Source organism: Varroa destructor, unplaced genomic scaffold, assembly GCF_002443255.2.
Source record: "Varroa destructor unplaced genomic scaffold, Vdes_3.0 BEIS01000006.1, whole genome shotgun sequence".
Classification (NCBI taxonomy): domain Eukaryota; kingdom Metazoa; phylum Arthropoda; class Arachnida; order Mesostigmata; family Varroidae; genus Varroa; species Varroa destructor.
In genome coordinates, this window is record NW_019211459.1 from 27929832 (window position 1) to 28049926 (window position 120095).

At 40.0% G+C, this 120095-nt stretch overlaps 4 protein-coding genes and 5 long non-coding RNA genes across 43 annotated transcripts in view; 5 read left to right on the forward strand and 4 right to left on the reverse strand.

The window, feature by feature from the left end:
* RnrL (Ribonucleoside diphosphate reductase large subunit) overlaps positions 1-3721 on the reverse strand; it is a 5690-nt gene extending 1969 nt beyond the window's left edge. The window contains exons 1-4 of the mRNA XM_022811305.2: positions 3587-3721; positions 1194-1282; positions 279-858; positions 1-50 (exon numbers count right to left, since the gene is read on the reverse strand). The exon at positions 1-50 is cut by the window's left edge and continues 1969 nt beyond it. Of these exons, the coding sequence (XP_022667040.1) occupies positions 1-50; positions 279-858; positions 1194-1282; positions 3587-3605 (738 nt within the window). The 5' untranslated portion in view covers positions 3606-3721. The remainder of the gene's footprint in view (positions 51-278; positions 859-1193; positions 1283-3586) is intronic.
* A 168-nt stretch (positions 3722-3889) lies between these two features.
* On the forward strand, positions 3890-17127 carry LOC147755064 (uncharacterized). Of its 5 annotated transcripts, XR_015330564.1 has the most exons (5): positions 13982-14269; positions 14455-14683; positions 15108-15245; positions 16006-16060; positions 16955-17127. It is a non-coding gene; the product is annotated as an uncharacterized LOC147755064 (long non-coding RNA). The 5 variants fall into 5 exon arrangements; XR_015330562.1 differs by lacking the exons at positions 13982-14269; positions 14455-14683; positions 15108-15245 and adding exons at positions 3890-4231; positions 10779-10908; XR_015330563.1 differs by lacking the exons at positions 13982-14269; positions 14455-14683; positions 15108-15245 and adding exons at positions 3890-4045; positions 10779-10908.
* On the reverse strand, positions 13849-24153 carry LOC147755065 (uncharacterized). The gene is made up of 3 exons (XR_015330572.1): positions 23914-24153; positions 15096-18881; positions 13849-13988 (listed from the first exon to the last, which is right to left on the reverse strand). It is a non-coding gene; the product is annotated as an uncharacterized LOC147755065 (long non-coding RNA).
* On the forward strand, positions 20779-34859 carry LOC147755066 (uncharacterized). Of its 2 annotated transcripts, none has more exons than XR_015330560.1 (4): positions 20779-21216; positions 25353-25655; positions 26499-26629; positions 34195-34859. It is a non-coding gene; the product is annotated as an uncharacterized LOC147755066 (long non-coding RNA). The 2 variants fall into 2 exon arrangements; XR_015330561.1 differs by lacking the exon at positions 34195-34859 and adding an exon at positions 28322-34187.
* Positions 34860-43269: 8410 nt separating this feature from the next.
* Positions 43270-99832, forward strand: LOC111252806 (uncharacterized). Of its 14 annotated transcripts, none has more exons than XM_086993496.1 (12): positions 43703-43826; positions 46164-46218; positions 48961-49092; positions 70206-70738; positions 81765-82880; positions 83097-83415; positions 93252-93647; positions 94472-94690; positions 95257-95679; positions 96131-96277; positions 96679-96939; positions 97399-99832. In XM_086993496.1, exons 3-11 carry the CDS (start codon positions 49036-49038, stop codon positions 96898-96900), a joined length of 3432 nt encoding a protein of 1143 aa, XP_086849622.1. In that variant the 5' UTR covers positions 43703-43826; positions 46164-46218; positions 48961-49035; the 3' UTR covers positions 96901-96939; positions 97399-99832. The 14 variants fall into 14 exon arrangements, with proteins under 14 accessions (XP_022667017.1, XP_086849617.1, XP_086849623.1 ...); XM_086993492.1 differs by lacking the exon at positions 43703-43826 and adding an exon at positions 43844-44883; XM_086993494.1 differs by lacking the exon at positions 43703-43826 and adding an exon at positions 43844-44661.
* LOC147755067 (uncharacterized) lies at positions 60573-76605 on the reverse strand. Its single transcript, XR_015330576.1, has 3 exons — positions 76500-76605; positions 76234-76325; positions 60573-62336 (listed from the first exon to the last, which is right to left on the reverse strand). It is a non-coding gene; the product is annotated as an uncharacterized LOC147755067 (long non-coding RNA).
* Positions 96423-111696, reverse strand: LOC111252831 (E3 ubiquitin-protein ligase PHF7-like). 15 transcript variants are annotated; one of them, XR_015330558.1, is made up of 8 exons: positions 111556-111696; positions 105077-105186; positions 103842-104488; positions 103481-103638; positions 103068-103349; positions 98373-99098; positions 97616-97690; positions 96423-96945 (listed from the first exon to the last, which is right to left on the reverse strand). XR_015330558.1 is itself a non-coding variant. In XM_086993510.1 (7 exons), the coding sequence occupies exons 1-7, from the start codon at positions 111638-111640 to the stop codon at positions 96933-96935; spliced, it is 1404 nt and encodes a 467-aa protein (XP_086849636.1). In that variant the 5' UTR covers positions 111641-111696; the 3' UTR covers positions 96423-96932. The 15 variants fall into 15 exon arrangements, 4 of the variants coding, with proteins under 4 accessions (XP_086849636.1, XP_022667084.2, XP_086849637.1 ...); XR_015330556.1 differs by having other exon boundaries at positions 98279-99098; XR_015330554.1 differs by having other exon boundaries at positions 98188-99098.
* On the forward strand, positions 111121-112662 carry LOC147755068 (uncharacterized). Its single transcript, XR_015330569.1, has 3 exons — positions 111121-111272; positions 111487-111937; positions 112088-112662. It is a non-coding gene; the product is annotated as an uncharacterized LOC147755068 (long non-coding RNA).
* A 1623-nt stretch (positions 112663-114285) lies between these two features.
* On the forward strand, positions 114286-119491 carry LOC111252846 (transmembrane emp24 domain-containing protein 1-like). Of its 3 annotated transcripts, none has more exons than XM_022811379.2 (3): positions 114286-114969; positions 116048-116314; positions 117253-119491. In XM_022811379.2, the coding sequence occupies exons 1-3, from the start codon at positions 114772-114774 to the stop codon at positions 117487-117489; spliced, it is 702 nt and encodes a 233-aa protein (XP_022667114.1). In that variant the 5' UTR covers positions 114286-114771; the 3' UTR covers positions 117490-119491. The 3 variants fall into 3 exon arrangements, with proteins under 3 accessions (XP_022667114.1, XP_022667115.1, XP_086849649.1); XM_022811380.2 differs by lacking the exon at positions 114286-114969 and adding an exon at positions 114996-115190; XM_086993523.1 differs by lacking the exon at positions 114286-114969 and adding an exon at positions 115451-115608.
* Positions 119492-120095: the final 604 nt, after the last annotated feature.

A 120095-nucleotide genomic window follows, 5' to 3' on the forward strand; every position in this document is an offset into this window, starting at 1 on the left:
GCCAGCAGACTTCGAAATAAGAGCACATTGACGAAGTGTGTCGTAGATTCCTGCGAAAGCCAACACACAAACATCGAGCAGTTAGGTCTAGCTTCCACGATTTTATACGCAAGCAGTGATCTTTTATATGATCGAATACGCGAATGTAGGTGGATTTGCGTGTCGGGAGGCGTCATAATATTTAAGTACTTTACTCTTTCCAAATGCTGACTAGAAGCGTTTGCTACTTATTAAAATACAGTTAATGTTGTTGTGTTTCACAGAAAGTGCGGTTTCACCTTCGATAGAATCATCTTTCATGGTAAGCAAAAAGCAGGAACTCAGCTGCGGCCTACAGGTGCCGGCATTGAACAACGTCGGGCTGGCGTGCGTGAACCACTTTTCACTCATCAGATTATATGTTTCTATGGCAGCGTCGATGTCAGTGCCGTGAATACCAACAGCTACACGCATGAGCATGTGTTGTGGTCGCTCAACCACTTTTCCATCAATTTTAAGCAGATATGAGCGCTCCAATGTACGAAAGCCGAAATAATTGTAGTTGAAATCACGATTGTAGACGATAGCAGCATCGAGTTCATCTTTATTTGCTATGACGATATCGTAGACTTCTTTTGAGATCATGGGCATTGGCTTGCCAGTTTTGCTCTGTGTCACAAAGCGCAGCATGCTTATAATCTCTGAAAACTGCTTCTTAGTCTCTTTATGAAGATTCGAAATTGCAATACGGGCCGCTAAAACCGCATAGTCCGGATGCTGGGTCGTCATTGTGGCTGCCGTTTCTGCTGCAAGATCGTCGAGCTCTTTGGTTGTAACCCCAGCATAAAGGCCTTGAATCACTTTTTGTGTGATTTGAGTCTGGAAAAGATTTAATAATAACAATAGATTACATTTGCTTGAGGGTTTTTTAATTTCTGCGTTTACCTTTCGTCCTTGGTCAACTCTCGGCTTTACATCCTTCCTGTCTGTTTAATGCTTCTATAAGATCCTACTTTAAATCGACATCTTTTACAAAGCTCACGCTATTATTTCATACATTATCTTTATAGCACGATACAAAAAAACTACTTTATTTTCAGTCAAGCAAGCCACTCGGCCTTCCAGGAAACACAGTAAAACCCAAGACTAGTGCATAAATATACGTATTATATCAAAGTAGCTTTGAATGCACATAGGTAGTCACATAAACTTACCGGATCAATAAAATCCATGTTTAATCCATAACACAATTTAGAGATCCTAGAAGTAATCTTGTCGAAGTGCACGGGCTCCTTGCGCCCACCTGAAAATAAAGTAGAGTTAATTAAATGAGAAGCCGGTCACTTTTCAATTACAAAATGACGCTTAAAAAACGTCGAAAACAAAATAAAGGTGCTTTTCTAGTTAGATACTATTTTTATCTACGTTTATGTGACAGACGTGAGCATAAATATATTGTACCATCGTAACTGTTATGCTTATTTGGCTATGTGTCCTTGTCATTGCTTACACTTAGTACACAAAAGTAATAATTGCATGTAGATTTCTATAAGGAGCATGTGTAACGCTATTTTTGTTTCATATGGCGAAGCTGGTCCGTCTTGAAATTGAGATTGGTGCATTAAGTAACACGTGATTGAGCAGTTGATTGAGTATTTATTGGACAAATTGCTAACTAAGCATGATTATACTTCACGATGATTACACTTTACCTGAGTATATTGTATTCTAGGGAATAGCGAACTAAGCTTCGCCTTTACTTGACATAAAATGATTAAGTTACCAATAAATAAGGAACTCGTATTTCTCTTTATAACGTGCAGGGCGTTCATTGTTGTTGACGTGTATCAGATGGGCACGGAGTACTAGAACGGGATGCATTGATCAAAGTGCAAACTGCTGGCTTTAACGCAAAAAAAACACCCTCAGAACTTATTTCCACTAGATACGAATTTGAAAGCAATCTAACAAAGATATAAATAGATGTAGCCTGTAACACAGGGTTGACCGTCCTCTTAAAGACAAAGCTGAACAGTGCGTGAGCTCTGTTGCTCGACGTGACCCCTTTAATCGCTTTCCTAACCTCGTACCCGCAGAAAATCCGCATCGAAAGGACAGCGATCATAAGAGGTTGGCGGCGATAGGTTCACCCTTCCGCAGTCAGAAGAGATGATAACCATCATCCCACAAGTCGGGCGGAGTATCACAACATCTGGCATTTAATGTTCTTTCTCAGTGCACCTTATCAAAACTTGCGGTTCTAAATTTCGGAATTCAAGGGCTGCTTGGAGAAGACGACCTGTCGAGCCTTCGCAAACATGTAGTTTCGTACAGCCAACATATCGAGGCGAGCAGTACTATTCCATTCATTCATGGCAGCATAACAGTCCTCGTACAAACCAGTTGCTTGTTCCCTAGGCTTAACCCGAATCCGTGCCAGATGCATAATATAGTGACGTTAAGTCCATACAGATTGTACGGTTATTCTAAATCACTTGCATTATTTTTAGAATAATTTGTAGAGCACAACTTTCTAGCTAAAACTTCATCAGTTTTTTCAGCCTTACTATTCATATCTAATAACGCATACAATTTTGCGCTAATATCTTTGTTTGTAGGCCCTAACAGTACCTTCTGTGCACTGAGAAGCTTATAGCAATAATAACTGATAATAATGATCAGTTTCCTTAATGAATCAATCCCAGGGTCGCTTTCTATGTGAAACGATGCTTCTACCCTGAAATTGGAGAGAAGTGAAAGTGTGCTCGCTGCCTTTGATTTGACCTTACAACTGACTGGTTAATTACTCTGTCAGAATTACAACTTAATGAGGTGGCTATTTTTTTCAATACTATTCCATATATTAGGTTACTGTCTTAACAAGTGTAATGTCGCTCTTCTTTGCTCCTATGGGTTCTGATTTGTTGTCTCTTTCGATATTTGCCCACGGACCTTTGCACCCTTTACGATATCCACATTGCACTTGTCGCCAAATAGGCTTGTACCAATTATATATTGGTAAATGTATTCGTTGGGTATACCTATTTATAATCAGATCAGAAAGCATACGAAAATGATTAAATATTGATTAGGTGATTAAAAAGTTGTTGAGACATGACTATTTTGTATGTACTCTCTGACTACTACAGTTGTCTTTACACTGAACTTTCTTGTAAGTATTAATACACACACTGATGTATATATATATATATATGAATTATTTTTTTTTGCGCATATTTTGGTATTAAATTACATTATTAAAAAAATTTATATTTTTCTCATCCTGTACAAAGTACCAAATGCATAAAAGCGTTTTCAAAAATATGATAATTTAGTAAAGTAAACGATGTCAGGCTGTCTGAATTTACAAATTCTGTAAAAAGGTCTGGCGGTGAACAAACGATATGGAGCCATAAACACGTCATAAATAATAGTAAATTACCACATAAAAAAAATAAGACTAGTTACAATTAGTTAAAGTTTAAAGACTTCTGTCTATTTACACGCCAAAAATCAATACTTTTAGTTGTTATGACAGCTTGTCATAATGGTCAGTAACACTAAATATGATTTATAAATCTGTAGACAAAGTCCTAGACATACTTACCACGCTTAAAGACGTACATTGCGGTGTCGGTCCCGCGAATCAAAAGCTCTATTGATGCGCGTGGACGGTTCTGACTTCTTTTGAAAGCAGTGCGATGATTATCAGGTATCTTAATAATAATACTCGTTTCCACGATATTTGGGCACAGATTGAAAAAATAAACTGCTTAGGATACACCCGATTAGGATTTGTGTCATGTATGCGCAGGATTGTCGACCGCCTCAACTGCCGCGCTGCTAACTTGTTTGAGCGTGGGTCGTCACAGAAAGGCCAGTGGTCTCTTTGGCGCCATCTCTCGCAGCCCGCCAACTAAAATGACAAAATCACGCATGCGCAACCACGATCATGAGAAAACCGAAGGGGAAAGCCCTCGCAGACGATAGATAGATGTCTGGTAGAGAGAGTCAGTATGAGAGGCACAAAAAGATGGGCTACCTCAAGAAGTGCTACAAGTAATACGTATGTACGCCAGCATTTATATGTATGCTCTGTATTGAAATCAGACTAGGCTGTTATTTCTAGCGAATCTACTCTTTTTTCTGCCTCTTTCCTCATCAAGCGGCCGCGTCATAAAAAAAGGTTCAATTTGACACTGCGTATACGCATGCTAAAATGCAGACGTAATGTATCTAGAAAACTTCAAAGGTACGTAATAGCATTAAAGAAGTTTAACATAGAAAATGAAGAAGCAAATTTTCTATCACAGTAAAATGTAAAAGGCAGTACATCTGAAGTAGTATATAACTCGGCAAATACCAGTAATAATTGCATTCGCAGCTATGCCCTGTTATCCCGATAATTCGGCTAATCTGTTGTCAACATGGGGACAATTAGTTCTATGTATTGTTGCACGGGAATATGTCGGTTGCGGTGGTTTGACTTTTGAACTTATTTGCAAAATGGTCATATGCACAGATATTTTTTAAAATCTGAAAAGGATTTCGGCTCATGTATGCCGCGAACATGTGTTCTATGAGCATAACTCACTGCCAGCTGAAGGAGCTCGAACATTCTTCTTATGTAATACCACCAATCTCAAGCGACAAATCATGTGATGCCTAAGAAGCGATTTTCTATTCTTTTTTCCTATTACTAATTTTATTGTTCAAAAACTTAGTTATTATGGAAATTTCAAAGCTATTAAAGACAGGAATATATCGCGCATACTGTCATATTTTTAGGAGCATTGAAGTTGATCCAATGAGGATTCATTGGAATTCTAGCATTTACCTAACTAGAATCTAGACAACAGCATCAATTTTAACCCATATATGTTATATATATATATATATATATATATATATATATATATATATATATATAGAGAGAGAGAGAGAGAGAGAGAGCTTCAATAAATGAGAAATGTAAGCTAAACAGTAAGCCACTGTTTTATATTATACCATACTTAAGAACTTAGATGTCATTAATAAAAGTCAGAGTTATGTTTTTTAGAACATCTATTGTTTACTTAGTTGCTTGCTTTATTACATTGAAAATTATAAATCCATGTTCTTGTTTATAATATTTATTAATGAAATCAAAACGATCATCTGGTTTCGGTAACGTTCTAGACGCTACTTTCTAATCGTATCACAAATCAAGCACATTTAACAGAACATACTTAACATAGGTTCTTGTTATCAACCCAATTAGCTTATCAACACAATTAGTCAACTCAAATTTAAAAGAAAACGCTCCTTATTGAGTTATTATCAGGTTATTGCATACATTTGTAACCCTGTAAACCGTTGCTAGCCGAACTTGGCCGAACAGATTCATGCGGCTTCTGTGCCGAAAGCGGGCGTAATCCGTGAATGATGATAACGTTTGATCCTTACAGCTGTCAACGCTAGTCACCAGGTAACCACAACAGATTCGGCTATTCACTTATTATTGCTGTGACGGTTATAGTTGATACAATAAATGTTACAAAACAATTGCACATCAGCGCAAGAAAACTGTTTTCTTTAGCATTACGCCCCTTGTCTTAATAAATCCAATTAACAGAGACGAAAGGCTCTATGCTTGCTTTATTCGAATTAACGTTCATTTTTAGTATTCTGCTCTAGAACCGTTTCTACGCTTTTAACGAATCAATTTTCTGTGATTTTGTTTTATATACGGTCATTTCGTTCTAATTGCAAAAATAATCTTAGCGTCCTCGTATTAAGTAATAACCGAGTATTTCAGCTTAGTGTAACATTCTACGCGAGATTTGCTATACGAATGTAAAACGAACCGTAAAAAAGTAAATGGTTGTTGGCATTCCCATTTATCAAGACGGATGCGTGACTAGTTAGGGCTATGGGAATGTGATACCCGCACATGATACCACAGAAGCGTTTCGATCGATTCATATAAGCACTGTTACCTTGGCGGCCACCGAGAACTTTTGTTAGTTTTTTATGTTATGTAAGCTGTCTCACGAAACAAGGTTAATAAACATTTTTGCGCTATATATATATATATATATTGCGACGCGTACCATTAATATATTAAGTCATAGGTATCTGTGTCGGTGTGGTGCAACTGGTTAAGTACAATTAGTAACAGCGAGGAGAAGGAATCAAATTGAACATAGAAAATGTGATCAACCAAGCCGCAGAAACACGATTTGTGGTAGAACACGTTCGACAGAGAATGTGGACGGTATTACGTTGATACCGAAGCTACCAATTCGCGAGTCCTGGGCGATGAGGACCTTGGAGATAGCAGGTGTCTACAGCTGGTCACATAAGCGTCTGTTGGGAACTGCTTCTGGGACTTTCAGCTCAGGTTCAAGGTCAGTCCTGGTTCGAATCCAATGACGAATGCAAGTCATCCTGGAATGAGTAAGACTCGTCTATTCGATTCGGGTTCCACGGAGAATACTACCTCGGAATAATATTGTGCACGTGCTTAAGGAGTTGATAAAAACCGGTACGCGTTCTCCCAAGAAAGGCGGTTTCCATTGAAGCGTGTCGAGTTGCCTTTTGAGTTCGAAGGCTCATAAGACATCGAAGAATCGCTTTTGTGATGACTTTGTGAACTACCTGCTTGTAACGTCGCCGCTTAAATTTATAGTCTTTGCGATCTAGCACGCGACTACCAAATGGACTGAGATACAGCTGAAGCCCAAACGTTGCCAGCGGCAGGCAGCATGCGCAAAAGGTGAAGCTTTTTCTGCAAAAATGTACGAAGCTGTTTCTGAGTTACAGATTCCAACGTTAACAGCAGCTAGCTTCGGTGCATTCGCATGAGCCTGGGTTGGATGCAAACCTTCTAATGATCCCCACCATGAAGTTGAATGATCTTGAGGTGGTCGATGTTAAGGGAATGCGCAGGCTCTCGTCACATCATCGTGAACCTTGACGTAGGGGAAGATGCTCCTGGGTGCCCAGTTGTCAACGCACTCGTGTACCGAGTCAAAGGGAACACCGCACTACTGCAGGCTGCGCGAGTTCAGCTTGAAGCAGCAACCATGTCTAGTTACTAAGAAGCCTGGTGGACATGCAAGCATTTAGAAAAACATGTAGCGGCTAGTAAAGCCGTTCCACAGGGGCCCTCGTATATATGCTCAGATCAAGAAAATGGTGTATCAGTGTAAAGGTTGCCGAAGTTCATAGTCTAGGGGCCTAAACGTGCGTACTCAAACGTCTGCTTCCATCCAAAAGAATCTACAGTTAGAAAAGCGATTGGTTGCAAAAGATGCGTAGGTGCAAGACCTAAATGGGGTAGTCCCAACAGGGAAAAAAGATTCGGTTTAAACCAAGAGAACGGATGCCGTAGTGTTCCAGGTAGAATACAATTTTATAAGTTCTTGCCAGTTCTCAAGCGGGTGTCATCGTAGGCCTGGAGGTTTGGCAGTTGAAAGAAAAACTCGCGCAGAGCACGGACTGTTCTAGACCGTATGTTGAGACACACGCGTGGGTAACTCAGCCACATTTTAGGCGCGTACCAATAATATATTTTATTAAAATTGATACAAGAGATAGATTTGCATATTTGATTATTTTCAATAAAGACAGTTTATTTAGGCAAATATATTGTTAACTTATATTTCCAGATAACATGAATCGACGTAATGAAACCGGCTAGTTCCAAAAAAATATCAAAACTAGAGTGACTTAGACTAGTGTCATCCTAATCCAACAAAATTAAAGTAGCTGTCCGAGTTTCACCATTTACTACAAACGACCATAATTACTGTTCAGTTTCCGGGTAAAGTTTGATAACCTATATTTGACAATTGCCTAAAGAAATCTACACCTACTCATGGAAAATGGCTTACTTTGTTTAGAGCGTAGTGTTGCTATGATTTGTTAAGTCTTTTGCTTTTATATTTGATGAAACGTAATACATTATTGTAGCAAGTAAAGGCAATGGACTTATTTTCATCCTTGGGAGAGGCGCGCAACATCTGTTTGAAACGAGGGGCAAGTGAACGCATTTCATTGACGAGATCGATTTCTCGAGCTGCTGCATCTGTCGCATCGTCAGCAAAGGCATCGATCAGCGCGTCAAGAGCCTCCGAGCATACACGAAGCTCTGCATCCTGACTGGCAACCTTAATCAGGAACCGTCCTACCCCATTAATAAGGAAAGGCTGTAGACGCGATAGCGTACCAACGATCCGTGTTATGTTAACACGTCCTGCCGCTGATGCGTCATTAGTTAATACAATCCTACATAACACCGTTAATTCTTCTTCTGTAAGCGCTGGAGCTAAGTTGTGGTTACCTGTACGGACTAATGCTTCAAATATTGCTCGGCATGCTGAACTTGCTGCTTCCAGAAGCTCTACGTCCTTGATCTGGTTTTTTGAATGATTTGAGAAGGCAATTGCTAGTATTTTTTTGCTTATCTCTTGAATATTTTCAATATCCCTGATTTGTGACATGTCGAAAGATTGTGCCAGGTTATCAATACAGAGCAAGGCTCGACAACGCACAGCGTGAACGTCTCTTTCGATCTGTCGCGCAGGCTTATATTCCCTAAACACGACGAGGATAGCTGTGTCAAGTGGGCCTATGTGGTTAAAGACAGCTGATAAGAGTTGGGTCGAGCTTATGGCCGTCTGTATTTCGGGGGATATCGACTCTCTGAACCCAGTTGTGCTAGAAGAATGTATACTCATTGCATCTTCATCATCTTCATCAATGTTATCCCACTTGTCTTCTTCATCATTCGTACAGCACAAATTTACTAGTAGTTCAAGTGCCGTCTTCTTGGCTTGCAGAGTTTCACAAACCTCAATCAGACTCGAATCGACTTCCTGTTCCATGTCTTGAATATTTTCGATATCTAGATCACGACCTTTCCTCACCTCTAGTAATCGGCTAACTGATAACATGACTGACGAAATCTGAGTTGCAATTTCATGCTCAAGAGCTGCCTTAGCAGAATCCACTAACAAAGGAAGGAAGGCTGTTGGAGCAGCGAGGTTATGCATAATTCCAGCAACTGTAGCTTTAAGTAATAAGTACGCTGGAGTTCTCGAAGGATTACGCAGTATGGATTCAAGGGTGCCCATTTCTGAAGCTGCCATTGACTCGAGCGCAGGATTGTCCTCAGTAACCGTTAGCAGGCACTGACCAGCTGCGACCGAAACCCTATCAACTCCCCCTCTTAGGAGCAAAAATAGGGCGCTAATAAATCTATCACAAGTAACAATTTCTACTGCCTGCTCACAGTTTTCACATAAGTTGGTTAATACATTCAAAAGATCTAACAAAATAGCGCTCTGGCGAGGTTCAAGACTACAAAATGACCCACTTCTTGTTAACTCCTGCAATACCAACGCTAGATGATCCAGCACGCTTGCTTGGACTAAGGCTCCACACACGTCAGGACCGGCCTGGCTCACCTCTCTGAGCCAACTGGCAATGCAGCAGCGAACCTGAACCGCATCATCAAGAAGGAGTGGCGCAGCTGCGCGTATCACTTCTGGACGAAGTGTTTCATGACGAGAAGTCATGTCATCAGCTAATCCCACTAGGACAGCTGCTGCTGACGCTCGTTTAACCACGACTGTTGATTTCAAACCTGACACGAGATTTTCAATTGAGTCACAGCTCGGTGCCGTCGTACGGCTTATAATTACACTACCAAGGACCGAAGTGCTCCCTTCATTCGACGTTTTATTGCCTACCGCCATCGGGTTGAAGCGATGTCGCCGCCTAACACGTTCTTTCCCCATCTGCAGGCAAACAGATCCACAGTCATGATTATCGTTTTTGTTTTTCAGAAATGTGCGGGCGGCTACCGTCCACATTACCCTGACACGAATGATAAGAATTGCAGGAAAGTGAAAGACGACCGTAGAACTAAGCTTAGGTCGGGTTGAACAGAACACAGCGAGGTTATATCGAATATAAACTATCTGGAAGATGATTTATGGTAAAGTCGCAGAGACATTAATTCTATTATGACCAAACAACTAGAAGATTCTTAATCTTCCGGTCTTCTAGTTATCACCTATTCATAAATTGGAATGAGGTTGATTGTTATCTTAACATTTCAGTCAATTGATTTTTCAGATTAAGTTTTAGTCAGACAGCTAGAGCCTGCACGAGTTCGTCTAAAATAATAAGAATTAATTTCGCTGCTTAATTTTGAATAAGGTACTTCATTTAACCTCTATCCGTAAACAAGAATTAGACTGACAGTAAAGGCACATAAATAATGACATTAGGATAAACTCTCTTTATTGAAAGACATCTACACCTTTTTTATCTCAAAAGGATAAAGACACATTTTACCACCAGATCGTTAAACGTTGAGATGATATTTCAATACAAGTGATCTACTTAGGTAGCTTTATTTAACTAAAAAGTTTCCGCAATATAGTAAAATTTATAATAATAAATAAGCTCCTTTAAGTAGATACTTCGGTTGCAAAATTACGGATAAAGCATCCAGGCATTATTCTTTATAAATCATTGATAAGCATTCAACAAAACAAAGTCTAGTATTTCAACACATACTTTCTTTCGTGACCCATGTTGTGAGTGCTTAGCCACACAACTTCAAAATATTGCTTTTAAACTTACTTTAATTGTTAGCACTTCTTTCAGGTTCCTCTTCGAGCCAGAAATTAAGTCAACCGGCGGTGCCGGATGCTGCCCCACAGCATAGAATACAACTTTGTTTACAACGGTACCAAACGTTGGGAATACGACCACGTGTTCTATTTGATTTCTAATGTTTTTAGAGGGAGCCACTGTTGAGTATCTCCTAACGCCATCTGGGCGACACAATGAGAAACACGAAGGTCGCTCCGAGGCGGGAACACGGCTGCTACTGTAGCAATGGTGGTGGCGGCTCTGTTGGATTCAACCAACGTATGTCGTGCCTTTCAAATAATGCAGGCTGAGTTAGAATATTCGATTTTTTTAAGACCTTTCCTTGGTCTTATATATCAGCTTTATCTGATAGATAAGCATGTTAATTATTGCAAAAAAACATTTTGTAGCGCATGTATATATCTGAATTCAAAGAATGGCTATGTACTTAGGTGCACTGTTCGAGGATCACTGTCAGGAACTTTTCCATCTTGCTGCAGGCTATGGGCAAAACAAAGCCCAAAGCCGATTCTGGAGACAGCATGTGCACTTGTGTGCATTTACAAATATTCATATAGTTAAATTTTCAATGGGAAAAACGTATAAAGCATGTTATATTGCATTTTATTCTCGGAACAACGTTTTTCACAGTTAACCGTCTCTAAGACATACGATAGTCATATTATAATTTTATATCAAGGTTATATTCCATTTTTAGATGCAATCTGATCCTTTCGTTCTAAGAAACTTCAATGAAAACTCCGAATATCTGCTAAAAAAAGCGTACAAATTTGTCTATTATATGTGATAAACAAAGCACATAATTGTATCATCCACAATTGTATCAAAGCATTGCCTACAAGAAGAGTGATCAGTGTGATTACTAAGTAAAACTGTGGCGAAATCGTCGGTCACTAATTCATATCGGACCAAATTTGTTATAATTGCTTGCAAAAAGTTCGCTTACGAGAACATTCCTAAGCCATTTTCCGTTTTGCTTTCTCCCGCGCTCACTGGCTGCCGGCCAGCATCAGACAGGCACTTAAGCAAGGGACGAAGGCTGCCCACAAAATTATGTTTTTTTACCATATGCCAGTGTAGAGCCGACCCTCTTTCTCTCGCTACATTTCTCCCCCTGAGGGCAAAAAAATAGCCGCAAAACGGCTCGGCTGACCAAAATACAGAGAATTTGCTAGTGGCAACGGTTTGTATTGGTTTCCTTTATTCAGAGGCTGGTTGGCAGTTCAAATGGTTTTCACGGCAAACCTCAAATTTTGTAATACTGTAGACAGACAAAAACGGAAAACAAGGAGAAATTACGGAACATCGCATATTCTTGTTATCTGAAAAGAGGAAATGGAAACTTGACTGGTTTTATTTTTAAACATGTATATGTTTCCCGTCATCAAATATATTAGTATGAGTTACGACGTTTATTGATTACGGTCCCAATATTTCGGTCATATGACGCCATTCGAATTCAATGAATGCCCGTACCGCGTTGCCGCAAGTTAAATTGCTCATATAGTAGCCATCAATGGAAAGGCAGCATTTGAATGTTCGCGCAGAGGGCATAGGATATAGCTACGAAGAACAAGCGATGTAAGATAAGTGACAACGCGGTTAGGAACTGATAGATCTAACAAAGGTCCCTTGCTCGCACGAGCTGGTGTTAACGAATAAATAAGTGATCATATCAGCTTTCGATGAGACGGTTTCTAATAAATAACAAATGTGAATTTCGTTTGTATGTTTTTTTTTTCTAGTTAGAGAGATGTAAAGCGCCTGCCTAGACCGGCACCGTGCGTGGGCTCGACGCTTCATAAATTCGTCAAGTTACCCTCGACATGACGAATTGCTGCCTTTGTCACAGATAGCTTTAAACATATAAATATATTACCAAATAAGTTATGACAAAAAAGGTATTGTTATGTGAGGGTGCTTTGATAATAAATAGTAAAAAGCAACGTTATCGATTGCCACAAGACAGCAGTTGTTCGAGGTAGACACAGTCGTAAAGTTGAACAGCCGAGAGCAATAGAAAAATGGGATTATACTTCGTAGAAGATTTTTTTAAAATTAACCGATAGTAGTCCAAACCAAACTGTGCCCTATGAGGCCAACAAAAATTAATTGGAAGGCATCAAGATTCTGATATGTTCCATCTAAGAGAACCCAGCCGGTAATTCATCTTCAGACAGTCACAGTCGATTCTCATCTTAAAATGTTAACATTGTTAGATATAACATTCGGCTGCACGCAAAAGAGTTTGCTTCTTCGTGTTCTTTGCCAAAGAACCTCAAACGGCCTCTCCACATATCGACCAATCCAATGGGATTTATGTACTAACTTCCCTCGCCCTCATCACACTCTTTTTTTCGAGGTTCTCCCTCTCCCGCTTGGAAGCCAATGGGGTGGCCGCGCAGACTCCATGAGTCATTAAAAGCCTATAGCTGAGACATGGGTATTTGGAAAAAGGGTATAAAGAACGACTTCAGCCTTAACCCTAGAATAAGAAAGAGAGAACACTCAAAAGGAGAATACCAGTCCTCATGCCGGAATGTTCCATCGCCAAGAACAACTTAGCTTGAGGGATGAACTTGAAAATTTGAGGGGTACTAAGCAGAAGGATAACCTTTTAAGCAATTTCTTGATTAACTAACGCCTCATCCGAATCAATCGACCTCTGCTGCTAAGTAAAGGTTACCTAGATATAGTAGGACTTAAGCACAAGAGTCTGACAGAGCGAACGACCTAAGGTCATAGTTGTTTATATTTTTGGGTGTATAGTAAATACCTGTTTTTCGAAGTGTTTTATTATAGCTATTGAACGTAAATAGCTACGCATTTATTAGCAAATTTTATTAGCGTAAAATTAGAGTAAGCCGCATCTATACGGCTTATTCTAATCCTGCTCACCGTAGCAGCGAGAGAAACACCTGGAAGGGGTCATGAAGACCCTAAACTCCAATCTGAGTCTCCATCTTAGGCCACTTGAGGTTTGTTACAACGCGGGATCACTTTTTAAAAGTCATGCCTTCTAATATAGCTTTTTTTTCTTTTTTTCGTTCTTTCTTTTTATAAAGATGCTCATAGACGAAACAGCTAAAGATATTCAAAAGTAGGACACGGTTCTGAGATATCCCTATGTTCTTAGAGATGTGTTTGCACGCAGTAGACTTAGGTGCGTCATCTAAGCAGTCTTGGCATCACGGTAATCGCAGCCTTATCAGAGTCTTTTTTAAGGTGGTCTAATATTGTCAGCATTTTTATATTTTGCTGTTGCAGTGCGTATGAAAGACAACATGTGGGCCTCTTGTCCTATTTTGGGCACGCTCTCAACGGCTACTGTAAAACACCTGTTAAATAATAGTTGACATTAGTTTCCTCCTTAGAGAAGCAAATCCGAATATATAAAAGCTCTAAAGGTAATTTTAGTTAGCCGTATTGGAACAACTGATCAGCTCTTTCAAAATGTCGCTTAGGCTGCCATAGATAAATATTCCATTACTGACACTAGGCGTTGCATCACAGTATTGGCGGCCCCTTCCAGCATGAAATCAACTGGGTTTACGCCCGAATCCCTGAGTTTAGTAAGCAAGCACTTTACTAATACACGCTGATGGGAACAGCTCAAATGGTAAAAGCACTACAACCAATTATCAGCTTTCTTTTTTCCTATTACACCTACGCGTACCTGAAATTATTATCTAAGCATCTATTTTATGCTTAGGGATGAATTCGTTTTACTACTCGCTTAAATTACATTAACGGAAATCCATAGTTATTCTTGTTTATAGCTGCGTAATTGATTGTTGGTTTCAGTCGTCATACGAAGCAAGCAGAGGAAATGGATAGATTTTATTCATTTATGAATCAAATTCCCTTAAATACAGTTTGTAACTGTATTCTGTGTCGACCATTGTAATAAATCGTGAGCAATTTGTAGAAGCAGCATTGAATCGACTAATCGTGATCTCATCTATAAGTGAGGCAGCCAGGAAGTGCGTCTCTTAAAGCAAAAATTCTGATGCCCGAGCGAACAGCCGCATTCGTGAGTTAAAAGCTAGCTTTCGTTTCCCCCGGCTATTTTTCATAAGTCTGAGCGAGAAATATGACCGACCCCTTGTCTCGATCTAACTGCCTGTTCCCATCTCCGGTGCGACCACATAGCAGCTACTTTAAGAGAACCAGATAATAGTACTAATAATAATAATAATAATAATAATAGAAGAAGCGCTAGACCTATCTTCGAGGTAACACGCGCGTACACCTAGAAGTCAACGCCAATTTCGTTTCTTCGCATCATATATCATAGTTCAAATTTACTTTACATTAATACCTGTTGCTACTATTAGTAGTCGTGATAACAAACGATAGACGATATGCAAACATTAAGTGAATTATTCTAAGAATAAGTGCTTCTCCTAACCTGACTAGATTAACGATCAAACCAGATATGTTACCATTATTAACAGGACTTGGAGGTATATGTCAACCATACATCGCAGTCAATCTGAATTATTTCGAAAATAAACATCTGCGGTTTGTAGTTGAAGCTCAATACCGAAACAGCGACTCGGCCCTACAGTATATAGCAAGCACACAGCAAATAGGTAAAAAACATTCGTTTTCGTATATAGGATGAGGACAAATATTAATCTTTGGCGTAAGCTATATATATATATCATTGATAAAATTTGCAAGATTAACATTATCTGGATAATGCAGAATATTACTTTTCAATATATAGAACATTTCGTTCATTGTTTGTTGCGATCTGATATTGTAATGAATTAGCTTTACGTTGCTTTTTGGGTTCTTACATTATCACTTGGCGTATTTGATTAGTTAGCTAACAAAGTTCGCAGCATTTTCAGCAGCACGCTTCTAGAAAGCTCATACTTTAAATAAATGTCTTTTATTCTGCACAAAAATGTGGACCAATGTATATTGACTTCCGAAAAAACACTGACCGGGTTCGAGACAAGTATTTTTTATATTTAAACATAATATCACTGAACAAAATATGGATAATTTTCATCGATAACCACTTGCTATTTTTTCTGATAACACCATAACCCCATTATAGTAGATCTTCTGCAATTTCTCAGCAAAAGATTAGGTCAAGTGATTTTTGTACCCCTTTATTCATACTTAACTAGAAACGCTAAGGTGACTCTGCAGAGATCGAAACGGATCATAATTCGATGATGTAAGATCCGGGCCATATGGTCGACGCATGAACATTTTACGTTCAAGTTCGCTCGGCTTTTACTGGGTATATCGTCTAACATTGTCATGGTGGAACATGATACCTTTTCTGTTCACATGTTCCGGCCGAGTCTTTTCAACGGACTGCTTTTACCTTGGCAGGTGATGACAGCAGAGGACGGTCCGAATCAATCGTTTTGCCTGGCATCAGCAATGGGTAATATGCGATTCGTTTCCTTATTTTTCAATCCCATCTAACGCGTTTCGTGAATTTTCTTAGCGTCGGATTAGGAGCACATATCTTTTTATATTTTTTGTCTGTTTGTTGTATAATCATATTTTTCTGCACATTATTCTTGTATGTAATCCACTTGTCATCACTCGTAATCGTTCGCTTTAGAAATGGCTCGATACAATCGCGTTTCTGTAGAGTTTTGTAGATGGAAATATAACCGAGTGTATTTTTTTTTGTGTCAATTCATGTGGCATCCAAACATCAAGCTTTTTTTTTGATAGCCCCCTTTCTCAACTGGCTTCGAACTCTTCAGCAGTATATGCTTAGTTCTTCGGCGATATGATGGTTACTTAGGCGATGCCCATTCTCAGTAATTTAACTAACTTTTTTTTTGCTGCTGGTCAACCACTACAAGCAGTACTTTTCACATGTAGATTTTCATGTAGAACGAAAGCGACAAATCATCTCCGGATTGTTTCTTCCGATAACGTGTGTCGACTATAAACAGCACAATATTTTTATGGCTTCCAAAAGCATTTGTGTCTTTTTTGTCAGGTGGCTTTATCCTAGGTCTTCGTAGCGACATTTTAACAATTTCAGTACATCTATTATTGCCAATACTCACCTTTCGCATTACAACGATGCGATTTATATTAGTTGAGACGTTTATGTTAGTAAAGCCATCTAGCTGAAAAACAGTCAATATTTTTATGGCGCCCACATAACGAAGAGACTACACCTGAAAACTGCAAAAATATCCGACGACAGCTGTTTTCGTAGGTAGATGCATTGTGGTGTTGATAGATGCTACGCTTCCTTTCGCGTCGTCCATTTTTAGGTGGTTAAATAGTTTGATCGAACTTTATTGGTTTCCAGATTTGCTCGTCACGGCAGCACCCTGGTTTCGCCAAACTTGTGTCAGCGTTGTACAATAATCTAACTACAGCATGTCTGCTTTATGAATCTTTGGCTGTGAGATAATGCGGATATTTGGTGCTTACAATTTGCTTTACAAATAAAAACGTTTTTAATTTCATAATGCATTTTCATGTTTTCAAAACTTGTCTTGTTTCTCATTCTATCTAGGTAAATATTACCGCGTGTTTTCAAGAACCAGCCTACATGAAAGGAATCACAGTATTATACGCAAAAGATAGTACCCTGCCAGCTTGGATTCATTTAACTTTGTTAATTAATTATATTCAACTTATTACTTCATTTGTGGAGAAAGTTTGTACCGTTTATTATTTGCCTTTCTCTGAATATATGTTTACTTTGATTAATCACTTTTTACCCTTACGAGCATATGGGCTTTTGGTTGATTTGCGCATTCCAGTGGGCTCTTGTATCATGATAGTATTATCCCAGATTATTGCCAATTGCCAATAGCTGAACAGGTTAAAAAGAAAGCGTCAGGGACAGCCAAGGCTTCCAATGCATGATATCAGAATATAAAGGATACGTAGAGGAAGGATGGTGCTCTAAAATGTACTATAGATTATGTGTTCCGACGAAATCAATCTATAACAACGTTTACGAGCGAATACAGATGTCTGTAAACTGTTGCTAAATGATATAATTTTCCTCCAAAATTTAGGCTGGAAGGAAACCTCCTGCCTTTTTTTCAACTGAATAGAAGAAGACGATGCGTTATTTACTGTTGTAGCAGTGAATCATGTATCCTCTGTTACTGTCCACGTCTTTCTTCCACCTCTCCGCTTGACTGATGTATGCCATTTACCCAGAAAATAGCGGGTTTCGCCTCGAAGAAGTTATACAGCCATGTTTTGAGTGTTCGATCCGTGTCAAAGATAAGACCACCGAAATGATGGCCCAGTAAATAGAAAAAGGAAAGCTTGTTAGCACAAGGTCCGGCTAATATGGAGGCTACAACGAGACTTTCTGTTCGAATTGCAGGCAGCCTGCTTTGTCAATATTTGCCGTGTCTGGTCTTGCGTTACCATAGAGCAGGACGATTTGACCTAATTTTTAGGCTTTTTTGTTCATGAATGGCTTAGTTAACTTGGTGCAAGTGGGCCAAGTGAATGCACCAATGAATTGTGATGAACATTCCGACTTTTGACTCGTGTGTACGTACAAATGCCATTTATCATCAAATGCCGAAATTGGTCGTTATTTCTGCGTGACACTCGATACCGGGCAAGATGTTGAGATGCAGTGGTAAGTCGTAATTTTTATTGGATTCATAGAGTTCACGAGGTACCTCTAAGTTCCTATGTAAACTCAAGAGACTTGAGGTGGTTAACGACGGTCGTCTGGCTGTAGTTTAGCTTTTCGATCCAATTCTCGAGTTGCCGGTCGACTGTCTTACTTCATATGTCGCCTTGGATAGTCGTCATCAAACTCAAACTATCGGTCAGAGCGGAGAGCATCCTCTAAGATTTGGATACCGTTTTAAGCTTGGCAAATCTTTTTTAAGCAGTCCTTTTAGCAGTAACGCCATTGCCTCACACAAGACATATGTCCCAGGCTGCTCCATCAGTGTTTTGGCATTGACGAAATGCATAGTATTAGATATCGAAGATATACCTTTTTAGCTGGAGCATCCATCTTTGAAGAGCTCCTTCGTGTTGAAATTACACTCAGAGTACAATAGCATTAAAATACACAATAAAGCAGGAGCAATGCTTTTCACTGGTAAACAGCAAGTGAAGAATTTTCCTTAAGCGCGAGAATTTTCCTTGCGATCTAATACAATGCTGCATCGATTTGCGCGCGTATTGGTGGCTTGACACCGGAGAGGTTAGAATTTTGAATTTATGACGTTGCTCCTAGGATGTCCCTGTGAAAAAATCATTTTAAAGATAGATTTTAAAGATGAATCTGGCAGTTCAAAGAAAAATGGTCCCTTTTGATAGTTAAAAAAACATGTGGTTACTCTTGAAATAGGCAACATTTCTGAGTTCTACAATGACAACCTTAGGGTTTGTTCTTCTTAATGAAAGTTAAAACCACGATAACACGTTATAAATCATTCTAAGAATATTCATGGTGCAGACAAGTGATATACAAGAAGTACATAGTTGAATATGGCACGTCTTTTCTGTAATTATATATTCTACAATCGTATTTAATCACAAAGATAAATCTATTTAAATAGGTAGAATATAAATAGCGAAAACAAAAAAATATTTCTGCACAAAAGCAAGTTTGCGTTCCAGAGGGTTCATTACAGTTGGAATCAAAATAACGACATTGAAATAACACGGTAACAAGATTGAGTTAACGATTGATATCTACAATTATTATTATTATTGCTCTTATAATAAGTAAATAAGTAATAAAATGAAAAAAAAGTAATAAAAACAGAAGCTAAATATGACAGGCAAAGGTTGCGTGTAGTTGCTTTTTAGGGAAAACTCAGTATTTGTTATGACGAGTGTTAATCAAATGCCTACTTCAGTCTTGAGCAGTTGATCGGCAAACGATTAAGGATATTCTGCTTGGAGAGACAGACGACTGTTAACGATTAGTGCTTTATCTGCGTAAAGTAATACTACAAAGGATGTATAGTGAAAGGGTTATGATGATGTATATTACAATGGCAAGCAAAAACAGTAATAAATAAAAAAGTAATGACAATATTTTGTCATTACGGCAATTTGTAGCGTAATTTGGCAGTGCGTTACGTTAAATACAGATATAACAGCTATTTCAGGTGTAATAGTTGAATCTAGACCCAGATCTGCCTGAGACAACTAAGTTTTCAATTCGATAAATCAAATAACGTGACGAACAAACCATCTGATGGCATACGCATGTAAGACCGAGTGCAAATCATGAAGAATGCTGAACACTTTGTGAAATGATAATTAAATAATGCAATATGTAATGTATAGTGTAGTGGACGATACGTGTTGATTACTACCTGTTTACATACATAATGGCTAGTGATCATAAGATTGATAGTTCCATTGCACAAAAATGTCACTATAAAGCTAATACTCAGCGACATTTGCTACTGCTTCAATACACTTCTATAGGTATTGCTAAAGCTCAGTTTTGAATTTAATTAAATAAATAAATAAAAATAAGACAAGTTTGGACTGCATTCCGTTTTTTAACCGCCATTCAGATATATTCTCTAAACGGGAATATTTTCTATTCTCATGTTTATATTCTTTCTCATTCTTCTTCTCATTTTCATGTTAATATTCTTACATTTTCCATATCAGGTGCTCGTATTATACCTACTGCGATCGCCAATCTTTTCTACTAAGATATTCTACCGTCCGTGCATTGATGCCTCATTACGAACGCGCTTAATCTATGCATAAGACTGAGTGGCTTCTACTATAGTTATGTATATCGTGTACATATACGATAAAAGGCGATGTACTTGCGAGGGTCTGTTTGCTTACGACAGCACCGCCACCTAAGGAGGTATCTCTGCTCGTTCTCTTGCCTATCATCTCAATCGATTCTTATGATGGATGGCTTTTGACAGGCTCGTCTGTCTGTTCATCAACGCTCAATTGATGTCTTCACTTTTCATAAATACATTGCTCCTTCCTCTCCTTTTTTGCTTAAGTTCGAGAGAAAACGCCGCTTAAGATGTACAACGGTCTCAGCCAGCCCAATGGCGCTTCAGTCGACGCTCTTGCAGGCCGCGGGCAACAGTCGTTTGTCCGTACTACTGCTGCTATTACAACTACAACTAAATAGAAGGGCTGCAGGATCTTTCCGCCAATCTGGCGGGCGTACGAGGAGAATGCCGGCCCAGTCGCATCCCTGTACCACCTTTGTGCTGGTGGTGCTAGCTGCGATTGCTTGCGAGTGTACCACGCCTCTCCTTCCTCGTATGGCTCCGCCCCGTGCAACTCAGCTTTACTACGGGATATGTCCACTCAATATCAAGCAATAGATCTCCACCGGGTGGCGTTCGGAGAAACGCGAGTGACTTTCGGCAGTATCTAGTGGCTCCATCTTGTGACCGCTATATCGGCTATGCAGTTGTGTTTACCCTTAGCTAAAAAGGGGGTGAAAGAAGTGAAGGTTGATTTCTACCCGTTGCCATCTCATGGAGAAAGAAGTCTACTTAGACGTACAACGATCCATTGATCCGAGGTGCAAGCGCGGCGTGGCCCACGAAAGCTATAGGAAATCCATTGTTTAAGGTGACAAAATATATTTAATGTTTTGTTTCGCTGAAAATAAGCCTGAGAAAAAAATAAAGTCTGATAATAAGTCTGAAAAAATTTCACATGAAAAGCATTTATTAGTCAAATGCAAGCTTTTTCTGATGATGAGTCGACATAAAGAACCAATCGTAGACGTGTTTATCAGCCTATCATTATTAAAGGAAGTGTATACGACGCTCGGATGAATACAGCCGCAATCCATGAACGATCTTCACTTGTAAAATGCGCAATTAATTATTCTTAATCCATTATACGGCTTCTTATCCTAAGTAGATGACGGACTTTGAACAAGAAATCTCTGGCTGGCTCAGCTGAATCTATAGCCGTCAAAGGTATAATAATAATAATAATAATACTGAGTATGTAATAAGATAACAATAAAAAACAACGTATTTACTCGAAAAACTGTATAGCATTTTTGTGCCTTTAGCAACACTGGAAGCTGCGACTGCTGGTCTTTTTGACCCTGAGGCTTGGCCGTTCAAACTGCTGGGTTGACTAATATACAATGCGTTTCGGATTAAAAAAACAGTAAATTAGGCCCTAAATCAAACAAGAATTACTCCACCTCGTCGTACAAGCATTTTTTACACAATTTCAAGATGAATTACCCTAAATAAATGGGGTCAATAAAATAGTTAAGCTGACCGTTTAAAAAAGTTATCATAATTTTGTTCGTCGTACTAGAGTATTAATCCGTATTTACAACAAGTCAGCGGATTTACATGTTTTGATTGCCGTACAAGGTTGACGTGGTAGACCCGCTTATGGACGCCGTGCCCTATTTCTTAACACTAGACAGAGTTTTCTATATACAGTATCCAGTAAACGCATACCTTCTTTTGTCCATGGCCCTGCGTCGATAATTGTCTTAAAATGACTGCAAATTGAATTTGTATATATAGGCAGTACAAAAGAGCCTGTCTTTCTTAAGCATCATTGCCAGCTATAAATATATATCTACACTGAGCCGATAATATTTCTTTACTCTTTTTACTTATTTAATTTTATTACACATAATATATTGTAAATATTGATACGGACCAGCGACGCCTGGCTTTTTACTGGACGATTTATTCGTTAGGCCGTTAGAAATTGAATCAGCTCTTTCAGGTCAACTCGAAGAAAACAATCGAGATTTATCAAGTTGATGTTGTCTTCAGAGAAATGCGGGATTTCCTAAAATAGTTGTGAAGCTCAGGAAAGTTCTGGACCTACATTTGTCTGTTACTCGAACACTGTAGGACACATTCGGAAACGATGTCCAGCAACATGTGGGGCCATTTGAAAAGTAGCTTCTATGAGACGTATGTCATTTAATAGAGAAAACTGTTACAGATGGCTGTCTTTCGTAATTGACGTAAGTAGGTAGGGCTGTAGAGCTCTAACAGTCATCAAAAGTTTGAAGTGGGCTAATTAATCATAGCGGAGATGTATGGCACAGGGTAACAAGTTTGTGATGAATGACATGACATAACACCATGGTATTGGCACTTACGATAACTAAGAACGTTTAAATAAATGTATCAGCTATCTGTCTTATTTCGCTTATCTAGTTTTTCACGTCTGGATAATAGCAGAAATAACAAGGGTACTGTTGCAATTCAACACGTTTCCAGGCATTGTTTTTAAAAACTGTACGAGAAGCCGAAAGCTTTATACCTTTTGATTATTCCAGCTTGTTTGATTTTTATCTACATCAGTATTCAAAGAAGCATATACTTTGTCAAAGAATGGATACAATAAATATCATACTCGTAACCGATTCAGGCATTATGGTAATAATAAAACATAGTTAAAATATAGGCTCATAAAGTATACGTTTTCCGCACACAAACAGTTGACTGTGCCTTTTTGGGCGTCTATTGGGGTCTATGTATGAGCCTAACAAAATGAGTGAGGCCACGGAACCGCGACCCATTCCACGGTCGGACCGCCACCGTTGTTGTCTATCGACAACCAAATGGAATTGCTTTAACGATGGGGCCAATAAAAAGCAACTTTTTGGTGAACTTTTTCATAGACTACGCCATACCAACTTACTACAACGTAAAGTCAAGGTAAAGACCCTTTCCGGCGATTCGACTTGATTAGCGGCTATTTCTGAAACACGTGGTCATTTGAACTCCAGCTATTGATCACAACGGTGGTTTAGCTATTGCCTTTTATATGGGCCAGCTTGTTTGTATCTTGATGTGCATTGCTCGTAGCAACATTAATTGTTCCTTATATTCGCTTTTTAGTAGAAAAATATCTTTCCGCCATAGTTCTCTCTTTGATTGACTGAAGCCTTTTCGGAAATAAATTATACATTTCTTCACATCGGAGTTATCCAAAAAGATTCATTGAGACATATTTTTTTCTTATTCATATTTGAGAATGGTAATGGAGAAACCCGCCTGTGACTAACGAATGCCACGGGCTAGCCAAGTTATTAGACGCAAAATCGTTGCACTTACTACTAATTCATACGATATGTATATATGCACCGTGAAGATCAATCCCTAAATAACATGATGTTGTTGTATTAATAGAAACAGGCTAATCTTATGATTTTATTTCACATAATAAAGCATTTACTACACATATGTAGTACAATTGTTGTCCTTTTTAGCTAGGACGTATGGAATGCAGTCCGTGGCAAGAAAATTTTTCAAAAAAAAAGTCCCTTACCTTCCGTGATAGTTTCCTTCCACTGTTAGACTCGCAGTTTGTTCTAGTTGAAACATAATATCATGAAACAATAACAGTTCACACAAAGCCCAGTGCTTCCCTGAACGGCCTGAATGGAGAAAGCAACTTTTTTAGTAACTTGTCCGGTAAAATGATGTTAGTTACAGAGTCACGAAGTAGGCATCGATGTGTTTTGTGTGTTTTTTTAGCTTCGATGTGCTGTGCTGTTCGTCAGACACTGTTCTGAATGCAAGTTTTCTGTGCCAGTACCCTAACCTTTTTAACGCTTCTTCTTAGTTAGTCCTTCTTTGTGGCGTCTCCTCCCTCTGCGGTTGGTTCTCCAAGCATCTTCCTGCGGTAGCCTTCGAGTGTAGATCTCGCCCACCGACTCACGAAATCTTGAGTTTTTTTTTTTTGTTATGTTTCAGTGAAGATGGCGCGGTTATGCGTTCGTTCTCAGTGGGTGTTTATGGTTATATTTTTTCTGTCAAGGTTTGCAGTGACTGTATACCAGAATATTTTTTTGAGTGCAAACCAGCAAACACGCCAGTGGCTACGCCATGATGAAGCGCACAGTAAGAAATAGTCTTCAAACCACTGCCTTACACAGGTAACGCTGACTTAGGTTACTAAAAAGGATTTCTTGAAAAACTTTCGGAATAATCGGAATTATGGACGTTCACTCTATTTCATAGTAGGCAATTTGAAGAACGAGGTAACTATCATTATCGAGAGTTCAGATTAACTAGCCTTCTTTCATTTTAATGATTTGACATAGATTGATATGAATATATGATTCGCATGATTTAAATATAACTGTAAACTACACGATTGCTTTTAAATATGAAAGGAAAAAATCAAACGAGCTAGAGCACTTTACTTGATTACATGATCTACGATAGGGTAAAAGTTAGCATTTAGATCAGGTCCATGTACTCACTGAATTTTCATCTATTAATAAGCTGACAAAAATCTCATATATTTGTTTTGATTGTCAAATATATATATAAGAAATAGCGGTGCCAAGGCCGGCTACAAAGCAAACACTCTGACAAATCTGAATACATGTACAAAATCTGAATATATGTTGAATTTGTACAAGAAAATATGTTGTAAGCATATTTATCGAATTGTGCGGTAAAAAAATTATCTTTTATCTTTAGGGCTTCTTGTTTTCAGATATAATGTTTATCGTTCTTGCTTAATCAATGATAAAAGTTGGAAGCAAAGCTTTACGACTTCCGAGCTGATTTGCCTAATTTATCTCTTCTGGATATTATTTAAGCGGTTGAAGAGGAAGAACATAGACGTTGGTACTAGGTCATCATTACAGTCATCCTACACATCGCAGCTTATTTTACATTTCGCTAACTTATAAGGTAATATTGGGCTGTTTACGATAAAATAAGGTTTTATTTCGGGTCCGTCTCTAATTGTAGACTAATACACATCTGAGTCGTAGCAGAAGGACAGCACATATAGCACCAAGCAATGTTACCAATATTTATGTAATTCATACACGATGAGAGCTCTAAGAAGCCGGCGAAGACCGTTTGCTACTGAGTCGCCGGGCGCCCCGAAAGGTAGCCTCGTTCTGGGTGCTCGATGGGGTGTGGCCTGCATTGGGTCGCACAGCCATGTTGACTACTACCACGCCACCACCAATACTGATGGATTATCGAGCGACGAAGCGCCTGGAGTGCAGCGAAATACAAATCGAAGGGGCTGCGTGAGATACCCAGGTTAGTAGGCAGTGATAGGCAGTGACCGTGGCAGTGTCATCAGTTATTTCCGAGAAGCCCTAGATGATCCGCGCCAAACGATAGAGCAGCAACAGTACGTATAAGATATTAACACGAATAACACGCCATGTGCCAAACCGGTGCCAAGAACTGAGCTCCACAAAGTTTCTGGCGACTGAATCCGACAGGGTCTAATTATTATGGAAAAAAATCGCTTGCAAACTCCTTATTTCGAATAGAAAATACATATTAGAAGAAAAATAATTACACGGTCATAATAATAGAAAGATTTCCAGTTGAAACATTTTCATGAATACAAAAAAAAATTACAAGTCGGCACTTAAATGATTCCTTTCTCTAAATTCATAATATTTTTACTAGATTATACAAGAGATTATACAAGAATTAACATAATTTTAGCCAATTTAACACTTGTTACTGATAATTTGCCTGAATAAAACAGATGATGCGTTTTATACACCTTATATTAAATATATACAAATAAATTCTATTGGCTGGGTGCAAGCATTGGGAAGCGTTTTTGTAAACGTTCAATAAGGACAATGAGACAAATAGACAAACACAAATAAGCTGCTGCTGACGTCAAGGCCTCGTCATTTCTCGTATTCTTGTATTCGTGTATTCTGGATCAGCCGATGTTGCATAGATAGGTCAGTCCACCAGTAAGATATGACTGTGCAAAATTCTTGCTTATAAAAATGATGATAATAATAATAATAGGTCAATTTTGTTTTCTCTCGATAAACCGATATGGCTTCTGACGATGCCTACAGTAATACGTATAAAAGCAGCATTGACTTTTCCGTTTCTCCTTTGAAGCAGATCTGGCCAGAGACGAGTTAATCAATGCGGTTGACGGGTCAATTTGGAAGCAGAGGTAGTGGCGACAATACCTGATACATGATGGATTGCGGGATATTTCGATAATCACATTTAGGCTACGCCACATAATAGTAAGAGATCGTTAGCTTCGCTAACTGTGTCTACTCTTTGTGTATAAAAAACGATGTCTATTCTAATAGCGAGTGCAGCACTTAGGTTGTAAGGTTTACTGCAAGTGGCTTCAATGGACAGGTGCTTCGTCGTTCGACTTCCAGTCAGGCATTGGCGTTCTTCAACTGCCCAACCACCTTCATGCAGTGATAGGCAGACACGCAGCTATTCAGCCATCGCTCATGTCTCTTTTGACCGCTTAGGCTCTTTTCCCCTGCTGAGTTACGTTCCCTTCCGTGTAACATTGTGTCCTGCATTGCTGCCGATGCTGTCCTGCTTGATTCTGTTGTCTTCTTTTCTTTTTTCTCTCCTTCCTTCCTTCCTTATTGTCATCCATTCAGCTCCTTCGTTCAGTCCGTCGCTTCTTCCATCAATCATGCTAATGGATGCATCCGACCTGGAAGCTGCAAACGGCTTTGCCAGCCCATTTATTCGAGGCCTCTGCTTTCGGCATTGCCGCTTCTATATGGATATAGTTCACCCCCCTTTTCTTTTCTATGCACTTCTGCTTCGTTTTACCATAGGCATCATTGGCGCCTGCGCTGTACCATACATATATGCACGAAAGATCTAACAGTGGCAGTGGGTGTGCTAGGTGGGTATGCGCTTGTGGGGTTATGTAATTGTATGTGTGCTTCGACTGTGTCACGTGCTTTCGTATGGTCGTTGCCCTATCTGAGCTGTTCCTTTGACATGAGCAAAAATAAGAACGTCAGCGAGCGGGTTTATGATTTAAGTAAAGCTTAAGCGCTAGTAAGAATCGATAACGCATCTAATCGATCCTTCGTTTCTTTCTTTCTTTTCTGTTAAATATAAGTGTTCGATGATAGCTGAAAAGTCCGCAAGCGGATGTAGACTGCTGGCAAAAGAAAATGAGTACATATATGTATTGGCGAGTGAGATTTATTTGATATAACCGATAATGTAGACTTTTAGAATATGGACTTCTGTTTTCTTGTTCTAGTTTTCAATGCAGTGTCATGCTGACTGTCTATGTCCTTGAGGTATAAAAGAGTTCCTGCTTATGCATTTTTTGCCAAAATTAAATTTTATTTTTCGGCGATGGACTCTACCAAAAAAGGGGAAAAGTTTATGCTTCTAAACACAATAGAAATACTATTTTTCTGTCAATAGGCGTGTTTATTACAAGATATTGATTTCTTATTAATTAGATATGCTCGGATACTTTAATCACAGTTGCACAGTATGAGTCTACTGAAAATATCAATAATTAACGGTTTATCCGATAGAATATTGTATCGATGTATAGCGAGGTTACTACATTTACAGGCACTAAATGTTAAGGTCACATAGAGCACGTGTTGGGAAGCCTCGTTGAATAACAATAAATAGCTTCAGTGCTAAATAGCGACAACAACGCGCTCACGAACAAAGGCATAGAAGTTGGATTGATCGTAATAAGTTATCCCGTTTTAATCGCAAAGTTAGCTTCGTTGATATCTATTACCAAACCGTTGACTTCGTAAAAGTCGGCGATAGTTAAACCACCGTTATTAACATCTCTATTGTTTGTGTGCCCCAGCCTTCCGTAGAATTAGCCGTTAGCTAGTTGTATCTTTGGTTAACTTCCACATTTGGCTTTTTACTGAAACCTCAAATCAACTTCATATCTGTTTTGTATTATTTTGTAGGTGAACCACGCCCTTTCAAAATGTCATGCTCTTCCAAAACGAATAAACAAGTTTCTTTTTGAGTAAAAAAAGATATATTGATTTTTCTCTCTGTCTATGTCAATCGGCTATACAGAATAAGTTATGCCACTTGCTAGTTAATAAACTATCCAGAAATCTGTCAACGCTTATTCTCAGTCAACGCTAAGGACTCACATGGTTGAGACTATTACTGTTTATCAGTATCTCCGTAGCAACGACTATTTGGGTTGTTTTTGAGGTGGCTTGACTTGGTCGGGGGCTAAACGAGTACACCGCATGAAGTTATTGCGCGCTCGTTTCGAGCGAGAAGGTTAGGTCCTGGGCCGCTCTATACAGCGTTTTCAACTGTGCATTGCTTTTGGGAAACCTTTTCGCAATGGAAGGTCTGAATATTTGAGGGCTAAGAAGAAGCAAACAGACGGATGTGTTCTACTCAAGAACGAGCACCGTTAAACGCACGGGCAGGTATAGAAGAAGCGCCCATCCTGATGAGTGCTGACGCTCTCGAAGCTCTTGCTGGCGTTGTAGTGTTATGACGGGCCATAAATTTCGGATGCGTTTTGATCTATGGCCAGAACAAACTGCTGAGAAAAAAAAATGAGAAAGCGGAGTGTTGTACGAAAAACACCGATGTTATGTATGGGCGGAAAAATGGGTCAAAGTGATAGGTAGTAGTCAGGCGCCGAGTCGTTGGGTGCTAAATCAGGTGTCGATGTTTTAGGTGGTTACTCGGCCGATGACTTTTTATCAGAAATACAAACCTCAGTGGCCAACGATCTCTATGGGTGGGCCAATTCGATACAGATTTCTTTTTGCAACTGACTATCGATCTTAACATGTATCTAAACGAGATTACTCTATGCGTGTATCTTTTTCGCGTCTTTAAACGAGCAAGCTCGGAAGCTGTGTCATATCAGCAATATTTTTTAAACGTCGCCGCCAACGAAATCTGTTTGGCGAGAACACCCATGTCTATGACGAATATTGCAGTTCCAAACAAACACCTTCATCTGTTCGTATATGTACACAGATTTATTTTCATTGTACTATGTGCATTTTATGGTATGTGGCTATGATACTGGGTTTTGAGGTACCGAAGTCATATAAGATTGGACTTAATTACTGCACATGTTTGCCTCCAATGACGACTGATAAATTATATTGTATCTGAAACGATCTAATGCATCGTACCCAATAATCTTAGCCTTTACAATATACCTAGCAATACTGTCACCGGCGACGAGCGGTGAGACAACGATCAGTCCAGCAAGATAACGACTGTTCACTTCATACGGAAATTTCAGACCAATTCTGCCTGATTGCGTTTTTTTTTTTTTGCCACGTATTGTAAGTGGTGGACTGTGCCCTGTGTAGTAATTAATTTATGCTGACAATTTAAAAAGAGCCACAAAGACGCCTAACTTTCAATCAAGATGGCCAGTACATGATAACTGTGATACGGAATATATAGATTTAACCCCCTCGGATGCTCAGCTGTCTCTTGCATGCTGTTGGATTGTTAAGAGCATTTTCCGATGATTTATGTTGCACTAATTGCATATGCCCTATTACTCTTACCTCGTTCAAAATCTGTTCGAAGTAATTCCTAGTGCGTCGTTAGCACTTAAGAATGATGCTCTAATTTTTACCTTCTCTCCCATTTATGGAGAGTGATCCTTTCATCGGAAGCTAAGCTTGCTAGAATTTATTTGTGCATGCTTGTTTAGCTTAAATGGGTGTTATCTATGTAAGCGCTTGTCAGAGCGCACAAGCATATTGCATACGATATTGCGGTTGCTACGCCTGCGTGCTGAATTAAGTACCGCCTTTGATGGAGTAGTGATGATTTTAGTGACAGTTCCTTGTCAGCCGTTGATTGATCACCACCAAACCAGTCTTCACTATAGCATTCGGCAGCCGGTCCAAGGGCCAGCTTCCTATTGGATGATCACGGCGAGGCGCTACTTCAAGTCGGCCAAGGTATAAGCAATTGAACCGTTGATAACAATCAGTATGAACCTCCTAATCGCTGACAACCTGTTAGAAGGTTAATATGTGTCTGGTGTCTGGGACACTGGGTAAAGGAAAACAATCATAAAGGCTATAGATCCGAACAAGAGGCACAGGTACCTTGAAAGCTTACTATCGCTAACTAGCATATGAGTGTGAGACTTCACAAAATCTAGCATCTAATGTTGATCGTCAATAGAGTATCAGAAAAAAATCGTAATTGCGCCTTTGTTCCCTTGTGAACAAAAAAAAAATCCTAAGCAAAAGCAAACATTCGATTCTTGATAATGAATATTTTTAAAAAATGCACAAATATGCAGATATCCAGCTCACTTCATGGTTAAAGCTGGCAGGTAACCAAGTTTACTCTTGTCGATTGGTCTTTGTCGATCCTCAATGCTCCAGATAACGATCCTATATTCTGGTTAGACTGGGCTGGTTGTCGAAGATCGATATCGCCGGACTAATCTTATACGGTAAACGTTACCGACACAAAAGTTAACATAAGTAGGGTTATGAGAAGCTTGGTTAGAATAACATTCATATACGGAAGTTGTTTTAAAGTAGAAAACTTGATATGCATTACTCGTTTTGCTTTTATGTGCTAAATTAAACAAACTTTTTTTTTTTTTCTGTATAATTAATTGGGATTGTCGAACGAAAAGTGTTTTCGCAGGTAAATTATTTCGAATGCGTTCGAAATTAGGTCAACATTAGTTTCGAAACGGACATACGAGTAAGGCTCTATATAATAATAGGTACCATAATAAGTGGATTTTTATACTTTTATATGGACACTTTTATACTTCCGCTTCTGGTGAATTGAGCTCATTGTGACGATTTTCAGCGAACGATGCCAGGTGACTATTGCAAACTAGAATTACGTGTTTGGAATAAAGTGCGCAGACGTGCAGTGTTATCAGCTCTTCCCTTTCAACTCGATATTTGCTAGTGTGGATTTTCCATGTTCTCACTGAGGAGTATCAGTTTAGTATTTCGTGTTATAACTGCAACAGTCACATTAGTCTTGCTTAGATGTTAGGTTTCTTATGAAGGTATAGTATATATTCATATAGGCCTGCTAAACGCAAAATAGGTCTCCAACGTTAAGACCAACATTTGCAATGTTAGGTTTGAGCATTAGATTTGATTTCTGTTTATCCTTATTAACCGTCATCAAAAGCGATGATTTACGAACGTCTGTCAAACAATGTTGCCTGTATGTTTGATAACTTAATTATCCTTATATTGTATCAAGAAAAAAACTTTATAAACATAATATGGACTACCGTGGTCTGTATGAGCGTTCAATATTGATTTTCAAGATTGATATATCAGACTAAAGTTGTAGGGCCACATACTACTTCTAAACTTCAAGGCACCAGGTCACTTAGGTTTAAAGCCGCTCATAGACATGTAGTTCGTTTTGCGTTGGAACTACCAGACGTAAGGGAACTCGAAACACCTTGAGTTGGAAAAGATCTGATGATTACGCACTTTTAAATTAACGAAGGTGATAAGACGCTCGCGCTTACAGATGATTAGCAATGCAGCTTATCCAGAGTTTCCGCAAGAGATGGAATCTGGCGTCTCTAAGAGGACACACCTAAAGAATATAACCAAATATGACCTTCGCCGTCTTTTTGGCGAAGCGGTGGTACGAAACGTTGGCTAATTTCTCTCAACTCCAAAGTTTGTCTCCAGAAGCTTAACTGTAGCTGGATGGGAGAGGATATCAATCAATTATCTTTAATGAAACTGGGGACTCTGTATTGCGTCAGCGGCAGTAGTAGCCTCTGTTATCGGGAGGCCGTGAACAAGTACGTAGACATAGATTTAATTAAACACAGCTACCCCACTGGCATCGGAACAGCAGCGCTATCTGCCGTCGGCCAAAGCCGATGTTAAGTTCTTATCTATTTTATCGGTCTAACATACGCAATTGAGCCTTATAGTCGGCCATCTTAGTTGGTCGAACAGGCTGTCACCGAAGCCACCACTGCGCGATGCAATGGCGTCCATCTCGTTTTTTCTTTTTCTATTTGGTCTTACTGAGCTGGTTTGTATTGGACTAGAGGCTATTGCCGATGGCACGGCGGTCGATGATTCCGTTGCCTGGCCGCGCTGCCTTGTGCCTTGTTGGGCCTGTTACTGTTACTACGATACAGCCAGCTGAGAGGACCGTCGCTCCTCGTAGCAAATCCTCGTAATGCGCGAGGCCAGTCGTCCCCCGCCTTGAGGAAGATTAATGAGGTTTCTTCTCCGTTGTTTCGTTCTCTTCAACATCCAAGTCTCTAGTCGACCTCGTAGTAGCCAGCCAGAGTACAGCAACTATATGACTGACAATCGCTTCGGCCAAGAACACCGGTGAATGAGGTCTTCAAATGGGTCGGACTGCAGTGAACAACAGTTTTCCGCTACGATATTCGTGCGAGCATTTCGATCAACCACCGACTATGTTAAACTTCTGCTGCTTACAACGAGTGCAATCATTTTCTAAACAGCAGCACTATCAAGCGGTTTCAGTCAGTGCCAAAAATAAAGGGATAATCTTGAAGAGAGAAACATCGCCTTATATATTATAATACTTACCAAGATACTTCATTCATTGCGTTGAAACAGGTGAAATAATTTATCATATTTTTGTATGGGCTTATATTCTTCGATGCCGATTTGAATTGGTCATTAGGAATAGCCGTACGATACAACCGAAATTATATTGACTGCTCGCTTCCAATTTTCGCCAGAGATTCAAACGAGCGAATTTAAGGGAAACAGTAACCCTTCGGTTGGTTTCTATTCGTGGGCAGTTTTGATGTTCGCATGCAAGTCCGTGGAAAGAATTCAGCTTTGCCTGTGGATGATCCGGTAGGCGGTCTTTTGGGTGGCCGGCGCTGGGCGGGTGGTACGAATATGTGCCAGCTGCGGCTGACAGCCAGCCAGGTTGTGGGGGCCAAGATGCTGTATAGAAGAGGTCTAAGGGACTGGGGACCTGGGTGCAGCCCTCCTTGCTGTATCTGGGCTTCCGCTTCTGCAACTCCTACTGACTTCTCTATACGTTCCTACGTTACACTGTGCTGCTGCTGCTGCTGCTCCTTAAACAGGACAGTTCTCGCTCGTAAATTTGCATCTGACAGCAGCTACTATCTGGCGACTAGCTAGGGAAGTGCTTTTCCTCTGCCAAGCTCTTGCTTCCATCTGCATTTCACCTCTGCGTCGGTGGCCCTCTGCAATAACCATCAACCATCAGGCGACGCTCCCGCATCGTCCACTGCAGTGTCCGAGTGTTCCTAAAAGCGAAAGGGAATTATTGTTGTCGTCAGTGGCAGATTAGGGCGCCCGATGGCGCACACTGTGCATGAAGCAGACTTCGAGCACTTATCTAAGGTTCTATTTGAGCGGCACACTTGTTTATTCATCCGGCCCATGTCTTAGCTTTGCGTCTTATTTAACTCTTATTGAATAGCGAAAAACGTCATGTTGGCTCGTAACCAATTTGGGTTGCCTGAAAAATTGTCGTGTTTTCCCTGCAGTTCCTATAAGAAAGGCATTAGACCTAGTTTATTACTTAAGGCATTGACCAGAAACATGTGTATTTGTCACTCAGAGGAATTCATTGATGCAGGTGCGATCACCAGTTAAAACTGAATGATTACATTATGAATTGCTGAAACTGTTCACAACGGTTCACTGCGAAGCTACGTCTTACTGGAGCAAATCTCTCATCACACAGCGGATTATTATAGATATATTAAGGTTTAGTTATCGCTACTCGCGGGAAATGGGGCTTTTGAGTGAGAGTGGTAAAATGATGTCCACATTTTTATCTTATACCGTTACAGCTTACTGCTCTCCGGGGTGCCGAAGCATCAGATACGTATTCTTCTGGACCCTTCATCCTTCGATACCAGATCTATAGCTACTCTAGCTAAAAAAGAGAAGTCGATGATGAACGCCAGTTATGGCTGATAAGGCATCGTACATGCAGGTAACCTCTCAAAGAGCATTAAGTGCCATAGCGAGTACGATAAAGATAGCTGGATCCAACATGATGATGAATAGCACCTGGGACGACGCTCTGAGCCTGTGGTGACAGGCGGTGTGTATCAGGCTCTAATAGGCTCCACTGGATGGCTTGGTGGTCCATCCGTGTCGAACTGATGTTCAAGTCACAGTAAATCATCTTGTTCTCTTCTCACTCACCGCCTCTCGCGTTTCAAGAGGGACTCTCGTCCTTAACAGGAGTAGCGCAAGCTTGTTACCACTCGCCAACGACATGGGATACGCGGTACGCTTCATCAGCTGATTCCATCGTTTTATTTCAGTAACTTTTATAAGCACTTAATAGATCTGACAGCAATTGCAGGGGAAAACAATCTTGCCGGAACATTAAAGAACAAAAAGCCTGATGATTCAATTTACAATTCGTTGTAACAAACGTTTAGGAAACAGCGGATGGAAAAATCAAATAAATTGATCAAATTTGCTATTGTATTCCTTGAATTAAGACCTGAAATCTTAATTTCATCTGTGTTCTCATAATGAAGTATATATATTGGAATAAAGTGCAGATTCAACAATTCAGCTCTAGCACAGTGCATTTTGGCTGAAGAAAGTCTCTATTGCGTCAGCTAAGGAGGTTAGACTGAAGGCGCCCCCCACGTGGCAAGTAAACGCTGTGATCTATTCGGTCTGGACCCCTTGGTGATAAGGAATAGACGTGTTCGCAGCAAACAGGAATAACTTTGCCACTTCGGGCGGCCACTGCTCTTTGTTTGATTGTAATGTCCCTCATCATTCATGCATCCGCATCCTTTGAAGCGGAAAGCTAACAGACGGACCAGGCGGACTTCGAATTTCTTATGTTGTTCCCCCTGCGACTCTCCTTTTTTCAAGCCCTCTCATTCCCCCCGCCCCTACTATTGTTTTCATCACAGTTCGTCATCACAGTTGTTGATGGAAGGAACGGTCAATCAATTCGCTTTGCCCCCTGCTACCTCGCTTTCCCTGCGCTCTTGCCCTGTCGTTCTACCTGCGGCCATTTTTGTGTCTCTACTTCTCGTCCTGGCGTCTAGCTGAAGCTCAGCCAGTCACTGTGTGGGGATCATAGTGGTAGCGGTAAGTAGCGGCAGCATCGGCTGCAGAAGGCGGGACCAAGACCCCTAAGATCCCTTCCCGTCGTCCCTCCACCACCATCCTAACCAGCACCGTGGTCGCCATGGCCGCCACCACTTTTAGTGCTGCTGCTGCCACTGCTGTCCTCCTCGTCAGTTGAGTCAAGGGGCCAGTACCACCGGGAACGAGAGGAGGGCAACAGAACAGCAGAAATGCTGCGGTGCGTTCTCCCGTACTACCTCCAGCCCCTTGCCCAAATGATCCCCGAAACCTCCGTCTCGCCTTTCCTTTTTTCTTCGTTCTCGGAGGCTTAGGTGTCTTTTTTGCCGTCTTTCCCGCCAACTGGTCGCTCTGATCTACGACGCTCCTCTAGGAAAACGTAGAGCATCTTCCGAATGCGCTTCATATATCCATGCACTAGTCCTCCCCATTGCCCAGCCATTCCCCATACCAATGTACCGGTTAGTTGTGGCAGACGACTCCAAGCGATATCTATTCGCCGATGACCAGGGAGAGACAGGTCTGGATTTAGAGTTTTGAGGGTTCGTGTCATATGGCATAAGCGGTTGTATAAATGAAAATGCGCGCGGTCAGTTTTGTCAGTTTTATTCGTTGTTATCCATCACGCCAAGAGAAAAGTTGGGATATCTTCAATTTCCTCCTAGTGCAATTAAGTGTGCATTTAAAAGATGCTTGCTTGACTATTAACAGCCATGTCTGTATTGTAGATGTATGAGAGCATAGTCGACCGAACAGAAACAATTCTATGATGTTCGTCACTGATAACTAGAAAAGAGACAAGTGTTTAGTTATGATATTAAAAAAGTTATAAACATAACTTAAGGGCATGAGCGAACTATGTTTTGCTGAGCCTAATCAACATTGTTTAATTATGAGCATCAGTTAAAGCGAAAAGTCGGTATTAACTGTCGCGAGAACCTTCAGAGTTATAACGGCTTTCGGTTTCATTGAGGCCCCCAATCACATTTTGCTCGGGTTCCAAACAAGCCCTCTGTTGGAGCCTATACGATGGACATTGTTTCCAGAGAACGAGCTATTTTAAGGTTTGCGCATGCTCGGAATAATCCTCAAAGTTCCACCAATCCTACCCTCCAGAGATTCTGTTCTCCCTCTGAGGCAGGCGTAGCTTGCATCTGCCTGTTGGGAAACGAGCAGTCCAATGGTGCTTTCGCTGATTTGATTATGAAGTTTCTCTGGCTTTCCTTTCTTATATAGCGTGCACAAATCGACAATGTATGTTACGCCGTCCACAGTGGCATGTACCTTCTAGCTACTTACCTGCCTATCTACATGCCTCCTGGCGGCTGAACTGCACCCGATAACACCTATTACTCTGCGACGCATTTTGTTCCGTTCGCGACCTTAATAATCCTAGAAGTGCATAGTGCAACGATGCAGTCGTACAGCCGTTACTGCGTCGCATAGCCATTAGTTAAGCACCGACCGCCATGTGTGAGTGAGCAAGCGAGCGCGAAGACCGGCCGCGGGCTGGCTTGCGCAGTTCCAATAGCATCTCCTGTTAGCCACCAGCGGCAGGCGTCAGAGGAAGCTGCTGGTGAACGAATGAACAACTCTGTCCTTTTTCTCCCTGTCTACATTCGCTGTTCCGTTTGTCTCTTATGAGCGAGGTGAGGCACACTCGCCGCTCCCGCTGCTGCTGCGGCAGCCAACTATTCGCGGGAAGCGCCGCGGCTCTATCGTTGTATTGCGCAGCGATCCCAGACAGCCTCGTCGATATAGGATAGGGTGCTTTGCGCAGAGCTCTGTGTTGGCTGCACGGACGCATAGCTTTATGTAGCCGGCTAGAGGAGAACCATAGACTAGCTGCTACTGCTGCTGCTGCTATCCATGCAGCGACCGTGCAGAATTCGAAGCGTGAGCGAGCCTGTGAGTGTAAGCCAGGCCAGCGGAGCTGCCTTGGGACGCCTCGTTCCTCGTGGTGCTCCGCCGGCGAACTTTAGTTCGGTGTCTTCCCCTTCCCCTTACCCCCCGCCTTTTGCCATTCGCTGTCCTCTCTCTCACTGCGTCTGTTGCCGCTGCCGCAGTAGCCTCATGATTGATGACCCGTTCCTTTCCTTCTCTGCTAGTAGACAGCGACTCTACCGCGCGCCCCCTCCTCCTCCTCCTCGTGACGAGATCGAACGATCGAGCCTGTATTCTAACAGACACTACCACAGCGATGCCATCAGCCGTAGAACATCTAGCAGCACCTTCGCTACCGCCCGATCGGATAGGGTCGGATCGCGGTTACGACCGTAGTCACCATGTGCAATAAGGCTACACTTGAGCTCTGCGTATATTTTCTATGGCATCTGCGGTACCGATGCGGGGTATAAAGGGCGCGTTGTAGCCATGATACCATCTCGTTTGAGTTAGCATTTTCTATGAGATCAACAGCGCGGCGATGATGAAGACGAGTACGGAGAGGGAGCGGTCTTGAAGAAATCAACGAAAATTTCGCGAATAGCGACGGAGTTTGGACAACGATCGCATTGGATCGGTACCGTAAGCTCATTATATAGCAGTTCCCGTTAGTAGATTGTACGATTTTCACATAAAAGCAGGGAAGAGTGACAAAGGAGGGGCTGTTCCGAAGCCAACGAGCCCCTTGCCTCGTCCCCGTCCACCGATTTCTCAATTGAAGAGGTTCATCATCGTCATGACGATGAGTACCAGTTGCTCAGATTTAATATTGCCGACACCTCGGATTGTTCCCGTGATAGCTTAAAGGGCAATGTATTTGTCTGGTAATCTTGGGGACCCGTTGTCGCAATCCGTTTCGCGGTGCGAAATAGCCGTTTGATGAAATTCCCGCAAATGCATTGATGCATGTATGAATGGAATTCCGTCTTCGTCGATTTTTCGTGACGAGCATGGCCCAGTAACCAACGAGAACAACTGTGGATACAGCCAACTCAAAAACGTCACGAGGTATAATAGTTACTCTATAATAATAGCATCTTGGGTATATAAATTTTAACTTGGACTGACATTTACATACTGTCATTTTTTTAGATCAAAGTTCCTTATCATCCCTAAAAACGAAGCTGATCAATGTACCATGCCTGCTCATACGATCCGTGTCGTTGGCTGGTTAATTCGAAGAGCAATCGCCTCCGATACTGTGCGGCCTGAACGCTATTGCAGTGATATGCTAAATAAATACAATGTTTCGAAACCGCACCGCTGTTTCTAACGGAGTCCTGAGATCCTATAAATGAACTTTTTCATCAAGAGCCACTCGGGAGTTGGCCGCTGGCCACTTCAGTAGGGTTCCCCGTATTCAAAATTATTCAGGTATCAAAATTAACTGGGTCCAGAATGAGAAACGTAGATGTTATACTTCTATAAACGTAAATGAACCGTCACATCAATTCCTTTCACATTCGACATCAAGTTGAATACGATCATTCAATTATAAGCTCACAACCTTCACGGATCACGGTTGAGGCTCGCCATGAAGTGTAATCAGGGAACTTCCGAGATGAATTTCTCTATTGCAGTCGACGCCTTAGCTATCCGTGGCCGTCCGCGAAAGCAATCTTCCGTTTGACGCTTCGACAGAAGTTCGTTTGATCGTTAATCTAGTAGTAAAAAAGCATTTACCAGTTCCATTTAACATCGGGCAAGCCCGTTATAGGTCTGTTCGTATTCGCAAAATGATAATGTTACTATGATGTAGCCTTTTTTTTCAACCGATATGACAGTCATAGTTGTCCTGTTTCCATTGCTGTCCTACTCGTAACTATTTTTTTGCGCTCGTTCATTGATTTTTAATATTCACATTGTAAAGCCGACGATGTCTACAAATTAGACCCTTTTTCTAATTCGGTTGAAAATCGATAAGCGGTTGGAGCCATAAGATATCTTAACCCTAAAATTGAAGATCCGCATTTCTTTGCTTGTACAACGCTTTTCGATGTCAGCAAAATAAATAGAAAAAATGTATCTTCTATGGCGTAGTGTTGGGCATCAGTTTTTGTTTTTTAAAGCTGAGAGTGCTGGAGGGGTTCATCGCAGACCAGTGAAGAAGGCGTGAAACTAAAGGGCGGTTCATTAGGGCCGCAATCGCCGACGATTGTACGATTTCACTGCCATCGTAAGAGCCTTTGAGGAAACTACAGCGTAGATGGTGGAGTCCTTATCGATTCAATGTGAAATTTCCGAGAGAATGTGCTAGGAATTGTCCTGTAGTTGCTGAGGATAATAAGACAGGCAAGCTGCCCACGAACGAAACTCATCGAAGCAATTTGCACACGTATTTCTGGAACACATCGTCACCACCGTACGGTTCAGACCCTGGGTCGGTGTGTCATTTCGCTACGACCGCTTGAGAAAAATTACACATATGCTAATGTTCGTACATACAATGGACAACAAGGACATTTGTTAAAGCTAAAAAATGAAGCAAATAACTCTCTCAGATGTCGCGAATGCTGAAGTTAACAGCACAAAATATAATTACTGGGCATCAACGCCTTATTAATAATTCATTCTATTGAAAACAGAATCGATACGTAGTTTCGGTTTTCCTATCCATCAAGCTTGGGTCTACTTTGGATAATTTCGAATTTTTGGCAATGAGCATAGGTGACCCAGCATGTCCTACCGTCGATTTGCTTCAAGCAAGCTAGAGATAACGAAATTAGGTAGAGTAATGCGATGCATAAATGCCCACATAGTTCGAGCTGTTTGTGAGCAGCTACGGGTAGATAGTGACATGCCGAAATAGGATTGTTCTATCTTCTTCAATACTTTAAAACTTTGTTTAATTAGTTCTGTCATCAAAGAATGCAGTAGGTTCAAAATTATGTGAAAAAGGCAAACTAAGGCCAGTTTTTATCGATCCTCTTAAACATTGACCCACCAAAAGAAAGTTTCCACTTACCACAACCTAAAGCGTATATTGCGGAAAACAGACCCAAAGAAACCCGGCCAACCGTCAAACACAAAGAGAATTTAAAGTCACTCCTTACTTACTTCGGTTTGAAAGGACTTAAAGTAAACTTTAGACGATAACAGGGTTAAGATGGCAACGTGAACGAAAAGAAAGCATCGGCAGACAAGTATATGCTGTCTTAACTGAGACATCTTGGGCCTCTTGAAACCTATCCGAACTAAACTGTAAAACAAATGGTTCTACATTTGTTCAATATATTTTTTAAAAGCTAAAAAAAATCCAGCTGACCCTCCAGTATCTTTGTATCATAAGAACAACAAGTTTTAAAACCTAAAATATGGTAATTATATTTTCAAATGACTACCGTAAACTGTGTAGCTATAATGTATACACCCCTTTTTTATGGAAGTAAAGTTGCTTTTCAATTGTGTTCAATTTATTGGCACCAAATTGGAATCAAATTTTCAAGGAAAGACATTGCTTGATGTATTTGGAAAAGAGTCCAGACCTGTTAAATAAAATAAGGATTTCGTATATTTGAAGCCTAATTTGAAGCCGATTGTTTGCATGCCACGCTGTTGGACAGTGAAAACCGTCGCCCAGACAACAGATTGGCTTTTGTAGCACACAATCCAGATATGCGTGCTTATTTTTCGATGCAAGCATCCAATGAGAAAGTTAACCTGAAAAAAAATGCTAGTTTCACCCCCCGCAGTGCCATAAATTATTGCTTCACATGGCCGACCCTTACCATTACGACATTAAATGATCCTACGCCCGGTTTCGATCGCAGCTACTCGACGCACCGCTGAATTTTGGTATGCAAGCACGTTACCTCTCGACCATTATGAAGGCACCGAACCTGCCTGTACAGCCGCAAATCAGTACTGAAAAGAAGCTTGCGTTTATGGATAACTTCTATTATTTTCCCTAGGCGTCACACTTTAATGTAAAACGCAAAATTACTACACCCATTTTTGAGTTCTGCTTCCTCATGGGCTTTTGCACGTTTTTATAGAATCAACAGATAAACGGTCCTCAATGCTGACCACAGCCTCACGAACTCACTATTTTTGAGCGGCCAAAAAAACAGACACTGTATTAGTGAACTTTGAACCATCTTTTTACCATTTTCCCCCACTGGCGCTGATCCAGCCCTTTACAAGTAATGACCCTAATTCAAGAAAGATACTGTCGTTGGCAAATAAAGAGCCCGTGCTTAACTCAATTTGCTACTAAATATAAAACTAAAAAATGTTCTTCCCACACATTGAACTAGAGGACTAAAGCATTAAAACTCGTAAACGCATGTTTCGGGATTCGTAACCGTTCTACGAAATAGGAATAACATTTATGATTGAGCAGGTTACAATTGGGAACTAGTTAATTCTGGCTGGCTTTCAGATTCTAACATTTGGAACATGTACTCATTGACCCTAATAAGGATGTGCTAGTTTGGCATGAAAAGGGCAATATTGATGTACGAGTAGAATTTAAGAAACGGCTGCGTGTGTCAAAACCATGCTTTTCACAGGATCCACTCGTTCCTAAAGAAGTATTCTTTTTGCAATACAAATAGGGAGCCCTAGCAGGATCCAAGCCCCAAGAGATGTAATTTATGGAACAATCTTTTTCGCGAGCTTCAAAACCCTCATCTAGCTTCTCATCGAATCAACGACATATCAGCTATTTTAATTTTCATAATAATAATATAATTGCAATCGATTCCCACATTGTCATTGACTTAACCAAACATAGCTCATTCAAACAGATGAGAGGTCGTCAATATTGGTTACTGCACACAAGCACTGAATACATGCGTGAAAAAAATGTTATTTTTTATTAACTGCGAGCATGAGCGTTTGGAAAAATTGAATTTTTTCCTAGTGCCCTTGCCTTGCGTTGCTTCTTTGCTTGCTCTCAGTTATCAGAAGAATTGATCGTTGTGCAATCGTCCTTCTTCCTCTAGGCTATGCGGTAGGTCTGTGGCCTGTATTGGGTCGGAAGCTAGTTCGGAAAGCCGTATCCACTAATGACGACTATTAAAGAATAATGACATTTTTCATGGAAAGGTAGCGTCTGTCAGGGCGCCTGTAAGTAGAAGAAAAAGAGGAGGCGTGATAGAACAGCACGGCTTCAATTTTCGAAAAACTTCAATAGAAGAGCGAAGTTATCCGAGTCGCAGCGAGTTCCGTCGGTGCAATAGCTTTCTATAGTTCCACTTACTGAAACGCTAGCAGCAGTTATAGACACTTCATCGACACCTTTTCTGACTTCGATATACTCTACTGTTTATGTTCTGCCCGCTGTATGAGCTTCCACGTGACCGAAATAAGCAGTTAATTACGTTTTGCACGTTGCTTGCCCATGGATCCCCCTGCAGTCGCTGTGTGTTTGTATTTACCATAAATATAAAGATACCAACACGTTACAAGCTGTCGTGTAGGTTCCGATTAGGTAAAGTGTTCGTTATTTGTGGCTACTAGCACTTTGTCAATGCGATTTTCCTGGCAGTAGTTGTTGTCAAGCGTTCACAGAAATTCGGAGTTGTGCTGTTACAATGCTCCTACTAGATATTAGCCCGCACCGGATAGGTCGGTCGGTGGAAGCTCTGTTGTTGTTATACTAGGTAGAGTAGTCAGACAAGAAAGCAGACTGTTTGACTGGGCAGGGTAGCTGCTATCTGGGTAGTTTGCTGGCTGTCTACTCTCGTGCATGCACGCGCTCGGTTGTACTGCCGCTGCTGATCGCGGTGGTGTTCGTGTCTGTCGGGCGCCCTTCGTATCCCTCTCCCCGGGACGATCTGATTGGTCATTGGACCGGCGGGGTTCTCCCGCTAGCAGCCCATTGGTCGGACGCGAAAATCGCACTTTTAGTGACGGTGTCGTGCTGATGCTCACTTGTGATGAATCGCTCTTCAGTAATGGTTTTCTTAATGGTTTTATAATATTCATTAATTATTATTACTGTGCTGCTCGTCGTCGTCGCCGTCGTCGTCGTCGTCGTCGTCGTCGTCGTCGTCGTCGTCGTCGCCGTCGCCGTCGTCGTCGTCGTCGTCGTCGTCGTCGCCGTCGCCGTCGCCGTCGTTGTTGTCGTCGTCGTCGTCGTCGCCGTGCGTGTGAGCGCCGGCCGTGTGCTCGTCGTCTGTTCGCTGTCTGTCGGAGCGAACGAGCGAGCGTACGAGTGCGTGAGGAGTGAGAGTGCTGTGTGTGAGAGTGTACCGTGGTGGATCTGTGCTAATTGTGCAGTCGGCGGCATCCCCTGTCCGTCGTGGATGAGACTATGATATTGTGGAACTGCGGCGCGCCATCAAACGCGCCTCAGGCGGCCGCGACAGCAGCAGCCGCCCCAGCAGGCCAAGCCGCTCAGTCAGTCCCGCAGGTGGCAAGTGGACTCGTCGGATGCTCCGAGATGCAGTTCAGTCAGCTGCTTCTCGCGGTAAGCAAACATGTCGTCACTACTAGAGCTACAGCCATTATAAATAACAGCCCAGCGCCCAGCAACCTCTCCCACTCTGTAACCACGACCACCATCATCAGTAAAGTCAACAGTGATAATCAGCACGATACTAGCAGTAGCATCAGATTTTTATGATACTGCTATTACTACTACTACTACTACTACTATTGAAATTAGCCAGCCCCAGCGGCGGACGCCATCGCGCACCTTGTTTCTCGTCCGCCGTCTGTCTGTCCATCTATCGTTTCCTGATATTTGTGATTATTGCTTTGTGGTAATTTCGCTGCTGTTGTAGTAATGACAGTGTTTGTTCTCGGGCATTCTATACCTCTACAATTGTCTTCTCGAGAGAGATGAGCTTCACATTGGTACATCCACATAGTGAAGTAGAGTGGAACGCGACGCAACTAACGATGTCCTGTGCGAGAACGACGAGTCTATCCGCGCCCTATGTAGAACGTTCAACGAAGCCTTTCGACCAGTCAATAGAAACACTAAACTCCTGGTCGCTCGTGATGATGATCATAATGCTGACGATGGTGGTATCAGTGGCAAGGGTGATGGTAATGATGAGTGGAATCACTGTGGCAATTCATCGAATCAATTGTTCCTGTGTCTGATCACCTATTGTTCAGATAGTGCTCGGTTATGTCGCTGTTCTTGCCCACCTATGGATATGTGTAAGAAATCATGTGTGAGTCTGATCATATTATGTGTGCACTACGGAATACAACAACATCGATGCCAACGGCTCCAAAGGCTTCTACCCTTATCTTTCTATCCGCGAGGCCTTGATCAAAATGGATTAAGTTCGGTGAGAAGATCTGATTCTCGCTGCAGTCCTTTACTCAGACGGATCTAAAGATGAATCAGCAGGGACAAACTGAATCATCGAACGGTGATGTAGCATAGCATTAAGCTCAGACAAATTTGATGGAAATGGGAAATCGCTTTCGAAAGTGGCGTACAACATATGCTCTATGGGCCAGCAACAGGAACCTGATACACAATTGTTCGCATCGTCTCGTTCTTCGAGGTGTTCTAAACAGTCCTCTGTATTAGTAGTCTTCTCTAAAAACACACACAGCGTTTGAAGGGCAAATAACGCTTCTAGCTAAGGTGTTATGCTGCTGACAGAAGCTTTTCTGAAGGCGCGTTTAAGACTAAATATTATTTATTTGCTTTAGAGCATATGATATCGCGTACGATTAGAATTGAAGCTATTTCTAAGCAACAATTGTCGATAGACATTGTTCTAGATAGCTGGCTTTTACTACGAGGCTAACTACATCCGCCCCCCGGTCTTTGTTTTTATGTATGGGAACATGTAAGGCTACCGCCTCATCAGTCGATAGTTCTTTAGTACGTAATACGTCAAGTGCTAATACGCTCACGTATACACTTATTTTAATGCGTACTTATATAGAGTAAGTGTCAAAATATCGTCTGGTGTCAATACTGTTAACGCTGACTGATCTTATTTGCGCGCCACTATAGCCCCCCAGTGCACACGCGTACTGTTTTATGTGAATGATTAATTCTATTAGACGAAACGACATCTCAACACTTGGGCCTTAATTTTGTACTTATTTATTTTAGGAATATTATTGTGTACTATCATATACTATAAGGATCTATCTCTACGGTGTGCCTTGTAGAAAAAAAAATGTAGATAAATGATGGAAGAACAATTTACCAGCTATATAAGGATTTTTGGCAGCACGTGAAAGGTAGGCGTACAGATATTGTCACAGAATTGTGGTGAAACTGAGAAGGAGCGGTTCAACTGAGTGCCCTACGCAAGTTCTTCCCCGGAAACAACTAAACTTAGAATTGCCTCGAAAAGTTTTAGTTTTTTTGTCTGAAGCTTACGAGTATCAAATAAACTTGACACTTTTTATTAATAATTACTTAAAAGGAGGTAACGTAACGTTACAATTCTAAATCTCCGCAGCTTTTGACGCGTAAACCGAATTATCTATACAATGCCTACAAGCATCTGTTTTGTAAAAACGTCAAAGCTAAATGCTGGAAACTGATCTCAGCTTTATTACATTAAACAAAGGGTAACGTTACACAATTCATCCGGACCACCTTATGTAATAGTAAGAATAATAAGACAATGTTTAACTTGATATAATATTGGCTTATTCACACAAGTCGTTAGTAGAACTTATTATTATGCTTGCACCTTTTCAACCACCCAGAATACCCCATTTATTCAACATACTACACATGGGCCATTGTAAGACGTTTAGTAAGTAAATAAATGAACTAACTTCTTTTAACTTTTCACTTGCATGTGTGACGCAACAGACCACTTCGTGTCTAAGAGCTATTTGAACAGAAACACGCCCTGCCCACTCGGCTTGTAAGTCTCTAATTCCTTATTCTACGACAAAATGGTCTGAATTTTCCAGTCACTTCCGAGAGAGCCCGGCGATCTTGCCCACGCTAAAGCTCTGAAGTCGAAATGTTTTTGGGCTTGTTAGTGAAAACGTAGAATCGATGGGAGAAATTGGTTTTTGCCTTACCAGTACTACATATAGCAATGAAAATATACGAATGTGTTTGTAGTTGTATCCTATTTTGTGTCGTTGTCCAAAACACATCAGTCTGCGTTTAGAACTTGCTTGTTGACTTCAGTATCGATCGGGACTGCAGGGATCGTAAGGCTACCAAATATGTCTATATGACTAACTTAAAATCGAAGTAGGATACATCTGTTGCGCAACTTATCATGATCGAAGTTAGACGATTGGAAAGATGCTTTAATCACCGCAAAAGTTTACCTGAGTTGCGTTAAGAAAAAAGTTGATGACGATCATAAAGATGACGTTACGTGAAATATCTTTAGTAAATTGGAAAAATATAGCCGAGGTTTCAGGTATGTGCATCGTGATCTGGCCACATGGCAAGCACTGCCTAGGCGATGATATCGGAGAAAAAAAAGCTTTACAGAGGCCGTACATGAACTTAGGTAAAATATAAGTTTTTTATCCAATAACCTTTTGCACAAAAGAATAATCCTCGAGGCTATCTTCGCTCTTGCGGCATAGGCTAGATCACCAAAATTCCGCCTATTACTTGGATCCAGTTTTTCTCTGAACCACAACTAGGATCACAATTTCTACTGTCCTGCTCAATCCTGTTTATAAAACTTGTAACCTACTAACTAAGCTCTGACTGAACAGTATTGAGCATCTTTCAAGTTGATGGCAAGTGCTTCGCGCACAATAGCACTTGGCTATAGCTTGAATTTTGTCTTTTGGTTTGGCATTAAAAATAGACGGGCTCTTCTGCCTGGTTTCCAGAAACTAAAGAGCTTTTCAGAGACTGTGAGGCGCGCAGTCATTTGCTTAACAAGCTTCTTTACAATGTGTCTCTTTTTTAACAGATTACATTGTGTATACATTCAAAACACTGGATATATCTGACATGTTCACCACCAGGCCGTAGTTTAAGTCAGCATATCCGCGCGACCAGATGCTTCTGTATTATAGTTGTATGACTAAGAACTATGCCAGCAACGAATAAGGCTTAAGTTAATTTACAATTAGGGAATTAAGAGCTTGCTATTGCAAGCTCCCGGTTCCAGCTCTTCTTGGTCACGGTTAAGTTTCAGTTATGCTTCTGAAGTACGAAAAAACATACGATTATGAACTTATGACTGATAGAAATACAGGCCAAAAGAAGTAATTCTAACCCATTCAATTTAATATGACGTTGCAAGAAAAAAAGTTCACAGCAAAGCTTTTGACGCCTACATAGAACGACTAGACAAAACCAGAAGGGAGAAAACGGGTGCTTTTGGTGCCTCAAAACGCAAAGCATCAATTTTTAACTTAATAGTTTCAATAGAGTTATTAATACCCGGATATGGTCTTTGTATCTGCATAGATTCATTCAGGTCAACTTTGTCAAACAAACTTGACACACAAATTATTTTATTGATTGGTAATAATTTAATATTTACTGGCAAATTATGTAAGTATCGCAGGAAAGGGACGCTAAGATGTGGTGCGTAGGCATCCAGCCCCCGATATGGTGGGATGTGCGGGTGCTGCATTCTGGCAGGATGGGGTGGTAGGTTTTGTTTTCACTTCTTCATGCACTCTAGGTTAGGGCAGTGACTTAGAGGAAACGTGGGGTTTTATCACCATATTTGTTCATAAATGAGCGATACACTGAGGTTTCGGTCATGTGAAATTTTTACTTTAGCGCATTTATTAAACATAGAGTTAAGCATGGCAAATATAGGAAAATGGTTTGTATTGAATTACTCTACGGGTAAATTCATGAAAGGCTAGCTTTAACCAATCAGGATGAAAAATTGCCTTGCCTTTCTATGAGTGGGTTACCTTATGTCGTGCAGAAGGCCCAATGAAGAACGCGCCGTGCTTTCCGTGACAGCAGGAACGTTTATAGTCGTAACGGCTACTACCGTTTTTATTGTAAAACACGACTTCATTTTTTATCTTAGAGTAGAATCAAGGGTGAACATAAATTTGTATTAAGCTATGCTTCTGTAAAAATATAAATATGAAATAAAATCAAATTAAAAAAACAGAAAAAATATCAAAAATGTTATTAGTCAAGCTGCAAATAAACACAAAATCAACAAACAAAAACTGACGCCGACATTGTGATATCTAAATTTAACGTAATTAAACATAAGAATCTTAACGACGCGATTGCCAGCATAGGAAATAACCTTTAAAAATTACGCTCTTTAAGTGACTTAATAATAATAAGGCAAAGTAAAATCTACAATGGGTATATTTTATCGTCACGCCTAAAATCGGCGCTTTGTTTTGATCAGAAATGCAATGCCTCAGTATAAAAACAGCAAAACAAAACCTTCAATTATGGCGCTCAGTATTTCGTGAACGTTTTAATAGTACAAGGATTTCCTAACGTGCGGAGTTAATGTTAGCTGAGTCCCTGAAAAAGTACTGACTGTTTTTCTAGCTCAAGGGCCTTAAAGTCACATATATAAATGAATATGGGTCGCGTCGGGTCATTGCTGAAAGCTGAGATTCGGCTGCAGATCAAGTGCCCTGAAAAATGAAATTTATACAAGAATTTATTATATTTAAAAATTTTATTACAGATTAAAATGCGTGATCGGCAGAAACGACCCAAAGATGGCTACCTCGCTTTCGTCGTGGAATTATCGATGTGAAAGATGCGTCTCGTGGAACATACGTATAAAATTACTGCGGAACTTGAGCAAGACCGACAAGTAAATAGCCATTATATCAAAGAATTGAACAAACATCACCAAGAACATCATTTGAAGAAGTATGGATAGAAAATAACCCTATGTTTGGCTGCCATAAGAATTGACGCTAAGTAACAAACTCATTTAAATCGTTATCTGCGGAACTCCTAATGAATTGTGGCCACTTGATGAAATGATTGATTTGGAGCTCTATTGTTAACAAGCCATTGAACAAAATTAAGCCGAAATATAGTGAAATATATATATAGAAGTATATATAAAAAGAGCGTCGATTTTCACCACAATAATGCCAAACTGCACACAAAAACTGGAAGGACATATCCCCATAAGGGGAAGTTTCAACACATCTGCCGAATAAGCCGGATGTTGCACCATCAGGATATTATTTGTTTCGGCCTTTGCAGAGCTCCAACACCGCATTAATGGGGTTAGCTTATGCAAAAGTAACTTGTCACAATTTTTCGCCCTGAAACGACGCAAGTTCTGCAGTGATGGAGCCATCAGAATAATAGGAGAAAATCATTGAACAAAATGGTGCATCTTTAGTCATAAGAGATTATTATAAGATCTAAATAGAATTTACTTAAAAACGATCAGTACTTTTCCAACAACCCAATTAAGTATGTTTCAGCTCTGCATAGGTGACTCGAATAGATTTGCCATACGAAGGTCAAACGTCTGTCTCTCTTGTGCCTTTGATTAGTTACCTCATTATGTAGAATTTTTGCCATTGACTATCAAGTAGACGTTACTGGAAAGCGACATCGATACTAAGTTGGTATCCACATTTGCCAATTAGAACGGGTAGCGAGGAAGCGTTTACAAGAGATCCTTTTTGTTAGAAGCCTCTCTCGCTCTTATCAATATAACGGTTTTTCTATGCCATTATGATCGACCGGTTTACGAATTCACAGACTGTATTGATGGACATGTATCCAGTTAGCAAATTGGCTTTTATTCATTCGTAAAGTGTAATATATATATTTGTACCTTTTATGTAGAAGCACACAGCGTTTCATTTGAATCAGAGCACCAAAGTTGTTAGTTATGCACCCGGCAAAAGACTCTTAGGAACAATGTTTAAAAATTTGCCTGATCAGTTTTTGAGATCTGTCTTATTATGAAATGTGTAGAACCTCTCGCTGGAGCCTTTGCAGGGTAACTTTAACAATGTTTAGCGACTGCCTTGTGTGACCTACCATTGGTGTTGCAAAGGATTCTCTCTGTCGGAAAGCTCATTTATTCAATGCATTCGGGCCACAAACACAAATGTTTATTGACCGTTTTTGCTCTTGCCCAACATTTTACGTAGTATAGAACCTCCAACAAAACCCAAACCATGTTTTTTTTTTTTGAAATGGAAATATGGCTTACCTGCAACTTTAACATATCTTCCGGACTTACCCATTTCTTTCTCTACTTCATACCGACATGGAGGCACTCCTTTTTATCGTTCGGAACGAGTCTTTGCAGAAACCTTTCCTTGTGAAGTATTAGATGCTGACAGATAATGACAAGCCGTATTTCCCCGTACCCTTCATTCAGTTTATAGGTAACTCATCTCCTAAAATGTTAGTAAATTTATGCATGTAAAATTATCGTCTCGCAAAATTAAAGAGTTTTTTTGCCAGCCAAATTAATTAAAAAAGCACCTTTGAGTGGTCCCTGTCAACTTAGGATGGCAGATCGGGACATGATGCGTCCTTCACTTCCATGTCATTGTTAAGCTTCACGGACTTTGCTAGTTCTTGCTATATACGGCATCAATATCCCGGATCTGCTTTGCTGGTTTTTAACCTTTACAAAAGCTGAGATAGGATAAGCGTCAGGCATGCACTTGTCTTTAATCACAGATAACTACCCTTGAAGTCTAAACTCCCTGTATCACTCACTGTACGAGGAGAAAAGCAGAGCACCTTCAAATTATTTATAGAAGTTAATGAATGGTGGAGAGGTAAAGAAAAAGGGGAACATTCTAATACCTTTGGCACGAATAGCATGAGATACATATGTTGCATGATTTCTATAGAGATTATTAATGCAATCAAACACTTCAGTATCGAATTGACAAATGGGCGTCTTAGAAAGGGGCGCTGAGTATCGTCTAGCCACAAAAAAGGGGTTTCCGTGTTATTTCAAGCCTTTTTGATCACAGATAGTGCTCCCCACTGAACTCTTTGTGGAGAGACCATAACATTAATCGATCAGCTTTAAAGCTGTTTATTTAAACCTTAGTAAGCTTAGTCATTTCCAGAAAACCCAGATAAACCATGCAATGACGATCAAGCAGCACTATGCCGTATTTTAATAACGACTGAAAAAAAAAGAGTTTTTAATGTGTGATAGTATTTCAATACAGCACGTAGCTACTGGTAGAAGTTAAAACAGATCGTGTTCTAAAGAAATTTCTATACAATATAATATAAAAACGATCTTCGTTGACGAGATTTGTTCGATGATATGCGAAAAATTCTTAAAGTATAGTTTCCATTTTGAAGATTAGATCGATTTGAGAAACTTCACAGGTCTTCATCTTATTCAAAACGTATGTGTTATAAGTTGCCAGACATTTTCGATAATCTACGACTGACTCGTTTAACAGCGCAAATAGATATGATTCAAAAGTAAACAGGTCTCAGCCTTGTGTCTTTCTAAAAGTTGAAAGGTAAAAAACTGCTTATCAGGTTGACTCTTGCGTCACTAACAATGCTAGCCATAAATTAGATCCAGTTTAACAGTTGGGAACGACTACTTGCTTTGCCAATTAATACAATAGGTTAATCGAAAGTGACGAATGAAAAGAATACGGTTGTTTTTGTAGTATAATGACATGTAGGCGGCCCAAATCTCTAGCGTTCTGCGCTGGGGTTTTGTTACAGGCAGGGAGTAGTTGAAGCTACCTCACCCTGATATGGGTCCTATTAGAGCTGAATAATATAATATCCGTTTAGGAAAACGACGTATACGCTGCGTAAGATTCTGCTTGTAGGAGACTGGCTGAGACAGGGTGCATGCATCCGAGTATCTCAAATGTAGAGTTATACATTCGTTTCTTCTTTTTTCGTTCTCTTCACTTATAGAAGCATATCTGTCTTCATAAAACTTAAATCTCCTGTTACGCCGTTCATTTTTACAATTTTGCATGATGTCGCAAATGCATGCATTAGTTAAATACAGTATTAAGGTTCACCTCGTTCAAATGGGGTAATCTGCCAGCAATACGTACGGATATTTGTTATAACAAGAACACGTTTGTCTTCTACATACCCTTGTTCTTTGATGGCGATTAAGTTAAGGAACTTAACATTCACACACTGCTAGGGATAGCATTGTTATCATTCGGAAATGTTCAGTATATAGGCACTCGTCCGTAACAGTGGGACATGATATACGCAGAGAAAAGCCATACATTTCTAGCTCAATCATGATATTTCAGAAGGTGACTTGAGATGCTACACTTGTATATGCAAAACTGTGAAGTGTGTAAATATTGCAGTTCTCGGAGGATTGAAGCGTTAGCTCCGCTGAACGTGATTGAAATCTTTCAACGAGAAAGGTCAAAGGAAAACATAAAGGCCTAGTAGGCTGTTCACGGTAACGTTAGCGAAATCGCCAATAAACGGTGGCACATATATATATATATATATATATATATATATATAGCATTCTAATGTAATGTTTTTCCACTTTTACCTTCGAAGAACCACGTATCACGTGGACAAAATAAGCTAAAGACTAAGAAGATGCTTGTCCATCTAAAAGTACTCTGTTCAACATATGTAACCAAAAAATATGTAAAAAAAAAAAAGCGATAACCGAAATGATAATAATAGTGGTAGACCTATTACTTGTACTTGCGTTCGAATCAAAAAAGGCCCGCATGAACCCGTTGTTTTGAGGACTTTTAGTACGCTAGCTGCACTCATATGTTATCAACTTATGGGTTTGAAGACACGGTGTTAAATAGTTGGGTTTCAAAATTTTAAGGAAAATGTCCATTTGACTTGCCTGTACTGTGCTACCCTATAAGATTAGCTTTTTTTTTTTTTATAAAATTAATGGCCTATGCAAATTTTCTTAAGGTTATTTCTTGCCTGTCGAAAAGAGGGACATCTTTTACGTAATCAAGCCTGTTATAGTAATATAGTTGTTAGCAGAAATTCTCTTTAAAGCTTATTACTATGTACCTTTAGCCATAGCAGAGATGTTGCGGGGCCTAGGGCTATCCTTCTTTTTGTTTACTAACATCGTCCTGTCTCTGTTGTCTTAGGCATAGGGACAAATGAACATTTACATTTTTTCGAAGCATCCCTGAAGGAGCCATAACCAGCTAAGGTAGAATGACTTATCATTCCCTGTAAACTAGTTTCATAGTAATGGTTGCGCACATAGTACATCGATATGAGCATATCTTTTCAAGATCGGTTGACGTATTTGAGTTCACTTCAATATGGATGAATTTGCAGAGCCAAACGTAGAGTGGCAAACTTTCGCTTAACTGCGCTTTGATAAAGTCTTCTGTTACCATTGAAACGCCGTGCAGACAAAAGCGGCTAGGGCATTTCTATTGAAATTTGCAAGTGCCCTATAAATAAGTTAAGCAATAGTACCAGAGATTTTGATCGCTGTCCTACTGAGTTGAAAATTGCACTTGAAAAATACGCGGAAACATTTTAGCGTTACTGTCGAAAGCATAGCGCTAGCAATGTTATCGGTTGAACCTTCGAAGCAACATCTTCAGCTCAATCAAGCTACTGCCCTGCTTCTAACTGATTTCTATCATCGTTCACGTTCTACATGACATCAGGTCTCTGGGGGTAGCAGACTTCCTGACCAGTCACAAAGACATGTGTACACTTTTCATTCACTTTGTCGAACCTCTAACAGTTATTTTAAAATCGGGCCTGGTTAGCAGTTGATGATTTCGTGGCAAATATTTGTGTGTACAAATACACGTGCATAGCAGAAAAATACTTGGTACATTAAGGTAAAGGATTTTCTCTCTCTATTTCTATGTAAATGGGTTGAGCAGTCATACTGTCCTATCTGTATCCGTGCGTTCTTGCTCAAGAATCAAGCATTGACTGGTACCAGTCTATATCACACACACACTGAACAGTGTAAAGGCCGAATGTTACTCCAAGCCATCGTGGGATGGTTTCTTTCTGAGATCCCTGGGGAGTCGGGGGCCATTCGAAGCATGTTACCTGCAACAGCAGCAGCCTTTCAGATTCCCCTAAATACTAGCACTTCTCACTAGAGCGAGTGAAACTAACTTATTTGTAAAGGTCGGACTCGAACGATGTGCAGAAGGTTGTTTAAGAAGATTTCGCACAGAACTGACTATTCTTTACGTAGTTTATAATACATCTAGGGTAGGTAGGGAGGTAGATACAAAATTTGTAGGCTGGCTAGTATTAGTTTAAGGCATTAAAATTTTCTTTCGGAATTTTAGGTCGATTATAACATGCATCGGCATACAGACAGGATCGGCTAAAAGTAGCCTCACAGGTTGAATAATTTATTTTGCTTTTTTTTTTTTGTAACTTTTAAACCTTTTTTAACTTCTGCTTTTATTTTACGTAACACTGAAATTATTCTATTTTAACAGATGTAAACTCAATACTCAGGTCAGGAAGGATTATTATTATTAAGTCGTCTTTGCCTGACGATCGGATCTTAGTACTACGAAACAAAGTAAGTATACGTCCTACGTACGGCTTTCCCTTACTAACAACAAACCTAAACCAAAAGAGAAGAAACACGAGTCTTGCTTACCGCCGTATTACGTAAAATAGTGATGATACTACAAAACGCTAAAATGAATGATAGCAGCACGACGACAGATTGCCATTTGGTATTCTACAACGGGATACGGGATAGTTTTACGAACGAACCCCATTGTATGTAGAGGTAAATATTATATACTGTCATGTAGAAGGTGTTTTTAAAACTATTAGTAGCAGCCCATCTTCTTTCGTGTTTTCGAACCTAATGTGCTATTATTAAGTTTGCTACTGCAAAGTATCAGCAAAGAGGCTACCCCTAGCGAGAAACAAGGCCTACCTTCGAGCCTAGATTTTTAATTTATGTTTCTAGGGAAGCAAAGGCGTTACTGCTGGAAATAAGTGGAGCAACCAGAGTAAAGAGAAGTGAGCTTTCGATTAATCAGTTTCGTTTCGTTGTCCATTGTAGTATGTTATTCAAATAAGACAGGTATCAGGCACTTGTACACCTGTGACCAGCCATTAGAATGGCAATCTCTATTTACCTCTAATCTGACTTTAAAAAAAAACTCAGTATAACTTAGTTCAATGAGTTCTGTTAGTACTGTTCAGAAAACGTAAAAGTTGAAGCTACGCTCTTCGACATTAAGTTATAAACTATCGCACAGTGTAATGCATGTACATTTAGAAACATGTAAGCAAGGTTCAACGTTACGTTGGTAACCATTTCTCAATTTGGTTCATAGAGGTGTAGCATGGGTGCTCACCTTCAGTTCAAACCCGGAGCAAATATTGCTGATTATCTTTAACCGATAACTTTGTTTGAGGTCTGCAAAGGTAACGCAAGGCTGTTTGCCCTTTCTGGCAACTTTTTTACGTTGCCCCTTCTGGCAACGTTAATTTTACGAAACACCGAAGCGATAAAGTTTGAGCACAAGAATGGGCTTTCAGAGAAAACAATATGCTCGAGTTAAATAGGCAAGAGCGCGGGAAACTCGTAGATGAGTTCGGCCACCTAACCGCTTCGGTATATATATTGCTAAGAATGGGTACGAAAAATACTGGTGGCAATGACTTCATCAAAACAGCCATTTCGTCATTTGGGGCGAACATTTTTTTTGTAATTTACGATATTTATTTAGTATCGCATTCATAATAAATCTAGCAAGACTGGCCTTCTTAAATCGGGTACTAGACTTCATACTTCGGTATTGTGTAACCGTCTCCTGCACTTCGTCACTGGTGTTTATCGAATAAATTGAAGCGAAGCATGGATTTCCCGAAACCTTTACAACCAACTTACTGAACAGAATGAAGAACAGATGGCAGGGGTAGGACCGCAAACGCCCAGATTTTATGTTGAACAAATGCACATTTGACCGTAAGGTATCCAGTACGCGCGTTTTCTGTGTACTTTGCCAAAATATGGGTTTTCATGAAGTAAACAGTACATGTTTTCGCAAATATCACGATTCGTTATGTGCAAAACGTTACTGTAATTAGAACAAGGCGTTCGTTTGATTAAGGGTGTCGGAGCTCACGTTTGAAACGCTTTAGATTGTATAGTGCTGTTTTTATTACCGTGATCTGGATATCCGAGTAAAACGATAATAAGCTCTGATGTTGCTTACCGGAAAACTGTTTCAGTAACGACTAAGCCAAATATGTGTTTCCAGAGCAATGTACCGGCATACGGTAGAGTATGTTAAAAATGAGCTAAAAAAGAAAAAGCTAGCTAACAGTTATGGGACAAAAGAGGAGTATCCTTTTGGATTATAATTTCATAATAATATAATATAACTACGCCCCCGTGCGTAGTACGGTTCTTTGAACTGCGCTCAGAGTTGTAGGTGCGACTGACGACCTGCTTTAGGACTGCTTAGGCGGAGAGCCGACTTACGTCCTCATTGTCTCATGAACATGTTCGACAATTGTTCGAAAACATGTTACACCCTAAAACGGACGAAATCGCTTAGGCATGCATTTAAATAAGCGCGGGCAGGTCTCTTTGCCAACCACCAGTAGTGTTTTGACATCAGCCGTTTTTATTGACACTTGTCGCTGGTAAGACATTCACACATTCCCTGCAGGCTTGATTCGGTCATTTGATCGGTAAAAAAATTTAGAAAGAATCATCGAAATGCGTCTGGAAGCAATCATCTGGGATAACTAGATTAATACTGCAAGCCTTAAATCCTCGCTGCGGATTGGTCGAGATGTGACCTTTATTTTGATGTTTAAAGAGTAATGTTGGCCGCTAATCTTATCGAAGTTAAACAATTTCATGGCATAATATCTTCAGCTTCCGAAAAATCTTGAAAATTCCTAACAGCGACTTATATGCAAGATATTTCATTTTACGTGTTCGGAAAGCTCGGCAGCGATTTTTTTCAAGTTTGTTATTAACTAAGACGTCTGAGTCAAATACTATGTAATCAAGATTAATCTCGACTTATTTTCCTAAGCGTGCGCTTGTCGTTCAAATAGCGAAATCCAAGAGTGTCGCCAGATTCTTGACGGTAATTTTGTGCATCTCACCCATAGCTCGGTGGTTCTATCCACAAGTCGATGTGCTTACCATCGGGTCTGTTCGTCATTGTCCTCTTAACCTTGCCGTTGTTTTGCGCTACGATTTTCCTATAGTAATTGTTGTTGGGCGTCTTGAAGGCCTTCATCACTATGATTTTTCCTAATGGAGAAATGAGAGAGCTACGTGGTCTGGGTGATTTATGGTAACCATGGCAAGTATCTGTTCAAATGTCAGCATTGACAAACGTTATGCTAAAAAGTAATAGCTAGGAAAATGAAAAGTTAAAGGAAATAATAAATTATTATTAAAGCTAGTAGCTGCTCGTATTATTGCTAGGCCGTTTTAGAGGCCTATTAGCAAAACTCTAGATAATTCCAGCAACACATATCCCAGTTCGATCTTGATCAGGACCTATTCACATAGAGAGGAGAATTAAAAGAGCTACCGAAAATGACAAGCGTCTTTCGATTTCATGCTGGATTTCTCATAAGTGCTCACCTTAGCTAATTATAATAGAACAATATTAATATATAAAAGGGAATATTTTCAGTAAGACAAAGCTTGAACATGAACCAATAAAATCGTCACACTGGTTTTTAAGCGGTCCATTCCTGCAAAATCGCGTTTGTAATTTTTTGTACCGTATTTTTTTTTGTTTATATTTCATACAGTGTGTACATTTGTGCCAAGTTTAGCCTATTTAGAATAATGACGCTGTGACACTTTTCTCGCAAAACCATTTACAAACCATCAACTATAGTATATAGAAGTTGACGCTAAATTAAAAAGCAAATGTGTTGTCCAACGCTAAGTATCTCTACCGCCTTGGTAAAAATAATTGACTCCGCATCAATATCCTTCTTTTCCACCTATTTTTGTGCTAACCAATCAGTAGCCTTCGGTTTCGAACTAGAGGTATTGTTACCAATGGTGATGGATGATTCTATGATAATTTCAGTCGAAATTTGTTACGTGCTGGCTTGCGGAGGCAGTATGAATAGCAACATTATGATACGAATAGGACAAAAATCGATCAGCTCATTTAATTATGCCTTTTCTCTCTTTTCAGTAATTAACGAACGGTCAAAATTGTGACACAGTAACTTGAAGAAGGCACCAATAGGTTCATACTATGGTGATCCGACGGTAAGCTGGACTGCATGAATATCATCACTAAAATTGCGACAAGTTCTGTCGCAGAGAAGATGTATGCGAGCCAGCATTACTGTGCGGACTCAGTATGAGGTGGGTGTGTGTAATAAAAACGAGACCGTCTAACCTGACGTCTGCTATTAGACGTTGCCGTTATTCAGAAAGTCACCTTGCTTGGGCGTTCGTCTCGCTACTGTGTTTCCTCATAGAGAACCTCATCAGACTAATCAAAATATCTGCGTGTGGAAATCATTAGGGATGGCTATCTACAGGAGTTGTTCAGAGGAGCAGGCTGACGTGGGATGAGTTAATTAAGCTGGCGTGCAGTCGTCAAACCTCACCTAGTAGTTGAACGGGTCTTCAACTAAGCCCTTGTATCACAATTGTAATGGAAAAGGCCCTGCGGCTGCTAAATTGCATTGAATATATTCACAGGATCTAAACATCAGCCGCTTCGATTCAGGGGGAACCCTTATTCAAATTGGCGCCTGGAAATACGATGAGAAAAGAGCAATGAACAATGATTCGTCTAAAGCGTCTCTACAAAACGTTTGCTTCATGATCACCTGACGTTACTGTGTATTTGCTACGCAAATTGTATGCGTAATATGTATGAGGTAGTCGGTGCTATGTTTAGGCACAAGCGTGAGCTTACCTGTGGAGATGAGCTGCAACCGTTTCTAGGATTTAGCTTAACCTAGCATCGATGTTTTGCGCAATGAAACGGTAAAGAAAATGGCAAGAATGAATTGTCCATGGACAAAGGCATGGATTCATAACGTTCTTGCCAAAAAGGTGTCAACGCTTACAACCTAAAAAAACTAACAAACATAACATTTTAGTGCTATTTAATTACTGGTGACATTTAATCGTCTGCTTAGATTCTTATCAATAACGAGGTAATTAGGAGGAACGCTGTGGTCCCAGTAGAGACAGTGATTTCACAGTTTTTATGTGACGACTTCTCAGAAGGGTACAAACCGAAAAACAGTTGTGATAACGTAAACACCGCACTCGTGTTCAACTAACGGAAGTGATTACCTAGCTAGAATTATATACACGTTTCTGTTCGTGATCGCATTATGATGGTCTCGTCTGCTGCCTATTGCCTCTTTGTACCACCTATCTGTAATCCCTCAGTACAGACAATTCCGCAAACGGAGGACGTAGTTGTCCGTGGTGCATCTAGTATTATTTCGAAAATACTTGCAAGTAGAGGATTCAACAATATTTAGGCTGGTCAAACGCAATTGCACGATCAGTTGATACTGATAACTCTCACGTCAAGGGTCTCTATCGGGAGTCGGATCCTACACCTAATGAATGTAAGTTTGGTACCTTATCGATACGGCCATCGCGACGATCCGTTTGTAGAAGCATGAGATGGATGTACGAATCATCGATCTTACCATTTAGTTTTCATAGACATTACGGTTCTCCCAAACGTTTCTCAAACAGAAAACGAACTCAATATGGCAGAAGAGGGTACGCAAGTATCACATATTCAGGTCGAAACAATAACTTGTTTTTGTAAATGATTAACGGTGGACATATCGGTGATCAGGCATCCCCCCTGGTGGAATTCTTGCCTTGGTCACTGACGGGGGAAGCCGGGAGATTGGTAAGGGGTCAGATTGCGGGGTGGCCAGTACATTACCCTCCTCTTCGGCCCTCTCCACATCGGTTGCCACGAGGTAGGAAACCCCTCACTGGATGTCAGCGTCACCTTAACCGAGGACAACACAACTGCTCTATATACCGAGAGGAAAAGAGTAGCTGATATAGGCAAACATATAGACAATATACTGGGTTTTCTTTGATGATGTGAATCATCTCTCCGGACATGTGACACGAACGTATGGCTATTATATACCTTATAAACGTTTTATTTTAAAGGTGATATAAACGTGCAGTGAACTATTGTTAATTAGTGTTGTTGTATATGGCTGTTACGTGGACAATAGTGATCCCATATAAGTGACGAATATATAACTTGTTAACACATAAGGGAGTTATACTTTGAAAACTGGAACTTGTGAACTGATTCAATAAACCTCGGAAACAGAAGAACTTCAAATCAAGTGTTTTATTAGCACATAACATCTGGTATCATTTTTGATGACTGAACGAGAAATCTAGCAATCTGCTAGCAACAACCATCGGCAGCGTAATGTCTTCGAAAAGGCTAAACACAGAAACGACAACCTTTTGTGCAGCTGACAGAGAACTCAACGTAGCGAAGCCCAGCATAATCGCTGCCTGCATCGTTTTTGTACGTTGTTTGTTTCTAAAGTTTACTTTTGCACGAGAGTACTAGGATGGCTCTCGCAGAAAGCAATAGTCTCGCACCTTGATGAAGTAGTTTTTCCTCAGTGTAAGGAAAAAAAGATAATAACAAACGTAAATTTATCGATAAGAATACTAAGGCAGTGAGCGTAGATTTCATAGTTACCCAAGTTACGTTCATAGATATAATGAAAGAAAGCGCAACGTCGGGCATATGATGTCTATAGACATGATTAGTTCTATTATAAAACTGGCTACCTTGAGAAGAGGGGACAATAATCAGGGGCAAGGTAAAGTGAAAGAAGGCAAAAGGGAATCTGCATACGAGGTAAACACTCGACACATCCCCGAAGGCGTCTGCCTATAGTTAACCGCCAATTGCTGTTGACCTTCAACTCGAACTACCTGTACTGATTGATGACTTTGGTCGGCCATAAGTAATTTACAGAACATGCAGCATGGATGCAATTTAACCATACATTTATCTCTCCTACACACTCCTACGGAACCCTGTAGTCAATTAAGCTGTTCCCGCAGCGGGTACTCCGACCAAAATAAATTGGTGAATAAAATTATTGCAATCAACTCGCGTATAATAAATGTCCGGCTATTGGTGAAACGTAACGGGGCAGGATACGGCGAACATTGAACTACCATTGTCGCCCTAATCTAATCATGAAGGTCCGCATGCTGTTTCGGATTTGTCAGTGTTAAGACCTTCAGATAATCAAGTACCAAGCGCTTCGATGCACCGCTCATCAGCAACCATCGGGTGAAGTCGTTTGTCAAAGTAACTTCTCTTTTATTAAAATCATAGTTGCATTGCTATTCTGTCAGTTTGCTATAGTTATCATAGTTCAATTACGTTTACACTAAAAGTATGCATGTCGTCGCTATTCGTTCATGTTCACCCCAGTCGGTCCAACGAGGGCTCTTCTTGCCCGAATGATAAATCATTACGGGATAACAGTGAAAGCTATATTGAGAGCTGGCGAGAGTTAAGTGAAGCCATAGTTAGATTCGGCAGGCAGCGAGGGAGAGCAGTCGTAGAAGAAAGATGAGGTTGATTTTTGATTGTCCTCCTCCGAGACTTCGTTTCGGCTGATCGTATTCTGTGTATGGTGAACAGAAACGTCATTCACTTAGTACTCACGCACTCGATTGGTCGCTACTCGTTCCTCTACGAGCCAAAACCCTAGAAGAACACATTTTGCATAGGACCTGAGCGTTGTTGACTGCGTATAGCAGGAGCGTTAGCGGTACCTATGTTACGCAGAAGGCCTAGAAGAGAAGGTGCAGCAATGATCGAGTGGTGGGAAACTAGCGGCGAATCGGAAGAGCTCCCGATGCTGTGCTTAGAGATGATGGATGTACAGCGATCACATTCTCGTAGACGTCGTTCACATCATCGCTCAGCTAACCGCTACCATTATGCGGTGGTATTATTACACGGCTGTTTGAACTCTCGCTTCGGTTTCGATCTTCATATAATAATAGACAGTCTCCTTTCACTCTTCTATCACTTGCGGTTAAAGTTGCCACAGCGAACGCTATTGAATAAACACACAGACATAAACGTACAAAGCACGCCACTTAATCATATAGGTAAAATCTTCAGCTTGATCGGGATTTGTTGTAACTAGAAGTTATATGAATGTAGTCGATTATTATGATGATCCTGTGCCAACCGCAAACTAGTACTTACGACGAAAGGATCCCTATATTGAACTATAATGTAATACTAATCAAAGAAGAGTTGTGTAAAAACAAAGATGCTAAGAGTAACTTGAAAACAAGCCAGAAGAGGTGACTTTAACGGAGCCAACCCCACCGAAAGTGCGATCCGTCCTTTTTCAGAGCCACGAATGCGAATTTCACTGCGTGTGTTCCTTGAAAGAGTTAAGCGGCAGTATTCGGCACGAAGACATGGGGTTTGCTTCGCTAATATGTAACTATGTACTGTAATAAGAAGCTAAGCTATTTTTGCGTAATATACATATTTGCTTATATACCTATAATAATTAGCCCATCACTCAGCTCTACTGATAGAACTGCGTTCTTAGTCATAAGTTGCAGGGCCACTTAGCGTGTGAGTGCCTTTTTGTTGATCCGAAGGAAAAAAGGCGGCCAAAGGGGTGGGCTGAGTGCTTGCTTTATGGCTAAGATGCAAAACCTCTAAGTGAACGTACAGAAAATGAATAGGGTAGGACCGGGGAGGAGGGCATGTATGATCATTTGGTCGTCAGATTGGACCCGCTTTTGGCCTGACGCTGCTTGTTAGAGGGATGATGCGCGGCAAATTATATGCTTCCTGACAACATGTCTTTGTTAAAAATCTGTTCTTAGCGTTTATTACTGTAGAAGGAACAAACGTATCTAAAATAGACAGGCCATCTCGGCAGTGATGTACGCGGAATCTTCCACCATAAACAATGATTAGTTAGTTGCAGCCATGTTCAATCAGCGATGTACTTCACAGAAAATTATGCGACATACGGCGGTCTATGCGCTGCAAATAATGGACGTTTGAATACAAAATTTTATCCGAACGATGGCGTTACTACTATTTTGACTATAACATAGAATGTATTTTTATTAAGTTTCTCATTGCTTGAGATTGGATTTATTCACAGTCTATTTATAAAAAAAAAAATGATCAATAAACCACAACCGACGCCTTTCAGAGCAATCAAATGTGCACTCAGTTTTCAATTAACCATCACGAAGATTTAAATGCACAGCTAAAATAGCTTTGTTTACTTCATAGAGAAAATTTAGTCCTTTTAAGAGGTATCATACATTGACAAAGTAGAAATAATGTCATAATATTATGGTCAAAAGGAAATCAATTTATTTAAAGGTTCTACCGTAAGAATTGTTTCTACGTAAAAAAAAAGCTTATCGTAATGGGTTCGTCTAATTACGCGCGTATCTGTGAAAACTGAGTATGTTCTTCAGATAACAGAGTCGCAAAAGTTGGAAGGCGTGAGCTAAACAGTAGAAACTTTCCGTGATACCGGAACGAGCGGATTTGGATTTACCGGAACTGCTTATGGGCCTTACGCCTTCTCGGTGCCTTCGAAAATGGTTTGAAAGTCACACTGACTTTCTGGGATATAAAGTAGGATCAGTGTGTGCGTCGATGGTCGCACTGGGGCCTATGGACATTTGAAATCGTAGTCTTTAGGCTGCAAAAGAGAATTTCTCAAACGTAAGTTTACACCTAGTTGCACTAACTTTGAGAAGTAAAAAAGCAGGAGAACCAAAAGAGATTTGGCGGTACGTATCTCTCTTTTTTTTTTTGTTTTTTTTATGAAATCTCTTCGTGACATTCCGACCAGTAAAATAGTTAAGTTCTATGAGACGGTGGAAAAAAGGAACATACATTTTTTAAAGAATGAGCTGTGCCTTCTTCGCAAGTGGGTTATGTTTCTTCCCTTGAAATAAACATGTCAATTGCAGCGAAAGCGTTCATTATAACAATAATAAGAAAAAAGCTGTTTGTACCTCAACAGCCTGTTGTCTTTTTAAACGTTTATATAATAACGCTTTCTTTGTTCGACTAGTCACTGAGAGAAATGAAAATCGATGTTTTTTTTTCAACTAAGCGCAAGATACATATTTCAACTGACATTATACAGACAGAGTAACTTTTTAAAAACGACACAAACCAAGATCGTTAGTAGACCTTTATTTGCTTGCTGGCAGGATTGGCCAAGATTTCCTTGCTTCCTTTAGCAGGCAGAGGCAAAACAATATGTTTTGAGGGACATGACTGTACGACGCGACATCTCTCTTATGAATCCTTTAGCTACCTAAAAGTTTACTATAAGAACCACAACTTTATTCGAATATATCGTCAACACTGAATTGGCCCATGTCAGCAAACCATCGGACGTATTCGTGTCTTGTTAAACGAGCAAATATTCTGATAAAAAGGATTGATTATTCATCCAGCTCGATGGATGAGGGCTTTTGGATACATTTGTTAAAGATAGTACGTTTATAAACATATGAAGTTGAACTAACTATTGTTAACTATTAAGTAACACTGGTCGCTATTTTTTTGGAAATGCCTATTTTTACTTGAAAAGAACTGTTAAATTAGAGAACCGGCCTTGCAATTATCGCTGCTGTAGCTCTCTTTAATGCATGCTGCTATCCCTGTTTCGGAGAACGCCAACGCGACCAGAGCTTTGGTTTCTCCTCTGCGAACTTAGGTATTCGACTCGTGATGTCCTATCGTAGACTCTTCGCTGTTCGTTTAACGCTCGGCCGCTATATCTTTAGGGCCATTTATCATAAATTTGGATTCGCTGAACGGCATCTGTTGGTGGCGCTGTCGTTCCCTCTGTAATGGACTGAATTGAGGTGGTCAGATTTGGTCATCTAGCGGTCATCTAGCCGCTATCCGCTAGCAATCGCGAATCTTGGGAGCAAGCGTATTTGAGTAATTTGCGATGACCGTGATTAGGTTCCTTATTTTACGTGAGGAACTGCTAGTGATGCCTCTAGGTACTCTGTTAGGCGGAAAGTAGATGGAGGCCCACATCAAATCGTGAGGCCCGTTGTGGCGCCTGAATACCAGCAACTACGACAAGAAGGATAAAGCGAATTCAGGCAGGGTAGCACGCAAGACGACAATAACGATGATGACGTTTGAAAACTCTCGCCACGTATGTAGCGAGGAGCCCATGACGTTTGTGGACTGAACACAGCCATCAGAGAATGTTAAAAAAAAGCTTTATAGAAAAGTTTGAGAACAGCTTGTAATGGCGGTTAGCAACGATCGGAATTTAAAGACAATACTGACGATGCGGAAAGCATGCTTGCGCTAGAGAATCATAATCTAGGACTACAGGTCACTAAACGAATCATGCCTATTCTGCCTCTGGCGGAGAGGTACGAGCTCTGATTTTTGACGGCTAGCAATCTTCCCGTGACGGGCGACATACGACTTGAATATTGCATAAATGACGTACCTTACATTTGCACTTACATTCATCGTGCATACAGAAAAGATGCAATCTATTTAACGAATACTGTTATTAAATGTTGATACGTAGGGTTTCAATATTATATTATAATATTCAATTTCAATATTATTAAAAGCTGAAACAGCGGCGTCAGATACCTCAAAATCCGATTGTTTATATTATTTGGTTACCGTCGTATATTTCAGGAAAGATATGGCTAAATTGCATTAAATTCGGTTTTGGGCTTGAAAAATGGTTTCTAGTCTAAAGCTAAAAAGGTCGTCCGGCATAAAGCCAGTAAAGCTTGCCGGCCATTTGCTGTCGGATTTTTCAGGTCGACTCATTCATACCTAACAAAGTAGTCTATTTTCGTCAACTGGATAAATTATTTATATTATTATTCTTATAATACCTAATCCCCAACGGTGCTAACAATGCAGTGGCTTCTGCATGATAATTTTTTTGCGCTTATTCCATTCTGCTACCATCACCATTACACCACAGGAAAAAAGGTATCGCAATAAAATAGAACGACTAGATAAGCGTTGAATAGGTAGCGTCTAGAACCCAACCCGAAGGCAGACACTGCTATAAGCTATCGCTAACAAAAAACTAGATTTGTTTCACTTTTTTATTCGATGTTTTTCTTGACGGCGACATCTAATAAGCAGTATTGTCTCCCACTCAGATCTGTCCTATCATGCATATTATGGCAGGGGCCGACTGCTACCGAGGTAAACTTTTATCAAATAATTTTTGTCCTAAGGATCGGAAGGTGGTAGTTATGTTACGTTTGTCAGCCCCCTCCAACTAAGAGTAGAAGCAGCAGCGCCGGAATTGTTACGAATTCAAAATATGTCTATAGTCCCATGAGCGAGGATCGTATTAGAATAAAACAACAACAATATATTGGAATCACACTAATAGGACTAGTACGCAAGCCACAAACGCCGTACACAGTTTGGTGACAGCATTTGATAATGTTTCCTTACTCCACCGGACGTTTTTCCCCCCCCCCCCTTCAACGATTTTCTGGGAATACACAATATATTACTCATATTCATAAAATTATACATATTCATACGTGGAATTACCTTGACTATTAGCAAAGCAAGCCGAGTCGTCGCAGGCATCGTTTTGTATTCATTCTTGAGTTTATGAAGTCGTAATAGGACTTCTGATGAAGACGAACGAAAATATGCCAAGAACAATCTCACTTTTATCTATGATAGGCCTATGTCTCACGTCGGCGGTCCTCTCACCCATTTTAGAGAAAGCTAGATAACCTACGTGTATTAAAGTAACATTGCAGACATCGATTGGATGGCAGCCCCGTACTTTGTTTGCCTCGGGAAGCTTGTCTGAATACTGTCTGTAGATGATAAGAAGCCTGTGGCCATGTACTGTTGCCGGTTGACACACTGTTGTTGTTATGATCTGTTTTTCTTTGGCCACCGTCTTGGACGGCAGGTGAGAATTTCTGTGAGGTTTATATTGGAAATCTATTCCCTTTTCCAATATGGCGCATACGACAATAATCGTTGCGCGAAGCGTCGAGAATTTCGAAAATATGCCGAAACATTAAAGTTCATAAGCAGACTGCTGTGAATGAAAGAGCTAGATATTTTGGATTACTTGCCAAAAAATAATAGGATGATGGGAATTCAATAGGTATATAGTTGAGGAAGAGTTCTGCTTGGTTAAATTGTTCACGACAAACCGGTGTCGCGTGTAAAGCTCACAGCGGAAATTACATTTACACAGAGAGTAAGGTTTGTTGTTTTCCCAATATTAGAAACTTCGATCTTGAGGTTATCAGTTTTTTGAAAAGCAAGTCTAATGTTTTTTCGTGTTCTCTGGCGTGCATGCAAAATGCTTGTGCAGGTGAAGAAAGTACATTGATGCTCGGTAGTATTTCTCTGCCGGTTTTGTAGTTAGCGGATGAGAGTACAGTGTGTACTCAAGCCGCGACTGAAGGGGCACATGACATGGGAACGATATGCTTGTACAAGAAGAGCTTTTAGCTCCATTAAAACGTCTATAGAGGTGGTGAAAGACTGCTGGCAACTTACGTAAAAGTTATCCGAAACAAGGTCGCACTTAGCTGCAGATTCAAATGCTATACGAATTGTCGGACGGTTCAGATATCGCTGAGAATCGACCTGTTCTACGAATGGTCCAAGGACAGCGTGGGCAGGTTTTTCAAAAGGACACCGCGACAGCATGTTGACCCTGAGGTTATACCAGCACACAATCTAGTCTTTGTGAGGATGAATTATATATTTTGCAAGATTAAGGACAATGGAATAGTTGTGACATCGCTTCAGATCAAAGAGTTACATTTTATCTACTCGGCTTGTAGGACACTCCACCCGAAAAAAATGAACGTAATTTTAACAATGTCGACTAATAGTTGGCAAAGTCCAGTGCAAGGATTTCTTCTGTTCGTAGAAACAGTTCACGCGTCGCGATAAAACAAATTTTAGCTGGTTTCTCGCTTTCGAAGTTGCTAACCTAATCATTAGGGCTGCCCCTAGCTCTTAAGTAGTCAAAATTGAAAGCACAAAAATATCTAGGTCCTCTATCACTATGTTAAATTACAGTGCGATCCACTATTACATTGAAAATGTTGCCAACCACTCGACTCGTATTATGAGGCTTCGTTTGCAATAATAGTTTTCAATGACTTCAACTTACATTCGATCCATTGGAAAAAAAGCAATATTTTTTTACTGCAGATTCTGAGTAACGTTTTGCTTCGTAAATGTTTGTGAAGCAACTCCTTATGCTTGCTAATTAATAAAGCAATTTATCTTCTTAGCATATTTAGCCCGCAATGATCACAACATTATTTATTTTTCACTCATTTGTAGTGCAGAACCATCATGTGGTAACAGAATGTAGCGTCAGAAAAGGAAGCTGTGAGGTACTTCCATAACGACCTACTCCCTTAAGACTGGTACCCAAACATAGACGACATGTATAACATGTCGGCGGTGTATACACTGTGTCTTATAGATCCGTCTATGCGTAAACAGAGCGCAACCATATTAGACATTTGAAAATCTGTACATATTTAATAAAATCTGTAGGTGGGTGCTGACTCGAAACCTAAATACTTAGATAAACTAAGAAAAGGAAGCGCTTCCTTACTTTCGTCATTGTCATGGATCGGAACATGTCCGGTTCGCGTTTCAAACACGAAGACCAAGACCAAGACCAAGAACAAGAACAAATATCAGATTAAATTAAATAAAACACGTGAATAATTAGTAGAAAAAGATATTGATGAAGCAAAATTTTTAGAGCCTCGTCTGTACCAATGTGCGTGACATTATAAAATTGGATACTGACTCAACTGCAAAAATATCACATTCCCCTGTCCATGCTTGTGGGGTAGAAAATCATTGAAGAGAGACCAAGAAACTACCTTGAAAATGTAACTTCACGCCTAATAGATTACCCTCATTTTTATGAGATGGAGATATAGGACGGACAGCAAAACCTCTTCTGCTTCTAGTAAGCTATACAAAGACGGAGCTTCGATTGTAAACCCGGCGCGTCCTATCATCTATGTTCTTATCTTCAAGAGAACTTTTTGGTGAATGTCAGCAGGACTTTACGAAAGGGGAGTGCTTCAAAGCAACTGGCCCAAATGATGAAAAAAGTGGACCATGCGCATGAAGAAGTGCCCCTTGTTCTATGCATTTTGATTTCGCTAAGGCGCTTGATCGCATTAATCATAGCATTTTAGCTGGCAAAACTTTAAAATTTACAATGAAATGAAGTAAACGTTGCCGAGATCATTTAAAAAAAATGAAATTATACTACGTCCTAAAAGTATTTTCTCTGTTCATTGAGAAAATTATTTTTCCGTTACAATATCCATCCTTTGAGCACCCAATAAAAATCAATTGGAATGGGTAGAAAAATTTCACTGGGTGTACACAGTGCGTGACAACAAATGACTAGTAATGTTATATGAAACAATTGATTTAATAGAACACCCTAATTGCACCAAAATAACAAGATTACCGATATGTTAGTGCATTTATGGGAACAGGTTTACCATGGTGGCGAAGTGTCTAGAAGAACAATAGAATACCTGTACTCGTAGTAAATCGAGTATACTCATCAAATAGCTATAGCCGTAATAAAATAGTACAATCAGTGGGAAAGCAGAAAATCAAGCTCACTGTGAAACTGTAGGTCTGCAATCGTGCTCACGTTGGACTGTGTGTGGTACAGATCAAACTCTTTAATATCAAAGTAGCTCTGCCAGGGCATCTCAGGTTATTGTCCGATGATAAGTCCGACTACCCAGAGCAGGCTAACTATTGGTGTGTAGACGACTTATAGGTTATGTCACGAATCAATTTACTTATAATAACTGCGAACCATTGTTATTAATACGACATTTTCCGTATTGTTATTGAATTTCAGTGTGGACCAGGTGCAACCGCGGCCCGTGCCCTAAACGTGTTGGCCGGCCTCGATTCTGGCGGGGGTGGCGGGAACGGCGGCGAGAACGGAGCAGGAGTGGCTGCTCCCCTGTTGGCCGCCCCCCTCAGTCAGCTCAGTCAGTTGAGTCAACTTAGTCAACTCAATCTTAACCCCTTACAACAGCTGCAACAGATTCAACAGCTGCAACAGCTCAACAGCTGTACAGCTATGGCAGCGGCCGCTGCTGCGGCTGCCGCTGGAGCAGCTGTTGGAGGACATCATGGGGCAGGAGGAGCAACAGCCGGTGCTTCTGCGCCTCCCGCGGCTCACACCTCATCCAATGGAAGTCCTCACCATCTACAACAGCATCTACAGCATTTGCAGCAGCAGCAGCAGCAGCAGCAGCAGCAGCAGCAGCAGCAGCAACAGCAAACACCGCCACAACATCATCATCATTTACAACAACAACCTGTTCTCCATCTGTCCACGTCTGATCATGAGTGGTCCTCACCAGATGCTGCCACGGAAAGAAGGTACACGCATATAATGACCTTAGTAGACAATCCTAGTCCTAATGATATTTCGGCACTCGTATCATTATTTGCGCGCCTCTGACCGTTGCACGCGCTGTAACATCTCACACGGAAACTTAACGTGTACATCATCGTATGCATCGTTGCTGCCAACTTGTGTGTGAAATTGACTTTTGAGATTGGCTTTTTCGGAGCGCTCTCGCTCTTTCTTCCAGTTAAGCGTTTGCCTGATGTAAATAGAACAGCCACTCCATGATTCTTACAAATATTGTTCATGAAAATGACCCTTAACACATATTGAATCAATTGGCTCTTAACTACGCTAGCTGGTATGACATCCTACGAGTACAGCGTACAATGTAAAACAATACAATCTAAGTGAATCGATAACGTCCACTTTGTATAAGGCAGAATGTACGTCTCGCTTATAAGTCTTTTAAGACGCATAAACTTCCTTCGGCATGAAGTTCGGGAACCTTAAATAAAACCGTGGGAACCTATTGATCACTGTCGTAAAAACAACGTCGTTCTGTTCAATCTACTAATTCTTTCTGCAAACTTTTATCGGCTATATAGGTTACCCAATATACTCAACTATCCTAAACCGTTTGTAGTACTTTATTGACCCCCTCGGGATTCTAAGCCTTTCGACAATTTTCAAGCTTGTTGACAATCCTGCATGGTCGACATTTCACTATTTTATGACAACCTTATTCCAGTAGAAAATAAGATTATAATTATCCCAGATCAAACGTCTACCTAAAGTGCTGGTCAATGAATTTGACCACCAATAGATTAAGGCAGGCTGGCTGAAGCGTTCTTCAATGTATTGTGGACAAAATGGCGACCCGTGTTGCAATCACGGACTCAAACCTACCCAATGTTTCAAATGACAACAAATGCGAAAGGTGTGCGTCTTGCAGAGCTGAGTGCTTTGCGAAACTTGTCCTGCCACAGTCGAGGCATGACTTAGTACCGCGACAATGCGATCAACATGTTCGCGAGCTTGATTGTCAACTTAAAGGCTAATATCGTGTTATACCAAAGTCCTTCGAATACGCATTGCCAGCGTATACACATCGTGGCCGATTTTTCATGCCGTTTTCATCGACATACTTCGACGAACATCTTCGACGAACGTTTCGTATTTATAAATACCACAAATCACTTACTTCAAACCGACAATAAAGAGAGATTCCTCATGATGATGCCAATGTCAGAAGGTACGCAGGCTAAAGATTTTGCAACACAGGCATGTATCTATTTAAGACGAAAGGAACAGTTTTGGTTCCTGTGCTTGAACTGGTGATTGGAAGATTCATCGCATTTTGATAATTTGAATTTCTAATGTTGTCGCTATGTTTAGCGTATTTTTATTGAATTTTGGTAACCCTTTCAGAGAGAAGTTCCTCACATATTGAGATTTAGTTTTCCCGTCAAAACGCCTTTTAAAATTCTATGTTTAGCTTCGTCTCACGCCACCAACTCGTGAACGGTACGGCGCCCTTATCTCTATCGGGCTCAAATTCACACAAGATATGTAGCTTTAGCCTCAAGTTTGTTCGGCAATCCATATATATTAGAATGGGTCTTGTTTTCATTCATGTCATGACCAGCGGTATACTATCTAGCTTTGAGTCGCCGAACTACTTGAGCAAAACCGACAATCGGTTAGCTCAAGTATTTTTCACAGATAAGACTGTACGTGATTTAGGTTTCTGCCTACAAGTTTTCGCTATCAGTCAGCCTGTTGGTTGTCTCCACCGCAAACAGGGTCCCTGTGGGAGATTAGTCGGTATTCGATAAGAAAAGCGGCTTAAACGGTCTTACCGGCAGAAAGTTGGGGATATGGGAGAGACTGATCCACGAAGACATGATGAGTTTACAATGAACAAAAGTTAATAGGATTAAAATTAATTGCACATTCTTCTCCATAGGCGTCATCCAGGCATTACTGTATTATAATCTAAAAAAGCATGTAATCATACGTTATCTATCGAACTAGATAGCTGGTTCGTGTGGTCGGATAATACTGCGCTGAATAGATGTAACACAAGAAAATGATTTTAATGTCCTTCATCTTCTGGAGTTTGATAGAACTTTTTTGCTATTCAATTTAGTGAGTTTATTTTCTGCAAGGCTGACTTTCTTAAGTCAACCTAGTCTCTCTTTAAATACAACGCTTGGCTCAACCCAGAGCAGAATCAAGTTCTGCAACAGTTTTCCTCGACGGATTTTGATTTATTCATTTGCAACAAAGTGTATCCGCAGTGTAATGGGACATGTGAAAGAAATAATCCTGGGTAGCCTTGCAGAATTTTTTTAGGATCAGCCGAAGTTTTTTCTGTATTGATTATAGTTAGCCGGTTAATCACGAGGGAACTGAATAACGTCGCCAATCATTTGTTTTAGAAGAAAGGTCACGTACCTTCTCGAACCGAGCACAAGCAGACTGAAGTAGCTGCAAGCAAACATGGACGTATGTTTACATTTGCTCACGTAAAAAATGAAGTGCGCAAATGCAATTGAGGAAAGGAATTTTCAGTACTGAGCAATTGCCCAACAATGATTATGATGAGCAAGAAAAATCTATCAGTGTCTCGAAAAACGGATTAGCTGCTGAGTAGCATCAAATCCTGCAGCTTAATAGAAAAAAAGTTCTATAAAAGCTAAGTAAAAGTCCTCTAAACTAAACGCTTTTACAGTAAATGGAGAGTGAATGACATGTGAGTTTTGTCTTTTTCGTTATAGACCTACTAAGGCTTGAAAAAATAATTACTTTGAAAATACATGCTTTGCCCCTTTATGTTTCGAGTTTTATATTCGGTACACCGCTAGGCACTCTATTAGATGCCTGGCTGGCTCCCAGCACGAAACGGGGTCTGTCTTTCCTAGACCATAACGTGTCCCTAAGATTAGCATGCTTTGCACCCAATTGGCAATCATATGCATAGTATCATATATTAAATGTAATAACTGAACTCGCCAGTATACAGACCTTCGTTATTACCTTATTCTAGTACCTATTCTTAGTACCTTATTCTTACCTTGCTCAGCCAACATACGATAAATGATCTCTACCAATCATTGCGCGGTAGAAAAAGATTACGTAAGCGAAACACTAATATTTAAAATAAATTATAGGTTATTCGTGAACAAATAATTTCCAGTCAAATTTAGTCTTTAAAACTGCGAGTTATTGTTTTTGTAAAAAGTTATTTGTCATAAAATTAAATTCGTCGGTTCCTGTTTGGGACCATCGATTTTTCCGATAAATCAAATAAAAAGAACACATTCTCTTGTCGCGCCTAACTAGAAGCCGCACAAAATAGCAGAGCTTCAAGATTTCTACTATAACATATTAATAGTTTTGAATTGTATGTTTACATTGAATTACTAGAAGAAAGCGCTTTATGTGCTTATCAAGTACGAATCTGCTGATTCGTATGGAAAAACACCATTTAAGTATTGTAGAAGTTTTAGTCCCCAGGTTTCATAAGTAACCAGGCTTTGATTCTCATCCAAGTCCTTACCCGCGTTTCGAACAATAGCGGTAAATTACTATATTGGCCTTATGATTTTATCATTGCCACTTCACCGAATTATTACTTTTAAGCAAAATTTAAATGAATAGGGCACATACAAAAGTTTCCCAATATAGTAATAAATATGGCATGTTGTCTTCAGACTGTCAAGCCATTTGGCCTGTGCAATTGGTCCAGCCTAGTAATATGGCAAAAGATTACTGCCGATATCACCCTGCTTTGATTGTGCACATTAAATCCTTGTATAGGTCCTACTATCTGCTGACCCCTATCTCGCTGAAATGTTTCCCGCTGCCTAGCCCAAGCAGAGACTGTTTGCTGCTTCTGCTTTATCTTCTGCTACGCTGGCTTGTGTCGTTACTGTGTAGGTCTCCGCTCTTCTGTAGGCTTGAACTGCACGTTGAGCTTGTCCGCATACAAAATGTGCATCTCACAGCAGACACCCTTAGTCATACCAGGGCAGCTCTGGGACCATTGAGCTGTGCCGCTCAAAACAGACAAGACACCAACCGCTGGTAGCATTAGAAACAGCAGCTGTGGCAGTATTCGCACATACGTGAGATAAACAGAGAAAGGACGTAAGTAAGCAAGCATGAAAGCCAGCCAGCCAGCCAGCCAGCCAGCCAGCTAGCTAGCTAGTCAGCCAGTCGCCGGCAACGGCTGCTGCTGCTGCCAGTAGACGAGCACTGGTGGCGCCGAAGCTGGTGCCGTAGCGTCGTTCACCCGCTCATCCAGTCGTTCTACATATATTTAGTAGCTAACAACTCGTTGCACCACTAACAGTGAGTAACCCCTATGGTATCCACCAACCCACTAGTCTATAAATACGTTTTCCTTCAAAAACTGCCAGCGGGAGCTGCTACGGGTATCAACTTTACGTAAGTCGTTGCAGACAGTCAGTTAACTGTCAGTGTGTTGCGTGTGCTGTGAACGCTTCTTGTTTAAGCAGCCCTCTCGATAAGACGTTACTCTAATAAGACGTTAGTATATGAGGAGAGCAGTTTGTGACTCAAATCTCACATTGTTTAACCACACTTTCAGCAGAAGCCTTGATATGTATTGTCTATCCCGTAGCTGGCGATGGGTAAAACACTTGAAAAATAGCTTGAAGCGAAAATAAAACATCTTCAAGCATAAGTTGGTGCCGTAACATAAGCAAGCATAAGTTGGTGGTTAAGTAAGCCGGACAGACAATAATCGAAAGTAGTGAACTATATGACTGTACTCAACGAAGCGTAGGAACGATTAATTTAGATAATTGCCGCACTTGAAATTTGAAACAGAATTTTGATTAGAGCTGACAGCAAGCAATCGTTGTCACGCCATCGCCATTACAACCATCAATTGTTATGTATTGCTTACTGCCAGCCGGCTGCGTAAATTTAGACTGGGTATAAATATGTAATATATAAATGTATTGCACATGGGACAACAGTTGTAACCTTTTTGAAATAAAACTATATATCGCTATTTAAAATAGGTCACAAATAAGAGAAACGAGATAAACAAAGAGTAGTTACTAAGTATGTGTATTACAGATAGCGCACAAACTTCGAGCTTCAATTTTTAACTAACAATTCAAATAGATCTATACATTTAGTATCTTGATACAAGAAAATTGTATTTATGCCCTGTCCGATGGATGGTAAAGAGAAATTTCCGCATCTCAATTCTGAATATGACAGTCTATGACCTCTGACTTTGATTCAGAAGTGGTGTATTTTAATTGACCTAGGAAATAATTTATTCAGTTTTGCCTCACTGTTTGGTTACTACCAAGTTCGAGGTTTATTGTGATCAAACACACACTCATTAAGATGCCAAATGCAAACCGGGTGACAAATCGTTGCGGGTTTTCGTTAAGTCAAGCCTCCGGTGATCAACTATTCCCAGCCAGGATGAACCTTGTATGTCCTAAGTGTGTTGAAATCCGCTGTGTTCCATACGTACCTGTATACGCTGATTTTTGCCAGGTTTTGATACGTCACACAAACCGCTTCTAAACCTGCCAGATACGCTTGCTGTTTTAGTTGCGGCGTAAGCTGTGCAAATTTAATAGATCGGGTCATTAGAAATCCTATAACTACAAAGAACCCTTACGAGAAATTATTGTCAGCCATCTTCACAGTCCTATTAAATAACTTAGCTTACTCATTTAAATAAATCCAGACAATTCAAACGAATTTACTGGTTGATGTACGGAAAACTAGTTTTACCTCTCGGATTGATAACGAGTACACCTCACAGAACGTTTATTTCTGTGATCTATAAAGAAAAAGAAGCCTGAGCATAGCTGACTGGTGATGATAACAATGAATTTCCTTCGATCAGTTAGCTTTGTCTGGATTTTGGCGAATCGCCCGCATTCCGCTAAATATGACTCCGGTATGCGTTCATGCAGGAGGAGTCCTGTTGTGAGGATTAGAACCTCCCTGGTGAGCGGTTACGAACTAACATTTTGTGAAGTTTATAAACCATTGGATAGTCGTCATTAAAGTCATTTGTATTTCGCCAGGATCCTGAAACTGGTTAGCACCTCCACAAAGTGACAGGTATATATAGTAAAGGAAGTTGCATACGTTATCCGGATTTGTTGTTGCTTTTCTATTGTTTGCCGTTGATGAACATCACTTCGAATAAGCACATGAATGAATGAGTTCAACGGATAGAAAACGATCTGTGTCACCCCAAGATCAAAATCGTTCTTTAGATTTATACCGACACCACAAAATAGCATCAATTTTCTCGTTATTATTTTTATTAACATTGGGTACTGTCACTTACATATTGTTATTATTGTCAAAACCGGACACTGATACCGGATGGTATTCGGATGCTATCCATATATTATTATTATTATTTTTTAACCATTATTATATTAATGTTCGTTGACTGAGCCATAACTAGAATTATTCACATTTAGTAATTTTAACACGTACGAGAGAAATGTGACATTGATCAAGAGTATTGATGAATGTTTTCGGTCTGTCTATCCTAAGGACTCACCTCATGGCTTCAAAAACGCGGGACATCAAACATATAAGAATATGCTGGGGTTTAAAGAATGCTATGTTCAACCCTCCATTACTATAGTAATAATAATAATAATAACAGTAGTTCAGCTGTTTGACGTTCATTCAATGAAGCAGTATTTTATCCATCGTTCCTTATATAATTCATACCCCCCTCCCCACGTTAAGCTGCCCTCTAATGCGAATAAAAGTTGTCGTTTGTGCCAATATTCGCCTCGCGTCCTCTGGAGACACTAAGCAGCCCGTTGTCACAACCAATCAGGAATAGAACTATTCAAAGATGTGGATGCTCCACCTGTTGCCAATAATATGACAGCCGTTGTGAAGCGTTATTGCACCTCGTACATGTGCAAACTGTTTACGTGCGTAGGCAAGTCTTTCTCTTATTTAGCAGGTTGTCAGCCTAGAATAAAATCAATCATTTGTATTGTTGTTTGGATGCATTAGACTATTTTACTTTACGCCTCTCGTTTATGATATGAGGTATGTCATCGTATGCCACCACAACAACTTAGATCTTTTCTAATGTGCTATCTTTTTTTTTATTTACATAAAAGGTATGCATAGTATTACACAATATATCGTTCAAATCCACAACTTTAAGAGGCAGTATGTAGCACTTTAACTCCAGATGTTAAAAAAATAATCGCTAAAAAAATGCGCAATTTGCCTGCCCATTTATTTACCACTTTAGCCATCTCCGTGTTCCGAAAACCCTAAATCTCAAGACACAGAAGACGCAGTGAAGGGAAGCGTGTTCGAATGTTCAGTGTTGTTCGCGGTAAGTCGATTTGATCACTTGATTAGGTACTGGGGCGCTTTTGGCGTGTTTGCTGATTAATGCCCCGGCAAGATAGGTGACACCCACTTCAGCCTCGATCAGCCCTCAGAGTGAAAGTAAGGCAACTCCGAAGCATAGGTGTGAGGGGTGGAGAGGAGGTGGGATAAACCGATGTTTCTCCGGACTGTTTCTTACGGTTCATGTTGTCCGCTTGTACTGGTGCCTTTGATGATGAACTGAGCGAGGAGGAGCTATGCCCACTGGGCCATTTGTCTATCGCATTCTCGACGACTTAACACGATTGACTCACTGAATTCGAGGTTGGTCTAGCGTTGCGTTACTGTGTAGAAGGCCTGTACTTCGGAGTCGGAGCAGGAGGGTAAGCGGTTTTCGGGTCGCTCTCGCCACTGCCGCCGTCATCATCATCATCATCATCATCGTCGTCGTCGTCGTCGTCGTCGTCGTCATCGTCATTTCCTCTGCTTCACTCATTGAGCGAACGAGGAGACGATGGGGACTGACTACAACGGAATTGAGTGGGAGCACTGTTTCGATTTTCTGCCCTCATGCCAATGGCTAAGGAAGACGGGGTGATGTAGGTTAATTCGGGGGAGCGTAAAAGACCCTCAACTGAATGGAGCAGTGAAGCGAGGAAGCGACAACTACCGTATACCTACCTATTTAGGGTGAGACACGAGATTGAAGCAGTGGATAGCACAGCCGGGACTAGACAGTAGACTTCGCAGACCGAACCTGTCTGAGCTGATTAAAACAGATACCCACGCGCTACCAGGATTGCCCACTCTGTTCCGCAGTCATTCCGTACATTCAAGGGGGCAAGCCCGAAAGATAGCGAAAGCCACCCATCAGCCACAAAAAAGATTTTTTTACTGCTAGACACAGCCGTTAGTTGAGGTTGATAGGCTGTTACTGGTAATGGTGATTGCCATTTTTAAAACCTTACACTTTACTGACCTGTTTGAGTCGGCAAGCGACAACAAAATGAATGATTACATTATGGTTGGAATAATATTTATTCGTTATAATTATTTTAGCATGCTAATACGGCGTAGCGAATTACTATAAAGGTTAGGCCTTTGACCACGTTGTCGTGATACTTTTCACCATCTTAACAATAGAGATTAGAATAAGAACAACTCTTGGACGATCTAACATTATGTTACTAACGGTAGCAAACGTCAAAGCTAGTTAAAACCAAGAAAGTAATAGTGAAACAAATAAGCAGCCATAGTGAAAAATTCGACTTGTTAAAAATGGGTTACTATGATTACAAATATGTCCGCACACAACTTTTTTTTGCCTTGAGTCACTCTTTGTAGATTTACGTAAATGAGAAATGTTAATGTATTGTAGCAATTCGCCAATGAAACGAACTTGAATAAGTGCGAGGAACCAACTTTTTACGGCGGAGATCACCTGCGAAACCCATGCGCACTCCTTGCTTTTTCTTGGCTTTCCGCATTGGCGTTGAGCTGAGCTAAGTAGGGAGTCTGTCGCCCTGTCCTGTGGGATCAGTGATTTATGCTGCTTTCCACAAAAGGGGCTTAAGTTGCAAGGGTACGGGTAGTTCAAGCTCGGAAACAAGCAAAAAGTAGTACAATTTAGACACAAGAAACAAGATCTGCTTGCCACAGGCTTTTGGAGTGAAGGAGAAGCGTTGGTCGGGAAGCAACGTTGATATGTGACACTAATTAGAATAAACGAAACAGATTACTTTATACTGCGGCAAAAGACCGGCGACAAATAAAGGGGGAAATTCACTACAGCTCCGAAGTGGATGGGTGCACCGGTCACGGTGGGGGGTGGTGGCTGAAAGGAAGTTGTTTCCTGCTTGATGTGAGCTGACATGAAATAGATGCTGCTATGCAAGAAGCCAATAGAAAGCGTTTTAACGCATTTAACAGCATCGGCAGGTTCAGTTTTCTTACCTTGAAATTTTGTCGTTAATTTATCATTTGTCAGTTTCGGTATCTGGCTTTAAAATGTCATATCCCTAGAAAATTAGTTTATGAGAAATCCTAGCTCGTAAGGTTCAGCCTAAACCCAGTAGATACACGCTCCGTTTAGCCATGATCAGTGTTACTTAAGTCGACGCTTCACTATTTACTGTTTGTTATTTTAGCACTATTTGTCGGCATTTATTAACAGGAAGTGGACAAAGAACAACAGGAACCTCTGTGAGTGTAGCCGTTATAGCATCTCGATCTAGCGAACTTCAGCTTGTTATTGTTTTGGGTTTACCGGTGTTGCAGAACATTATTTCAGCCGGCCTATCTACTGCGCCCTAATGTTTGTTTACAGCTTTCCTGTTCTCGAGCGGGATCCGAATGGATCCTGCAGACCAGTCAATGCAACTCCGGTTTGGTCGTGGTGCACTACAACTATTACTGTATTACTTACGAGTGCAGAGTGGGGTCACTATCGTAAACGTGGGATAACACTATGCGCAGTACAAACTCTACCCGGAAAAAAACATTACTACGCGGAATTGTGCATTTCGTAAAGTCTCTCTAGAAGTCAGTAAGTGCAGCAGCACTCGCGTTTATGTATGAAGTCGCTTACGGAATTTTTGTTCAACTCTTTGCAATCAGCGTACTTCACTCAACGACGCATATCAATGACGCTTGTCTGATAGGTTTGTCTCTAATAGTGGGTTGATATGGAGGTAGATAAGCTTGTTTACTCTATTGATTTCAGCAGAGCGTTTGCTTATTTTTGACCAGCGAGATGGACTATTTTCATTGAACGTTATGGATGTCACAACGGATTTCTTCACATGCGTTTCATGCCCGTTATCAAGCAGAAGCACAAATTGAGAAATGACTCGATCTAAAATTCATATGGATATGTGTAACAGTGGTCATAGTACGGTTACGTCTATACATATATCCTGATACGCTGCAACGCAGCCTTACTCAGTACCTGCCTTCATATATTGGATTTGTGCAGTAGAGGAACAGTTACAGTGGTTTCTCTAGTAGTGGTGCTGATGCCTTAGCTTGGCAGCTGAGCGCCTATGCGAAATGGATCCATAGATACTGTGGGTCGACCCATTGGTTCAAGCGAACCAAAGTACGAGGGCAAATGGAACGTAGGAGGGACTGGACCCGTTTGAGTAATGGAGGTGTTTTGTACCCTGCCAGAGTAGAAGACTCTCTATCCCATCCAACTAGCAGAGTAGGAATGGAGCATGCAGGCTGGGGGCGGTGACGGGGTCATCCTAAAGAGCCTACGTTCATCCGTTGCGAGAGGGGATTCGGGACTAGGGGAATGGGAATAAGACGGCCGGTGTTTCGTCGAGGTAGTAATTAACTTAAGATGCTAGGGAGAACACGACCGCTGACCAAGATGAATGGCGTTGTACAGCGCCAACGATGGAAATGTGCGCATTTGTCCTATCCTACACGTTATCTGATCTCTGTTGTTTACTGCTGAACGTAGCTTTGCATATTTATAAAACGAAAGAATCCTAGCTTCAGCAGTAGTAAAAGCACTATGGTTACATGATCGATGTGTATTCCAATCAAATCAGTGGAACGAAATAATTTCATGTATACAATTCAGCATGTTTTAATGGCTATAGATATAAATATTCATATAAACTAGTCCAGTGAACTAAATTTTATCTTTATTTTCATGGTCTACAGGTGTAAGCCGTGGATTTATGTCGATCTGTTTAAATCGAACAACCAACATGTGGTGACCGCAGAAGGACAGAATCAAGCGGCATCAGCAGCAACAGTGCAAGTTGCCAAGAAGGTACTAACTACAGGAAGTGTGCCTTTGGATCAGCTGGCCGGCCAGCTTGTAACGGGGTCTGGTCAGGGTACACTGCTAAGCCTGGGCTGCTCCGAGGGTCAAGTACCGTGTATTAGTCAACAGCTAACTTCGTCAGTATTTCCTTCACTCGGTAGCCCGTCGCAAGTTGTACCATCGGAGTGCACCGGGGGACACGGCCCTCATTCGCCGTTTACGCAGCCAGCTAGCCCCCCGCTTGCGAGTACGCCCCCCGCCGAAGCTTCGTGCGGGGGTTCTTCACCAACCACTACTGGCCTTTGCGCATTAGCTGCGTCCCCTGCAACTGCCACCTGCTGTTCACAAGGGCCAATCCCTGCTGTTCCCCCAACGGCGCATATGACGTGCAGCGTCGTCCAACTAAATGGGTCGTTTTGTTGTCAGGAAATGAATCAATGCGACGGACACTGCCCGTCACTCAGTTGCGGCGCGCCCACCGTACCGAGCACCGTGTCGGACTCGGGTCCAGCCTCGGCCACCAGTGTCCTTGTACCGAATTACGCTATAGTAAGCCAACACCAACCCTCTCAACAGCCTCCTCCACCTCCCCTAAGCTATTCAGGCGTCGGGCACTATTTACCATCCGTGACGTTGTCGCAGGCGGCTTACGCTGGTTCTCCAGCCTGTTCGACCTCGTCGTCATCAGCAACCTCGCGTAGCGTGTGTGGCACTCCGACGCCTTCGGTTGTATCTTCCTGCTCAGAACCATCAATTACGGCGCGTTCTAGGGCCGAGTCAACGTCCACAACGAGAAGTGAAGGCGATCAACATGCGGAGCAACCAAATCACCCTAAGCAAGAAAAGCGAACCGTTAATATCAAACAGGAGCCTTCAAGCGATTCCACCGCCCCAACTCAAGAGACACGAAAGGCTAAGCGCAGGACTCGTAATAATGGCCAGAACTCGATTGATAATGAGCGACTGCAAGACAGAAGACAACGACAGGCTAAGAAAGCCCGTCTAGCGAGGTATGTTTAGTTGCAGCCTATTTTGATGTGCACATGTTCGAGCATGGATGTACTAGACGCTCAGAGACCCCAGTCAATATAAAGCTAACCACGAAATGACAAGCAGAAGCAGGCTGGCAGCAAATTTTTAAAATCTAAAACGGCAATATCAGTTCGAAGAGTTCTTCGTTAAACAATAGGCATGCATGAATCAAACTTTATATTTGCACGTTCCAGGCAACGCGAGTCTCCTGAACAACGTAAAAAGCGTCTAGAAAAATTAGCTGCATATGCAGCAAAACGACGAGCCACTGAAACACCTGAAGAGCGTGAGAAGCGATTACAAGATATGCGCACTCGACAAAAGGAGCGCGTTCGCCGGAAAAAACTGCTACAACAGCACCAGCAGCAACAAGATCAACAGCCACTGCCACCTCCGTCACAGCAACAGCAGGAAACGCCGCAGAGAGCTCAGCAGCGAGCACAGCAGCAATTGCAAGCTGTGCAACAAGCAACGTCGCAACACCAGCAGCAGGAGCAGCCAACGCAGCAGCAGGTAAATAGCAATCCAATGCAGCTAAACATCGTCCCGCCTGGAATTCCACTCCCAACAACTGTTGCCCCACTACAATCCCCACTTGAAACAATGTTGCGTTTAGAGCAGTTCGGCTTATTGTGTCCGGAACAGCGGCATCCAGGCTCCAGTGGCAACATGGCCTAAGTAGGAAAAGCCCCTAACAACAACCTGCGAAGCTAGTGTCTTCAATATTATCATGTAAAGATATCTTCATTAATTAATGACTCTAAATTCATTCACGAATTTTAATTGCGCCCCTTAATATTGATCATATCCACGTGACTGCATCGTTGGATTGCTGCATCCACTAGGTTGGTGCGTAAGTAATGGCCTTTTTTGTTTGTAGAGCATTATTTGGTTTCGTTTGTTGAGACTACAAAATTTCTTGAGCTCTAGATATTTCTGACATAAAGCAGTATCTTCGGAATGTAACCTCTCTCATACTTTTCCGATATCAAAAAGCCACCGAAGCAGTTCAGACTAATTTATCCCGTACGGTCAGCGTTCTATAGCCAGGTTAATTTAACAGTTATGCTGCATGAATAAAGGAGCTGATGATTATCCTCGACGAACTCCACAAGTCAAATGCATTTCTTACCTTGTCAAAACCATTCTTGAACCTTTCGTCTCACCTGTGAGTGGTATTTTAAGCTATAGGAGCTTTGCCGTGCGCGTCGCACAGGTCTTGAAGAAATAACTTTTTAGAGCTGAAGACGCTGTTCTGAGTTATAAAACGCTGGACAATCAGCACAAGAAATACAAAAAAGTTATGAACAAAGATGGCCATTTCGTGTGCGCTAATCTAATAGCCTTTTGCGGGCGACAACATCAGGGTATTAGAGCTCTACTTGTATAAGCATGAATGTCATCCAACTCTTTTGTATATTGCGATCTTATAGGCTAGTACTAAATATTGATAAGAGTATGTTTTTACCAAAAAAAAAGTGTACGAAAATAAATACATTAAGAAGTTACAGGTAGCATTATCGTAGGTCATATTTGCTATTTGCAGGGTCGTTTCCTTTCTATTTGGGGGCAGTCAATTTGTGGATACTGCCAACATATCGAAAAAAAATTGTACTCAGTTTTATAAAAAAACAAAAAGTTTATAAATATTTAATTCTACTGCTAACGGAAAGGCATTGCTACGACACATGCATTTGTGAATATTATCTAGGTAGCGGTACTTTTAAATCTTAACTTTCAATTCTTAAAGGTTTCAGAAGCGCTACTTTAGCTTGTATTGCCAAGTTGCGTTTAAAGAATCTCTACTACAAGCTATTTTCGTCTTCTCGTAACTCAGCCTAAATTAGAATCAGACACTGCAGTGTGTTCCACTTAGTTTGGTACCTTACTAGAAAAAGTCGACGGTTGATCAGTTCAAGCCAGATAAGCTTTATTCAGTGAGTCACTTTGCCACATGCATCCAATATTTACAACAAGTTTTTTTTTTTTAATTAATTGTCCATCTTGTGGTCACATGGCTATACATTTTCACGTTTTATTATTATTATTACATACCATCGTAGAAGGATAGAGAGATGGGTAAGTTTTTCTAATAAGAGCTATGGCTCGTGCTAATTCGCTGTTGCATTTAACCATAGTTGAATCGACGAGGGATCTGCCGAACATACAATGACACAATTCAGTTTTAGTCACACGCAGGCTATCCAAGTAACTGTTATAAAGTGAGTAACGACTATCCGAAATAAAGAGCACGAGTTAATGCTAACCCATGCATTTGACTTAATTATTTCTATCATGGCATGATGTTTTAAAAACTCATCGCATGATGAGCTGCTGGCTGAGTCTTATTTTAACACCTATGCGATTAAACCTCGTTCTGAGCTAAGATTCACGCCATCCTCCGTCGGAGGTTTCAGTTAGAACATGTTGTTGTCTACTATAGCATATAATGCTTTCATTTTCGATCTAATAGTTTACCTATAGTAAACAGCAGCTCCAGTCCGCTCTGCCTTATTACTTCAATTGCTTTACCATTTAATAATTCTCAAATTCGGACCAGGATATTAATACTGATATAGGCTTTATTTAACAAAACAAATCCGAATTTGAGTTTTAAATACAGAGTACATGTTTGAAGAGAATTCAGCAGGTAAAATTGCCCATAAAACGCAATCGTTCGTTTCTTTTCATTGTGCGTCTCCAATAAGTCACACATTACCTTCCGCTGAATTACCAAAGAAGCCTGTAGTTAATTTCGAATAATCTATCACTTAACATGCCGTTGGTATGAATATTTTTATGTTCAAGCTTTAAATGTAAAAAAGTCAGATGCTAATGGCACTTTATTTTAAAACAACATACATGAAAAACGCATCTCTCTTTATAAGCCGTAAAAAAAGTTTGTCATTTCCTTGATAAAAATGAGCAATACTTTACCATTCGCATTTTGTGTTTATTCTAGGCGTTGTGCCAAATTTTTCTATTGGAAAGTGCACCTTAATTCCTCAAAATGTTTGCTGAATTTAGGTCTGTAAAATTTGGATAGCTAAACAGCTTTCTCTTTAAATTTTCTTTGATACTAACTTGCTTTAACTTCTAATCGCTCAAGTTACATCGAAATGATTCTAGAACGCTTTCGCTTCCCTTATGCACTACTTCATAGCTGAAAGAGGATTACCTTATTGGATCACGAGTATACATGCGCAAAAAAATTTACATTACTTTCAAATTTCAATTTACTTACAAACAGACGGATATTAAAACCAATATTTTAGTGAAGAGCTAACAGGGAGATCTATAAGTAATCTGCCAAGGCAGCGAATCTTGAAGATACCGACATTTGAGCACGTTATCCTGAAGACTCGTCGTCCTACAATGTTATTATGATCTTTATTACGATATTTTAACATATAACATATTATGGCAACAAATAAAGTGAACCTGTATTCGTAATACGGACTCTTGTATATCACTGCCCCGTTTTTCACAAGTTGGGTCGGCGCTGATATTTTTCGAACGTGTTCCTTCTCTGTGAACCAGATTAACTTTCTTCGAAGTGATTCATTGACCACGTTTAGTAGCAAAGATAATTCTTATCTTATAACGCCTCGACATAGAGTCAGAAGCATCGTTGATAACTGACATTTTTTCTCTGCTCAATTTTCGTAAACATGCAATGTGCATTATGACAGGTAACTTGTTTTAACATGCACTTCGTTTACTTTAGCCGTAATGTATATTCTCAGGATTCGGTTTGTGTGGTTCCTTTCTGCATGGCCACGAGTGCCAAGAAACTGATATTTAATTTTCTCGATGAGGTATTAGATGTTGCTTTGTCAGGCTATCTCTACAAGAAGGTAATCAAAGTATAGTCGGATGACGTTCAGTGACTTCTTACTGCTTGATCGTGCAAGCCAATTCCACTCGATTGCGGCCTCCTTAAAGATCGGTTGATACTGACAAGCATCTTTAGTAGGCGAGTCCTCCGCTGTCATTTTCGCCTCGATTTAAGCGCGATCACCTCGTTATCATCGCTTTTGTATCATTGTCGTTAAGCCAGTGACAGAAAAAGGCTGTTCTCCACATATGATCCAACCGTATCCTTAGAGCAAGATCAGATTTAGTCTTGGTGTGCCTTGCAAACCCCGTGCAGAAGCTCATCAAGGCCGGATGTCTTCGACGATCAGGTCGACCCTGATAACGCCTAAACTAAACGCATGATATATTGATACATCGATAACGTAGCCGACGTACACATATAAGAAGGCCTGATTTCGCAAGTAATGTTTCTAATTGTTATTTGATTACCCTTCACCAAGACTGCGAGTGGTGAAGTACTGTATCAGATTATTGCTCGTTTTGGCTACTGTTTTTTGTTCATACATATTTATGTACGAGCAGCTGATGACTTGAATACTTCGGCAACGTACTAAGACTAAAAGGTTGAACTAATGGAGATAAAGGTTAGATCTTTATGTCACCAAACGGAGATCGAAAAAGCAGTATTCTAGCAGTTGTATCGAAAGAAAAATCCAAAATGTATTTTGGCACCGTACTTCGCAGATATCCTAATATTATAAGATAGATAATACAGGAAGCGGACATTCAGTTGCTCTGTTGAAATGCGCAATTACTGTGTTCTTATAAATGTATGTAAAAAAAAAAACTGCATTATATATTAATGGAAATGCCAACGCTCTATAATAAAGAAAAGATAAGTAGTCTCTTATATCAGAACGTAAATAAACATTTTTTTAATAACTTCTCGCAGAGAAGTATTATTTTAGTACAACACGTATCTCCTGGATGTTGGAGGCACTTGCCTTGTGCTTACATTTTATAAACTGTTATGTTTATTAGAGCAATATTGGTTTCTCACTGAAGAAAAATACAGAACTAGTCTAACTAGAATGTGAGCTCTTTCGTGCAGAACTGATGGAATTTAATTATTTATGTAACCTAGCAACCTGAAAATCACGGTTCTTTTAAAGTAATCAGCGAATTTCAATTTGTGATATTTAAGCTTCTGCAATAGAAAACGCTTACTAGCTGCATGCCAAATGTTCATATATAACAGGCGAGAGAGGCAGAGATGAGTAAAGCGTAAATATTTGGAAGAATTCTAGACTGGGAATTTAGTCAGCATGAATCTTAACGGTATACCTATCTAACTGGCGGTCCGTTTTTCTGTAACAAATTTATGTTTCTTTTAAACAAAGCTTCTTCCGCCACTTGCTCTATTATTGCAATCAGCTTTCATCAAGCGTGAACAGTAGACAAATCTTTACATCACTATAAGTTTCCAAAAGTAAATATAATTAGCAGCTTTCTGTACTAAAGCAGGGTCGGTCTTCCCTAAATTCTCCGCCTACGCAAAATAAGCATTCTTCTGTATAGCTAGCCTAAATGAAAAGCTAATCCTAGTTTTATGACGAGCAATGGCTATCGGGCAGCACGCTTGATGAAAATAAATGAGTCATATTGGACCCACTTGATTGGCTGTTGTACGCAGACGTACGACAACCCAACGTGGCACCACTTTGGGCCTCAGTCTCCTTTGGTAACCAGAGTTTTTGTATTAAGTACAACCCCTTCAAAGACAAGTCTGTGAGTGTAAGTCACACTTGTTACATGGGTGAGGCCTGTTTCTCTTATTTGTGCTACTAACAGCCTTTGTGACTGACAAAGACGCAAATTGATGACGACAATATATCTATTTAGGCTACTCGAGTGTGTACGATACATCCCACACATGTTTTTTTCATACTAATTATTCAATAAAAGAAGTGCCGCCAGGTAAGTATTGGATTCCCTTATCTAAATACTGCATGACTTGAGGAGTGTTTTCTTAAAACACTATCTATTAATGGAGGTAATTTAGCTAAGCAAACTATTTGTAATAACGGTTCCAGGTAGCTCGGACCCTAACAGGAAGAGGATGAAATGCAATACGCGTATTGACTTAGTCTTGTGAATCGAAATCTATTGCATATTGCTAACAAATAAATTACGTTTATATTATGTAATAAGTTAAATTGGGTAATCGTTATCCTCATCTTAAAAACGTACTTAAGTCTGGCAAATGTAAAGGGACTCCTTTCATGCAAATAGTTTAGGTTGAAGGACTCTGCTGTTGTTTCATATGCTGAACATATTTCAATATCCACACATATGATGGAGCACCAACTCCAACTCCAACTCCATTTTCGAAAGAAAACGTTTCGGATGATGTATGGCGCCCATAGTCAGCTTATATATGTATTAGAAAGAGGGATCTATATAAAAGAAAGAAAGTTATTTACGAGTTAAGCATGTTCCTGGATCCTCCTAGTGTTGCAGGCGGAGTCGCTTGTATGATTTGGCCGTACTAATTACTCATATTTGCCTTTTTCGAGAGAAATCTCGCATGTATTAAGAAGGAATAGGCAAAATAGCTCGGCGGTCGTTCGTCGTAAGAATAGAAGCGTCATCAATATTTAATTTAAGTAAACTGTAGGGAAAACTGTATGAGTCAAAGGAAGTTCACAGGGAGCAACTTCTGGTGAAATATTAACGTATACGATGGTAAGACTGCGTTGGTAACGTGTTGGAGACGATGGATTTGTCAACGTCAGATGGGATACTGTCCACAATGAGTTCTTCTCTTTCTAAAAAAGGAAGCAGTTGATAGAACGGACGTTTGTGCCGAATTAACAGCCTAACGTAAGATGACTTATAGTAAACGTGCATGGTAAATAGAAATGAGCTTTCTATTTTTTATCCAAATACAATTACAGATACACTATGTGTATATGCAGTAGATAATAGTATATTGAATATTACCTTCGCAAATTAAAGCACATGGAGTTAGCGCAGGTTGGACGCTCCATTATGTAAGGCTTGAAGTTTCAAGCGCTTTCAGCATCGAATTGCGTATACACCTCCGTTATTGCTAACAACGATAAATGTCGACGAAGGACAAATGTCTTTTTTATGTGGGACTTTCTTAGCATTAATATTTATTCCCTACAAAAGTTGTAAAAATTAATCCAACCAAAAAACATCTACGCTAGATTTGCAATGTGTCGAGCTTTTCACTTGGTACCGTCGTTAGGCGTTCCAATCCGAAATGCAGTGCGCCTATGCCTAGATTCGAACCTAGACGACCACGCACCCCGAAGATTAGTTGGCAATTACTCTACTCACTAAGATATCATGTGTACACATCTTGTCAACGTAACACCACTTAGACAGTCACAGCCACGCCCTCGTCACTTGCCTTTGTTGCCTTCTTGCAGCCCTGCTCCCTAAAATCGAGATTTACCTTTCCTGCTGAATTTCAGAGATATTCGGCCGTAAAATATCGCTGACACTAGTAAAACAGCAAGGATACAAGTGCTGCTAATGATTTGGGGATGCAAAATCATCAAAGGCTCTTGGCCTTTTACTGTCAGGTGCGAGTACCTCATTTACTTCACGCCTTTTTTTTCCATTATTAGCGGACTACTGGAATATCATTGTTAAAATGTCGTCAGTTCTTTTATTTTTTGTTTTGAATTTTGCGAACGCGCTATTGGAACGTGTGAGTAATTTTTTGGGAGTTAATATTATCTCTGAGCTCGACGTTCGCACTGGTCTTATCACTGGCTTCAATGCTGCAATCGATAGCCGAGCGTCGCGATCACTTGTTGTTGATCACACACAGAGAAGCGCCTGTCGTTAATGTCTCGGGCTTTCCTCGATTTTTTTTTCGCCACCATTCATCATCATCATCATCATCATCAAAGCCCTTCTCTATGCGGTCATCTAAGAGTTACCTACATCAAACTATACAGTTGTCATCAGTGTGGTTTACTGTGTCAGCTACATTGCTGGTGGTAGGTATAGGTGAGGTCACTAAGAGCAAGCGGCTACGCAAGTTCTACTCAAGTCGGATGTCCTTTTCCAGATTTGGTTCCCTTAGAAATCATTTACTTCGCTCTATAAATACAATCACTGCCTTATATGCTCTACCTATGGCGACTAGATACTAAAAAAGTAGACTAGTTCACATTTACGGTCCAGAAGTATAACTTAAATATTGGCTGCCCAACAGTGCAGCCCAAAAAATGGTTATGTAAATAGAAAGAAACAACGCCCCCTCTTCTCACCACCATCATCATCATCATCATCATCATCACTATCGTGAGTGTGATCGAGTCGTAACAACACAGCGAAAAAAAAATTATTGCATGATTTCTGTTGCGTGTCTGCATTGGATATCCTTTTCATGTGCACCCTTGACGAAGCTCACATATTAAGTAGAGTTTCACCTTTATGGGAACTTACGAGGCACCCTGCACCATACAGTTTCCCCGTATACTAACGGGTATAATGTTCAATCTTTTCATTCTTCTCCATTAAATCTACATAATAACATTTGATTAGTCTGGCCACCAAGATATGCGAATTATTATGAACTCCTTCGTTTTTTCTATTGAGCCAAATCCCTGTTATTCGTGGTTGTCTGCTGGGTTACCGTCGGTCACATTTCTTTTGTATATAGTCGTAAGAGCAGACGCCTGCGTCAGCAGAACTTAGAACTTAACAAAAGAAAATGCGCAGCTAATGAGGTGAAGTAGACTAAGGAAAACGGCGCTGCACCGCTAGAGTAAGGGAGCAAACAATCAGGATTCATCAAATTCGCATTAGCAATAGCGAACCATTTGATAGGCGCAGTTACTACTCTTGCAGTAGATGCCCAGGCAATAGAACATCCCAGGCAAACGGACCATCCCTGGCACGGCCAGCGGAGAAACGCATTGATCGTAATGCCTTGCTGCAGTTCATTGATGGCGTCCTTCTTCATTGTCTACAACCCTCCCCCATTCCCCCTTCGTTCTTTACATCTGTTGAGGTCGATGTCGTCGTGAACGTCACACAACGAGCGACTGTTGAAGACCTTTTATTTGGTCTTCTTGGTCCTCGTCATAACAACATCATTCTCTCAGATAGACCTCTCATGCCTTCATTCCCTCTCACTTCTGTAACTCGTCGTATTTTCTAGTGCGATATAAATGTATATAGACACTCGATAACTTCGATAATACTCAATGAGTTCGAGAAACGTGTAGTTAACAAAAAGTCTCGAGCACTCCGCTTTAGCTTATAATTCCTTACGTTTCATCATAATTCCACCAAAGCGAAATCAGAATTGTCTATTAGAACCTGGTATTTTGAATATGTCAGTCCTTAGAAGACGGTGAAATGAATTTAAAATCTTTTTGCTATAATTTTCTAAATGCTGCTTTACAATTAATCCTGTTTTAATTGAAGGCTGCATATATTTGCCAGAGATCTCGAAGGATACTAAAATTGTGTAGGCTTGCATAAAAAAATTCAACCTCCAAGCTTATTACAGAAGGCTTTGGGGAAGACGCATGTATCACACTCAAAAAGTACTGTTTAACAAATCTTTGGATGACAACTAATCGTGGCAATGAAGGTGTTAATAATAAGTATCGACTGAAATAATAATATTAAGGTTTTTAAAGTTCGAGGCTAATGTAAAACTATAATTTTGTGTTACTCTTTTGTAGTAGCGTATCTAATGATTATATAAGAAGCAAGTTGCAAATGAAAGCCTTATTATGAAAATTGCTTTACGTGTTTATGATAATTATAAAAGTGGATTTCTCCTGGGCCTTATTTGCCCATCGGCCAAATCGAATCAATGTCTGTCCCGTCGTAAACAAATGTCGCAATAGCATGTTTCTATTCAAATCCCTTTGAGTATTTCAAATCAGGAGGAAAATGAGGGTTGTTTGCAAAATATTTGCACGTAGCCCTTGCATGTGAAAGCCGGCGAACAGATCTAAGAAATAATATAAAATATTATCAGAGACTTAACGTTGCTAAAAATGGTATGCGCATAAATATACCTTATATTGACAAGTAAGGTAAAAGAGTAGCTCTGAAATAAGGAATGACCATATGCCGGTTTTTTAACTGTTGCTTACATTTAAATCAGCCAATAAAATACATTACGAATGCGTTACAAAGTATTGAGGTACTTCTTTTCTTTTTGTAAAGGTACTTTTTTTGTCCGTCCCAGGCCCATATATTTTGTTTTTTTGTTCTGCAAACACACAAGTATGCACAATCTGTCTTCCTATAGTTGTTGTTGTTGTCGTATAGTTATTTATTGTATGTTATTATATTGATTCTAGTCATATGAGTGCTGGCGATTGCTGTAGATAAATCGTATACTCGATACGTAAAGGTCAACTTGCAGAGCACTTCTAAAAAATATGTCATGTAACGTGCTTGAAAAGCAGTGCAGACTGAGATTAATTGAAGTCAACTTTGTGTGGGTTAACTTTTTGTTCTAGTTGAGCGATACCGTTACCATGGCGGAGGTTCCTGATGTAAGTCCAGGAGCTCGTGCGTCCGAAGCGTCAGCATCTCCAGCTACCAGCACTTCGTCAACCACTTCCCACTCAGCGGGAACTCCGCGATCAGCTACAGGAAGCCGCGATACTTCTGCAGTTGCAGCTGCTTCGTCACCTAATACTGGAGATCCACCGATAACGCCTACTCCATCAGTAACAGTGCCTGCCCTTCAACAAATCCTTGCGGTTCTAGCGGCAGGAACAGCGGTAGCTACGGATCCAGCTGTCACTGTCGCGCAGGTGACGGCACGTTTGGCACCTGGTGGGACAACGCTTAGTACGCGGGTCGCCCGTTTGCGGCCCATTCTACCAAAGCCCACACTGCATGGCCACAAGGTGAGAATATCTTCAAGACGTCCTTTCCCACTTTGTTTATTCCGCTTCTGTGGCTCACACGTACGGTTCACGTTATTCGAGAGTTTATGTACCATCCTGAATACTGCACTGAAGCTACAACAGCTACGAGATCGGAAGTTTGATTTCCGCTTAAACTCTGTACTTTTTCAAATTAGGAGAAGGAGGCCAACGGCGTATCTGCTTATTGCATTTGGGTAAGAAGTAGTGACTGCAATTCCTTAATATCAACTTGGCATGCAGTATCGTTTATCCACCGTACAGAAACGTTTATTATACGCATTACCTATTATAATGTAATACTAATTATAGATTGTTCCCTCTCGAAAAGTGACCAAAGTAGGCACAGTATATATTGCGGAAGCGTCCATTCGGAAGTGTCTAAAGTAATGTCTAACGACTGAAATACCAGATGTAAAACCCCTAAAGACTGTTGCAATATTGGTAATCAGCAGTTTAAAGCATACAAAAAACAGAATCATTAGGTTAGCACTAAAGACATACGTAAATGTCGATTTACGAGCTCTAATTATAATATCCACAATAGCAATAATAGCCCAATGCTATACTTAACAATCCGAACTGTGTAGTACGTGTACTGTCCAAGATTATCGACGAGGCTTCGCTTAAAAACGCATAATCTCTATGTAGCAAACAGTTCAAATATAAATAAAACTTTCACTTTAAAATACAAAAAATCGCTGCCAGATGTGGGGCGTTTATCACGGTGTTTATCGCCTGCCTTTTTTTAAGTAGGAGAAATTGGGCCATGATTTCAAAACATTGCTTTTATTTCTCATTTCCAGACGGACCCGTTAAACCTAAAAAGCGTCTGTGTTCAATTAGCTCCTGGAAGCGGGTCAATAGTTACGCCTGCACTAACAGGGTCTTGTTCATCGGCCTCAAATAGTAATGGTGCAGCATGTGCGGGTACAGCCGTTCGGATTGCTACTCTCAACTATCCAACGCCGTCAACTCTCAGTTCATGCTCCAGTCCAACACAGTCTCAACTCTCTGACTTTGACGTATGTGTCATCATCTCTATACTCATTAGCTATGTCCAACTTTAACAGTGAGGGAAGGGATAGAAGAAAGAGAGTATATGGTATAACGTAAATAATATTTTATTTTATTACTAAAAATTTTAGAGAACATTTGAAATGTGTATATTTCTTATAGCTTATTTGAATATAAAAATCATAAATGTGTAAAATTACTTAACTGCACATATATTTGAGATATTATTATTATATTTTTATCATATTTTATTATATTATTATATTATTATATTATTATTATATTATCATATTTTGAGATGACTCTCAAGACGGCCATTATGGCTTGTCTTAAAATATAATGCGATTGTTTTCCGGAAAAAGTCTACCACGCTGTTGCTCGCTTAAGTGAACTTCTATACTACCCCGATAATCATTGTGAAATCAATATCCGAGCCATTTGCGAATTCATTGGGTAAGAAGATGTAAAAAACTGCAACGAAGTTTTTTTACATCAACCAATGCAATATGTTTAACTTGCAATAGTTCCGGTTTAAATCTTACGTTTATACTGTGTACGATTTGTGTCTCATTAGCAGATTCCATCCCCGCTCAGTATGTCGGATCGATCAACTCCTTTAGATTTTTCTCCGACCGTCGATGTGGTCGCAGCGCGCTCCGATGAAAACCCGCGCGAAGGCATGGCCCCAAAGAATCTTTCGCAACGAACGCGTGCTCAGTCCGCCAATCAGACAAACGGTTCACATAAACCTCTGCTCGGTGATCGAGTCTCAGCTTTTATGGGAACGGGATTTCCGAATAGAGGCACTACTCAATCATCGACTTCTGGTTCTTGTCCGCCTCTCCCCGACCAGTTCATCGCCACCCGTGGTGCACCTCCCGAATTCATCGATGAGACACCGATCGCGTTAGAGGCCAATCGGGGTCCACCACGAGGCGAAATCACACGGACGCCAGCTCAAGCTGGACACGAACATGTCAACCTCGATGAGCTCAGAGTAAGATATCTTTCTTTATTTCGCTAAGCCTAAAAGCTCATTCGTCGACGCCTTGAAATGGACGTTGTTCTTAATTACTAGAGTAATTTACTTTGGCTCCTTCGGACAAATACTAATGCCGCACCTATTAGTAGTGGAAACCCCTGGGAATATTAGGTTGTTCTATATTGTTCCGTTTGCCCATTATCTCAACTAACATAAAGCATTGAGCCCCTTGGGGTAGGATTTTCCCCGAACTTCACATAGCTTTTAAAAGGAAGGCTATCTTCGGCAGTACTCAACAGCAAATACCGGACAGTGTTATACAGAATATAGCAAAGCCGATGCCGGTGACGTACACTTCTACTTGATGTCGGTGTCGATGTTACCTTTACTTGTTACTAAATTCGTTGATCGTTTTTAATCAAAATTAACATTGTTTTTTCTTAATGCCTGTTGCTGATATCATCAGTATACTACTCTCGGTGAGGTCCTATCTGCTAGGGCGTCTCCTTCTGCTTCGTCTCCATCAAACTCTTCGGTGGCTCTTCAAGCAGGACTTCACACACCGCCTCCATCTGAATGCGCGGTGGAGGCTCCAGCGCTTGGCCAACCTCAGGTAGACATTGACCACCTCTGATAACGGATTTGCCCCCACTCCGGTTAGACTTCAGATGAGAGAAAGTTCTTGATACTATATTAAAAATTGCTTATGTCGACGGTTGCAAATCGTGGCAAGAAGGATAAACATGAATACACTAATATAATTTTTTTCAAGATCGTACTTTATATTTGTGTTACAATATACAAGTTAAAATCATCAGTTTAACGTTAGCATCATTCAGTTGTGCATAAACATTTTTGACCGTATAACATATGAACAGTTAACTATTAATTATTTTTTGCAAGAAGGTGTGTGCCAGTTATATTCCTGTTGTAATCTGCTTCGTGTGCGGTCATACATAAACCATCTTTATAAAGTGTTTATTTAACACAAGATATTATTGTCATTGATTTAAGATGCTATCCTCACGGTCGCATTCGCTGCACTCTCTCAACTTTCAACCGAACAACGGACATATCGAAACACCTCCAGGCTTTGACTCCTTACTCTGTGCCACTCCGGGACCAGCTGAGCACCGCAATAGCGCTGGCGGTGCACAACATGGACCGCGAGAATCATCCTCCGTTGAAGGATCTGGCATTCTTCCCAGCGCTATATATATGTCCCAGCTCATGTGAACCGTAAGATAACCGATGTCACAGGACGCTAATCAATAAGTACGTCTGAAACAACATAAATGGTGGTCAACCCTAATGTAACGTGCACTTTTCGATCTAACCATTCCATAGATCCCAACGAACTATGTTCTATTTTAAGGATATACTAGTGTATGAATTAAAATCGATTTTATTAGATAAGATTATATAGATCAAATAGCAGAGAAATGCGACGCATCTGTGTAAAGCTAAGTCGAAGCTTCTTCAACCAGCTAGTCACTCAGATAACGGCTTTCAGAAAAATCGTTTGGCACTGGGTTATTGTAAAGATCTATACTGGATCTTCCGTTGCATGTTTATGGTTGCTAAATGTACGAATTGCTTAGAAGCATACTGACTGCATCGATAGCTAGTTGGTTACAACAAGCGTATATGCTGACTAATTTCAAATAAGGCACTGCCCCGTCACGCCTGCAAATTCAAAATCATTGATTGAAGCATTTCTTTGCCATTTTATAGGATTGCCGTTCGTGTCACTGGCTTCGTTCGTCCGGCACATAGTAGTCACGCGTTATATACACGGAGGATTTCACTGCACATCATCAAAATGTACCCTTACATTTCTAGGCACAACTTTATATGCTCGCCGTAAAGTATATTTCCTTCTGAATACAAAGTGGTCAAATGTGGTGGGAATTTTCAAGCCATAGTTGGCAGAATTTATCGAACAACATACCGATTCCACTACGAAGAGGTTCCATGTGGAATACGGAAATCTGATGTCCACTCAAACGTTTTGATGCAGAACGCCCTATTAAATTGGCGAAATATAGGGGATGATTTACAAAAATTGACAATAAACGTTACGCTCATTAACAGCTCTGCCAAAACGTCTCCTGCGGACGAGCCTAAACGCACTAAAGTACACAGACTTTGTAACCTTCTTTAGTGAATTAGAGTTGGGAGAGTCACTGCGGCAATGTACACATGAGTTTTCCGCGTTGAAGGTACATAAGGTCCTTAAAATAGGTAAATGAAAATAAGTATATGAAAATAGGGTATCCAATTTTTGGATGCGTCGCGAACGTGACATTTATATACAAATTACCAACGGAGCAATTACGTGTGCATGGTAACGGTGTCGGTTTGTCATACCGGAATTTGGAAGTTCGGCTTTCAATAAGAGACAAAGAATCCGATAGCAGCTGTTTTGCTAAGGTACTGCTCCCTCGCGGAGGTGGCAATTTATATCCTAATTTCTTAGGTCTGAATCTATCTAGTGTAATAACGGGAACTGAGTAGATATACCGATAAGTTCAGTTAGCTCAATGCATGGATGCTTCTAGCGATGAAAAGTGGAATAGGGAAGTGCGAAACAGCATTGGTCATAAGCACATACAACGGCAAGACGAAGGTGAGCTTCTTACAGAGTAAACAAGTTTAAGGAAAACTACAGCCGTTTACGCTAACGAAAGTAAAACGATGATACCAACTATAATATAAAAAGCAAAGCACACTGTAACTAGCACACAGATTCTTTTTCTACACAGACAGGTGCGCACCTTCTAACAAATTTACAGCCTGTCCGCAGCTACCTTAATAATACCCTCTCGAAACCTGTGAAGGAAACGATCGCGATAGAGGCTGACTTCTTGTATATTTACGAGCCTTATCGCACTGTGATATAATTGAATTATTATTCTTATTAGATACGAGTAATTATTCGCTCGCGAATAGTCATCATAATACTGACTGATGACGATGATTGCCCATGATAAATTATGATTCGAATTGATTAACACCGTTAAGTGGCGCTACTTGCATAACGGGTGCTGCATACACATTTAGGTGACTGAATTTATGAAATAACCTGTCAAGGAGCAACTACTTTGAGAGATTGAAGAGACCCATTCATGTGGCATTCAATGCCTTCATATGGGTTTTCGCTACGCTAAGGTTCTGTACATAAACAATAATGGTTCTGATGCTGATGACTGTACCATTCTGCTATACAAATCAACAAGCAGCAGCAGCAGCAGCATACGTATGCTAATACTACAACTACACCACAGCAATTATCTCTAGTCTAGTCACTCACAAACAAACTTGCCCAGGACTTGTCGATGACTGTTGATCGCAAAAGATTGACGAAGGCCCAGCTGAAGCAACAACAGGATCTTCTCGGAAGGAATGGCGAGCCCCTCCAAACCCGTCACTGACTAGAAGAAGACAATAGGATTTCATTACTAAGGATAGCAAATACTTTGCCAATTAGCTGTTGTTGCCCTTGCGGAGTGGACATTTGTATTATAAGTTAACCTATTTTTTACGTAGCCTGTTATTTATATAGAATAGAAGAAAAATTTAAAAAGTGAGTAAATGCTTATGGTAAAACCTACCACCAGCGCTCAATTTGACTGTTCACAATTTTTTTTTTGATGTTCACACGTTTAGACGTGACGACATCGCCATTGAGCTTTACTTCATTGAAAATCCACGCTTAACGAGACAATATTTTTTTTAAAGGTCGGTCGTATTGATCGGGTACGGTTGGGATCGAAATACGCGAAGATTTAGTATTAAGTTCTGCTACTAGATCTATCGCAAAGATCACACATTCGTTTATCAAAATGTTTATTGCACGTTGGAATAAAAAATAAACAAATTTTCCTATATTTGTTAATACTATGCCATTTATGATTTCAATCCTGATTAAACCTAGATCACGACCTAAATAAGGTATGGACAACAAAAAAGTAACAATGAACTATAAATCAGGGAAGCATAAAATGCATGAAGCCAATTTCCGTGACAGGAAACAAGTGAAGCATACACAAATGATAGTGATTTAATACGTAATAAGTACGATACTTAGCGATGGAGGGGCTTATCAAAATAAAATGCAATGCTCTGTATAAAACAATAAAAGTATACATTTTCGTAACATATATAATATTTGTGTTAATTATAAGGTATGTATTGATTGTTAGATATAAAAGTGAACAATTTACAGAAATAATTTCTTCGATAACGTATTATGCTGGTTCACATAACGTTAGAACCTCTCAGCGTTACTACTTTCTGTAAATGCTTCCCTTTAAGGTTAAGGGGGTCGTTATGAAATATATTATCGTTATTCTAGCTGATTAGGATAGTGAAGAACTAAGTCTATTTTTAACTATTTTTAAAGTTAAAAAATAATTTAACTCGCATTTTCTCCTGCTTAAAAGACATCTCTTCAAAAAAGAAGTAAATAAACAAAAACTAAAGCCATGTAAGAGTAGCTTTTATTTTGCCCATGGCTCTACGTACGGGTACGTCGCCCAAGCTCTTCAACAATGTTTTGGCACTTAAAATATTTACTCAATGATTCGATGTGAGCACGTTTGTGGAGTCTTGCTCTATCGTTACCAGAAGTTCATAAACACAAATTACCAAGCGATCATTTAAGCACCGAAGATGAACTATGCGGCAGCAGCCAGCTATGCCGACTATTGCAGAAAGATCTACGAAATACATCCTCGGGCTAACAAAGCTGATGAAATCGCGAAGGTTACTGAATTTAAGGTTACAATTACCGAAAACTATTTGTTGCAGTTGTGAATGAACATGTTTCCATAGTTTTCCATAGTGTCGCATATATTACAGATTTCATAAAAATAGTATAATAAGCGAAAGGGAAAAACTGGTTGGACGGTGTAGCTGTTTACTTTGACTCGTGTCTTGAGCTGGGAGCGAAATTTGTGTCTATTTTTTTTCTATAGAATCCATTGTATAGACGCACAATGGATTCCATACTACTCGATCTCGGCCATTTCAACGACTGGCACTCGATCGGTCAGCGGCGCAAGTTTGGCCACTGCAGTAAAAAGGGAAAGGTGACTAGGGAAATTGTGGGTAATACTTTTTGCAACGCGCAAAGTCTGATGAAGGTCTGGTGAAAGATGAAGGGAATCTTGCTACTTCTTTTGAGGTACCGGCTTTTTGATATTGAAAAAATGTATGCGTTGTCTCGGAAAAGATCCAACAAGCTTAACGCATCTATCCCGTTTCGATACGCATATAAACATTTGCAAAAATCGAATTGAGAAAATTCAAGTTATACGATATGTTAGAGTAGCTAAGCTGTTTGCTAGAACTCGCAGTCCGTGGCTACTCCATAAATAAAAACCTTAAATAGTATTGTCTTTAAAATGGAGGACGACCTAAAAAACTCGTAGACATATTTTGAATGTTTAGAAGAAAATTAATGTTCTAGAGGCGCAAATATAATTACTGATTGATTTCGCAGCTGCATTTAACTCGGGAGATTATGTTCTAGACCAGCATATATACCACAAGTTTTAACACCGATTGGTATTCTGTATGAGTCCTGGCACTTTTAGAACCTTCTAATCCACATATAATATCTAGAACTATACATTATGCACCTCGTTGCATTTGTATCTATTGCTACCCCTGTTACCGTTGGATAGGACATACCGTTGTATACCGTTATCCCGTTGTTGTATAGGACAATGCTAGGCATAACTCAAGCACGGCTCTACTCTAGCAAATAGAACTTCAGCCCCTGCCAACTTCACCGGATCAAATGTCAGTCCAGAAAAATTAGAAGGCATAGAAGAAGTGTTAATGGATTTATTATTGGTAATATTGATTTAGGAAGCGTTTCTATGTCAAAATGTATTCGTGGACAGGTATCCACTCCAATAGCTATGCAATCATCACAAGATTTTGCTTTCCTTTATTACAACATACTATTACATAAGTACAAAATATTACAACATAATAATCAATAGGACAGACTGTTTACTGAGTTCAAGGCCTCACACTCCCACTTAACATTGGAGACACGAGACATCATACTTTTGCTTTACAAGAAACCTGGGGTTAAATAATTATTTAATTAGATTTTACTATTTCTTAGCTCCTACGAGCCCTTTTTTAAATCAAATGTGAATTAGAAATAACTAACTAAACATCTGAAGGGTATAAAACATATTTTGTACTTACACAGAAGATCATATCTACAACTTTCTTTCTGTTTTTTTTTCTTTGTTATAGTCGCATAGGAAGTATTGTAACTCTGCGGAGAACAGATCTGTAGTGTGTACCCATATTCAGATTACCCATGTGTGCTTTGCCGTTGTTTGCTATAGATCGGATAATGTGATAGTCTTCTAAGACGAACTGATGATTTTTCTGATAGGTAGAGAGGTCTTTAGTTTATATTCGGTGTTGAAGTACTATAGCCCGAACCTTCTTAAATAACCAAATAAAGACAACGATTGATGAGACAAATCGATCCTTTATACTTTAATTCATACACACGAGAGGAATGTACAAAAGTTGATTGTTGAGCAGTTCTCAACAAAATCAAATCACTTGACTCAATTGGATACGTTTGGGTGCATTCGGACATGAAATTCAAGCAGATATGTCTTCAGTTGGTTCTAGATGCTATTTGTGATTATTGGACACTGGTGCTTGTTGTAGTTGTAATTCTGTCCATAGCAGACTCGTTCACATCCGAAGCTCGCTCATTTTGTGAAGTAATTGACTGTTATGGTTATTAAGGATTTGTGTTAGAAGCACTAATTATTATCACGTTTAGAGAATATCCCATCCCAGTATAAATATGATGTCAGTTAGTTTACGGGTGCTAATCTCCAACGCAATATTTTCCACCTTACGAACAACGAAACCGCCTGATACATCTGTTACTATTTTGTTTACTGCTAAAAGCAATTATACATGTCGTCCACGCATTTACTTCCGGACCATGGAAAATTTTAATGTTTATATACAATCACAGCTTTTCATGGCTCATGTTATAATAAGAATATGAGTCACTAGTGCATATCTTTATGGGTACCGATGACGTTAATTGAGCCGGTTAATCCACAAATGAATTTTGTGGGTTCTGGCTTAAGAGATCCAGTGTAAGATTAACATGGCTTCACTTGAGTTAAGTGGATAGTATTCAAGCCAATCTTTAATAATTTACGAAGACAGTACAACGTTAGGTGAAATGAGCAAAAAATGGCTTTTTTCTGTTGCTATTCGCCGCCAAAGGGTATCGATAACGTACGTGAGACCTTTCCACAAAGACGTTTCTCGTTTCTCCACGATAATTTGTTTTCTATCAGTATATAGTGATTAAAGGTATTGTCGTTTTCGAGACCCACCAGCTGCTGGTCGATCCACAACGGATTTTAAACTGTTCGAAGTGCCAGCAGTTAAATGTCTTTGCTTTCGAAGACTCTCCACTAATCGATTAATGATAATCGAACGGAACCGACTGTACGTTTCTTGTAGGCGTTCCTGGTCAGCCTTTCGGCGTTGCGCAATATCTTCCGCGGTGTACGTTGAGGAGACTACTACAACATCGCTGTCAGCATCACAGTCATTCTCGTCGTCGTCGTCGTCATCGCCATCATCATCTACCTCAATAATTTCCGGGTGTTCATCTGAAGAGACACGAAAAATCACGCTAGTGCTTATGGATCACGACGTCATACTGTATCAACTTAGACTACTTATGAGTTATATGCTCGCAACTATTGCTTAACGAATACAATCGATAATAGTCAAAACTTACTGGTTGCAGAGCTTACTCCTGTAATAGAAGCAGGAACGGATGAATTTACGGACGGATTCCCGATACACTCACAGTCCTGGCACCTGTAGGCCGACATAGGGCCATCTTGAAGGTCGCTACATTTGATGTGTGTTCCGCTTTTCCCACAATCATCGCACCTGATATTAAATTGAACCAGAAATTTTAAGTGAGGTCCACTCAAATAGATTACCGACTCTGAATAAATTTTTTCTAACTTTTAGCAGTCAAAATAACAAGGTGATTTAATAAATCGAACATGTTAGAAATGGAGAAGAAGTTTATCTTTTGATTCAGTAGTTAGTGGATAATCACAGCCACGAGCCAACTAGGTTTTTCTTACCTGACCACTTCCCAGTCGGGATGGCCGTCAGTTGTTTGGCGCCCATTAGGACAGAGGCAAATGGGAACGTCGCAAACGCTATGTGGGATGTAGTGGTCTGCAAACTCATTGCTACGCTCCCATTCGGCATCCTGATTTGGCACGAAGATCCCATTTTGCTGACACGCATAGAGAAACTGATTAACATTCCGGCACTGGCAGCATTTAAAGTGGTGGAGGCCTGCGACTTTTGCGTAACCTCGGAGACAACGCTTCTCATACAGCTGTCGACAGCAAGGACTGACTAGAAAATCGGAAGATATTGAAACGGAGGGATTTATCCGAATAGTTTCGAGGCAAACAAGACACTCGGCTGTGCCGTCTGGCTTGGTAAGGGGTACTACCACTTGGGGTCGAGCGTGTTCGCCACACAGCACGTCGAAAGCTTCCTGGTTAAAGTCGGCTATGGAATCGTTTTCATAGGCGCATGGGAAGTGAAATACGCGTCTACAAGACGCCTTGGCGCACCGAACGTTTGCGCCAGGTTTTCGACAATAGCAGCATTTATCTTTTTGCGAACGTCGCACTTCTTTGGCAATATCGACATCAAGGAAACCTTTGATTCCTTCCTCATCCTGACCTTTCTGAGGAAGCTGGCTCGAAAGCAACTAAATGAAAAACAAAAATGTAAATCGAATCAAAATTTGCTTCCAGGTGATGCTTTAACTAGCATATACAGATTATATGAGTTAATGCAGCAGGATTTCGATGACCTTCTTGGTCTTTCAAAAACGGCGATGGCACCACTTAAGACCGTTAGATAAGGTGGGCAGGATTGCTGAAAACTATTTCAAGCCGTTTTCAAGCTGTTTTCACCGCAAACCTTGCAACACTAAATAATTATTGGTTTCTAGTTGAAACGTCTATACGTTAGTGTTTCATAACTCGTTTACACACAAATCTACCTGCCTAAGCCTACTCTCATCCCTTTATCCCCAACACTTTTATGAGTACAATAATTTCCAACCTTTGACTTTATATATGGCTTAATATCGTGAGTAACCCACGTAATAATAACTCTAACACTTATCTGGGTATAATTACTTTTAGGCGTAAGTATTTATTTGGACTGCCTACACACGACGAGTCACTATTCGTCAGGTTGTTTTTAAAACTAAATCATAATTGGAAAAACGAGCCACAGGCTTGTGATCCGTTCTTAAAGGTATACCAAAAACATTCAGTCTGCGACCTACCATGCAGAAATAATGAACCGTATGCTTGAGACTTGATTCCCGTTGACCAAAAATAAGATTTTCGTCATCACGGATAGGACGTCTACAGAAAACGCATGTGTCTTGATGAACTGCAGAAATAAGAGTTTTTGTCAATAGGTTATTAGAAGTCGCGATGAACAATTATATACCTAACCGTAAAGTGATTTTCATCTAACTAGACTGAGTTGAATTACTTATTAATTAATTACTTTTTTAACAACTGCATGTCATATTATGCCAGCTCCCATTATTTTATTACTTCTTTCATATTTAGGAATAAAAAGTCCCTTTTAACTTTGATGAACGCGCATACTTTAGCATTTCGAAACTGCTTAATTTACAAAGTTACTATTCACTTAATCTATTTCGATATTATTCTGTTCAAAGCTTTCTTTCCAAAAAGTTACTATTTTATATGATCCTCTACAAAAGACCCCCCAACATAATTAACCTCATGCTTTGCCAAGGTACCAAATCAAATCAGTATCTGTCTCACTTTGCATGTTAGATACATGTCTTTATGGTGATCTCCGAGCCTTCTATTATATCCTGTTCGCAACATGACATGATATGCTTTGGGTTGTGTAGTCTATAATCTATCAACTAACACTGTAGGTTTTTTGAAAGCTTTCTGTCAATTCAATCAAAATAATACAATATTACTGATTTCTATGAGAAATCTAGAAGAATGAATATTACGGGTGTTGCTGGCATTTATAGTCGTTAAGTTCACTAAAATCGCCGGCATTTGTAATCAAAGTGTAATTCAGTAGAATAAAATAGGAGTGAGTTTTGCCTTTCGTGCATTAATTTGAGGCGCACAAATTAAGCCCTCGTTTTCCAAAACATTAAAGCTGATAGGGGTCTAACCTGACGGTTTCATAACAGAAATGCATAATTCGTTTATTAAATTAGCTGTTGGAAAACAGTTCCAATAAGCATCAATAGAAAGCCAACAGTAAACCATATCATGTAGTCCGGGTGGTGGCATATTGGGTTAGTCTGTTAAATTGAGGGATAACACATAGTGGTCTCGGTTCGAATCCAGGCGTAGACGCAGTTCGTTTCGTACTACGAGCCAGCCATATGATAGAATGCCTAACGCCGGTCGAAAGGCTCGAAATATTAACAACATATCATTTGACCAGGTATTCCATTCATTTGACTCACACGGCCATAATTATAAAAACGAACACAAGCCAGCACTTGAATTAATAAATATCATAGAACAGTGTACAAATCATTCTTAAAACCTAACATAGTTCTGTTGTACCTGGCGCCGTGTGTGTTCTTGATTTTGTTCCTTTGGCTGAATTAGACAAAGCCATTATTTAGATACCTAGGCACTTCACTATCTTGAAACAGATCCTCATCTATTTCACACAAATTTATTTTGAGCCGAGCGTCTCCAAAGGCCACCGAATGTACACAAATTGCTGTGCCGTACTGTTCGGCAGCCGCTAAGATGGCGGAATAATTCGATTCAGTTTAAAGAGAGAGGAATTACAGATACGATTGAAGGAGAGAGCATAAGCGAAACATATCAATCTTCTGAGCTTGTTTAGATTTTAATACTGTTAGTTGATATAAAATACGTAAATTTTAGTGAGGTGTGTGAACAGAAAGATGCTAGAGTTTTCAACTTCATACTAGATTAATAGAAAAGTAGTGTCCGCGGTCTTTCAAATTCTCCCTGTTCCCTTCCCTGTTCTCTGCTAGTGTCTTTATGTCATTATGCAGCACTCTGTCCCCTCTATAAGCCCGTTACAATTTCTCTACGTGGTTAATATCATTTTATTTCAAGCCCGAATTTCAAAAATGGCAGTCCCAAATGAAAAAGAGTACATCTTAATACGTATTTTATTTCGTTTTTCGCCGACATCAAAATGCTGCTGAAATAGCTTGAGAAATTTCTGCGGGTCTACGGCAAAAACTCTATTACAGAGAGAACTGTTTGAAGATGGTTTGCTAAGTTTAAAAATGGTGTATTTGATTTGGAGGATGTACCTCGCTCCGATCACTTTTGAGGAAAGATCATCGCCAAACAACCAGTGGATTAGCCGAGAAGCTGAACTGCAGTTGTGTGACTATCACCAGTCATCTTCATTCGTAACCGTATATTCGACAATGAAGATTGTCTTAAATGCTAGACGAGGTTTCCAACATAAGATGTAGAAAATTTCTATCCAACACAATAGACAGATTAATTAAGAAATGGCAGAAAATTGTGGAGGATGACAGCATGTACATAGTAAATTGATAGTTTGGAAGCATTCAAGCGAATTTAAGTTTTGTTCTTTGTTCGGTAAACGATGTCACTGTTTTTCGACTCACCTGATAAACGGTCTTAAGCTGCGTTTTCTCACTGCGTGTGAAAAATTTCGGTCTTACAATTTTTGTGCTAATAGCACGAATGAGCTTAGGCTGTTTTACATGGCAAGAATCTAACTCGGCTTTCGAAATGTGAACTTTAATCCTATCAATCAGAAATAAATTAGTATTAGGTTTTATGATTATTTTACGGTAAAAAGAGGTAACATAATTTTCTACCGGTCATTATTTACTTCAAGAGTTATTATTTTGAGATATTTAGAAAATCTGAATGGTTATTATTTGCGTTTTGATGTAAAAGGGAGTAAGCATAGGCTTAAAGACCTAAAATTTTTGGATCTCTTCATTGACCCCAATGAAGAGATCTTCTTATCTTAATTAATATTGTTTTAATGAATTTTAGGCAACGGTTTGCACCCATGTTGCGCACATATGCGCATCTGAACTTCTCATAGTAACCAAATGTATTACCAATTATAAAAATAAAGGGAATCAACCTAATATTTCGTGAAACTTGAAGTCAATCTCAACATTGTACGCTAACGCTTCAAGGCTCCGAGTCTAAACTGTTTAACTGTTTAAATGGTGTCCTTTTAACGCCTGAGAGACGGGATAAAGACGTTTCAGATTAATGTCAACATAGGTTCTTTAGTCGTTCTGTACACGATCACCTTGGTCTGCAAACCACTAAAGACATCAGCCAGTAATAGTAAAACAAGTCTCACTTTCTTTGCAGCCTGTACAACACCCTTCAGTTTTCATAGCAACTCGTAAAGAGTTCCCATTAGCTATAATGACCGTATCAAGGTATGCATTATGATCTTGCAAATCAGTTTTCAATAACTTTACAGCTGAAACACCGATATTATAGCCACTTCCGCGCACTGAAAAATTCAAAAATTAACAGACCGTACTTTTTTAGTTTTGTAAATAATCTAGAACTTCTATTGTAGAGGTAAGAAAAACAATGTAATGCGCATAGTTTAGGTCAGTAGTGAAAGCGAAGTTCCATGTGTTTTGACTATTCGTTCCTTTGTGTTTTAAAAAAAATGTTGTGTGCTCCAGACACTTCTAGTTCATTGCCAGATCTTCATATGTGAAACTTATATACAGTATACAGAAAGAAGACATTTGGATGTACAATTTTTGGTCATTATTAATATTAAATAATTAGCAATATTACGAATTTCTAGGAGGATGCGTAGGTATAGATCATTCATGTATACCGTTTGGGTTACGTCGAGCGATTTCACATTCGAATCAGTTGGCAGTATGGTACAAATCTTCTGTTGTATTGACATTCGAGGACATCAACCATTTGTCAACCGTTATAGCTAGTTAAAATAAGGTACACATTTAACAGTACGAGATAAGTATCTTCCTAATTACATTGTCCATTTTCGTTTGTGATCTTCAGGCCAGAACTGGCAAGTTCCCTCTTTTAAAATGTTCCTTTGCAGCGTAATGAATCACAGCAAAATTGCTGGCAGTTTCGAGCTATTGTAATAAAATTAAAGGTACTCGTATATATAAATAACTGTCTCCTGTTGTGAGGCTTATTTCACATCTAAAGTAGTTCCTGTGTAGCTTGCTAACAAGCTAATATCGCTTTCGTTAATGGTGCTAATTTTCTATGTTTCGAGTTTTACGTCCGCTATCGGCGTTAGGCATTCCATCAGACGTCTGGCTCTCAGCACGAAACGAAGCCTGTCTATGCTCAGGTTCAAACCTAGACCGCAACGTGTGTCTAAGATTAGCAGGCAAATACGTTTCCCGCTAAGCTATCATGAATAAACTTACTAAACCAATTTTTTGTTTCTAGCGCTCCATGGTCCTCTTCGATTAACCGGGTAATAGACAGATTCTTAAGCAACCCACCCTTGGACTTCCAATTAACTTAATCCCACAAGGTGTGGCCTATAAGCCGAGTGCATGCAAACTTCCTGTTCCTCGGTCTGTGTGTCAGGGTTTCTAGGTCGCTAAAACCACATAAAATATCATATGATAACGCATCTATATGTGTTTGCGCGTTTTTTTTTTGTTTCCCGTCAATTCTCAGATTAATTTCACCTATTAAGTTAAGTTGAGCTCCTACATTCACTTTTTACCGCGCTAAAGATTTAGCGTACGCAGAATTCAATCTTTCGTACGTTAAAAATGAATTACCGGTATCAATCGTAAGTAGAAAGATCTTTTACTATGTGCGCGTATTTTATAACGGTTTAGTTCACATAAGCATGCTCAGATAACCTCTACTTTTCTGCCGTCAAGATCTTTATACTTAGGGCAGGCAGACAGCAAGCGAATCAGAAGAGTACAGCAAATGCGAACTTCCTGAACCATTACCGAAGAACTTTTCGTTCTTGGGTAAATGGGTCATATTTTCATGCGATAGAAAAGCCTGCAATTCATAAACTTTGCACATTAGTCCTGTGCTCAGTTTGGTATTTATGTAGAGGCTACCAGCTTCAAAGAAACTGGTGATTTGTGCGCTAAATCGAAATCTTCAGCTCTGAAGAAGAACTGGACGCTGTCAGATACTGTTCGTGTCATTTAAACTGACACTATTCATGTTGTCTCAGCTGCACCTTTTCCAACAGAGCAGTCTCAAATTTAGTTCCGCTATTTAATCGCATAGGAAACTGTTCCTCACGGAACTAACAAAAACGCAAAAAGGCCAAACTCGTAAGGAAAGTGGCTATTTATCAAGCTACTAAAGAAAAAGATTGTACCGTTGCTTAAGTTACTCTTCCATAATTGGTTATATTTATACAAATTATTTTGTCTAAAAAAAGGTACTAAACCTTATGGCCACGTGTGTCAATTCGTGCAACCATTAAACATTTTACATTGTAACAATCTGCTTAGCATCCAAAGCGGAAGCGTAAGTGACCCAAAGCTAATACTTTCTGTCTTCTGTTAATGATGTTACTTATTTTGCTTAATGCCATTTTGACTCGTTTCGAATAAAGCACGAAAAATAACTTGCCTTTCAGAGGAGATTAACTCTAAGGCTCAGAAACGGGTCATTTTTAAACCAAGTTAAAAACTGCTACAACTAAGCAAATCCTGCTGAAAATGTCTTCAGACTATGGCGTTAGTTTAACTCTATAGAGACCTTAACTAATACATCCACCCAATAATCTATTAGCAATTAAAGTATCAGTCAAGCGTAATGATCAAAGCAAATCTGTTATCGATGACTTTCAAGCGAATTCTAACATCGAGATAATTGGTCGTATATTCGTCGTCACTCTCGAGCACCATCTCCTATTTTTAGACCAATCTAACTATTACGACGAGCTTTTCATAATCAACGACGTCTGTAGTTTGATACAAGATAGGAATGGTATGACCAGTGGATCTATTCTACAACTCTAGAGTATGGTTCAATATTTTAGCGCGTGATTAGTTTTTTTTTCTTCGATACTCGGCCTACATTGGTAATGTACCTATATCATATAATGCTTATATGTCCATGGCTCATCACATGCTTTTATGATTATGACCGCAATCAAACACATTCCATTATAATGGACGAGGAGATGCATATCGATTTGTTACGGAGTACTCGGCGGACAATTCATACGGAACATGCATTGTATGAATAGAACATTAGCCTCTAACAAACACATTCTTCTCATAAAGAGCAGGAACACATTGGAGGAGCAATTTTAATTATTATTTAAGCTTGAGTCTATACACATGCCCATGTTACATGTTTTCAGGTATAGCTATTGCATTGATCAGTGTGATTATCTGTGGAATGACTTATGCTTGTCTTCCCTGATAGAATTATTGGCTAGCGTACAAAAGAGGGACTGAAATAAATAAGAGGCCAAAGGTAAAAATCACGGCAAGTATGTACAGTCACTACAGAAATAATTGTGGATCCGTCGCTCACTTTTCGACCACTCTGCTCCTACGTTTCCAACTTGCAAATCTCATTGGCTCCACGTTTTTTCTTTAAAGAAAAGTGTTTTCGTATAAGATGTAACACGAAAATAACCAACTCCACCGTCAATTTTTCTATCATCTTTCTTGAGTTTTTCTTGCAGTATCTAGACAACACTCTTTATGCATACTTGCCGGAAGCTTTCCTGTCTGAGTAGGGAAATGCTACGTACGTTGGGACGCATTCGCCAGCTGATCTCCTGCTTCTCGGAGTGATTTATGTACTTGTGTAAACTCATGTATCAACCGAAATTCCATAAGATATCTATAATCCACTATAGAAAATCATCGTATCTGCCATGTACAAGTGTTGAATTACACCGATATGACCACAAGTGAAAGCTGCACTTGCGCGCTCGCGTCGCCGTGATAAAAGGGCCAAAATGGCAAGTCTACATCATCTACTTGCGCGTACAAACATTCTCGAATTGTAGCACCACTATGAGCGCAGCTGCAGGCGCCTATATATAACGTTGTTGACCGGATTGTTGTTCGTTGGTGTATGGCCATTCACTAATCGGGGATCTTGGAACTCAGTTAAGCTGCTAACGCTAGGTAACTTTACCCTATTTACAACTGTTCGATTAACTTTGTCCGGTCATATTTCGACTACACTAACCTAAATGCTCGTGCGGAAATTTCAGGTAAACATATTTTCATTATTTTTTAAACTAAACAATCTCTCATTTCTTCTTGTTTGAACAGCGCCTACCGCAATGGGCTGCGTATGTATGATGAAACGATTATTTCTTACGATGATTTACGCGTTCACGCTATTTCTCGTCATCTATCTCTATCATAAAGCTAGACCATTCATAGGTGAAGTCTGTAGTGTGCTCAGTCCATCTTCGCCCCCAGCCCCAGAAAGAAGCGGTAGTAATGTCACCAAAATGGGTCAAGACTAGAAATCGTCACCTTAAGAGCACGGAAGAGAGCAATGCAGCGGATCGCAGTACAAGAACTAGAAAATTGCTACCAAGTGAAATAAGTTCAGGTCTAGGCCTGGTTCGAAAGTGATATTGAACGCAGTTAAAACAAAACTGAAGGATCTGTACGCCACATCGAAAGGGGTGCCGCACCCAAACATTAATCAATATTGTTCCCTCTTTTTTTTCTGTAATATTTCATATATAAAATTTTCAATAGTACTAATGCAGTCTACATACTAAAGATAGAAATGATGTCTTAGGCAAGATAATGTACGCTAGGAAATAAGCTTTTGTCACGCCGTGAGGTTTGGCGCAGTAGAAAATAATAAAATAACAACAGTAAAAACTATACATCTAATGTGGTTCACTCATTTCATAATTCGATTTAGTCGCAAATCGACTACTAATTTCGGGGGGGTGCTAAAGAGAGATGATAAAAATTTAATTTATCTTTGGTTATTACTCTATTCGGGCTCTTATTTTTTTAGTATTACCTATGTAGGCTATGAGTTGACACAAGGGGGATTAATATAGTTGTTTTAATTACGTTTAATCATTATTACAATTTTTGTTCTCTCGTGTTTCGAAATTGTTCATGAGGCATATTGACATTTAAAATATGCGCGTCGCTACGTTCGAATTGACAACAACTATTTATCGTTTTGCTTCATTAAAGACCAACAAACAGTTACGATCGTATTTCATTACTCTTGCAAAAACATTGAATTAGTATAGCGAAATAGCGGTACAAGTTTCAGGAAGCTATTTCTAATATTGACATTATATGCTTATCATATTAAATTTTCATAGCAAGGTTTTGAACCGCGATCTCCATATTTTATTAGAGTTATAATACCAAATTAATCCATGAAAAAAAATAAAGAGTAATATTGAGATTTATATTAAAATGTGCTAATTGCTATGGTATTAAAAAATTCCTATTGCTCTATTGTAAATACTAGATCGGTTCTTACGAAAAACGGTTTTGCAGGTTTCTTTGTTAAGGGATAACCATAAGGATTATCTGTACGAAACCGCTAATCCTTTAATTTAAATTCGCAGGATACGTCTACAAACCCAAAAATAATTGTCAGTTAACTACATTGTAAATAAGTCAACAAATACATTTACTACATATTATTGTTATGGTTATTAGCTCTATCTGCTTTCTGAATTACTTAGGCATCGTCATCTTAACTGTTTGTAAAAAAAAAGGAATACACGCCCACCCACTTGCAAAAAATGTATTCGCTTTCTTCAAAGTACAATGCAAAGCCATTGGTGGTTTCCAAATTTCGAAATCTGTCGAACCTTCTCAATGGTAGACCCTGTTGAAATTGAGTTCAATTAGTATGTCTTCGATTTAGACTGAAAGAGCGTTGTCTTATATATATTTTCCGAGCTTCGCAATTTTTCTACAACAATTTTGGCAAAATACTTGAAGGTACAAAAATATTTTAGGTAATTTTTGTTCGCAGACTGTAGCGATCCAGGCTTTCCTGGAAGCACGACCGCAGGGAGACGACTTTTCATTCTAAATGAAATAATATTTTTTTAAATATTAAGAAAACGAAAGCAGCTGTAAGATAGCTTTTGGTTATTCAATTGATCCTTGAGGTCGATTTGATTAGACTCAGCGTTCTACTCTCCATTCGGTCCAAGTTCCCATTCGGTGTCTTTATCGTTACATATTTGCGTTGCTGCCAATGAGTGCTATATTTGTCTAGATTGCAAGCGTATCAGTCTATTTATTAGTCCCATGTATAGCGTTCGCATTAATACTAGAAGGTAATTCAACTTCGTCTGCCTTTTTTTTTTTGCGCTATCTTTTTCCTCTAATAATCGGTAGTTTTTCTCCTGCTAATAAAAGCTAACGTTGGGCTGACTAGATGGCCGCTGCGACTTGCTGCGGCCCCCAAAAGCAGAGCTGGGGTATTGCCTAATAAGAGTTAGCAGAGCCAAATATTTTGGGACCCACTGGCTTTAACGTTGACAACAGCTGCAGCATTCAACAGTCGATCATTTGGGCGCTAGGAGTGATTTGGTCGGCGATCGCTTTTCACAGAGCCGCCGCCGCCGCCGCCGCCGCCGTCCCTCTGACAGCAAAGCACAGCCTCTGACTCCAACAACCGTTGCTTCACGGTAGTAGAATGGAACACGGTTCGGTGGATAACGTTTAACCTATACCGACAGAATAAGCGACGCATATACTTACGCGGGGAAGAAATATACGCGTTATTTTGCTAAAAGGACGCCGAGTTTTCGTTGCAAGATAACATGAAAGCTAGAAAACGGTCAACTGGCAGGCCATTGTGAAAAAGCCAAATCAACGGTTTGCTGTTGCTGTTGTTGTCTTCTTGATGTGGCTTAGCGCCACGCAGTGGGATTACCGATTGTCTGTGTTCATTCTAGACGTTTGCTGACCGGCACTCGTTTGCAGAGAGCGACAGCAGGGTTGCTATGTCTATGTCAGTGCAACTGATCTTAATAGTGGCATCTGCTGCCATCGCGCTTTTTAGAACCGTTCAAAGTGAAACTCATCTAGCTTCTGATAGTCTCGGAGTAAGTTATGAGTTCAAGTTACACGTGGATGCTGGCCGAGAGGAATGCTTCTATCAGTACGTGGAGCAGAATGCCTCAGTTTACGTCGCCTTTCAGGTAAGCATTGCAGGTGCCAGCTGTAACGACAGTAATCATCAACAGATCGTTTTTCTTATTAGTGGTGCACGTACAAAATGTCCATATGTAGCTGGGTACCGAGTAGCGAACACAGAAATAGATTTGGCAGATGAGTCAGTGACAAAGAACTGCGGCCATGTATGGATATATGTGTGTGCGTGTGTACTTGTCAAAAACGTACATTAGCTAACGTGCGGAAGGTACTATAAAGCGAAGTGGTAAATGGCAACACTAATATCGAGCAAAATAATCGAAACTGTGATTTTATGATGTTCTTTTAAATACATTAAAGATTGAATGGATGTACTGAAGTCCCAGGACATGTAACGACACATTTTTTTTAGCAGTAAGCGATGCTCGTAAATGCTGCGTATAGATATATACGACAAAAGCTGTGCGTAATCAGCAATACATACATTTCTATGAGAAATGTTCACGCTGGCATAGCGTTTACCATCGCTCCAAACTTCTATAAAACTACTTGTTTGTGATATCACTTAACAAAATTTTTATATGGTGTCCTTGAGGGAAAACCCACAGGCAATGGCAAGGCCCAGAAACATTTTAATGCCTTATCTTAAGTTTATGGAAAGGAAATTTCAAATTTACTCCAATCAAGTTCGTACAGTTGTAGTCCGTTGCAATTAATTAATGAATATAGGCTGAAATAATATTATCTTCCAATTACTTATTAAAAAATTCCATCTTTAATTCCATCTTTCTACTTGAAGTGCAATACTTCAGTAGGATATGGTTGGTGTAGATATATTGAGAATATATTATGCTATTTTTTACACCAAAAAGCAGGCTTATTCAAAGAGAAAATAAAAACTAAGTAGGCATACTGTAACCGTGAACAACACAGATTCCAAAGTACGATATTTTTTTTATAAAATAGGCTGCAGTACTTCGTTATATTGTTTATTATTTAGAATTAGCGTACCTCGTCGAAAGCTATAATAAAGGAATAGTTCCTATAGGGTTAATAAAATATTAATATTTGAAAAATTTCGAACTTAAGACTCCAATTTCTCTTAAAACCTAATGACGGATTCAGGTGATCCGTGGTGGGAACGGACGTGCGGCGTTTTCTGTTACGTCCCCAACCGGGCACGTTCTTCTTCCATATGACTGGAAACCGTCAGCGGAGTTCGAAGAGCACGAGGCTGCCATAACAGGACATTATCAGCTTTGCATCGACAACAGTTTATCTCATTTTGCAGAAAAGCTTGTTTCGATTTACTTCAATTCTTTTAAACGCGACAACTGGAATGATTATATCGCCGAAATCGAAAAGCATGGTCTTACAGTCAGCAATTTCACGGTAAGAATAGAGCGAAAAGTAAATGAACTATAACTCGCTTTCTTTTAGAAAAAAAAATTTGATATCTTTCTCTAGCGCGACTGATTTTTAGAAAATAAATGCACCACTAGATAAACATATGACCGGCTAAAGAAGCATCCGGCCGGAGTAGCAGCAACTGTATCTTCACCCCTATCAAACGACATGCAAAACAATGTGCGCATAACTAATTTAGATGATAACCTATACACGACCCCCTTTGCCTCTAAGCAGGTTGTGTGTAGGCATATAAATAATTACTCTTATTCGTGTCGTATTAGTGAACTCGAGCTAGTACGTAACATGGCCTCGGTAAGAGGTGAGAATTTTTTAATTAACGTACTGTAATATTTCTGTATTCACCTTTTAATAACATGTGTGTGGCATAAATGTGTATATGTATATACATGCATACATATATATATATTACGTTCCATATTTTCTCAGGGTAGCAAGGTCAATGATTTAGAGATTCGAACCTCGTATGCAAACGCCTGGGCTGCTCTACGCGTTGGAGACATTTTTGAGTAATATAATTACCTGTTTATGCGCTAGGCCTCCCCCATCTTGTTTTGGCAGCACGTGGTTTCGAACCTGATCAGACAGAACGGTGTTAGGCATACCTGTCAGCCGAATGAAAATTCTTAGTGATTTTTTAAGGAAACTATTTGTCGCTATGTGTGTCTTTGTAGGTACATATGCATTGAGTGTACAATCCAATGATCTCGTAATGGTCAGCGCACGCGTTTGTGGTAGGCTGTATCGATGACTCTGCAAACTCCATCATCAGTACTATGACTTGAAGCTTTTTTATATCCACACCTATTGGAATATTCATAGATATTATTAGAAGCTATTCTCTCTTTTCCATGGAAGTAAATGCAGCGTTAATGACCTATACCATGATGATCTCGTTTCAGTCGGCGGTGGAGAAGCTAGAGACAAATCTAAATGAAATGGCGAAGTACCAAGAACATACACGCAACTCCCTTGTGGTTGACTGGTACCTTCTTAAAGGTAACAACTCATGGGTGCTCTATTGGTCGATATTGCAGTGTGCCGTTATCGTTCTCGCAACAGCTGGACAAGTTTATCTCATCCGGAGTTTCTTTAGCGATCCACGAGATTCGGGTGGGAGAAGCAAAACTCGAATCTGAATTGCTCTGTTTTCATCCAAAAGCATATAGAAAGCTCAATTAGCTACAACAACAGACAATTTGTGGTAGTTAATAATGAAAACGTGTGGGATTTTCAAATGTGAAAGGGTGCTCGTTAACTGGACTTAATGAGACAGACCTGTTGGTCTGGGTCAGGGTGATTCAGCAACATAATTATAACATAGATCGAGAGTGATGTGATGGATTGTATCCCATCTGGATATGTGCCCTGGCACCCTTTTAACACAGTATAAGAGAAAATCGCATTTCGTTATGTATAGTGTACCCTTGTACTTCGTATTTAAATATTTTTGCCTGTACAGTAAGAAAGCAACATTCCTGGGGCTAATATTTTCTAGCTAGAATTCGTAAGCAATTCAAAATCTAAAATTATTCTATATCTTCGGGCCTACAGAGGGCATTTATAGTTATCCGACCTGTTTCTATAAAGGTTTATATTGTTAAACTTCAGTAAATCGACGATACATTTTTTTTAAATGAGTGTGCCTATATACATCCATATAGATGAAGTACTAGTATATAATAAGAATGCATAGATGCATAGACGTCGTTGATATCAGACAATTAAGTGATGCACGAAAGATGCAGAGACTTTGTTTATTGACACCAGAGGGCCGCAAGAACGGAGCAGCTGTGTAACGAGTAGCAATCTGATGCTTTATTGTCATGTAGGACTTCGATGGTGATAAAATGCTACGTTTTCTTTGCTGAGAATCCATTTGCCGATATGCAGCCAAAAAACAGAAAATGCATGCCGCAATGTCTTCGCGCGGTTTGTCTCTCTCATTTGTTAACAGGTCTTTGTAGTTGTTAACGTGCAAGGTCTCTGTGTTTTTGCATCCGAGAGCCAAGCTATTGTTCTGGAGATATCTGTACAACAATCATACTGACATTAAGTATAATACGTATGCTGAAGTAAGAAAAAAGCGTTTTTTTTTTTCATAAAATAGTCATTTTCTGATAATTGATTAAATGCATATAACCGTGAATTTTTTTTTAAAAAAACATGTGCAAATATTACCTGTAATTCAAATTTCGTTTTTTTTTTACAATTACGTATTTTAAAGTAATCTATATAGCGACGCTTCTAATAGCGATGATAGAATAAAAGGTCTATTCTGATATCAAACTGTCAGGGAAGCATTACTAAATCGTGGTTGTGCAATAATCATAGAGTTCGTGATGAATGCTGTCAAAAATGGCATGTTATTCGATGACTTTCATGGGAACAGCTGGAAACTACCACGCGTTCGCATATCCCTCTTCCAGTGTCTCTACGTTTTCTCAATACAAATATCATTTTCTCCTGTTCAATGTCCTCACGAACTAGACTGGGGCTTTCATGTATTTTTTGCAAAAATGTAAATACCAAATTCTGCCCAAGGTTTCCTCCTTCAAAAACTAAATCTCTCTAAGATGCAAACCTTAGAGAGATTTGGTTACCTTTTATATTCGTTTTACTTCATTTAATCTTGTCACTTCTCAATATTTTTGGAGTAATCGCGTCATTACCAAGTTAGTTTTTCAATCAATAATTTGTGCTGTTCGAAGTTCTTTTTAACAGTACAAATGTTTGAGTTTCTTTTTCCTTTATATGTGACTTGAACAAATAGCATTTTTATAAATACTTGACTGTCTATGAACAATCTTTTTATCAACAAGTCCCTTATGGTAAGATGCAGGCGATGTTCTGGTACCGCTTAATAAAAGCCCTATTGCTAAGAAAATGCTGCCTAATACTGATGAAGGCTGTTATATGCGTTATTGAAATGGTGGATAATGCGTTTCCTTTATAGTAGTTATAACTAAATATTAAATTTGAATGAAATGAATGGCTTCGCAAATGTAAACTAATATACTATAAAAAGGGTGTTACATTGCAAAAATGTAGAAGTGTTCTCGCAAGTAGTCACAAAAAGTGAGCGATGTCGGGGTTATTTACTAAAAATGCTATATTCGTAGAATAAATACATCCTAATAAGTGTTCTAGCGTTTTTTTTAGTAAAGTATGAACTTTTCTCGTACCGTTCGCAAACAATTGATTAAAACGTCGGTCCCGGTACGAAAGAAAAAATTGAATTTGCAACACCTATACAGCGCTTTACTAGTCAGTGAGCTTCCACCTGGATGGTTGGCGAGCTATGCGTAGACTCTATGCTTTGTTTTCTGACGACTGCTTTTTTGAGGAGCTCCATATAATGTTTGTACACGAGTTGAACCGGCTTTCAGCGATCACATAGATGGATGACCTGGATGAGGTGCTTCATTTTTTTTGCACTCTGAAATATCGATTCACGCCACTCTTTTATTACTGTAGAGTCCAACGTAAAAATGAGATGAACCATGGACCGGTAAAATCTGCTAGTAACAATCATTAAGTAAATGTAGCAGAAAAAGTTTGAAACAAACCTAGTTCACCACCTAAACTGTCGTTGAGCAGAGTGAATATCTCAAGCATAACCATCTAATGAGGACAGCTCTTCTGTGGCTAACGAAAGTCATAGAGATGACCTGTGTTTTAATAAAAAAACGTATTTTGCCTAATATGCTACGGATAGTAACATTAACGAAAAAAAATTAGCATC

Excerpts from the sequence above, each read along its gene's own strand:
- LOC111252806 (XM_022811282.2), top strand. The coding sequence starts at position 43,671 with ATGATATTGTGGAACTGCGGCGCGCCATCAAACGCGCCTCAGGCGGCC. Across the intron at positions 43,827-70,205 it reads TCAGTCAGCTGCTTCTCGCG|TGTGGACCAGGTGCAACCGC; the intron begins GTAAGCAAACAT and ends ATTGAATTTCAG. Across the intron at positions 93,648-94,471 it reads CCACACTGCATGGCCACAAG|ACGGACCCGTTAAACCTAAA; the intron begins GTGAGAATATCT and ends TCTCATTTCCAG.
- LOC111252846 (XM_022811379.2), top strand. The coding sequence starts at position 114,772 with ATGTCTATGTCAGTGCAACTGATCTTAATAGTGGCATCTGCTGCCATC. Across the intron at positions 114,970-116,047 it reads CAGTTTACGTCGCCTTTCAG|GTGATCCGTGGTGGGAACGG; the intron begins GTAAGCATTGCA and ends TGACGGATTCAG. Across the intron at positions 116,315-117,252 it reads TTACAGTCAGCAATTTCACG|TCGGCGGTGGAGAAGCTAGA; the intron begins GTAAGAATAGAG and ends ATCTCGTTTCAG.
- LOC111252831 (XM_022811349.2), bottom strand. The coding sequence starts at position 111,640 with ATGGAATTTCGGTTGATACATGAGTTTACACAAGTACATAAATCACTC. Across the intron at positions 104,489-105,076 it reads CGGTTCATTATTTCTGCATG|TTGCTTTCGAGCCAGCTTCC; the intron begins GTAGGTCGCAGA and ends TTTTTCATTTAG. Across the intron at positions 103,350-103,480 it reads AGGAGTAAGCTCTGCAACCA|ATGAACACCCGGAAATTATT; the intron begins GTAAGTTTTGAC and ends GTGTCTCTTCAG.